Source organism: Ailuropoda melanoleuca, chromosome 18, assembly GCF_002007445.2.
Source record: "Ailuropoda melanoleuca isolate Jingjing chromosome 18, ASM200744v2, whole genome shotgun sequence".
NCBI lineage: Eukaryota > Metazoa > Chordata > Mammalia > Carnivora > Ursidae > Ailuropoda > Ailuropoda melanoleuca.
The window spans coordinates 16,864,558-17,008,736 of record NC_048235.1 but is presented as its reverse complement, the minus strand read 5'-3'; positions in this window follow the sequence as shown (position 1 = coordinate 17,008,736).

Genomic DNA, 144,179 nt, shown 5'->3' with positions numbered 1-144,179 from the left:
AATCCTTATACATTTTTATATTACCTGCTCCTGACCATGTGTCCAACACCACCTTGTGCCACTCACCTTGTTAAATTATTCAGTCCAAGCATACTCTACCATTTGCAATTCATAGAAGGTTCATGGTCTCTTGTATTATGCCTTTTCATCTGAAGCTTCCTGTGCCTGACATGGACAGTGCCATCTTCAACTGGTCACTCCTACTCATCCTGGAAGACTCAGATGATTCTAAAAATTGTCAAAAAATTGGTGGACAACAGTTTAGAAGGTTTTGAATAAACTTGCAAAGGAGTAAAGGGCAATATTAAGATATAATTCAGAGAGGGAGCTCCTGGGTGGCTCAGTCAGTTGAGCATCTGACTCTTGATTTCAGCTCAGATCATGATCTCAGGGTTATGAGATCAAGCCCACATGGGATGCAGCACTGGGCATGGAACCTGATTAAGATTCTCTCCTTCCTCTCCTTCTGCCCCCCCCCCCACTCATGTGCTCTCTCTTGCTCTCAAAAATAAATAAATTAAATAAATAAATAAATAAAATAAATAAATAATAAAGTTCTTGCTCACAAATAAACGGATCAGTGGAAAAGGATCCAAAATCTCAGAAACAGAAAGAAGCATCTGTATTTTATATAAACGTGGCATTTCAAAACAAGTGTAGAAGGAAGATATGCAAAAAATATTGATGGAAAAATTCGATAAGTAACAGAAAAAAATCACTGACCCCTAACACAGAGCCCCAGCAAAAATGTAGACAGAAAAAAAAAAATCAAATCTAAAATTCTAAAATAATAAATATTTACTCTAAATTGATATATATGTGTAGTGGGAAGGGAAGTATATCAGATTTTTTAAAATATAGAGCTAAAAGAAGAAATCATAATGGAAGAGATGAAAATAAATAACTATAGAAAACGTTCTAATGGTCAAAACAGCATTAATAAAATGAAAAGCCCAAGAAACCCATGAGAGAGACACTTAACATTTGTTAGTCCCAGAGAGCCTAAAACCAACTTACAATGTAAACATATTAGGAAGATTTTATTTTATCTTACGTATGTCATGTTTTATTTTAACAAGTAGTTATAGAGGAATGCTACAGGTCACACATTGTTCAAAACAGCTTATAAACCTGCTCCTCCTGTTTGAAGATTAAAATATTGAGAAACGGGCGCCTGGGTGGTTCAGTCGGTTAAGTGTCTGCCTTTGGCTCAGGTCATGATCTCCAGGTCCTGGGTTGGAGTCCTATGTTGGGCTCCCTGCTCAGCGGGAGTCTGCTTCTCTCTCTTCCTCCTTTTCTTCTTCCCACTGCTTGTTCTGTCTCTCTCTCTCAAATAAATAAAATCTCTAAAAAATCAGTTAATTAAATTAAATATTGAGAAACATAGCAACATGTCTAGTTTTGTTTATATAGGCATGATACTCTAAATTTATGAAAACGTACGGTATTAAGGTAGAGTAATTTAAGGGAAGGGGAAAAGAACTAAAAACAGCTCGATTTTCTTTATGCCTCAAGAATAACACTTATTCATTATGGCCAGAGTAAACTTTTTTTTAAGTAATCTCTACCCCCATCATGGGACTTGAACTCATAACCCCGAGATCAAGAGTTGCATGTTCTACTGACTGAGCCTGCCAGGTCACCTGAAAACTAGTTTTTAAGCTTATTTGAACAAAATATACAAAAAGTATGTCTATAGACTAGGCATTGCTTAAGGAAAATAGTATTGGTAGATATTTGAAATTCAGTTTATTATAAAATAAGCTATACTAGACATACTTAATTTTAATATATTCTGCTTTTCAACAACAGACACTATAGTAACTTACACATTTACATCATTATAATAACTTTTACATACAAAGTTTTATGTATCAGCTAAGACATGGATATTTTGTATTCTCCTATGTTGGTGAAGCCTGTCAATGACCAATAAAATTTGCCAGTGGCATTATCTCCAGCTGGGTTTGTAGAAATTTTGAAATATTATACTGCACTTTTATAATTATGAAGACATTGGTAAAAATATTGTTGTGGGGAAAAAAGAAAGGTGTCACAAACTTCATAAGATTGAGCGGAGTTGTAAATTAGCAGGTATGCCGAGAAAGAGAATCTTTAGCCTTAATGAGTCGCTTGTTGGACTGAAGCCAGTCGAGTCTACATTCATTCAGGAGAGAAAAGAACAAAATTAAAACTTTGATGAAAGCTAAGCAACAAACCATCTAAGTTATGTTTAAAGAAAGTGGGTAATTAGGGATTAGGTAATAGGTAGCTCTCCAGAAATTAAACCCTGACTCACATATTTTAGTTTAGTTCATGATTCAGAAATGCATATTTTAAGTTAAACTTTTACTGAAAGATAGCATCAGGGTAAGTTTGCAAATCCAAAGTGTATAAATGGAGGGATGAACTCATACTGAATGCATTTGTGTAATCCCCAGCCAAGACGAAAAAATAGAACATGACCAGCACCCCCCAAATCTCCTTTATTTCTCTCACCTCCTTTCTTCCTAAAAGTATTTACTAGCATAGACCAGTTTTGCCTGTTTTGAGTTTTACATATGTGAAATCATGCAGTATATATTTTCCTCATTCCTTCCCCGTCCCTACTCCCTCCCTCCCTTCTTCTTTTTTTTAAAATATTTTATTTATTTATTCGACAGAGAGAGACAGCCAGCGAGAGAAGGAACACAAGCAGGGGGAGTGGGAGAGGAAGAAGCAGGCTCCCAGTGGAGGAGCCTGATGTGGGGCTCAATCCCAGGACTCTGGGATCACGCCCTGAGCCGAAGGCAGATGCTTAATGACTGAGCCACCCAGGCGTCCCACTCCCTCCCTTCTTTCCTATTTTCCTCTTTTTCTTTATTTGTAGGCGACTTCTTTCTTCCAGTAGCACGTTTGTGAGAGTTAACCATGTGACTGCATGTTGCAGAGGCTTATTCACTTTCATCGCTGTGTAGTTTCACGTTACATGAATGTGCTATAATGTATCTATTCTTGTTATGAAACAGCATCAATTTGAGCAATTTCATATAATGCTGCCAATTAAAAACAATGCTAGATGTATCCTTTGGGCTCATATGTACACTTTTACGCTGGATCCATATGTGGATATGGAATTCCAGGGCCGTAGGGCATGCATACTTTGAACATTAGTTGATAGTAACCAAGTAATCTTCTGAAGTGGATTTATAAATATATATTTCCATCCTTTCTTCGTATTTTTACCAACACTTAGCTTGAGCACTTTGTGATTTTGATCATTCTGGTGGGTGTGTTGAAGTACTCATCTTGGTTTTAATTTGCATTTCTGTGATTACTAATGGACTTGAACATTTTTCATATGTATAGTGTCCTTTTGGACATTCTCATTGGAAACCACATATTCAGATCTATTCACATACTTCTATTGCTGTTCCTTCTCTCACTGAATTGTAGGAGTCATTTGTATTTCTGAGTCCAAGACTTCTTTACATGTTGAAAGAGCCTCAGTAAGTCTGTGGCTGCCCTTTCTGTTCTTAGTTCTCCATGCTCTCAGGCTTGTAAATAACAATGCTTTTTTAAAATGATCATGTCAGTGGTTGCTTTTCTTTGGGGCATTTCCAACAGACTGGGTGCTTTTGATATTTAGAGGTTCTTAAGTATAATGAAGTTCAAATTATAATCTTTCTTTATGGGTAATACTTATGTATTTTGAATAAGAAAATTTTTTCTATTCAAAGTCATGGAGATTTTTTCTATATTATTTTTTAAATTATCTGTTTCTATTTTTGTGAAAAATGATTGGAATTTTGATAGAAATTACATTGACTCTATAGATTGCGTTGGGTAGAAAGGACATTTGAACACTATTAATTCTTCCAATATGAGTTAAATCTATAATCAATCTGAATTTGATCTTTCTACGTGTTATACATTAGTTGTTGTTTCCTCTTTGTTTTTTCATTAAGGCTATTCAAATGACGTAGAACCATTTATCAAAATTATCTTTATTTCCACTGCTTTGAAATTTCACTTTTATCATGTATTAGATGTCTATTTATATATTGGTTTATTTCTAAATTTTTTATGCTAATCTGCTAGTCTACTTGTCTCTCCAAACTATTTTTATGTGGTAGTTTAATAACAAATCTCATGCTTTATAACAAATCTCACTGGTAGGGTAAGTCCTTTCTCTTTTTTTTTCTTCAAAGTTGCCTTGGCTGGTCTTGATTTCCTAAAAAGTTTAGAATTACCTTGTTTTATTTCCATAGGAAATCTTTTTTTTTAAATATTTTATTTATTTATTTGACAGAGAGAGACAGCCAGTGAGAGAGGGAACACAAGCAGGGGGAGTGGGAGAGGAAGAAGCAGGCTCCCAGCAGGGGAGCCCAATGTGGGGCTTGATCCCAGAACTCTGGGATTACGCCTGAGCCGAAGGCAGACGCTTAATGACTGAGCCACCCAGGCGCCCTGGAAATCTTTTGAATTTTAATTGAGTTTACTGAATCTATAAAATGTGTCTGGGATAATTGACCTTTAGTTTCCAGGATTCTTGATGGCAGTGATATTATTTCTGAGCAACTCGTTAATTGCTGTGCTACACCATTATTACATATAAGATTAGCACACCCCTCAGAAAAATATACCACTAATTTATGGCTCTAATGTTGGGTTTTTACAGATCTATGAAACCTTCCATGTTTTTGATTTCATTAAGGCCATACTTGATCTCATTAAGGCCATACTATCAGTGGCAGCGGTGAGAGGGGAGGCCAAGGTGTCTATTTATGTTATCCAGTGTCTCAAATCCAATTAATCATGTATATATATGTATATATATATACACATACAGAGAGAGAGAGAGAGGGAGAGAGAGAGACTAGAATTTGGCATATGTAAGAGAGTTAAGACCTGATTGAAATAAATATTGGAACTATGATAAACTATATAAATTGGAGAAGTTTTTCAAATAGTATAAAAATGTTATCTTTGAAAATTAACTGGAGTGAGGGTTGGAGGAAGGTAAAGACATATATGTGATCTTAAAATTTAAAATGGAAAAGGAAGTAATATTCCCTTCTAAAAGTTAACGTTCATTGTCAAAAAATTCTAAAATTCATACTAAAATATGCAAAATAATCTTAAGAATAGAGAATGGTTCCTAGACCAGGAAAACTTTACTTTTCTCTGTATCCTGAAGATTGTATGAAAAGCTACAATTACGTCCTTTAAGAAGGGAAATGTTCCCCTAAACACAAGCTGGTACTGCTTTTAATATGTGGTTATACCTGGTAATCAACTAGGTGATGTTGCTACTTTATGTGGGTAATGACTCCATTTGTAGCAAACACCATTCGGAACAACTGGGACCTACAAATAAGTTGGATACGCCACTCATGGACAAGGGATGTGGTGACAAACTTTGGGAAAACTACTTACAACCTGTTAAACCCCTCAGACCTTATGTCATTGTGGTCTTTTGTCATAACAAATATATAATCTCTTTCAGTCATTCTTACCCTATTTCTTGTATTTATCCTTCTCAGACTCAAAGGTCAGTTACTGCCTTCTCTTCCAAAACTTTCTACCAGTCACTCTGGAATCCTCAATCTCCTTTCTAAGTGTTTCCTCCACCACTCTTCACTGAGGGCAAAATGTGAGACTAATTCCACCTTTCTTCACATATCTCAGTATTAGGATGCTCGCCAAGGTGCCCCCAGACAACTTTTCCGTTGCTTGCTCTCATTCATTAAAGAATTTCTCCCTTGTATCATATTCTTCCTCTGTGTTTCATGTTTTGCCATCACACCGGTGGACATCAGCTATACGGATAACTCATTGAAGATTAGCCTCCCAGTTCTCCTGCCTCCCAAGCTATCATAACCCTAAAACACCTTGTATTTCTGCCATTGAATTAAGTGCTATATTTTCTTCCAAATCATCAGCTCTTTCCTGTCTTCAGTTCTTTCTTTAACAAGTTTATACATTGTTAAATTATTTCAACTAATATCCTCCAATTTTTTGACTTTATTATCCTATAAATTGGAGTAAAACAACTTCATAACTAGGTCAATCCACTGTTCATATTGATCTCATTCTCCCCAATTAGGCTCTACAGCAGAGTGGTGCTGGAGAAAATTTCACAATGATACAGATCAGTGCCAATGGCAAATTATAATACTCAGCATCATACACATCTTCACTCTAATTTGCCAAATTTTCATATTTCTTTAATTTGTTTTTTCTTCATCTGCAATAGCTATATCCAACTTTTTTTATCCCCTTAAATTTTTCCATACCACCATGAGACCATTCACTCTTAGCAGATATCCTTATCTTATATTTATATAGATTTTTTAAAAGCCATCAAACATAAATTTCTTGTTCTGCTTATACTTAAGATGTAAAAAGTGGCAAGAGACATCTCTCTCACCCTAACAATGAGAGAAAACGGAATAATCTATAAAATTAGAACTTACTGTTGAGCACATCACATAGCAGATTTCACAAGATAACCAACTAAATTGACTTCTAAAGAATGACAAGCTTATTCCGGAGGAGTTATAAACCATAAACGGTGTCGGTGTCGCATTTGGCAGACCATAGAAGGAAGAGGCAGCCATCATTAAAGCAGATAAGAAAGACGCTTAAATTCCCATAAACTCTTTAAGAATGGGGCAGAATACATATTTGAAGAGAACAAAGACTTCTTGTCAGAAACTCTGCATGCTAGGAGAGTGCGGTGACATCTGTAAAGTACTGAGATAAACATAAATATAAATCAGAATTCTTTATGCAGTGAAAATGTTTTCCAAACTGAAAGTGAAATAAAAGTTTTTCGGACAAACAAAAGCTAAGAGAATTCATTTCCAGCGGACCTGAACTACAAGGACTATTAAAGGAAATTCTTCAGGCAGAAAGGAGTATGCTATTTGATGAAAATTTGGATCAACACACACACACACACACACAAACACAAAGAATCACAAAAAACAGAAAAGTTCAGGGTAAATATATAAAGATAGTTGACTTCTTATAGTAGAAATAAGAAGATTTTGGAACATATGTAGAAATAAAATATATGACAAAAAGAGCACAAAGAATGGGTTTATAGAAATTGAAATATACTGCTATAGATTCTTATAACACCTGTGAAGTGGTGTAATATTATGCGAAGATAGACTGTAATAAGTGAAAGATGCATATTGTAAATACCAGAGGAACAACTAAAAAATATTTTTAATAAATGAGTAAAACAACAAGCAAATGATGAGAGAACAAAATTAATAATAAGAAATGTTCAATCCCTAAGGCAGAGAAGTGGAAAGTAGGAACAAAGAACGCATTCGGTAGGTAGAAACCAGTGAGATAGTCGTCTTACAAATGCAACAATGTCAGCAACTCCATTAAACATAAATAGCCTAGGGCTGTTTGGTGGCTCCGTAGGTTAAGCCTCTGACTCTTGGTTTTGCCTCACATTGTGATCTCACCGGTTGTGAAGTCAAGCCTGTTTCAGGCTCTGCACTCAGCGGAGAGTCTGGTTGAAGATTCTGTACTTCTACCCTTCCCCCAACTCACGCACCTGCATGCTCTCTCTCTCTCTTTCACATAAATAAATAAATATTTAAATAGTCTAACACAACACTTGAGTATTAGTAGTTGTCAGATTGGATAAAAAGATAAGACCAAAGTATATTTTATTGATAAGAAATTGATTTTAATGTGAAAGCATAGATAGAGGAAACTAAAGGATGGAAAAAATAAACAATGCCAACTTTAACCATATGACAGTTGCAATGGCTATATGTATATTTAAAAACTAGGATTTAGAACAAATATACTTTTCCAGAAGAAAAGTGGGCATGATGTAAGTAGAAAGAATTTATCAAGAAGATTTTATAATCTTAAGTATTTACACACAAAATAACAGATCTTCAAAAATGCAGTTTTTGAAGAACCTGAAATAATTGAAAGGAGAAATAGTATAGTTGGAGACTTCAACAGTTCTTTCTTGGTTACTGATGGAACAAGCAGAGAAAAGAAATCAACAAAGAGAAGAAAACAACACCGTCAGCCAACTCAACCAAGAATAGAAATCATATGCGTTTTAAGCACACATGGAATATTTCCTCAAATAGACCACATACTGGTCCATAGACTAGATTTTAATAAAATTAAAATAATTAAATGCCATACAAAGTATGACCTCAGACCAAATGTATTGAACTAGAAATGAGTAACAGAAAAATTTCTGAAGTATAACCAATATTTGGAATTAGTCCTTTTTTAAATGACCTGTGGATCAAAAGGAAATCAGAAAGGAAATTAGAAAATATATGAAATAAGTCTTAACTATAATATCCAAATTTGTGGGCCTCAGAGCATTTAGTGAGAAATTTAAAGCATGAAACATGTATGTTAGAAAAGAGGAAAGGGCTCAAATCAATGAATTAGTCTTTCATGTTAAGAAATTGAAAAGGGAAGAACAAATTAAACCTCAAGCAGCAGTAAGGAAAATGATAATACTAAATACAGAAATCAATAAAATTTTAAACAAACAAACAAAAAGGTACCGTAGGGAATATCAACAAAATCAAACCTGGTTCTTTGGAAAAATCAATAAAAGTATAGACCTCCAGTAAGAATAATCATGAATAAAAGGAAGAAGACACATACTATTTATCTTAGGAATAGAGAGGACACACTACTACAGATCAAATAGACATTAAAAGACAATAAGACAAAATTAGGAAAACAACCTCCTGCTTCTAAATTTGGTAACTTAGATGAAAATAACTTTGATTCTTTGTAAGATAAATGCAAACTACCAAAGCTTACTTAAGAAGTAATAGATAACCTGAATTATTCTAAATCTATTGAAACAATTTCCTAGTTCAAAACCTTTCCATACAGAAAAATCTAGGCTCAGAATTTTCCAAAAAGTTTTCAAAGGAATACTGAGTTTGCATGATGTCTTTAACAAAATAGAAGCTATAGGGACACTTTGCAGGCCACTCTAAAAAGGCCAATATTACTTTCCTAGAAAATCAGAAAAATAGTTTCCAAACAAAGTTAGATCAATATCCTTTATGAACATAGGCAGAAAAGTCCTTGATCTTAGCAAATTGAATCCAGAAATATAAAAGAAGGGTGATCCAATAGGGTTTATCCCAAGAATGGAAGTTGGTTTAGCATTCAAAAATCAGTCAGTGTGATTCACCATATCAACGCACCTATCAACATAAAATCACGGAATTATTTTACCAAAGATAAAGCAATGAATAAAAATTAACTATAAAACCCATAGGAATAAAAGAGAATGGCTAAAAGATACATAGTTAGTGGTTCAAAAAGAATGCTTTATTCCCAAAAGAAGGAACAAAAAAAAGGATGTCTCCTCTTACCACTTCTATGTAACATGGTAATGAAGGTCCTAGAAAGTACAAGGTGACCCATGGAATGTTTCAACTTCTTAGTAAAGATTACAAACTAGCATCCAATTCTCATCCCTCCCTTTTCCCCAGCTATCTAATGGAAGGATAGGCAAAGTATGTCTTTCTTATTTTTGCATCAGGCACAACGCCTAACACAGGTGGGCACAATTAAACAGTAAATAGTAAATAGCCAGCTACTTTTGCAATTTATTTTTGCTTAAACTTTTATTTTTATTTATTAAAAAGCTGTTTAACTGAAAACATGCTGCTGATGTACTTAGCTGATTTTACTGGTTTACTGGGTGTTCCTATCTTCTTTTTCTTTGATTTATTTTCTTTTGAATTGTCATTTGACTTACTAAGTAATAAGAAAATAATTTGTATTTCATTTTTGAGCCATTGAAAAACCAATTTTCTGGATACAATTTTCATGTTCAATTTTCTGCTAATATGGGAAGCATATGCTTCACAATTGTGTCCATATGTATTAGCTTTAGAAAATCTAAATGATTTATATCAATTTTTATGTCTGCTCACCATAAATTACAGACTCTCCAATCATGAAAACTCTTGTAATTAAATCATGAGATATCCTTCATATATTCATATCATACACAAAATGACCTATGATTGTTTAGAAACTGTTACTAAAACCTGAAAATATTACTTGAACACAATAATAATTCACAGCTCTTGGGTATGTATCTGTTAACTGCTTTATCTTTTGTGTTCTTTTAAAAGTCTCATTTTTTAAGGCAGTTGTCTGTGTCAAACAAATATATAATTTAATTAGGTGGTTTTAAGAACTTTTTAAAAAAAAGTCATGCTTCCTTCACTGCATATCATATATCCAGTCTCATTTAATTATTTTATCAATTTTTAAATTATCATGAAGTATTGTTTAATAAGAAAACACTGGACGGGAGTCTGAATACCTGGTTTCTAGTCCAATTTAATGACTTCCTAAAGGTCAGATATTTTGATTTCTATATTTTATAGAATATATTCTATATTTTCCATATCATCTGTTATGAATGATAACAGTTCCTAACCTTGAATATTGTTTTACATTTTAAATAATGCATCTTATATCATAAAATTACATAAGGGAGTCTCATGCTTCCTGAGTATTAGGAAGACAGAAACAATATCACCCTTCCATAGATGGGGCCCAATATCAAGATATCAGGTAAATGACAAAGTATGATTTAGAACATCAATGAACACTTCTCACTCCAATTGCTTTACTGAATGCAGGAAGCAGTAAATGTGTATTGAGTAAACTGAGCAATTCACTAAGTGAATTCTAATATGTGAGTGAGAGAAACATACATTTTCTGAGCAGTGTTGTATGCTCTAAGGTAATTGTTCAGTAATGGGGCACCTGGGTGGCTCAGTCGTGCAAGCGTCTGCCTCTTGATTTTGTTTCAGGTCATGATCTCTGTGTTGTGGGATCGTGCCCCGTGTCAGGCTCCGTGCTCAGTGTGGAGTCTGCTTGTCCCTCTCCCTCTACTCCTCCCTCACTTGTGTGTGCTCTCTCTCTTTCTCTCTCTCTCAAATAAATAAACAAATAAAATCTTTTGTTTTTTTAAAGGCAATTGTTTAGTATCAATCCAAAATCCCACTTGGGGTTTCCAAGTCCATGAGTTATCCCCTGCCATCTTGATAAATTTCCTTCCACATTTAGATTTAAACATCCAGAGGTCAAGTAGGTGTGAATGAACCCATGGTCCTTATTTCTATGATCAAGCTGAACCAATCAGAATTTTCTCCTAAAAATTTGGAAGGGTTGCAGAGATGCCATTCATCATTAGAATCAGTTAACAAACATGGAAACAAGCTGAGTTGCCTGCAAAATAGAGTACTTAGAAATAAGATCCCTTAACTCTTAATGTAGATGTCCCAGGACACACCTGGTTTCTGACCACCCTGAGAAATTTTATTTTTTGTTGTTATTTTAATTTTTTAAATAATTGATGGATGATTGACAAAATTGTAAGATATTTAAATTGTACAATGTAATGATTTGATATATGTATACATTGTGACAAGATTGCCCTCACTGAATTAATTAGCATATCCATCCCCTACAGATTGATTGGTGAAAATATTTAAGTTCTCTCCTGAAAAATTTTAATTGTACAGTACAGTGTTGTCAACTATAGTCACCATGTTGTGAGACCCTCAAACCTTATCTTATAACTGAAAGTTTATATCCTTTTATCAGCCTCTTCTTATTTACCCAGTCCCTGATACACTTTCCTATTCTGTTTCTATGAGTTTGATTTTTCTTTTTTCTTTTTTTTTTTTAAAGATTTTATTTATTTATTCGACAGAGATAGAGACAGCCAGCGAGAGAGGGAACACAAGCAGGGGAGTGGGAGAGGAAGAAGCAGGCTCACAGCAGAGGAGCCTGATGTGGGGCTCGATCCCAGAACGCCGGGATCATGCCCTGAGCTGAAGGAGACGCTTAACCGCTGTGCCACCCAGGCGCCCCCTGATTTTTTTCTTTTTAAGACCCCACATATAAGTGGTATCATATGGTGTTTGTCTTTCTCTGGTCTGGCTTATTTCACTTAGCATAATCCCCTCAAATTCCATCCATATTGTTACAAATGACAAGATTTCCTAATGTTTTAAGGCTGAATAATATTCCTTTGTGTATATATCTAACTCTTGCACAACATGAGTTTGAACTGTGCAGGTCCACTTACACTCAGGTGTTTTTTTTTTAATTTTATTATTTATTTATTAGAGAGAGAGCACAAGTAGGGAAGCAGGAGAGGGAGAGGGAGAAGCAGGCTCCCCGCTGAGCAGGGAGCCCAACGTGGGGGCTCAATCCCAGGACTTAAGAGTTCTGGTCTATAGTAGGCTATTAAGTTTTTGAGGAGTCAAAAGTTATATGGAGATTTTTCATTTGTGTGTGGAGGGGTTGGTGCCTCTAACCCTCACATTTTTCAAGGGTCAACTGCATATACCACATTTTCTTTATCCAGTCATCTAAGGACACTTCGGTTGTCTGAGTACTTTTAAATACTCATCAAATCACATGAGATGTATATCTTTATAATAACATCTCCCTTCTCAATCCTTTCAATCTGTCCACAAGTTTTATTTGAGAGAGATGGAATGATTTCCAGTTCTTTGCCACCATAAAATTCTTGTAAAAGACAGGTTAACTAAATTGCTAAAATCCCACAACAAAAAGACACGAGATTAAAAAAAATGGCAATAATGGGAATCATTACGTCTCAAAAGAAAGAAGCATCGGTAAGAATGATATTTATTGATAATAGTGAATTTTTTTTTTAAGATTTTATTTATTTATGTGACAGAGAGACAGCCAGCGAGAGAGGGAACACAGCAGGGGAGTGGGAGAGGAAGAAGCAGGCTCCTAGCCTAGGAGCCCGAGGTGGGACTTGATCCCGGAACGCTGGGATCACGCCCTGAGCCGAAGGCAGACGCTTAACGACTGCGCTACCCAGGCGCCCCCAGATAATAGTGGATTCTTAAATATTGAATTTTCAGAAGAGTGGAGATGGGGACAATGATTCAGTTTTACCTCAGAACATGTGTATCAGGTGAAGTTTAAGAGCCAAGATGAGTGAGTAGTTTCCTTCCTCAAGAGATGGCAGTTACAGTTCCTGCCAGTTGCTTCCTGTGTGTCTTTCCCAAATCCCCCATCTCCAAGGGGCAGGTATTGGCTGGAGGAGCAGTTCCTCACCTTCAGGTGAAGCAAATTGCTGTCTTCAATGGCAGAGGTAAGAAACCTCTGCCAGGAATATGTTGGAGTAGGAGAACATCCCTGTAAGTAAGACTTCTTTTCATCAGTCTTTGGAAGCCACTTGTAGCACTGAGTTCTATATCTATGGTTTGTTATTAATGTAATTAAGCTTCTGGAGTGGATTATGTTTTAATTTTAGAATTCCTTGGCCTTGGTTACAGTTTTATGACTACCTTAAGCCTTACTCAAGGGCATAATTTTTATAAAGCAGTCAAGTGCAAACATTAGGTAAAGCCAAGGGTCATTCATCCTCTCCTCTTCTTTCTGCAAGCAGTACTTTTATAGAGCTTTCAGAATCTGTAGGGAAGTGCACGGAACAATTTCCTTTTACTGCTGGAGCTGCCCTCCTATCAGACTGTTCATTAATTATGCCAGTTATATTTTGAATGGTACTAAAAGGTGCAAAGGGTAAAATACGAATCAGTGTATGATTTTAGTACTTGACTTTGTCCAGAATTTTATTTCCCTTTAGGGTTATTTCTGCTCAAAACAAGGTATAAAAATTATCTGTATTATTATTTTTATTTCTAAGCTATATATATTGAATTTCTCGAAAGTAGCACCCATGCAGATCTTAATATGATCTTTTATATTCAAAACATGCATATAATTTATAGTAAGATGAACATCTGAAAAGTAAGAGAATCTTCAAAGTAAATGTTGAGCAAAGGAATAAAATGGACATTCATGCTCCCATCACTCAGCTTAACAAATAGAACATTACAGTGATTACCTTTGTCAGATTACATTTCTCTGTATTGACCTAGACATAATCACTACCCTCTTCCTGAACTGTGTATCCATTATTCCTTTGCTTCTCTTTATAATTTATCCATTTTATGTGTATTTTAACAAAATATTGGTTAGTATTACTTGTATTTGAATTGTGTAACTACAGAGTCACTGTATATATTTTTAAACCTTTTTTTTTTCCTCAAAATGATTTAAGATTATCATGTTGGTTTATGTAACATGCTACATAGGTCCATTCTCTATATCATTCATTATCACTGTTGTAAAGTATCAGATTATATGAGATTATTTTTTTAATCTGTTGATAGACATTCAGGTTATTTGAAATTCGTGAACATTCGTCTCTCAATCTCCTCTTGCCACATGTGAAAAGTTCCTCTAGGGAAGAAATTCCTCAAATTCTCTACGGAGTACAAGACACGTATCAGTCATACTGGAGTAAACGTTTGGATCTCCTCCCAGGAGGAGGCGAGTAGCCCGTGGGTTCTAGCTGCCTTCTGCGAGCCCTGCCCTTTCCCCTCGAGGGCGGAAGTGGAGAAGTCCTCAGGCACCCACATAACCTATTCATGGTCTCGGTATTCTGGAATGAGACCCAGGAGCGAATTCTACCATCTGGGGGATAATCATCCTATTCTTTGAAACATGCCGGATAGTCTTTGAAACCAGTTGTGTCGAAGTAGCAGCCGGAAATCGACGTTACAGCTAAATAAGGGTGATTGAAAGTGACGTAATGAATAGCAACTTAACATTCTCAACTTAATAGCAGATAATTCTAAAGTCCTATGCAGAGGAAAGAGGAGGGCAACACACCAGGGACTCAGAACCTTCAGGGAGTTATTTGTCAGCATAGGCCTAAGGGGAAAGGACAAGTGGAGTGAACTGTTAAGAAACCTAAGGGACAGTCGCTACAGGAGAGAGCTACCTGACAGTGTCCAGGGCCTTAAGAAGAGGGACAGGACTGGATGCTGAGGCATGGCCCTCCTCGTCACACCTCACATCACTCCCACCTCTTGCACTGGCCATGTCACGTGGAAAATTATATGTTTATTTTTTTTTTCTGAAATTGAACTACCTTTGCATTTCTTGATAAAATAAACTTTGTATTTAGCTGGATTTGACTTTTTGTTGCGGGGAGGGAGGAAGGGGCAGAATGAGAGAGAGAATCTCAAGCTGGTTCCACGCCCAGTGCGGTGTCTGACATGGGTCTCGATATCTGGACCCCGAGATCATGACCTGAGCCGAAATCCAGAGTCAGACGCTTAACTCACGGAGCCCCCCCAGGCGTCCCATAGCTGGATTTGATATTTTAATGTTTGTATTGGATTTTTGCCTTTATGTTGAGAGATTACAAACCTATAATTTTCTGTCTCATAATTTCCTGGGTTTGTTATCATGGTATATGAGGCATAAAATACTTTTCCCCGTATTGCCTGGAAAAGTTTGTAGAAGATTGCAATCACCTGGTTCATAAATGTCGGGTCGAATATCTGCCTTGGCCTGATGCTTTCCTTTGTGGGAAAATATCTAACAAGTGACTACATATTTTAATTGATGGAGGACTGTTCAAATTATCCTTTTCTTAAGTTACTTTTGAGATTTTTAGCTGCTTTGAAATTTTTTCTCTAAGTTACCCCTTTCACAGAATTATCAACATTTATTGCCATGATATTGTCCAAATATGGAGTTACTTTTTAATCCATCCCCACTGTATGTGTTGTTCTATCTCCCTCTTCATTTTTGATATTATTTGTTTCATTTCTCTCTCACTCTCAGCTGGGATCAAATAATTTTATCGGTTTTATTATGCTCTTGGACAAGCTAATTTTGGGTTTCAGTCATTGTCTAGATATGTTTTAATAACATTAATTTTTATTTTATTTTTATTTTTCTAGTATTTATTTATTTATTTGTAATTAACATATAATGTATTATTTTTTTCAGGGGTTCATGTCTGTGATTCATCAGTCTTACACAACACCCAGCGCTGGCCACAACACATACCCTCCCTGATATCCATCACCTAGCCACCCCCCCACCCCACTCCCCTCCTCTCCAGCAGCCCTCAGTTTGTTTCCTCAGATTAAGAGTCTCTTCAGGGTTGTCTCCTTCTCTGGTTTCCTCTTGCTTCATTATTTCCTCTACTTATATGTGAGGTTTTTTTTTTCCTTGTTCTTGGTTACTTTTTTAAATTTAGACATTTAGCTTATTGATGTTATAGTAGCATTATAATAGTAATCAGTGCAAAGAATAATTAATTTGGTATTTTTTAATTTCTAGAACTTTTTTTCTTTCACCAATGAGATTCAATTTGCATTTTGGATAAAATTCTTGTTGTGGTTTGTGTTGTTATATTTTTGGTACTTAATTATATTTTTACTTAATTTCATTTTTGTCAGAATATATTTCCTGTATGAAATGAATTATTTGATATTACCAATATGTGAATTATATGACCTCCTTCTTGTTTTTGCTTTTTAATATGTACATGAAGGCCTGTGTGTTCTCCAATTTTGGGATGCAGTGCTTCATATGTTCCCACAGATATTCCTGAAAAAGTCCATTTCTATACTGAGAATTTTTTTTTTCTGTAGTTGGCCTGCAGTTACTATAAACTATGTATTAAAATATCCCCTTTTGGTTGTGATTTTTTTTTTTCATTTTGAAGTTATGCCATTAAGTGCATGCAATTTCAGAATTACTATATATTCCTGGTGATCTGAATTTTTACTAATAATTAATGACCCTCCTATTTCTAATAATTCTAGAGTCTACATTGTATGGTATAAATCCAGCTATCCCTTTATCATCATTATTTGGTTAGATTTATTCACATGTTGATTGCTTTCTTGACTAGCTTTTTATTTTTTTTGCCATATTTCATACTAGCTCATTTTTTCTTCTTCCTGAAATCTGTCATTTATAAGATCCTCTTCTAAATGTTTTGGGCTTATATTAATATGTTTTTAATTTGAAAAATAGTTCAGATAAGGCGTATGATATTCACCTGTTATTTCTTTTTTAAGCAACTGAAGATATGATGCTGCTATTTTAACAGTTCCACTTTTATTGTTGAGAAACAAGCTGTGCTTATATGTCATCCTGTGTTAGTAAACTGCTTTCCTTTGATTTATTATAGGGAATTTCCCTAGTGTTTTGTGTTTGACAACCTCACTATAATGCATCTGAGCACTGATTTCTTTCTATTTATCTCATTTGGTGTTTAGTCTTCCTGGATCCAACAGTTAGCGGATTTTCCCCCCAGCTTTGTAACATTCCAAGCCAATACCTCTTCAAAATGCATCCTCTGATTTATATTAGATTTTTTTCTTTTTTTGTTATGACTTTTTGTGCTTCATCCGTATTTTTACATAATTTTTCTATGCTCCATCCTGTTGTTTCTTTCAGAAGTTTATCTTCTCCCTCACTCATTCGTTTTTAGCTATGCTTAAACTACTGCCTGATTAGTCGATAGAATTTCTTTTGTCAATAATTATATTATCCTACTTTAGAAGTTTTTAAGTTATTTCCTGTTAGTTTCTAATATACACAGGCAGTTTCATAGTTTCTTATCTGATTATTGTACTTTGATTACCCACTTATGTTTCCTTAAGCATTCTAAAAATATTTTATATCTTGACTCATTTCATTCCAATGTCCAGTCTTGCAGTGTGTTTTTTTCCTTCCTTTTCTCACTTATGTTGATTTGTTTGTACATACGCCACACAATTTTTTTCAAAGTCATGTTTATGAAGCATAGTTTGAAATGTATTACCGTAGTCTAGAGTATTTGCTTTTTTGTGTTACAGGCACTATGCTTTGCGTTACTCACCCAGAACAGATTTAAATTTAATTCTCAACTTACTTGGTTTTTTTTGGTAGAGGTGAATTATGAATCCTAGCCCAAACCCACTTGAGAGCCAGAATTTCTTATAAAGTATAAGGGAGGCTTTATTTTCCCCTGTGTCCAAGGGAATGCCTTTATTTCTGTACCACCTTTCTTTGAGAGGTCAGTCTCTCTAACTGCACCTAAGTCATTCCAATGAGAGTGGCTTTGGGGTGACCCCTAACTTGCTATGGGAGTTCTGCATTTGGTGCGTTTTGTAAGCCTCAGCCTTTGTCTCCTGCTGGACTTGAGACTTTAAAGAATCAATTATATGGATAATACTGATAGAGATAAAAATCTGTATCTTTTTTTTTTTTCCTGTATCACAAGTGGTGCTGGAATGATTTACAGTGAAGAAAGATGACTCCTCTCTCTTATATGTTATTTAGAGTGTAACGCCTCAGAAGCCCTCACAACTTCTGCAGGGATAATATTTCAGAATCAGGAGAAATTATTTACATGATTGATTGCTGGCACTTCTAGGGTGTAGAATTTTGTATATTATAAAAAAGATGACAAGTTACAGGAAATTAAAAGATATAAAGCTCGCCATCTTAGATTGCTAAAAAATCATCAACTAATATGAGACAGAAGACATTTTTAATTTATTAGGCTTAATATTTAGCATTTGAAAATATGTGTTCACTTTATTATAATTCATTTTTCATGAACATACATTACCTTTCTTCTAAAGCTGAACTTCTTATGAATTGAGAAGAATAAGAGAGGAAAACTTCATTAAGTTTGGGCCATCAATAAATTTGACACTTAACAAGGCATTCTATCTTGGTGTTGTTACAGTAGAATTATGTCCTTTTAATTTGAATCCTGCTCATTTCTTCTTCTGAAAACCTGGTCAGCCTTTAGCAATTGCTTGCCTGATGGGTGTGCAGAGTACTTGAGCAGCGTGAGAGGCCCCACCATGTCACCATCAGACATTATTTTGGCATTAAACTTTGCCCTTATCTTATTCTATTTTGAGATACTTACTCCTAAGAGGAAGACACTAGCAACATCTACATATGAATTTACAAATTCTCTGTCTCTTTTTTTCTTTAAAGATTTTATTTGTTTATTATTTGAGAGAAAGAGAGAAAGCGGGGTGGGGGGAGGAGCAGAGGGAGAGGGGCAAGCAGACTCTGTGCTGAGCACAGAGCCCAATGTGGGGCTCGGTCCTACAACCCTGAGATCATGACCTGAGCCCGGATCTAGAGTGGGATGCTTAACTGACTGAGTCACCCAGGCGCCTCTCTGTCTCTTTATAGGGGAAAACACAACAGGAGGCAAGAAAAGTCCATCAAAAGAGAATGGTGACTAACAATACCGAAAAATTATGGGAAGCTGAAAGTCGTAAGTAATCAAGGATTGCTGATGTGAATTCCTACTTTCTTCATTTAGAGTGGGGGTTTTTTTGAGAAAAATTTGTTAGTGTCAATCAGTTTTGTTGAGTTTTCTCAAATCTAAGATCCATATTAACTATTTAGAAAATGAATGAAACCAGCTATACCAGTTTTTAAATGATTACTGAGAAGTTTGGGATTCTTATTTTAAAAAATCCACATTGTGCAGGGGTTTCTGAGGAATATATATAAGTTGAAGAGAGGGGGAGAAATCCTCCATCTTTAAGGACAATCTCCATGTGGCAAAGTCGACCTTATAAAATGGTATACAATGGGTGTTTTAAAAAATGATTTTTATTTAGAAAGCAATGAGCAAGATGAACAAAACAAATAGAAAACCTAGTGAGTTTCTAGAAGCTAAACCTAGTAAGCTTCAAAATTTTAAAGTGCGTCCACCTTTAGTGCTGAAATTACTGGGAAGAGTCTCGGATGCTTAGTTCTTTGAAGTGACCTTTCCCTCCATGTACAAGATTTTGTTTTGTTTTGTTCTGTTTGTATTGTTTTTCCTCTTATTTGTACTCTCAGCCTCCAGCCTGGAGTCAACTTCCCATGAACAAGTGTTCCCTTTGTTCTTACAGCAAAGACACAATAAGTATGATCTATTTAACTTTTAAAATTTTTGTTTCTTATATGGCAGTTAACATTTTATATTACCATGGATTGTTGGTTTTTAAGAACAATATAATTGATACTTTATATAGCAGTTATCTTGTATAGAACAGGATTACTGTGCTTTTACTGCTATATTTAATTGTTTATTTTAGGGAAAAAACAGTTTACATGTTTATCAATAACTTAACTTTGCATAGCATTTATTGTTTATAAATCACTTTACATTCATTACTCATCTAATCTTTAAACCAAACCTGTAAGTTAAGAAGGATAAATACTGGATTTCTAAAATATTGTACTGAAAGACTACTCATTCAATTTTTTTATTTTACAGGTAAGGAAATTTTTGATGATAGGCTCATAAGCAGAGTTAGTTTGTGGACATATTAGCATAATTTTAGGTTTTAATGGGGGTGCCTTGAAGACGTAAAAGATTTATCAAGAACAAAGTTAGTATAGCACAGAGCAGACAAGTGCATAAAGCCAAGACTTCCATGTTTAATATCCTATATTCTTTTCCACATGGGATCTTCTGTCTTTTTTTGTGTGTATGTGGTTTTGGGTAGTTTTTTGCTTGTTTGTTTTAAATTTCTGACAACTTTTTGATATATTTGATTAATCTGGCCTCTCCGTAATAAGCTATGATTTATTTCCTCAACTTGATGTGCTTTTAAATTTCATTTGCCAAGTAAAAACTACTTGTTGACCTCAATCTTGGTTTGAGCATTTTTATAGGAGGTGGGGTTAGAAACATTTGTACTGAAAACCCCAAATCCTGACCTTTAGCTTGAACTGACTTTCTTAAGTGCACAGGAAATTTCTTAGAAAATTTATTTCCAAATGAGCCAAATTATTTTCACAGAGAGGGTACAATCAAAACTGTGCATGGTGAATTTAAAATAAAGTAACCCTTATTTTATATTTCTAATTTTTTAAATAATAAGTTTGCCATTAAATATCTTCAGAACCATTTATTTATTCTATAAAAATAATCTGATAATAAACCAAAGTGAACAGGCCTAACTTTTATAGTTTCAGATATCAACGCCTCAATTTTAATCAAGTAAAAACCCGGTTCATATTATGATTTGTGTTCATATTCTTACCCTATGAGTGGCTTTGTGGAAAAAAAAAAAGTCATTTAATTTTTTAAAAATATGTTACTTTACATATATGGAGAAGTATCACATGTAATTCAGACTACAAATATAAATAAAAATAATAAAGAAAGAACAGGACCAAAAAAAAAAGGTAAATCACAAAAGAACTGGAGTAAATAATTTGAGTTGGCTGAGCAAACTCAAGTAAATTTGTTAAAAAGTAACTTCATGAATGAGGCCCCAAGGGAGTGCACAGCTGGATTCCGTGGTGCCAAGATGTTTCTACTCTTCGACCTTTGGAAAAGGCGTGGTTAGCATAGAAAAGTGTTCACAGGACTTCTGTGTTTGTTTGGTTGTATTCAGTAGCAAAACAAAACAAAGAGGGGAAATAATTTTTATTAAGGGCTGGGCTGTTCCTTTATAACCATAAATGCATCTGAACTTCATAACTAAATATAGACATGATAATCCACATAGATCAGTACATTGAGTGTCACTGGTTGGCAGAAAGCCAGCTCTGCAACATGGGTTAGCGCACAGGAATTGTATTAAGGAATGCTCTTAGCGTTGTAATTATATCGAAGAGACAAGAGCGCATGGGCAGGCGGAGGAGTTAAGCAGTAGCATAGCCTCAGTTGACATCAGGACACTCCCATAGCTGGAAGGGCCATTCAGAGGTGTCCTGAGTTAACATAAAGGGTTTGGGTCCTTTCGTCATTGCACTGACCGGTCATTGGATGTTGGCCACCCTTGCGAGAAGCGATACTACTTTGAGCAGGTAAAAAGTCTGTTTACAGCTAAAGGTTGTTCTTGTTGAGAGCTGACAGCTGAAATCTCTCAATTGGCAACCTTCTCAGGAGTTAAGGAATTTAATCCTCTAGCTTTAAAAGGAATCGAGTTCTTACAAAACATTATCCCGTGCATTGCTAGGATTCACTTGCTTCATATAGAGTTTATAATGTATACCTTCAGGATTCTTCTGGATTTCTTTTCCTGGGAGAAACAGATGAGAGGAAGGTTAATGGAACAAAAAACATCCTGTGTTGCTATTGCTGTTTACAGGGCTGTGACTGATACTCATTATCTCCCTTCTCCACTGTTCATTCTAAATTCTTCACCTCTGTTGGTCTGGGCATCTTATCTGGTGAGGTCACCCAGATCTTCATCCCCGAGAAGTCTAAATTTTTGGTTCTTACGGCTTTCTCAGGCTGTAGCACCTACATTTGTCCATTTACCATCAAAATTGGACAAATGAGTCTTAAGGATGCCCAAGTGGATCACATGGATGCTAAAGGTACCCACAGTGTGCAATAGTAACCGTACCCCTTCATGATGATGAGGACCAATTACCCCCCTGACCTCACCCCAGGAAGATGATTCTTCTTGTTCTTTCAGCAAGCAGAGTCTCAACTTCCTAATTTCCAGCTGCAGCTTGATATCATTGCTGTGACCTTCTCTGTGACAGCGTTTCCTCTTTGGGAATCAGGACTTCTAAAATCCAGAGCTCGGAGTTGCAGAGGAAAAAAGCACAAGATCACTAAATGGGTTACTGGGGGTATTGGCATATGAGGCTACTTCTGTGTCTAGATTCCAAGACTTAAGTGTTTTACTTGGTGGAGGACACAGCACCATACCATGGTCACTAATTTGAGGAGTATCTTTAGCCTGGAGGAGGACGCCTCTCATGCATTAGCTGCACCTCCGTTGTGCTGTTCTATCGCTCTGTTAGGCCAGCTGCTTCTGAATAGTGCACTATGTGTTAGGAGCCATACGTCCATCCCTTGACTTTCCTGTTACCAAGTGGGTCCTTTGGTCTGATGTCATATGGGTTCGTGATTGTTAGAATCAAGAATTCTTCAAGCCCTTGCATAATGATGCTGGCTGAAGTCCTGCTGGCAGGGAAAGTGAAGCCATGTTCAGAGTATGACAATCCCCGTGAGTCTAAATTGCTGTCTCAGAGTAAAGAGACGCGCTGTAGTCAGTGCCAAGTATCTGGTTCTTCTGCTTGAGGGATGGCTGTCGGAAGCCTAGTACTTAACCTCTTGCTGGCACCCTGGACATTCATCAGCAGCGGTAGGTAAGTTGGGCTTGACGAGCAGAAGCCCCTTCTGTCAGGTCCATATGTACCCTCCATTACTGTCACCTGGGCTTCCTAATCATGTGCTTCTGTGTCAGCACTAGGGTGGCTAAGGCAGGCTGGCACGTATCATTTGTCCCGGTGATTCTGTCTATGTATTTTAGTAATGCTCCCTTACTGGATGTTCTCTGATGGGTGTTAACACACAATAACAATAATATTCAAACTTGTGTCCACGTAGGTCCGTGAACCCACTTTTCCCAAGTATTCCATCTTGTTCCTGGTCAGATGTCTTAGCTTCTCAGCACTGCACATGTTTTACTATATATTCTAAATAAAGGACCCTTCTTCTGCACAAGACTAATAATTGATACACCACGCAAAACTCTCCTAAGAGGATTTCTCCTCCACACTGTCTTTCAAGACTGTTCACAACCAGGGCTATCCTGAGCTAACACATCTGCAAACCAAGTTTTCGCTTCTTCCTTTGCTAGCAGGTGTATAATATTCTCCTTAAGATGCCATGGCGTTCCTCCAAAATCTTGGGAGTATATTGTGATTTTCCCATTGACTCTTGCCAGAAATGCCACACAGCATCCTTTCCCACTACTGTTCGATCTAATAACTCAGTCATCTGACCCAGGAGATACTTGTACCTTAGCCTGGACTGTCCATGGTCTGGACTCTACCCAATCTTGACAGCATTTAATCACCCCATATGTAGGTCATATTATTACTCCCTGGTATGAAATATCTGAGTTTCAGATCCAAAGGGACCTACCAGACATTTCGGTTCTTTCTTCTGTGGTGGTTTGTCTCTGGAGAAGGGTGTGGACTTGGACAAGCCAGCTCTCTTCAGGTGAAAAGAAATCCAGGAAAAGGCTTGCAGTGGAGATCAGTTGGTGGACAACCTTTGTGCTGCTGGTTAAAAATACTGCAGTCCTAAAATAGAGATCTGGGTAGCAGAGCATAGAATTCCTGACACCGAGGACAAGGGAAAAGTAAGCTGCTCTGCCCACAGTGCCAGACACGGGTTGGGATTATGGTTTTGCTTTGCTGCACAGCCACTAGATGAGTCAGCTCTCATTTCAAACAGACCTTGTTGAACTTGCCATCAGTGCACGTATGTTTCTGTTGTTTGTATATTTATTTAGTGCTTTTCATAAATAAGCATAACATTTTAGCCATTAGAAATCATATGCATAAATAAAATTAATTTTGCATATGAATCTCTAGGTAAGACCTACTTATTTTATTTTTCTGAATGGGCACGTTCATGTCCTTTGCACATATTCAGTGGATTCATTTTAACCAGTAAAATGAACAAGGTTAAATCTGGTAAACATTACTCTGCCTGATTTGGGCATTTCAGAAGTGAATTATAGCGAAGGATAATAGTGCTTGTGGAAGCACAGACAAGCAAATACAGTGATCTCCCAGGGCAGACATTTTAAATCATTTAACTTTTTGAAATATAGGTAATGAAATGGTGATTTACCTCATTTTTTTTTTCTGAGAGAGATAATGATTTCCCTGTAGGAGCTCATAACGTGGCAAATGTCTGAAGAAAATGGCGTAATGGAAAGTGAATGCATTATAGTGCTTCTTTGTCTCATTTCTGAAAAAAAATAACATTGTGACAAATTACACTCATTTCACAGTTTCACAGTTTATCCAGACATTCTGGCAAGGAATAGAATAATTATTTCCATCAATGCCAAATGTCTTCTGAAGACAGATAGAAGTCAATTCACCTTAATTTTATATTTTATTACAAAACCCTTACAAAAAGGGAAAGATTAAATTCATATAAGACATATCCTCATAATTTGGTCCTCGTGAGTAATTAAAAATGAAAAATGGGATTTGGAGTAAGACTTTTGATGCTTCTGTCAGCCAGTGTGTTTCTGTCAAGCAACGAGGGACCAGATTTGACATGCACATAATTTTATTGTCAATTTGGTTTGCCATTTACAATGCAGTATAGAATGGATTTTTAAAAACATATTCTACTAAGAAGAATTGGCTTGCATAATGAAATAATTCTTTATGTATGTCAGTCAAATGACCACTTAATCCATGAATCATTTTATATAGCAAACCATATGAAGAAAATAAAATAATTTGAACACCTGAAGCAGAAAGAAAAAAAGTTCAAATCCTTTCACATTCATAAACAAGATATCATTCTTCTTCCCTTCTGATGAAGTTGACCTTTTTTTTTCACCAACAGGAACAATACTTAGCCTATTGTCTTTATTATTATTGTTGTTGTTTGCATGTTGTGCTGGCGGTTCATCACTCTGCTTTCTAGATTTCAGGGAGTAGTTGTAGTGGTCCCTGAAGGTGCTTTCTTCAGGTGAAAGGAGGAGGACAGTATTTGACAACAATAATTACACAGACAGATAGCCTCACGAAAGTATAAATAGGATCTTCAGAGCTGCCACAGATAAGAGTTGGAAAAATACTTCTTAGAATCAAAAATGAGCAAAAATTAATACATAGAGTCGGTAGTTATTTTAAGATGAAATTAAGAAACATGTATTACATATATTTCAACTTAATTCTACTATTTCAAAATTGCCAATTATTTGTAGTCTTTTTACTGTCTTCATGACAAGAAAGAAAAAAAAAATCCAACCAGTCATTTAGCTGTCCAAACTTAATAATTCATGAAGCACTATTTTAATGACATTTTAAGCTATCTGAAAAGAACCTTTATTTAATTTAACTAGGTCATTATATTAAAATAAAACAATCACCCAGAGTTCTACAATTTAGTAGGAAGAATGTAGGTGTCAATGCAAGACCTACCTTGTTGGAATACAATTTCTCTGCACATTCCCCATTAATTGATTCCTTGGATATCACAAAATAATCTTGAATTCTAGTTTGTGTAACTTGATGGACCTCGACCATGTTATTAGTGAGTATTACACATTAATCGCTATTGACCATCCATTAAATACAAGTATGAAAAAAGCTTTTATTTATTTTTTTAAAGATTTTTTTTTTTAATTTGACAGAGATAGAGACAGCCAGCAAGAGAGGGAACACAAGCAGGGGGAGTGGGAGAGGAAGAAGCAGGCTCCCAGCAGAGGAGCCTGATGTGGGGCTCGATCCCATAACGCTGGGATCACGCCCTGAGCCGAAGGCAGACGCTTAACGGCTGCGCCACTCAGGCGCCCCGAAAAAAGCTTTTATTTTTAACAAATAATTCAATTGAACATTTTTTTCTCAGTTTATTCAGAGATATTACTATAAGTGAAGCTTTCTTACATTGTGATCAAAAAGTTATTTGCATTATTTCATTTTTCTCATTTACAATCATGTCACATTAAAAGGACTTCCAGTAGAGTGGGTAGGCTATTCACATATTTCCAATGAACTCCAAATTTTTGTGCTAGTAAAAGATTTTGCATATTTAACCTTCCCACTGATAAATGGCTACCAAATGTCCTTTGGAAAGTCTACAGAGGAAAAAGTTAATTTATTTGTCTCCTAGTTTCAGGACAGGGAGAGAGAAGCCAAACTAACCTCTGAGAAGTGTTCTCTAGATTGTCCACTGCATACCTCTCCCCAAGTGCCTCATGGGAGTTTTGCTTTTCCTAATCTAAGCTAGGAGTACAACAAAATAAAGCATCACTGTCACATTGCTGGGAAGACCAGCAGGATCACTGCAGCAGTAGAAAGTAGACAATTAAGGAAGGATACAGTGCTTCAAGAGATGGTTCCTTGCATTTGAAACTCAGAAATGAAGTCATTAATTTCAGTGATATTGACAGAGGAAATGAAATAAAAGATAATGAGGTAGGGGGCACGCCTGGATGGCTCAGTCAGTTAAGTGTCTGCCTTTGGCTCAGGTCATGATCCCAGAGTCCTGAGATTGAGGCCCGTATTGGGCTCTCTGCTCAGTGTGGGGTCTGCTTCTCCCTCTGTCCCTCACCCCACTTGTGCTCAATCTCTCTCGCTCTCTCAAATAAATAAATCTTTAAAAAATAATGATAAACCAGAAATCATATGAAAATGTTTACTACAATTTTTTATTGACAATGCCATGTTTGAGTGGAGGAAGGTAGCATCTGAAAGAGTGAGTCAATTATGGATTCTGCTTGGACTACTTTTCAGATTATTCTGAGCATCTATTTTAGCTATCCCAAAATTTATTAAACCAATTTATTATTATCTCTCATAGTTTTCTGGGTTGATTGGGTAGTTCTGCGTAGCTCCCGTTTGAGGTCTTTTATAGGTATGCAGACAGATGGTGGTCAGGGCTAGTCATATCAAGCCTGGACAATATCCAAGAAGACTCAGTCACATTACTAGTAGTGGAGCTGGCTATCATCTCAGAACTCACATGGGGTTGTCAGTGAGAGTGCCTACAGATGGCCTCTCCATATGGCTCAGGCTTCTTCTCACAGCACGGAGAATGTGTTCCAAGAGGGAATTTCCCAACAGTGAGCATTCCAAGAGGCCTAGGGAGAAGATACAAGGATTTGGCTTCTTATGATCTATCTTCAGAAATCACACAACATCATCCTGTTGGTCAACGTAGTTGTAGGGTCCAAAAAGATTTAAGGCAGTAAAGAAATAGACTTCATCTTTTGGTGAGTTAGTGGCAAGGTCAAAGAACATGTTGGATGGCAGATATTCTTGTACCAGTCATTTGAAAATATAATCTGACACAGTTCTAAATTATGCATCATGCTAATTACAAATCAGTTGTAATATATTGAGACCGAAGTTGAATACAACTTGGTAAGAAGTGGTAGCTTGGCAAAATAGGAGCACTCTTGTTGAAAAGTTATCAATTGTAATTATCGTAATTACCGGTAATGGAGATTTCTGTGAACCGTTCAACCCTCATGCATGCATTACATAACGGTTTCCACTGTATTCTGACAACCTGAAAGACCAAAACTTCTTGGAATTCATTCAAAATTATGTTACCATTACATGCTAAAATTCCTCTTGCTAATAATGTTGAGAAAATTCTACTCCTTGCATTGAAATTATAACTTCCTCTTAAGGAACACTCTTTTTATCACCTTTAAAAACTCACGTTTTCCTATCCGGGCCTTACTTATCTCTAATATTGTTAAAGTCAGTTCAGTTTATCCTGCAGTGTTGGTGAATCCAAATACAGACTTACTCTTCTATGTTTAGGGAAGTTGGGCAAAGGAGGAGTAGACACATACATAATGGTTATTTAGCTCCCAGCTTAATGTTACCCTCCCTGAGCTACTTTTTTCCTCTCAAGATGACCCCTACCCATGCCAGCAATATCTTTATTGCTATGTTTTAAAATATTAACTACTCCCATAGGGAAGAAGAGTCACAATAAAATGGTCAAGACTTAATGAAGTATAATTATGCTGAAAAATGGTGGTTCTCTACCTCAGACTTTGTGCATATCATCCTACCCTATTCCATAGAGGTGAGTAACCAAAGTATCAAAAGTTTACTGTTATATTAAAGTTTCCACTATCTATTGCTTTCTCTGATTCTGGCAATCCCATTCTTAATTTACATTGGCAATCCTGTGCTTAATTTAAATCCAAAAATATATTCAAAATTAGATTCATGTCAGAGACAGTAAAGTGATTATTTTATAAAATAATTCAACTATGTCTTCCCAAGTAAGCAAAAATGTATATCAATTTCAGTTACAAGAACACAATCTATTCTGTGTCAGTTAAAATATTTACAGTTCCAAATACTGAAAAACCATCTTAGACTGTTTGAAAATAGTAATAAGAATTCATAGCTCATGTGACCCAATAGTCCAGGTGAAGCTGAAATGATATGTCTGCGACTTGGGTTCTCTTATCTCTAATGACTTCTACTGTATTTGCTCCATTATCAGCAGTCTTCCTCCTTGTGATTTGAGACTTATTAGAATGCATAGGAAGCACAGAAAAAATTTAACAACAGCTAAAGTTAGGGTTGTTAGATAAAATACAGGATATCCACCTAAACATCAATTTGAAATAAATAACAAATAATTTTTGGTGTTAAATATGACTCAAATATTATACAGGACATGCTTATTTCAAAAATATTTATTTTATATAAAATTCAAATTTAACAGCACATCCTATATTCTTATTTGCCAAATCTGGCAACCTTAGCTGAAGCAGACATTTCAAATCAGTCTTTTTTTTTTTTTTTTTAATAATGGTGCTGAAACAGTTGATAAACTATGTAAGAAGAACTGTAACTTTTAATCTTATTCCATGTACCAAAATAAATTCCACATGGATTAGCAAATTAAATGTAACAAATAAAACTATAGTTAGAAGAATATATATGGGGAAATATATCTGATCTTGTGCCAGGAAGAGCTTTATAGGAACAAATCTATAAGAAATAAAATACTTTATAAAAATGTAAAAACTTCAACTATTGGAAAACAAAAATCAAACCACACAGTATAAGAAAAATAATTGTATCATGAGACATGTAAAAGGTTTAACATTTTATTAATAAATAAATTTGCAAAGAAAGAAATGGGTGAATATACTGATAGAAAAATAGGAAAGGGTTCCTGTATTACTTCAGAGAAACAGAACCAATAGGATAGTATATACTTCCTGTGGATGTCATACATATATATATATATGTACGTACACGCACGCACACAAATACGTGTATGTACGCACGCGCGCACACAAATACATGCATGTACGCACGCACTCGCACACAAACACATGTGTGTACGCGCGCACACACACAAATACATGTATGTACGCACGGGCGTGCACACAAATACATGTACGTACACACGTGTGCGCACACAAATACATGTATGTACACACGCGAGCACACACCAATACATGTACGTGCACACATGCGCACGCACACAAATACATGTACGTACACGCATGCACACACAAATACATGCACGTACACATGCGCACACACAAATACATGCATGTACACACGCGCACGCACACAAATACATGTACGTGCACACACGCGCACGCACACAAATACATGTATGTACATGCACGCACGCACAAATACATGCACGTACACATGCGCATGCACACAAATACATGTACGTACATGCACGCACACACACAAATACATGTACATACACGCACGCACACACACATGCATGTACATGCACACACAAATACATGTATGTACACACGCACGCACACAAATACATGTATGTACACACATGCACGCACACAAATACATGTATGTACACACGCGCACACAAATGCATGCATGTACACACACACGCGCACAAATACATGCATGTATGCACACAAATACATGTACGTACACACACGCACACACACAAATACATGTATACGTAATAGGAGTTCTATAGATGTGTACATATATGTGATAGTTGTATGTATAGACACAGATCATAGAAAAAATATACATATACTTTTTAAGATTTTATATATTTATTTGTCAGAGAGCGAGAGAGCACAGGCAGGGAGAGTGGGAGGCAGAGGCAGAAGCAGGCTGCCCGCTGAGTAAGGAGCCGGATGTGGGACTCGATCCCACCACCCTGGGATCATGTCCTGAACTGAAGGTAGACGTTTAACCGACTGAGCCACCTAGGCGTCCCTAAAGTGTATATATTCTTATGTATATATCATTCTTTTATATATCATAATATATGAGAAAGAGTGAGATTTAAAGGAATTGGCCTATGCAATTGTGGGAGCTAGCAAGTCTAAAATTTGTAGAGTGTGCAGGCTGGAAATTCAGGGAAGAGTTGGTATTGGTTATTTAGTCCAGGATCTACGGACTAGAAACTCAGTGTTTCTATGTTGCAGTCTTGAGGCAGAATTGATCCTTCTTTAGGAAATATCAGTCTTTTCTCTTAAGGGTTTCAACTGATTGTATGAGGCCCACCCACAATATGTAGGGTAATTGGCTTTACTAAGTCTACTCATTTAAATGTTAATTACATCTGAAAAATAACTTCACAACAACACCTAGATTAGTGTTTCACCAAGCAACTGGGCACCACAGCCTGGCCTAGTTAATACATAAAATGAAGCACCATAAATTTTAAAAAAAGAAATATAATCTGTAAAAATTATATGATTCAAAATATATAATTAAGTTACATTTAATTTAAAATATTTTAAATAAATAGACTCCATAACAAAATAAAATATATATAATTTATAGAAATTAATATATGATTAAAATATATAATTACACTATAATATATAACTTAAAATATGCAACTTTTAAAAAGAAATATAAACTCAATAAGCAAGAAATTATTCAACCACACTAGTGATAAAATAGAGAAATTAAAACAAAGACTCAGCATAACAAGCTATCCTCTTACATTAGTGTAGGTCTGTAGTGTCATATCTGTTTTCTTCAGACTCAGAGGCAGGTTTGAAAGGTGTCTCTCATTCTTTAATTAGAAATATATCAATATTAAGTTTTTTATATTGGACTTGTTAAATTTCTACAATGTATGATTAAGTTTTAATTTTTATACATAATTTATAAGTGTATATTATTTATATATATTTTAAAGATTTCATTTATTATTTGTTTGACAGAGAGAGAAAGCACAAGCAGGGGGATCAGCGGAGGGAGAGGGAGAAGCAGGCTCCCCTCTGAGCAGACGCTCAACCGACTGAACTACCCAGGCGCCCCTGTCTTTATATTATTATAAATAGTTTCTGCCTGAGGATTTAAGACACTTAGTTTATTGGAATTTAATTTCAGGAATTACTGAATCATAATATACATTTGCCTTACTTAAACAGATCTCATTTATCAATATGTAGATTATGATAAAGATAGGTAAATAGATAAATTGAGTAAGACAGGAATGAGCTATCTGATAAGTAATGCTTACTTTTAAATAGCACACTTCCCTGGTTGTTAAAAAATAATTTATTTGGAATTTGTTTTGGAATTAGTAAGCTATATTTTAGTAAATATTGCATTAAAAAGAATAATCAGTAGGAGTTTCCTTAGGGAGAACTTTGGTGGGAAATGGAAAGGGGGACAAAAAACTTTTGGGGGGAATATATATGGGAGTGGAGAATAAGAAAGTTTCACAGTCTCACAAAGTTGTTTTGTCTAAAAAAACTTAAAATAAGTTATATTTATTCTGTAGTCACCAGGCTGTATTTTCTATAAATGCTATAAATTTAATGAGTGCCCCTAAGGACTTCTCAGAGTCACTTTTGACAACAGCTTGTGTTATATAGCATAAAGGCAGGCAGCAGCAGGGACAATATTATACCAAAAATTAAATGTCAGTGAACACTAGCATTACAACATCAAAGCTATAAGCCAAATAAGATTGATGTTTTGCACACTAAGAATGTATATTTGCTTCTTACTTGTGTTGTTAATACTTATCTTCAGTGCATCCAAGGATAAAGTATTCTCCAGGGAGAGTTCAGTATGTTTGGTTTTAATGTTCAATAAACCTTATTTATTTAAAATTCTGGGCTCTACATGCCTTGGTTCCCCCAAGGCTTTATTATTTAGCCTTTATGTTGTTTCATTATAATCCAAGGACAGGTGTTTCTAAAGTAAGGAAGTTCCGTCAAGATTATAGATACCTGAGTATAAATTATACACACAGATACATCAAGGCAAGTTAGCTGCAAAAACCTCATGGCCAAATATCTTCAGTTGGTCCAAAGAGTCTAAAGAATAATTTAAAAGAAGGAAGGGAGGAAGGTGGGAGAGAGAGAGAGGAAGGAAGGATGGAAGGAAGGAGGGAGGAATGAAGGAGGGAGAGAAGAAGGGGGGAAGGAAAGAGGAAGGAAGGGAATACTTTGTGTGCTTGTTGCTGTGTAATAATTGCTGTCTAGACATTTGTACTTTTCATACTTTTTCTCTGTGTTCTGCACTATCTTGCGAATTACATAGCAATAATGTACCTTACTAATAAAGGAAAAAGTTTTGAATAGACAAGTGATTTTCTCAAGGTCAACTAGGATGTGTGAAAGAACTGAAATTTCATCGAGATAAAGAAGAAAAATAATGAAAAAGATGGAAGGAATTTTAAGGGTAATAAAAATAACAATAGGCTCCTAGTTCCCTTGCCTCTATATCCATGTAGTGAATATATAAATGGATGTATCAACCATAACATGAGAGAAGAGGGATCCAGTCAGTGGTCTTTAATCATGGCTCCATATCATGACACTGTGGAGATTTTTTAAGAAACACAGATGCTTGTGGCTTCATCACATTCACCGAACCCAAGTCTCTGAGAGTCAGGAATGGACACGCACATTTTAAGACAGATAAATATTACACTAATATATTATGATTGATATGTATGCCCCACATTGAAAAACACTGAATTCATGATTCCTGAGGCCCTAGGTTTTCTCTAAAATGTATCTGAAATCTTGATATTCCCAGACCTCGCCACCTAATTTAGGCAGATTTCCTAGAAGAGCCTGAGGTGGTGTTTAAGTATATTAACCTGTGTGAGGCATACGAGGCTAGGTGCAGGTCACGAGGAAAAAACTGAAAAGAGTTTGACATTTCTGTTTTACTCACAGTTCCCTTGTGGGGAGGGGGGCACAGCTGCTGGCTGGCTCCTGGGTGGGGGGGCACCAGGGTTGGTCCTGAGACAGAGGGAGAGAAGGGGATCTAGGCAAGAGTGTTTATCGTAGTTTCTGTAGGAAGAGAAGGGCAACACAGGGCAAAAGGGCTTCCAAGTGGCTGGTTTGTATAACTGTGTAATTTCACCTGGGTCTGGGACCTAGGGGCAGCAATCCCCAGTTGTCTGGTACCTGGCCCTGGGGATGTTAGGGTGGTAGCATCCTGTGGCTGGGAATAGGAGATCCTGATGGAGGAGGTGGTTGGGGTGTGGGTTTAATCAGCCACTCAAGAAGGGGAACTGGCTGGCCTCTAGCTAGGACCTCAAAACTGTGTGAAGACAGCATTAAAAAACAGACAACCCCCCACCCACACACAAAACCTTATTCTTATACACGTGAGTGGAAATCTCTGAGAAAGGGTATGAGAGACATAGGGTAAGTCAAAGAATAAGAGCTAAGCAAGGATGCAGTCTCAGCTTACACCTGACTCTATCTTGAAACCCCTAAGAAACTGAAGCAAGAGGGCTGGCCTTTCATCCCCCAGGGCAATCAGTTACTGGTCAAGGCTGTCTCAGGACGTGGGTGTGTGGGTGAGATGGATCTCTTTGGGATAGTGACAGTTGTCTGCAGAAGATCAGCCAGCACTCACCGCAGATGTGAGTAAAGAGTTTAGACCCGATAGCATCCACCGTCTGACCTGACTCTTATAAAATTGCATTATGACGACTCCCTAATCCCAAGTTGCGATATTCATAGGAAGGAGAGTATTTGAGATTCTATCTCCCTGCCTTCTCCTCTATGTTAAAAAGGCCCAGAAGCACTTATCCATTCCAAAGAAATGAATGGCAGGAACTTGAGACGTAATTGTTCTCAATTACAAAGTTCTCATCAGTCTTCTGAATAACACCTTTTAAGGAGTAGCTTAGCCAACTCATTGAAGTCACTTCCAAATCCCCTCCCCCCACCTTCAGTACTTGTATCTTAGAGTCATTGTGACTCTTTCCAACCACAGAGCCTTTCTGAGTATTTCCTACATACTTTTAAAATATTTTGACTGCACATTCCTATGAACATTTGATAATGCATGTAGATACCTACCTCCTTCACAGATAACACCTCTCACTAATAAGGCTTTTGGGCTCTCTCTCTCTCTTTCCCTCTTTCTCTCCCCCTTTGTTTCACTCTTTGCACATATACTCTTACTCTCTCCCTCAGGAAAATTGGGTGGGTGTTCAAACTATATTTTTGAAATTTATTTTGGTTTTTTAGCATTTTTTATTAGCCATCATTAGTTTTTGATGTAGTGTTCAAAATTTAAATGAACAATTGGAGGCAGTCAGATTTTTTCCCAAAAACCCAGGGGCACTGTAAAATGTTAATTGCCAGCCCACATCCAGAGATAAAAATTAATGGTTTCCTTTTAAATGATAGTCCTTCAGTCTCTAAAGTAGATGATAGACAGATGATAAGCAGATCAATCCCCTCTAATGGGCATTGCATTATATCCGAGTATCCACAGGCTACATAGTGGTAAAATAGTGAGGCTGTTTCCCTTCACAATTACATTGTAAAAAAGCATTTGTAACAGTAATGCCACCATTATCCAAAACATTCCTATAATTCATCTTTTAGAAATGCTTTTAGACTTAATTTATAAGGACATGCAAAAAATCAATCTCACTAATATGTAAACATAAATATTATTTCTTTTAATTATTAAGGAGGGCATAAAATGTAAATAAAAAGACATCTTATTATCTCCTCCACTATTAAATTTCCTTGGTGCACAGTGTATATCATCACTGGATGATGTTAATTACAAATGAGTTTCTACACTTAATAAAATCTTAAATTATATAAAGCAAAAACAATCAAAACTTGCCATTAAAATAACAAATGTGTCAAACTCTCCTTGTGAGATATATCTCACATGAAGAAATAAATCAAACAGAGAAATATTAGTGTAGCACAGAAAAATTGAAATTGGAATTTACAAACATGATCTACTTGGTAGCTATCAGTTCTAATACCAAAAGATGAGAATGTGTTTTTTCTTTCTGAAAACATGAAACATTTACAAAAAATGACAATCCAAGTCACTACAAAAGCGTCAACACATTTAATAGAATTGCTGTAACACAGATCCCATTCTCTGATCTAAGTGAATTACAGCATTAGAAATCAGAAATGATATTAAGAATCCACAATTAACAAAATAACTATAATTATATATTTTTAGAAACTAAAAAAGTACTCAAATTGATGGCATAAGGAAAATGTCAAACTTGAAATTGTAAGAAATAGTAACTGAAGTATAATGTAAAATCCTATATAACAAAGTGTGTAGGTGTAGTCAAAGCTTAACTTAGGAGGTAAATTTAATTTTTTTTAATTAAGGAGGTTAAATATTCAATTAGGATATTAGGAAAAGCTTTGTAGAGTAAATCCAAGAATACCAAAAGAAAGATATTGTAGAAATAAGACAAAGTTTAAAAAGGAAAAAGACGTAAACTTTGGATCTTTAGAATTGCTGATAAAATAGACAAACTTGTAGAAAGACTGAGCAAGAAAACAGGGAAGAAAACAACAATTTATATAAGAATATAATTCTATAAACAATAGATATTTTTCAACTATAAGAAAATATGAATGCAAGTGCCAATAAACTTGAAAGCTTCTGTTAGCAAGAAATTTTCTAGAAAACATTAATTTCTCTAATTGAGTAAGAATAGAAAGCCTAAAAAAGGGGGTAAAAATACTTTTAAAATTAGTTAATGATTAAAATCTTATCTGATCAAAAACTGTATCATTGAACTTTACCTCAATTTAAAGAAACCATAATCCCTATATCTGAAGTATAAGGGGTAGAAAAACATTGAAGATACAAACTTAAATTATAAGGCTAAAAGAACCTCTCTATTAAAACCAGGAAAAGACAATTTAAGATAAACTTAAATTTTAGGTAAGTCTCATTTTAGAGCTAAATTAATAAAATCACACTTAAAGTACTAGAAAATATAATTCAAGAATGCATTAAAAATACAATGTGATCAAGTAGATTATATCTCAAGAACATAAGAATGATTCGACATTAGAAAAAAAAATATCAAAGAAATACTCCACATTAAAAAAAATGTAAATGAGGGGAAAAAGCTTCCAATATTTCAAAAGATGAAAAATACACTTAGCTAACTCAGAAACAAAGGAAATTTCTTTAGAAGTTTTCTTATTTAATTCAAAAAAGACTATCTCTTCAACATTGGTCAAGAGGTACTCGCCTATGTAATAAAGTGAGGGCAAAAAAAATCATAATTGGAAGGGAGAGAACACTTTTTTTGCAGGTAATACGATTATCTGTACACACAATCGAATGAAATGTTCTATATGGAAAAATCAAATAATCAAATAATTCTATACAAAATAATAAAGTAAGAATAATCAAATCAAATAGGCAAACTATTAGAAATTACAGAATATACTGGTAGGTAGACAATCAATATATCTAGGAACTAGTAACATTTCTATAAACCACTAGAATCTAATTAGAAAATATATTGGAAGAGCACCCTATTCATCATAAAAGCCGATATAATATGCCAAGGAATAAATCTAACACAAACTGGCAATGTCTTTATGGAAATATTCCAAAACACATTTGAAGGCAATGAATAAGACCTGAATAAGGGTGCAGATAATACTACATTAAAGAACATAAGGACTAAGATGGTAAATATATCAGTCTCCCCAATGTAATATAAAATTACATCAAGTTGATCTTAAAATGATATTGATGGTAGGTGATATTGAGGTTGGCTCAGTCGGTTAAGCATCCAACTTTTGGTTTTGGCTCAGGTCAGTCATGGTCTCAGGGTCATGGGATCCAGCCCCAAGTCAGGCTCTGCACTGAGCATGGAGTCTGCTTAAGATTCTCTCTCTCTCTCCCTCTGCCCCTCCCCCCACTGCCCTCTCTTAAAAAAAAAAAAAAAAAGACATTAAAATGCAATGGCGTTCCGGGATCAAGTCCCACGTCAGGCTCCTCGGCTGGGAGCCTGCTTCTTCCTCTCCCTCTCCCCTGCTGTGTTCCCTCTCTCGCTGGCTGTCTCTCTGTCACATAAATAAATAAATAAATAAATAAATAAATAAATAAATAAACTCTTTTAAAAAAAATGCAATGGTAATTATTTCAGGGTGGTATTGGCATAAGGATAAGCAAATGACCACTGGAACAGAAAGAACATTTATGGAAACATGACAAAATAGAGATGGCATTGAAAGTTGAGGAAGAAATTACCTTTCATATTTAATTACAAAGAGAAAAAGAAAATCAAACCAGATTATCATACCCTAAAAGTCCAAGCAATTCCAGGTAGATGGAAGATCCAAATGTGATATGTGACATGACAAAAATTTTAGAAGAAAATATGAGACAATATCTTTGTGATCCTGGATTAAAAATGGATGCTTTTAAAAAGATACAGAAGCTAAAAATCATGAGTAAAATTTTAAAGTGAATATTTTTATTATAAAAAAGGAAAGAAGATACCATGCTAAAGTTAGAACAAGGCCATTCCTCAGAAAAAAGTAGGTATTTGCAACTTTTACAAATAGCAAGCAATAATATCCAGATTAAAAATCTATAAAGGCATAAATCTGTAATAACATTTTACTTCACACCCAATGGGTTGACAAATATTTGTAATAACAAGCAATATCAACAATATTGAGAAATAGAAACAGTCAAACTGTTCATGACAACATAAATTGATATCAAACTTTCTGAGACTAATTTAGTAATTTCTAGTAAAGTGAAGTTGTTTATAACCTATAACCCAGTAGTTATCCAACAATTATATTTCCAGATTTATTCCTTAGAGGAGATCTAAATCTTTCGAGAAGAATACTTATGGTAACATTGTACATATTGCTGAAAATTAACAGTATCTTAATATATGTAAGAGGAGAATGGTAAATTATGGATGGAATGTGGATAAATTTTAAAAACAAATTTGAACAACAAAAAAACAAAGTTAAACAAAAAACACATACAGATAGTATTTACATGGACATTAACCAAGTGGAAAATTTTCTATTTTGTTTATGGATAGAAACAAAAAAATTAAAATATAAGAATATTCATGGGGAAGATGAATAAATAACCTCAAGTTAGTGATTACTTATGAGGAAGAAGAAACAGTCATACCACTCCCTTTTGTTATATGGCAATCATATAAAATCATATAGAATTAAAATATATGTACTCTTATTCATTTATAGAAAGAATAAAATCATATCTACTTCAGTATAAAATGACTTAAGTTTTCTGCTACCAGTGAAGCTGGTTTCAACATCTGATGGACGGTGAAGATTTTGGTGGAGAGAAAAATACATCATTCTACAGAGAAAAAAAGAAGTGTCTTCTTCAAGAAGACAGAATGACGATTTCATTCTCTTCATGATTCCATAAGCATTTCACAATTTATCTGGGTTCCACTTATTGGAGAATTCAAAGACATGTATTTAGAACATAATAGCAAAATAAAAATCATTGTAAAAGTTACATAGAGCTTTTTTGAAGAAATTTATACATTATATTCAGACACAGATATTGATCTAGATACACATACATTCTGTATAGTCACTTTTCTGGTAAGTCCACAGGATTTTTGTCTAGTATCATTTTCCACCTCCAAAATTAACGCTAATATGCTTTCCCATACTTTCTTTTTTTAAAATTTTTATTTATTTATGTGAGAGAGTGAGCACGCGAGCACAAGCAGGGGTTGGTGCAAAGGGAGAGGGAGAAGCAGGCTCCCTGACAAGCCTGGAGTGTGTCATCACAGGGCTCCATCCGGGGACATTGAGATCATGACGTGAGTCAGTCAGACTTAATAGACTGAGCCACCCAGGTGCCCCTGCCTTCACATATTTTCTTTTTCTTTTTTTTAAAGATTTTATTCATTTATTTGAGAGAGAGAAAGTGAGCAAGTGAGAGAGAGAGAGCGAGCATGAGCATGGGCAGAAGGGGAAGCAGACTCCTGCTGAGCAGGGAGCCTGATGCGGGACTTGATCCCAGGACCCTGGCATCATGACCTGAGCTGAAGACCGATGCTTAACTGACTGAGCCACCCAGGTGCCCACCATATTGTCTTAATTCCGTTTTTAAACCAATCGTTTACCTACTTGTTCAAACTTCTAGGAGATGGACACAATGAATAAATTTGCCATGAATCATCACCAACTCAATTTTTACCTTGTCAGGAACAAGCACTAATAATTACTAATATTTTGCAAAGTTCAAGGAAGTATATATAGACTTTTATAAAGATCAAAAGAATTCTATTGTGAGCCACCAAAATGTAAAAGCACCCTTCAGTTGGGAAGGAAAATATTAAATTGTCCTTACTAGAGATTTTTAAAGGCCCCTATAGTAAAGCAAATGTCCACAGAATTTACAGTACAAGATTTATCAGCCAGGTTGAATTTTATTTTTAGAGAGAAAAGCATTGAATACCATTTGACATAGATATTTTGTTCTTCATGTAATCCAAATACGTTGAGGAAATATACATTTCAGGAACATTTTATATTTTATACTTTAGCAAACTACATCAAATTCTCAAACTGCAGGGAATAACCCACTGAAATCCAATACAGAACTTTAAAAAAAAAAATACAAAGTGGTTTGTAATATCCTGTTTTACAGAGTGGGAGAATCAAGGTAATTTGTTATATCAAATTTCACTTCAAATATCAATTTGTCAGAGATTTCGCCTCAAATATCAATTCCTCAGGGAAGCCTTTCCTACAGTGATCACTAGGAGTAGACTGTCTTCTCACTGTAGCATTTTTCCCACCGGCTGCTGTGCTCCATGTTGGTAGTGACAGTGAGTACATTCCCTTGCCGTTCAAGTTTCAAGCATTATTTTCCACAGAGCTTGGAATGTGCCAGACATTTTCTAAGCAATTTTCAAACATTAACTCGCTTAATCATCACAGCAATCCTGTAAAGTAAGTATGATTATCTTTTCCCTTTTACAGATGAAAAAATAGAGGCAAGAAGTTAAATAATTTGTCCCAGGTCACACATCTGCTAAGCAGCAAAGTCAGGATTTAAACCAGGCAGTGAGGTTGCCCATGCAGATGTAAGAACTGACTCTGCTGTTAGGGAAACAAACAAAAAACCAAACCCCAAAAACCAAAACAAACACTAAAACAAAACAAAATAAGAGGGAACTTGACAAAACTTATACAATGCCAGTTTTTAGACATAGGACAATGAGCACTGCAAGCCTATTATCCCTAATAAAAAGAAACCAAGGAAAGTTTTTCCAGCCGTATACCAGGCTTTTTTTTTTTTTTTTTTTTTTTTTCCAAGCTATTTCCAGACAGCAGTGCATAGAGGGTCAGTCCAAAGAGAGTCCAACAGTTCTGCTAAAATTAAAGAGGCAGTGATCAAACGTTTAGGAGTCCAAGATGGCTTAAAAGTATAGGTCCTCATATCAGGAGAAAAAAAGGAAGAGAGAGAGAGAAGCAAACGGAGAAAGAGCTCTAGTTTTCTGTATGAAAGTTTCTCAAGTTTTTTGTTGATGAGATACTGAATCCCAGTCCATATAAGCACAGGATAAAAGTCTATGAAGTTTGAAAGAGTTGCTGTGAGAGAAAGTACAATTGTCTAAAAGCTAAAACTGAACCATTGCAAAAAGTCACATAAGGCTGAGAATTATTTGATTTTTTTTATCTGCTAGATTAAATACACCTTGATATACCTGATAAACGTGAAGCATTAAATGAGGGCCCCAGAGGCATTATTTCTCAGTAGTGGGACTAAACTGGTCCTAGAGTAGAGTTCACGCTAGAGTCACACTCAAATTAAGCAAATAAGAACCAACATGTGCATGCGCGTGCGCACGCACACACACACACACCCCTATGAAATATCTGCAAGTAGCTTTTGTTCATAACTTATCCAAAACTTTTTTACAGAAACAAAAGTTAACCACTCAACAATGAAATTTTACAATGTCCAGCATCCAGGCAATAATTTTTAGTTATCCAAAGAAACAAGAAGATATGACTCTTTTTTTTTCAAAATAGTCAATAGAAAGAAATCCTGAGATACTGCAGTGAGGAATTACCAGACAAGAGTTATAAAACAGCCATGTTTCAGGATATAAGAGAAAACATAATCACAAGGATAAAGAAATAAAAGATAAGGATAAAAGATAAAGAGATGTGAAAAAAATCAGGAGACCCACATGTATAAAAAATAAAATACAGGAAATCAAATGTTTACTTTATTAAATTAATATGAAATCAGATATTACAGAAGGAAAAAGAAGTGAACATGAACTTATGGAGACTGTGCAGTATGAGGCATAGAGAGAAAAAAACTGAACAAAAATAACCAGAACCAAGTGATCTGTGGGTTAATATTACTAATACATGATAACTGAAGTTCTAAAAGAAAAAAGAGCAATGGAGTTAGAAAAATAAACTATTTGAGAAATACTATAGAAAAAATGTACAAACTAGAAAAAAATTAAGAATATTTTAAGAATATACAAACATTTACAGATTTGATAAAAGATAGAAACCCACAGATCCAAGAAGCTACAAGGAAACCTAACAAAATAAACACAAGCGAAACAACATCAAAGACTATCACAGAAGTTGCTGAAGATTCAGGTCTACAGGCAAAATCTCAAGATCAACCAGAGATAAGATGAGACATTTGGTACAGAGGAAGGAAGATAAAGACAGCAGTAACTGCCTCGTCAAACATCATGCAAGCCAGACGATGATGGAACAACATGTTTAAAGAAAGAGATCATCCTAGAATTTTTTCACAATGACGTCTAAAACAAAATGCGAAACTTAGAAATTAAGCAACATAATCCTAAATAACTACACAGTATTTGGAAATGTGTGGGATGTAGCAAATCCAAGTATGTGGTTCCAGAGACCCTGCTCTGAACCGCTGTCCATACTTCATCAGACCTATTTCTGTTGGGAGACCAGCAGGAGCCTATTTTCCTCATTCATACCTAAGGAACCTGAAGCCAGAAAGAATCTAAAAATCTGATGAAGGATCTGGTGCCAGAACTAACACAACTGAGTACTTTGATTCCATGTCTACTCACTACACTGTTTCCTCTTATTTCTGAAATCTACAGGTTCAAAGACTTAACCAAGGAGTACGTATTATACACATACATTTTAAGATACATCAGTAGCTGGTGAGGAGGGAAAGTGTTTCCTTCCAATGCAAAGGGAAACTAAGTGCCTGGAAGACTATGGGCCAGGGAGTCTTCTTTCTACTATAAATCAATTTGTATCTTTTAAATTATGCATCCTTTCATATGTACCTGTTTTTTAAAAAAAAAACCAAATGATAAGGATGCAATCAAAATAAATTGCCTCTAAGTTGCCTGTGTTTATGTCTTGAATTTTATTCTAATTTTATTATTAAAAAAAAAAGAATCTTGTACCTGGCAAATACATAAAAATGAAGATATATCATCTTGCTCTTTGACCATTCTTTATATTTACTCAGTTATTTTGTCCAGTTTATATATATTTTAAATGATAAATATAACATATTTGAAATTTTCCCCTTTTTTAGTTAGTATTATAACATGTAGGTTATCCTGATTTTACTGCTTTTTCATATATATTATTTTTAGTGGTTATATCTTATTCTTCTGTATATTTATGATAAAATTTAGTTTGCAGTTATTACAAATGTTGAATGTTTTACTTGTTCGTAATTTTGCACTTCGTTAATTGTGCAATGAAAGTCCTCAGTGCATAAAACATTAGGTGTTGTTTTCAGGTTTATATTGAGATAAATTCCTAAAATTTAATTTGAATGTAAAAAATATATGAACATTTTTAAAGACTGGAATTTATCCCTCTATCATGCACTGTATTTCCTCTATTTTGTCGATTACCTCATTATCTTCCCAGTAGAAGTTTCCATGACGTCGTCAGGGACAGTGTTTGTGTTCTTACTGCTCTATCTTTAGTGTCCAGCAGGTGGAAGTGACTGATTTTATCAATAGATTCCTCCCAAACTGTACAATTCCCCATTCTCATTTGCAGGCAGGAAATGTCTATTTGTGCTTTGACTTCTTAGGTTTACCATTTGTTTCTTTCATTCCATATTTTTTTCATTTTTAAAAGGATTTTGTTCATTTATTTGAGAGAGAGAAAAAGAAAGAGAACATAAGCAGGGGGAGGGGCAGAAGAGGAGGGAGAAGCAGGCTCCTGTGAGCAAGGAACCCCCCGTGAGGCTAGAGTCCCAGGACCCCGGGATGAACCTGGGCCAAAGGCAGCCACTTAACCGACTAAGCCACCCAGGTATCCCATAGTTTTTCATTTTTATTACAAGTTTAGTACCTTGCTAGCTTAATAGGTGGATATCATACCTTTCTTCAGTTATTTATACATTTGAACCTACCCAACATGACTCTCCATTATTTGTAGACTTTTGCTTTTCTTTCTTTCCCAAATATCTGCCCAGATATTTCCGTACTTACCTTATCCATTAGAATGGACTCATCAGATATGGAAAAGGCTAACCCTTTGACTTTCATATTTGTTGCCAACATACCCTCAATTGCTGTTATTTAACTGTTTAATTAAAAAGAAACACTATTCATTTTTATGCCAATGTAAAAACAGTACTACTCAGGAACTTATATGTCATGGTCTGAAGAAGCTGCTGAAAGAGCACATATTTTAAAGCATAACATGGTGGGGAAGCCTCTCTGTCTCCTGTAGCACAGCCTCAGTGTCCCCCTCTCATCAGACCAATTAGTTGTGGATGCTAAACTATTTTTGCATGTTGTTAATCCTCTTTTGTGCTATTTTTTTTTTTAAATAAAGGTAACAGAGATGTACTGGTTACAAATCTAAAGTAAAGTCAAATCCTTCCCTAAAATGTAATTAAATTGTGCCAAATTAGGTTTTTTTAATAAGAAAAAGTCAACAATCAAGAAAACAAAGGGTTTGACCCCATGGAAAATGTTTAAATGTGTGATGAAAGAAAAAAAAAAAAGACAAAAGGTTCCAAAAATGAAATTGCCCAGAATAGAAGGTGTGTTTCCTGACTTCCAGGGACTATTCACCATGCCGTCTATGCCGGTCATACAATGAACAGAAACAGAAGTGGTCAGGAAGGAGGGAGGGAGGGAGGGAAGGAAGGAAAGGGAAGGGGAGAGGAGAGGAGAGGAAAGAAAACACAAAATATACATGTATCTTAGCATAAGGAAAACATGCAATTCTCAAATGAAATAGAGAAGATGGAAATGAAGAAGAGAAATCCTGTAGTATGTTCGTACAAAACAAAAGAGCTCTCCCCACTAAACATGGGAAAGAGAATCAAATAAAATGCAGGCAGCCAAAAATAATACAATGAATGAAAAATGATAAGGGAAGAGTATGGGCAAAGAAAGATGCAAAATTCACTCTAGAAAAAAAATAGAACCAAGAGAGGAGGAGAAAAAAAAATTTCCCTCAAGTTTTTAAATTTGTCTTGATGAGATACAGGGGGATAGAAGTTGAGAAGAAAAAGATGTAACAACATGCTAACAAAATAACAGGGGGGGATATAGGACATCATAGTGATAGGAATTGAGGAAGAAAACTAACATCACTGCATAAATAGTGAGTAAATAAGAAAGAAGAAAACCCATGTTTAGAAAGGAAAATAGAGGAATGGTTTGAGATGATCCCACTGTAGAGGACTAGGACCAAGATCAGTGATAGAGAACAGAGAATGGTGACCAAATTAAGTTTATTATAAAACAATTAGAAAGTTGATATTAGAAAATAAATATACAGATAATTAAAATAGCATTCAGAAAAATGAATATTAAATGTGTCATTTTAGATTGATTAGGGATCATAGATTATTCAGTGAATAAGACTGGAACAGTTGACTATCCATTTGGGAGAAAAAAATAAAACTGGAATTCTACCTCATTTTTTACATTAAGTAAATTATAGATAATTCCCTTAACTGAAACAACTGAAAATATGTGATAAACATATGGTTAATTTCCTTTATTTAAAGCAATATATATCAAAATTGTAAAAATTCTAATAGAGAAATTGAAATAAGCAGTTCTGACATAAAGTAAATATTATTGTTTTAAAGATTTATTTATTTATTTATTTTAGAGACACAGAGAAAGTGGCAGTGGGGGAGGGACAGAGGGAGATGGAGAGAGAGAATCTCAAGCAGACTCCCTGCTGAGTGCAGAGTCCCATGCAGGGCTTGATGTCAGGACTCTGAGATCATGACCTGAGCTGAAACCAAGAGTTAGACACTTAACCGAATGAGCCAGCCAGGCACCCCAGTAAATAGTATTTTTGTATACCATGCTAGCACCAATGTTTGCAAGTATGAAATAACATCCGTGATCATAAATTTTGTCTGTAGGTTAATTGGTGTAACTGGAAAGCATTTAGTAGCATCTCTCAGAATTTAATATATACATTCCCACTGATCTACCAATCACACTGCTGGGAATTCACAATAAACATATCTAAATGCTAAAATGTATGTTCAGCAATGTTTATTTCAAGAGTTTTCAGTACTAAAAAGAAAACTCAAAGGAGGTCCAATTAAATTATGATACATTCATTTGACAGATCCAATCATTAGAAAGAATGAGCTGGGTTTCTGTGTCCTAATTAGAAAAAGCAGAATAATGACCCATGCCCTGCATAGAGCTTCCACTTTGCTTTTATAAGTGACCTCAGAACTACCTGGTTCTGGGAGGTCAGGGAAGTAAGGAACAGTGGTTACCAGATGAAGTCCCTGACACAGAGATGGTGTTGGTGCTGTCCTAGTGCCTGTTGTGGGGAAGCATTGCTGTCCTTGGTGTCCTGTGATGTTTGCACGATGGTTTCTACGGAAGGATAGTTCTGCAGAGTAGTTTTGAATACTCTTACTGGAAGCAGTGCCTTCAGTCTAAAGTTGCGGGTTTTTTTCCCTGTTTTTTTAGAGAGAGAGAAAGTGCCTGGGTGGAGGGTGGGGAGGGGCAGAAGGAGAGGGAGAGAGAGAATCTTAAGCAGACTCCATGCCCGCCATGGAGCTGACCGGGGGCTTGATCTCACAACCCTGAGATCAAGAATAGGTTGCTTAACTGACTGAGCCACCCAGGCGCCCCACAGTGCCTTCAATCTATTTCTCAAGTCCACCCATGGACTCTGGGAGCTATCTAAAAATCTTTAATAAATTACTCTTTGGTTTAAAACAATAAAAGTGAATTTTGTTGTTCACAACTAAGAACCTTGTCCAATACAGAAAATTACCTTGGTGATGGGAATATGGTTCATTTGGTTTTTTACTTTAAATTTTTATATATTCAAAAAATCTATAATATGTTACTTGAACATTTAGTGGGCACAAAGAAAGTAGAGCGTGAGATTGCAAAAAGTGTAGAGAAAGAAAGTTCCAGAAAGAGAATCCTGGTGAGTAGTCTGTCTTGAGAATAAAAAGATCCAAGATGCAGTCCAAATCCTTGAGATTCATATTGTTCAGACATATGGAGAAAGATATACCAGAAATAGCATATAACCTATTGTCCTTCACATAAGAATAGTTTATATGGTAGATACTTGGATTCTGAATCTTATTAGAGAGAGTTCACTTCCTGTTCTAGGAAGGTATCCGTGAACCAATTTTGCTTTTTATTAGAAAATAGACAAATCTGGGGTGCCTGGGTGGCACAGCGGTTAAGCGCCTGCCTTCGGCTCAGGGCGTGATCCTGGCGTTATGGGATCGAGCCCCACATCAGGCTCCTCCGCTATGAGCCTGCTTCTTCCTCTCCCACTCCCCCTGCTTGTGTTCCCTCTCTCGCTGGCTGTCTCTATCTCTGTCGAATAAAATAAATAAAATCTTAAAAAAAAAAAAGAAAAGAAAATAGACAAATCTAATTAAGACAAGATGAACCAAATTAACATTCCAGACATCTCCTGATTCATAATTTTATTGTTATGTGATACGGAATATTTCATGTAATCTGTTGCAAACATTAATCATCCATGTTTTTGTTCTATTAAGCATTTTATAATGTAGGTTATTTTGTTATGTAAAAGTTTCCCCAAAGCTCCATGAGATATGTGAGAATTTTATTAGTTAAACTTAATGTTTTAGGATGCAAATGAGTAGTTCTCTATTTCTATAGAAAAAAATATCTTTAGATGGGTTTTATAACATTATAATTTATATATTCTTAAAGATAGATAAATTACAAGTATTTTTAGGAGCTGGACAACACGTATTTCAGTTACCATCTGCTGCCATAGTAAGGAGTTAGCAACAATGATCCATAAATAGTTTAATCTGTAACCACAGCGTGTATTTACTGTGGTACAGCCGTTTTCATCAACTTGTATTTCAGGGGCCTTAGGCCAAAAATCATATAAATAAAAGGTTGAAAATGTTATCTAAAATCTATTATTTAGCTTCTGTATTATAGGCTTAACTAAATCAAAATGTTGATGTTGAACTTCAGGATAATGTTCCTATTAATAAAAAAAATTATAAACAGACAGCTGTCCAAAGAGACGTCAGCAAATATTGAGAGCTCAATTTATTATTTAGAGAAAAAAATGACAAGATTTAATACAGTGTAAATTTTTAGCCAAATATAAAGGATTACTCTGGGCTGGGAATATTTAGAACCTGATTTTGAGAGACACTCAGGAATTATTATATATTATTTCTTTAATTTATAGCCATTTGTTTTGACATGGGTAAAAGACATGTAAGAATATAATAGTATTTTTAAAATACATTTTTGAAGTTAAAACTCCTAAAAGAACATCAAGACATCTATTTACTTAGTAGGAGACTACACCAAATTTCAATTTATGATAACCTTAATTTTGTTTAGTTAAAAGTAAATTTGTTTCTTTGCCCGTATTTATATGACTTTGATGTATTATTTTCTTACCCCCAGTCAGTAAGGCAAATCACTGGTCCTTTCGCCAATGTCGTATTCAAGGTACTTTACATATCAGTGATTGGGTTTCCTTCTAAGTTTTTAATATTAAATAAGATAGAGCACTTGCTTCAAAATAGTTTATTTCTAGTTATTAAAAGGTTGAAGAGAATAATTTATTATTATTATTATTATTATTACTAAAAAGAGAATACACTTGGTTAAGCATCTGACTCTTGATCTCAGCTCAGGTCTTGATCTCGGAGTTATGAGTTCAAGCCCCAGTGTGGAGTCCACTTTAAAATAAATAACTAAATAACTGACTAACTAAATAAATAATAAAAAGAGCATACACTCTTGCACATACTTGTGCAATACACATATGACTAGGGTATAGGTTATACTCTATTCCTTGGGGATTCAAGGAAATGAGTGCTTAATTCTATCCGAGATTAAGGGACCGAGGATCAGAGATGATGACCTTAAAGAAATAATAATAGAGTGATATAAATTGAGGAGGAATAGAGATAAGTTGAGTGATCAAATTTAAAAGTCAGAAAAATAACTTCTAAAAAAACAGAAGGAAGGTAAATATGATTGTGACTCTGGTGATCACTTGTTGTATGCCAGATACATTCCATTTGCTTTGCACGTCTCATCTCTTGTGATTATTATCCTATGTTGCATCCGAGGGATTTGTGGTATAGAAAGTTAGGCAACTTCTTAAGGTCACAAAGTTAACAAGTGATGGGCTACATTTCAAACAGCCTCACTCCAGTGCTCCTTACCGCCTTACTATATACCGTATCCAACAACACATGCATGCATATGTACATACCTAAGGAAAAAATAGAGGCATTGATAAATTAAAGAGGTGATTGCTATGGAAAAAGTCGTAATGAAATAAAACCCACCTAATCCAGGAAATAAAGAAAAGCACAACCGTCCAACATTTAAAAAAAAAAAAAAAAAGATGAACCTAAAGCACTATTACTTGAAAGAAAACCACGCACAAAAAAGCATTTGAAAAATTTAATAGAACGGATATAAATTCATGGGCAAAATAAATCATTAAAAATAATTGAAGGGGGCGCCTGGGTGGCTCAGTCATTAAGCGTCTGCCTTCGGCTCAGGGCGTGATCCCGGCGTTATGGGATCGAGCCCCACATCCGGCTCCTCCGCTATGAGCCTGCTTCTTCCTCTCCCACTCCCCCTGCTTGTGTCCCCTCTCTTGCTGGCTGTCTCTATCTCTGTCAAATAAATAAATAAAATCTTTTAGAAAAAATAAATAAATAAATAAATAAATAAATAGTTATGTAGTAATAACTGATTTGAAACACTGTTATTTAAGCTATAGGTGTGAAGGACAAAGTTCTGACTCTCAAGTAATATATACTTTAAGGTGTATTTGAAGGAGATCATTAATACATGTATAGATAAGCAATCTAATTTTAGGTAATTAGTATTATTCAGAAGAAAAGCAAAGCAGAATAATAGACTAAGAATTTATAGCAGTGAGTCATGTAGGCTTGGAAAAGTATTTATCTAGGCTGGTCAAAGACGACTTCCCAACGAGTTTACATTACCTGTACAGAAAATAAAACCAGGTTTTTGTCTTGGTTTAAATTTAAATGGATATTTGATCTTTGGGTAACAACATCTGATAAACTAATGAATATGAATCAACAATTGAGCAGAAAAGTTGAGTGTTGAGATATAAATTCAAGTATTTTAAATATATAATTTTCATTTAAATATAAATATTTAAAACCACAGATTCAATGAACTTATATTTAACCATCATGCTAATAAGGAATATGAAAGAATTACAATACATGAAAAAAATTCCATGGGATTAAAAAATAAGATTTGAATAATGAGAAATTAATTTGCATTCCTAGATTTAAAAATTCAAAACACATAGCTGTTAATTCCTCCAAAATAGTGAATATATTTAATACCATTGAAATTCCAGTGAGTTATTTTTAATATTATAAAATGATTCTAAATTCACATGGAACAACAGTGAAATAAGAAAACATAAAATGTTGAGTAAATTTAAGGATGGAAACAAATATCCTGTATGATACCTTACAATTATGCTAGTTATGAAAGTATGTTCATGGTGTAAGAATTAGCATAAGATGCTTGGAACGGAGCAGAAAGTTTAGAGACAGACTCAAGCATGTATAGTCTCTTTAGTGTACATGTGGCATTTTACATGAATCAACAAATAAATAGTTCTGGACAAATATCTTTCTTTTTCCCAGTTAGCCAATATAATTCCAGCTGGTTTTGAAAGTTAAAAGTAAAAAGTAAAACAATAAAAGTGCTGGGAAAAAAATAGCTAAGTGAACATGTATTTGATCTTGGAATTAGAAAAGGTTTTCAAAAGGAAAAAACATAAAAATAAATACTGATGAATTTGTGAACATAGATAAGAAAATCGTAACTGAAATAATCTTAAACATACACAGTTAATTGGAAAAAAATACAGGATTTTGATAAGCACGTGAAGAAAATACTGCAAGGAAAAATCCCAAAGGATGTGAATAAACAATCACAAAGGACAATCATAAGGGGCCAATAAATGCTTTAAAAATGTTCATCTCAAAGACCATCAAAGATGTACAAATTTAAACAGTTTACCATTATTTACTTATCAAATTGGTGAAGATTTAACATGATGAACACATTCAGAGTTGCCAACATGACAGGCATTTTCATACATTGGTAATGGGAGTGTAATTTTTTTCAATCTTTATAAAGGTAATCTGGCAATTAAAATCAAGACTCTTGATATCACATGTACACACCTTATAACCCCCAATTTCTACTTTCTAGACTGTATTAGAAAGAGTCATGGTTAATGCACAGAGTCCTTTACAAAGATATTGCTACAGCCAGTTACTTAGAAATAGTTCACTTGAATGAAGTAAAGATATGCTGTATCCACTAAACATCAGGTTTTCAAAAACAAGTTTGAATTTCAGAAACTGCTCGAAGTACATTATTAAGTGAATAAAACCTACAACTGCAAGTTTATCATTAAATGTGTAACTACGTACAAGCATGAAGAGGTCTGTGTGTAGCTCTTGTTGGGCTAGTTAAGGAGAATTTTATTCCTTGCTTTTTCCCACTATTTTTCTAGTACTTTATAATGACTGCAATAATTTTATAATTAGAATAATATTCTTAAGAGAATAAACCAAAACTCAGTTGGTAAGACTATGACTGGGAAAAGGGCTTCAGCATCCATGTCTATGAAATAATCTACGTCCTGAGTCTTATGGGATTATTGTGAGCAACAAGAGAGGTGTAAAATATTTGGAGAGTGAGCTAAGAGATTGAGAGAGACAGAGATTTATACATCCTTTTAGGATACTATGTTGCCACTTAAGCATTTTGTCAGTTGCTTTAAATCTCTCACTTGGTCACCATTAATGCAACACTAATTTTCGGTGATGACCTGGAAGACTTAAGAACACTTTCTGAAGCAAGCAGTTTACTCCCAGAAGTCGGCTCTCAGTAGAACTGCGGCACAACATGTTTCTCGGAGCCAGGAGAGCAAGACCACCTTTGCTTAAGGGTCAATAAGCAGGGCTTGGCAAGTCCACAGTTTGTAAGCATTAGTGGGTGTTGAAGAAGGGTCTGGTCCCTTACTGGACTCCGGAGATGCGGAAACACCAGTGTGTACGGTCAGGTCCAAGAGGCAGGGAAGTGCTTCACAGCCCCCCCTCCACAGACATCCCCCCCCACCCGCCCCAGCCCCAGGCCGCCCAGCGCAGAGCTCTGGGGCAGGGCAGAAAGCCCAAAGGAGGAGGAGTGCAGCGGTGAACAATGCGACTGATTTACCGAGGTTAGACCCAAAAGCTCCAAAGGGACCTGCAATAGCGGGCAAACTGTAGAACAGAAATTTAGGGCACTTTGGGTTATTAAGACAGTCGCAAGATGTTGCTTCTAGCATCTGGCTCCTTTCCAGCAGGCCCACGGTGTTTCTCATCACCCTGAGATGCTCGCCCTGTTGAATGTCGCCCCCCTGGAACTCCGCTGTATCCATCCGACAGGTGCGGCGATTGGTGTGTGTGCTTCACAGACCTACTAACTATAGAGCTCTCGTGAATGTTTCATGACGCTAAGTTGACAAATTAACTGGAGTAACTACGCTGCCCTGAAGGCTTCAGCAGAAAACAAGGCTGGGAATCATGGTATGTCCCTTATGTTGCAGTGAGCAATGTATTTGTTTCTGTGCTTTTCTGCTCAGGCCTAGTTTCGTTTCGTTTCCTTTTTCTTTTTTTTTTTTTTCTTTTCTTTTCTTTTCCTTTCTTTTCTTTTCTTTTCTTTTCTTTTCTTCCTTCCTCCCCCCCTCCTTTCTTTCCTTCTTTCTTCTTTCCTCCTTTCTTTTTTCCTTCCTCCCCCCCTCCTTCCTTCCTTCCTTTCCTCCTTTCTTCCTTCCTCCCTCCTTCCTCTTTCTTTCTTTCTTTCTTTCTTTCTTTCTTTCTTTCTTTCTTTTCTTTCTTTCTTTCTTTCTTTCTTTCTTTCTTTCTTTCTTTTTTCCTTCCTTCCGTCTGTCTGTCTTTCTTTCTCCCTTTCTTTCTTCCTTCCTTCCTTCCTCCCCCCTTTCTTTCCTTCTTTCTTCTTTCCTCCTTTCTTTTTTCCTTCCTCCCTCCCTCCTTCCTTCCTTCTTTCCTTCCTTCCTTTCCTCCTTTCTTTCTTCCTTCCTCCCTCCCTCCTCTCTCTCTCTCTCTTTCTTTCTTTCTTTCTTTTCTTTTCTTCTTCCTTCCTTCCTTCCTCCTTCCTTCCTTCCTCCCTTCCTTTAGAGGGAGAGAGAGAATCCGAAGCAGGCTCCATGCTGGATCCCACAAAGCCCAGGTCGAAAATCAAGAGTCTGATGCCCAACTGACTGAGCCCCAGGTGCCCTGAGGTCTAGTTTCTTTTTAAGTAAAATGTTCATAACAAAAGATCACCGCATGATAACTGGGAGTGAAGTATAAGACCTAACTGTAAGAAAAACCCAGTAAGAAAAAAAAATTAAGAAATTATTATATTCATCAAATTCTCTGTGTTTTTTTTTTTTTAAATTAATGGGCGACATAATTAAACACTCAATTTTTCTTAGAGCTTCTGCTCATTCCTTTTTTTTTTATTTTTGGTTTATTCAACTAGTACATATGTTTCCTTATTGAGTCTCTAACTTCTAGACATCATTCAATGAAAGCAATATAAGAATGAATGATATGTAATCTCTAGCCACAAAGAAATTGAGGGAACAAATGTACTAACAAGTGATGTCATCATGAAATAAATGCTCATAAAAATATGTTGAAAATGCTACACTCATTTTAAGATATAATGAAATGTACAAAGGTAATAATATGCTATTTGTTTTATAAAAATTGCTACAGTGTATTAGATAATGTGCCATTCCAGGTAGTTACCTGCTGCTTTACAAAGTACAGAAGGGACAGTGTGGCATGAGATAATGAACATGAGCTTAAATCTGAAGGATTTAATTCATACAGTACCTCAATGAACTTTAATTCCTCTGAGTTGTGGGTTTTGTGTTTTTTAAATGGGCATAACTTTACTTATTACACAGGTTTTTTCTGAGATTTTTAAAAGAAAATAAAAGAGCTGTATATACCTTAAGAATGCATACGTTTTTACACTTAATTTAATGGTAACTGTCTCCAGAGAGTCCAAAAGGATTAATATGAATTTTAAATTATTGGATGCAATACATTTTAATAATCTGAAAGCATATATCAAATCAGTAATTTTCATTTCTTTTTGAAAAATGGTTTGATTTGTTATAGTCTTGTAATCCTGATTTGATAGGGGAGCATGCCAAGTACTTGCTGTGGCCACAATGATTCCTACTTCTGCAGCTGCTTCTGCTATGGCTGCTGTTGCTACTATTACCATCATGTGAACCAACAGAAGTTCACATATGGGGCATCTGGGTGGCTTAGTCGGTGAAGCGTCCAACTCTTGGTTTTGGCTCAGGTCATGATCTCAGGGTCATGAGATCAGGCCCAGGTTGGGCTCTGTGCTCAGCATTGAGTCTCTTTGGGATTCTCTCCCTCTTCTACCCCTCCCCCCTCCACCCGCACTTGTGCTCTCTATTTCTCAAAAAAAAAAAAAGTTCACAAATTTTCAGATGCTCTATTTTCAACTGCTGGCAATCAGCTCTACAGAGGAGTACCAGAAAATTTTGTTACAAAAAAGTCAAACTCATTCAGTTACTGCAGTAACATAGAACATCACTTTGATATAGTCTTTGCAATCTCAGAAAAGGAAAGTCAGCAGAAGATATTTAAATTGTTTTAAGGTCTGGGATATGTGATTTTTAAGGTGATTCTTCAAACACTTGAAACTCATTGGAATTGGGCAAAATTATGATATAAGAGCTTTAGACTACTGGGCACAGTAAAGGGAAGATCTTGAAGGGAGTCTTGAACAGCCATTCGTCTTGATAAGCAAGCTATTTTGGTCAGTGCAATTTATCTCTCAAGTGCAAGTAGTTCTTGGAACAAGTAATTAAGTTAATTTTGTTTGTTTTCAGTAAATTTTAACACAGGGCAAGGAAGTATGTTGGTTTCATATTCACAGCATGTGCTTGAGGGAACATTCCAGAATTTGGCTACCAATTTTGGATTTTGATAACCAGAAGATAAGAAAAAGTGTAGAGACAGTAAATGCAATAGGAATCAAAATGTTGCTAGCAACATCCCCCTAATCAAGTTTATGTATGCATATGTATGTAATATGATCTTTTCAAATTATACATATTTGCAAGGTATGAATGTTACATATTAATAGAAGTTAATGGTTTGAAAAGGCTTTATAATGATACATATTAGATATTTTCCCATATCAGAAAAAAAAACATATTTTTGAGAGAGAACACCTGCATGTGGAGGGGTGGCAGGGGCAGAGGGCGAGGGAGAGAGAGAACCTTAAGCTGGCTCCTCGCTCATTGCGGAATCTGACTTGGGGCTGGATCTCATTACCCTCATCACCTTAAGCCAGAATCAAGAGCCAGCCACCTAACCGAATGAGCCCCCCAGAAGCCCCTCCATATCAGAAATTTAATTTCAAAGGGATATGTTACCTAGTCCAGATTTCAAACATGAAGTCACATGAAGAGATGAGGCTTCATAAAATAGAGTTGTAAGCCTGTATCTTTGTTTCCTAAGTGTCTTTTGAGTTATGACTTAGGAAAACAAAGTTTGGGTATTATTATCTATTTACTGTTTATCCCTATGCAGCACAGAAGCCATCAGAAAAACAAAACAAAGGGGCACCTGGGTGGCACAGCAGTTAAGCGTCTGTCTTCGGCTCAGGGCGTGAGCCCGGCATTATGGGATCGAGCCCCACATCAGGCTCCTCCGCTATGAGCCTGCTTCTTCCTCTCCCACCCCCTGCTTGTGTTCCCCTCTCTCGCTGGCTGTCTCTATCTCTGTCAAATAAATAAATAAAATCTTTAAAAAAAAAAAAAAGAAAAACAAAACTAAAACAAAACTCTGAGGAATAAGTAACAATATTTCTTTCTAAATAACTACATGCCATTTCTTTACCCCTGTCATTTCTCTGTCTTTTTCTCGTTGCTCATTTTTTGTTTCCTGTTGCCCTACTTGTTTCTAAGGAGGTATGATTGACATACAGAAAAGCTGTACGTGTTCGATGTATACATCTTGCTGAGTTCAAACATAGTATGCACCTGTGAAACTGTCACCATAAACAGTACCATAAACCACCATTTTAAATATAACTTTTTGAGAACAAACATTGTCACATCATTAATGAAACTTGTTTGAAAGAACTATTTTGTTTGGAAGCTTCAAAATGTCATTTTAAAGACATGGAGCTTGGAATTCGTTAAGTCTGGTTTTAACTCCTGGATCTGACATTTACCACTTGAGTGATTCTGGATAATTTACTTAAGCTACTGAAGCCTCTTTTTATCCTAAAGTGGAAATAATGGCACTTCTATGGGGCTGGTGTGGGGATTAAATGAAGTAATGAAAGCAAGTGCTTAAACTCTAGGAAATGTTATAGGTTGAATTGAATCCCCACAAAAATGTACAAGCGGAAGTTCTAATCCCCTCAAAATGTGACTTTATTTTGCAATAGGGTCATTGCAGATGTAATAGTTAAGATGCGGTCATCAGGGTGGGCCTTAGTCCAATAGGACTGCTCTCCTAATAAATGCGGAAATGTGTGCATAGAGACATTGACACACAGAGAATGCAAAGATGAAGGCATGTGAAGATCTGAGCGATGCTTTGGCAAGTCAAGGAATGCCAGATTGCCAGGAAACCACTAGAAGCTAGAAAAGGGACATGAAACAAATTCTCTCTCACAGCCCTGAGAAGGGAACAATGTATATACCTTGAACTCAAACTTCCAGCCTCCAGCCCTGTGAGACAAGTTTCTGTTTAAGGCACCTAGTTTGTGGTACTTTGTTACCACAGCCCTAGCAAGCTACACAGTGAACTCTAGCAAACCTTCACCTCTGTACTAGTTTTACTATGATCACCGGACTAACCAAACCTTTCAGTTTCATAAAATATTTTAGAAAATTATTAAATATTCATAAAATCAAGGTGAATAATTTATTATTAATAAACATGGTTGCTCCATGTTTCAACATTCTTATTATGTCACGTATGTTTTATTACTAGATAGGAAGAGAGGTCCCCAGCATCCGATTTATGTAAAACACCAAAGCCTTATTATTATGTTCTGTTAGAAACTGAAATGATATCCTGTATTTTAAAAACAACTCATTAATTGAAATGAATACTTATAATCAAAGTTGATTGAATTTCTTTCATAAATGTCTTCTGAAACATAGATTTAAATATAAGTATTTTTAAGCAATTACTGAGTAATTTCAACACTCTTTTTGGAAAAGGGTAATCAAAAAAAAAAAAAGTTCATTCTATTTCTTTTGCTAACCTTGAGGCTATGAAAGGAAACTCACATTTAAATTGCAACTTTGCGAAAACTGGAGACCTCAGGGCTAGAGAAAGATCCCGAAAATACATTTAGAAAAATGCAAGTACTTATTGGCTATGCCAGCTGGGAAGGTTTCTTAATTGAATGGCATTAGGCTGTTTGGAAAGCAGCGGGAACATACTGTCAGATGTATAAAAGTCAACATCTCTCCAAGAGGGAAGATAAGAAAGGAACTGTTTATTTATTATATATTTTCCTATAAGATGCTTTAAAGTAGCTGTAATATACCATTTATATGACCCGAATGCAACTAAATTGATCATTTTCGAGAGGACTTCTCATTGAAAATGACTTCTAAGAGTGAAATCAAGACGGCACCTGTGAAAGGAGTAAAGAAAACCTCGTTTAAAATGGAGTCGGGGGGCACCTGGGTGGCGCAGTCGTTGGGCGTCTGCCTTCGGCTCAGGGCGTGATCCTGGCGTTCTGGGATCGAGTCCCATATCGGGCTCCTCCTCTGGGAGCCTGCTTCTTCCTCTCCCACTCCCCCTGCTTGTGTTCCCTCTCTCGCTGGCTGTCTCTGTGTCACATAAATAATATATAAAAAATCTTTAAAACAAAAACAAAAAAAAACAAACAAACAAACAAAAAATGGAGTCGGGAAGCCCTGAAGGGGGAGCTCTTGTGCTCGCACCGCTCCTTGGCGTTTGCATAATCAGCAGAAGAAAATTATTTTGATAGGGGAAGATATTTTCCACAAAGGAATTTTGTCTCCTTTTAAGAAAAAGAACAGCAACAACATACTAACCACCTCTTGCAGCCAGTGAGAATCTCCCACAACCTTGAATTCTCACTCTTCAATGAAATTTTGTTCAGAGCAACTCTTTCCTCCTAAAACCTAATAAAAGCCGACCTTCCCCATGTTTCTGCAGACTTGCCTATGGTTCACCCATGTTTTTTCCCTAAATTGCAATTCCTCAGTTAACTCATTTTACTAGTAAAATAATTGGCCATATTATTTTTGAGGTTGACAGTACAGGAGCATCTTCTGTCATTACTACCGAGCAGCATGGAGAGAAACGCATGGCCCAGTTCCCTCCGGTTTCAGCCCCTAGCCTTCATTTGAGTCAGTGATACAATCAGAACAGGCATTCATCAGGACTTTTCATTGCTTTGGGGAATATCAGAAATGGCAGTAAGATAAACCCTCTGTGATATTTTTATGTATAATAAGAAATACGTACTTAGTCTTTGTCCCCATTTCTGGCACAGAACTCTTGGGATTTCCTAAGTGATGACAGTGATGATGGTGTTCTGTTATGTTATGTGAATGAGGTGACTTGGAATACCCCAACATCACCTAAGGTTGGGGGCTGTCAGGAGAACCAACCATGTGATTAGAGGGTTGAAACTTTCAACTTCTGGGGAAAGTAGAGGGGGCTGGACGTTGAATTAATTGCCAATGGCCAGAGCTTTAATCAAACATGCTTATCTAACGAAGCCTCCATAAAAATCCAAAAGAACAGGGTTCAGAGAGCTTCCAGGTTGGTGAATACAAGGAGTGGCTATGGGTGTGGCAGGCCCGGAGAAAGCATGGTCGTTCGGCACCATTTCCCCATACCATGCCCCGTGCATTTCTTCCATCTGGCTGTTCTGGACTTATATCCTTTTATAATAATCTGGCACTTAAGTAAAATAGTTTCCTGATTCTGTAAGCCACTCTAGCAAATTAATTGAACCAAAGGAAAGACTGTGGGAAATCTCTGATTTATAGCCAGGTTGGTCCGAAAGCACAGGTGATGGCCTGGGATTGTGACTAGAGTCTGGGGGCATGGGCAGACTTGCAGGGTCGAACCCTTAACCTGTGGAACTTGATGCTGTTTCTGGTAGATAGTTCCAGAATTGAGTTGAATTCCCAGACACCCTACTGGTGTCCAAGAAGTGCTTGGTGGTGTGTGAGGACGCCCCCCACCCCCAACATAAACATTAGAATTGGGTCCAGGAGCTCAAAAAGACCTTCTTTCCTTTGAAACATAAATACAAGAGCAAAAGAGACCCAAAAGTCATTCATTCATTTACAAATAAGTACTAGCACCTGGTCAATGAAAGGCACGTAGCTGGAGTACAGAGTCATGAAGACAGCAGATAAAGTGTCTGCCTTTATAAGATGCATTATCTACTGTGTGAGACAAATAGTAACAAGTTATATAAACTGCAAATTCTGACTTCTATGAAGGAAACAAAGCAGGTACTTTAATAGAGGATATGAGGGGCCTGAAGGAAGGGGAAGGGTAGTTCTCATTCTTGGTCAACACCCTCCCGAGTGTGACTGAGGTTGGGACCTGATAGATGAAGAGAGGCAAGATTTGCAAACGGCAGGTGAAGAGCATTCTGAATTCTAATATCACGTGAAGAAGCCTAAGGTGGAAACAACTCGCTATATATTCTGGGAACTGGGCAAGAGGTTGAGGCTAGAGGTATAACAGGGAGGTGATCACACAGGGCATGGCAGGTCATAAAGAGAAGTCCTGATTTTAAGTTTAAAGAAGTGGAATAGTATTGGAAGTTTTATCGCAGGAAGATTTTCAAGACTAGTTGGTGTTTTCTTGTTGGTTTTTTTGTTTTATTTCTTGCTTTTTAATTTTGGTTCCTGTTTGGAGATTAAAAGAAGGCTTGATCCAGTGAACCGGTGAGTGGACCTCCTCAAATAAGTTTTCACCTTACAAGCATCTGTTCTTTACTTTTTAATGTGTTTTAGCGTGATTTTAGTGTGTTTCAAACACAAGGTGTTTCCAGTAAATCTGTTCTGGCCATCTTTCTGATACTTAAAGAATTTAAGCTATTCCATTTGCTAAGGGGTCACAGTGCTTAGAGCAAACACACAGTTTTCTTTTCTTCTCATTTGAACTCCCGTTTCTCACCAGAGTTAAAAAACTGAACTCAGGCACGTCTGGGTGGCTCAGTTAGTTAAATGGCTGACTCTTGATTTTGGCTCGGGCCATGAGCTCAAGGTTCTGGGATGGAGCACTGCTTTGGGCTCCGTGCTCAGCTAGGAGTCTGCTTTAAGATTCTGTCTCCTCCTCTGCCCCTCCCCCTGCTTGAGTGCATGCTGTCTCTCAAATGAATAAATAAACCTTTAAAAAAAACTGAACTCCTATAAAAGTGAAATTGTGATAATTACCAACTTCGGTCCTGATCATTTATAACAGCCTGTTAAAATTGTTAATTGTGTTTTTACATATCTATTTTTATTTTATTTACATGCATTGGAAGTGTGTAAAAACAAGCCTTTTAGGCAAATTTCATTAGAAAACAAATTTAACAAAATATACTTTGTAGAACTTCTGTTCTTTAAATTGTGAATAAATGCCCAGTAGTCAAGTACCTATTGTTTCTGATCACATATAGAAAATTCATATGTTTCTCGCATTATAATCTAAAATGCAGATTAAAACTTTGGAAAATTAACCCAAATAAATGGACTTAATGAAATCAAAACTACTGACAAAGTCCTATTTTCCTTTGTTTAACTCAGATTAGTGCCAATCTGGCTGCTTATGGCCACCTGAAAATCATTGCTCTTAATACAATTCCAATGTCCTTTGAAAAAGTGTATTTTCACCCATTATATACAGGTTAGTACTATCATCAACAATGCGGTATTTTTTAAATCACGTTATCAATATATGATGTCTGCTTCATGCAACAAAAAACTTAATGCTTCCAGCCTTCTCCATTTTTGGCACTCATGGAAAATAACACAATTTGTTCAGCTTTCTGTGATATGTAACTGAAACTGGTCATACCTGTCTCTAGCCTCACAATGCCTTACTTGGGCCCCCCAAGGGCTGAGGTATTCCGAATCCCCTCACTCCTAAATCACAGCATAATAGTACAAATGTATGAGAAGTTCTGTACTGATAATTTCCTAGACTTACTTCAACACGGAATCCTTTTTTAATCCTTTAAATACTCATACATATAACAGGAACTGATGTCCCCAGGAAGACTGTTGGCAAATACGCGTGTAAGGATCATGGGAAGGAGCTCATGAGCCTGACCCAGCAGCTTCTCTCAAAGCACATGTGATCATGGGTGACCTCTTTGTTTTTGCTTGGATTCAAACAGACTCTGGCCATTATGTATAAGGGATTTATGCAAAATGATGTGGTAAATTTAAAATTCAAGATGACTATTATGATGGCCTACTTCGTTGAGAATGTAGGGAAAAATGACGATGATGTTTTATGGTTTGTGTTCTCACATTGATTTTTGCGATGCCCTACCTGGCTTCTCAAATTATTACCTTCGCCTAGTGTTTACGATATCTTTTTTTTTCTTTCCATTTTTTTAAACTACTTAATCATCTACAGAATCACTCCTGTGATTCTTTATAGGTATTTTAGATGAAAAGTCAGCTTCTGTGTTGACTGTTACTTGGCAAATGTCTTCCCTTCTCTTCAGTTCACGAATTAGGAGTTGTTAGGGCACCGGTGAGCTTATAGTAATGACATTTGATCTTCATCAAATCTTTACTACAAATCCACTTGATTTCAAAGCAGCACAGGATTTCTTTCGGATTCTGGGTCTGGCATTGACTACATGTGTGGTGAATAAGGATATCTTAGAATTACTGTGACAATTACATGGAATAATATATATTAGGGGATTTATTTAGCACAATGCCTGGCTATTTGTAATCATTCAACAAAGTATAACAGAAAAATTAGAAGGTCCTATGTGTCTACTCTGGTTGTCATAGTATTTCAAAGATTAAAAACCACAGTCCTTTTGATGGCAAGGTAGAAAATGGATTAAAGGAGAGGAAAAGAGTCTGAAAGAGTCTTGGACAGGAGATGATTAAGTTATAACTGGAGATACGTTTCAGTTATGGAGGTATGTTTGTGTTAAGTTGTGGAGATATGTCTGTGGAACTGGAAGGTAGAATTTACAAGACAGTGTGAATGACTGAATGGTAGGAGGTAAAGAAATGGACCACAAAAGATCCCAGAGTCTGTCTAGTGTGACTTAATGGCTGGTGCGGCCCCTTCTGTGGGCAGCTGAAAATACCAGCTTTAATAAAGTTATATTAAATTGGTGACACAATAGGTAAGTTTTCATGGCAGGATCTATGATGCTTTCATTATTCACAACCTTTCTTCAGAAGACCCAAAGTTACTAAAAAGCAGACATCTATGTATATCTGTCATTTTTTGGCCTTCATTCAAGTCCATTGTCCTACAAACTATAACATCTTTTAGGTACCTGTCTTTTTTGTTTTGTTCATATTTACATATTAATTTACTCATAATAATTGGTAATGTAAAGTGATCATATGAAGCTTGTGATGATGGTCTCTGTTTGGAAGGTTAGAAAAATAACCTGTGGTTTAATGGAGAGTAGGAGGAAGAACAAGGGAAGAGAAGAGAGGCATTTATTGACTCTTCTATAAATCCCTGAAACAGTTGTCTACTTTTTAAGTAAAAAAAAAAAAATTCTACAATCTTTCAGTTTAAAAACCAAATACTGAAGAAAAGAGGAATTTTAACTAGAGCACTTTTTAATGAAAGCTTATGTATATAGCTATGCTGTATGAGTTGAAGACATATAGGTCAAGAGCAATTGGATTTCCATAAATATGTTTGCTTCTTATTGCTTCCAGATGATTTAAATAGATTTTCTTCTTTGAAGTTATTTTTTATATGACCAAGTAACCGATAAGATTCACATTTTGGGTTCTGTTACAGAAATTCACAAAGAAATATTTTGAAATAACTTCTGTTCCTTCTATGAGTGCTAAGTCCATATTTTGCCTCTGTCATTCTCCATCTGTTCCCTGTTTCTGTCTCTCCCTCTCTTTGGAAATGTTTGGCCGAAGTTAACATACAACAAATACAAAGAAAATGCAGCTCCTTTGATAAAGGGATGTCCAGATCATGCACATAATTCCATTTCTCTTTAATACCTACCCTTGTAACAATTTTCCACTTACAGGGGCAACTTCATTCCTTTGGGATGCATCCTAGTAAGACAGACTATATTGCTGCTTGGAAGTCCACCAGCTAATCTTAAGAGATAATATAAAGTGAGTGCTTTGTGTCCTCCATTCCATGCAATATTGTGAGAACATGTTTTTTGCTTTTCTTTTTTTTTTTTTTTCATTCAGAGGTGTTTTTTCTGAGAATCCACCCCACCATGGAAAGTTTAAGAAAGAGATTTATTAGATGTATTAAGTGGATTGCAGAATCCTTAGGAGGACTGAAAATACAGGCATCAGACTTTGTTTTGGGAACTTCCCCAACTTGCCACAGATTGGTGTCTCCACAAGACCTGCTCCTCCTTCCACTCTGAGAAGCCACCCGCTGACTTGAGAAGCTGCTGTTTTTGTTGCCAGCTCTACCGTTACACTGTCTCTGACAAAATTTGTCCCCCCAAAATGTGTGATCTTCAGTCTACCTCTTTTCCCATATGGCTCAGTTCTAAGTTCAAGTCCCCCAAGATGTTGTCTTGCAGTACAAGAAGGCCCACTGGAATGTGGTTAGGACTGATGACAAATGAACAACTTCTCCATATTTGCTACACCTTTATTAACCCTGTATTCCTTACAGCCATCATAAGATATCAATAATAGTGGCATCCCCGTTTTATACAAGGACAGTGGGGCAAGACAAGTTCACGGCCTTGTTCAGGGTTACCCAGCTAAAAAGAAGCAGAACCAGATTTTGAACCCTAGACATATTGGCTCCTGAGTCTTCTCTCTGGCCATCTTACTTTGCGGCCTCTCCAGGAGCTGACTTCATCTTGTGCCTTGTGGGAAATGACTGCAGTATTTAACGAGGGGGTCTTATGTTTTGAAAGCTATTTCTAGGTTATTTTTCAATGCCTTTTGGCTATAACAACAGAAAGCATATAATGAAGTAGAAATAGACAAGGAGACTGGAAATCTGGATTTTCTTGGTAGTTCTCTTCTGACCATGATTTGGGTTAGGTTAAATCAAATTTTTTGGCCTTAGCATTCTTCTTTAGGTAGTTGAGACACATCAGCATATTCCAAAGTGTTTTCTGTGGAATACTGCTTCTGAAGGTGCTCCTCAGAAAAGGGTCCTAAGATCACATATGGGTACAAAATGCCATACATGTAATATGTTCTTACAGAGTCACAACGTATGTAGCTTTCTTAAAGGCTCATAGGACAGCCAAAAGGAAAAAGAAAAAGTTTAACTTTGATTCAATACATCAAATAGTTTTTCAAAACTATCTTTTTTTTAATCAAATATCTCAAAAATACTGAGATAGAGGTTCACTGAAAATACCTTGAAGAGGTAAATGTGATCATTTTCCCCAGGTACTCAACAGAATTACAGTAGGCAATAGTAAAGACTCTTGACTGTAAGAAACATGATTCTAGTGTAACTAGCTTAAATAGACAAGAAAATTCAGTAGATTCCATGAGTTTTGGATGAAAATAAAAGGAAGGGATACAACAGAGCCTCAGGAATGAAATAAACCCAGGCAGTAGAGTAAAAACTAGGTCCTGTCTTCATCTCCTATCTGATTCTTCTATGTGCCGAGGCATCGCAGTATCTTCTTTCTTAGACCAGATAGCTGAAAAGCATGGTTGTAACTAACTTCAAGTTTACATGTTCTTGTTCAGTCTTCAGGCAGACCCTCCATAAAATTTTTCTTGGCCCCAGTGTAACATTTTTGTGGAGTGATCTAATATGCCCAGCTTAAGTCAAGGTCCCCATCCCTGAGCATAATGCCTTCAACCAGATAAACAAGATCATCTTATAAAAACGTAACAGCTCCATGTAAATGGAGAAGGGAAAAGCAAGGTGATTCCCAGAAATGGGGAAGTGAATGGGGCACCAAACAGGAGAGCTATAAATATTTGGTCAATACATGGTTTTATTGACTGAATAGTCATACTTTAATCATTGGAAGGGTCTGTTAAGCAAATTCTGATCCAAATTCAAATCTGGGTCTGAGGATTTTTGTATTTACAATGAATTCTAAATATGCAGTCTTGGAAGAGACTGTTAACAAGAGAAATAATGACTGGTTTGTCCCAAAGTCTGATTGTATAGCTTCTCTGATCTAAAACCACAGTGAATGGAATAGAATATTTGGGAAGTACTTAACTCTAAAGATAAGCAATTCATTCCCCACATCCTTATTTAAGTCCTTGGAACTATTGCTCTAAAATTTTAAGTTGATTTTCTAGGCAATAGACAAAAACAAATGGGTGTTTCGGAGGCCAGTCAACCGCTGTAGCTCTAGTCTATTTCTGTCTTACCAGCATCTTAGCCGTCACTGAGGAGAACAAGGTTCAACTCCTTCTTAAGCACAGGAATTCAATTGTTAAGCCAGTACATGTACTGAAGTGAATTTTGTATCAAGAATGCATTGTTTCGGGGCGCCTGGGTGGCACAGCGGTTAAGCGTCTGCCTTCAGCTCAGGGTGTGATCCCGGCGTTACGGGATCGAGCCCCACATCAGGCTCTTCCGCTATGGGCCTGCTTCTTCCTCTCCCACTCCCCCTGCTTGTGTTCCCTCTCTCGCTGGCTGTCTCTATCTCTGTCGAATAAATAAAAATCTTTAAAAAAAAAAAAGAATGCATTGTTTCCACATTCATATTATGTGTACTTTCTCTAGGAAGGGAAACAAGTTTGTCTAAGGCTCAACTTGATAATATTCCATTAAGTGAATTTAACTTCAGATAATAGCTAAATTTGTCATACTATACATGCATCATGCTTCTAGGAAAGAAAATAGCCATTCTAGAATATTTAAGACCACGGATCTTGATCTGTCAGCTTTCTTGCAAATCTGATGATTTAGTGTAACACCAGTGTCCTGTGAATATATGAGATTTCCTAGAGGACAAATACTGTCGAGCACATGTGTTATGGATATTATCAAGGATTGTTTATTTTTTAGCTTCTATAACTCTTCTTAACCCACACCTGAAGCATGGATCCCTCCTCCACTCAGCTTTACCCCACCTTACATGGCTCAAATTAGCATGGCAATTAAAAAGCCTCGAGAACAGGTGATTTAGGGCCACGTAAAACTGATTGACAATCCAGCTTCTGATCTGAAGCTAAGTGGAAGGAGCTGTACTTTCACTTTGCTCCTGAGATGAAACCTTCATTTTAAATGATCGTTTTCATAATCATCATAACACTAATGCATTTTTCCTATTTGCTGGATTCTGTGTGTGTGTTTATGTATTTTCTATATATATTTGATAATCATCATAATCAACTAGGGAGGTATTTTTATTATTCCTATTTCAACAACCAGGAAACTGAGTTATGATACAACCAAGTAATTTGGCCAAGGTGAGATAGACAAAAGTAACAGGGATAGGACTTGAACTTAAGAATGACACCAAATTCCAGATCAGGGAATTAAAGAAGATGATAACACTTAAACAGCTTTCATTAAATATTAATTTTTAAAAACATTTTTACTATGCATTCTATCTTCTTTCCTGGGCGTTCTGTGCTTTGTTTCTGGCCCAATAGATTTCCTAGAAATCTAACCCATTGTAAGGCATGTTGCTGTCTTGTTTTTGCTAGCTTGACCTTGTTCTAAGGCATAAACTACATCTCTCAGAGCCACATCACAGTTCCTAGAATCAAATACCTAAGTAAGTTCTTATGTGCTGTTGTGGAAGGTCCAGACCCCTGACCTGATGACTGGTTTTCCCCCTATGCTTAGTTTACTCATGAAGACATCACTGTTTATTCCTACTTGGAGTTCCAGAAGGGCAAATGCCTACAGGTGTTCCCTCATGTATGATAGGGTTACGCCCTAATAAACCCACTGTAAGTTGAAAATACTATAAACTGAAAATGCCCTTAATACACCTACTGAACATCTTAGCTTAGTGCAGCCAACTTAAATGTGCTCAGAATGCTTACAGTATCCTCCAGCTGAGAAGAGTCCTGTAATTCAAACCCTATTTTATCATAATGTGTTGAATGTCTCCTGTAACTTTTTGAATGCTGAACGTGAGAAACAGGATGGTTGTTAGTGTATCGGTTGTTTCCCCTCAGGGTCGTGTGGCCGACATTGAGCTGCCCTGTTCAGCATCCTGAGAGCGTATCACCAGCCCAGGAAAAGGTCCAAATTCAAAACTCAAACTATGGTTTCTGCTTAATGTGTGCCACTTTCACACCATCAAGTCAAAACACCCTAGGTTGGGGCACGTCTGTATTTTCTTTATTGCCAGATTCCCTGGATACTTCCTTTGGTGACCTTCTCTGTGATTCTGACTCCTAATAGAGCAAACTTGCACTTTATCACCTAGACTTTGATACTTGAGAGTGAAAGGTGTGTTAATAACTGACAGTTATGCTGCACTACAGACCTATACTGGCTCTGTTCTAGGAAGACGGGGTGCATGGTGACTCTCCATTTGCACACCCTACAGAGTCTAGGTCCTACCTGCTGAGTATTTGACTGGGATTTCTGTGGTTAATAATTACTTAAAATTGTATAACCCTACAATACCTGCATTTAGTGACTTATGTAAGACCTATAAAACATTATGCTAAGTCCTTTATATGTAAATGACTTACCCTCACATAAAGTATCAGAGTGCTGTAATTGTGCCTACTTTTTTATATATGAGATAGTATTGCTTAGAGCTTAATTCTTTGGCATCAAGTGGCATGCCTAAAGTTTGTGATGTCAAAGTTTTACAGATTTTGACAAATTTGAGAATATTTCAGGTGTTTATTTTTTGGAGACCTGTTTATCCCCATCTAGTGACATGAATAAGCAAGCAATTGTACAACTTCCTTGGGTAGACAAAAGAGTACGGAGCCCCCAAAGTGTGCAGTAAACGTCATGTGGCAGATACTATCTCAAGGAAAGAGGATTCAGTAAACAACTTACCAAAGACCACAAGGAACAGGACAAACCACATGATCAGAGCCAGAAAAAATTATGCTGGTTGCACCACAGGTGAGGGTCCACCGGGAATACCTGGAGCTTAGGGAAGAAGGAACAGCTGTTGACAAAGGAAACACAGCCCACTAACCACAGAGAAAACAATAAGAAAGGCAGCAGGGACCGGGGAGGAAACAAACAAACAACCAAAATAATTGTCTTGGTTGAGAATAGAAATATTACCCAGAGCAAGGGCATGTTCCTTGGTAATGGCTAAATCACACTGTTTCTGCTCGTCCTTCTAAGCCAGGGCCCAGAGCTCATCCCACGAAACCTGCCACATCGCTTCCTTGTCTGGTTTCAAAAGCCTTCCTTTTCCACTACTCAGGGGTTTCCACAGACCAGCATATGAAGTATAGATATTTACATGTAATTTCTTTTTTCTCCTAACACACACGTTCATTTCTAAACAGATTTATAAAGAGAAATGTTTTTAAAATACCCTGATTATATTGCCAATCGATATTAGTGTGATTCATCTCCAGGCCATTTTATTACTCATATTTGAGAAGTATCCTGACCATTTTATGGGCATGAGACTTATTTTTGCCATCACAAAATGTATGCAGAGGGATTTTCTACAGATACTTAACTAAACTTGACTCTTAGGACACGTCATAGTAAAGTACACGCTTAAATCAGAGCATTAATATCCCATGCCATCATTTCCAAATCAGTATGTAGTGATAAATTTAATGTGAAGATACAGTGTTAGGAATAACATATATTGTCATATGGGACAATTTTCAAATGGCAAGAAATACATAGTCTCTTTCTTTGAAAGACATTAGATTTAATCCAGTACTTTCAAGGTACTTTTCAGCATTTTGTTTTATATCCACATATGTCATTCAGCAATTTCTTATCCATATATGCCATATTTCACTTACAGGGTCCCTATAAACATAGTTTAAGAATGAAGTCCAAATAATTCCTATTTCTGGAAGGAAATTGTATGAACATGTAGCCTTATATAATTTATGAAGGATGTTTTACTAGATAAATGTACATAACCCATAAGAAATAGATATTATTTCAATTATTACCCAAAACAAACATGCTCACTAGAGAGCAGAGACCATATCTTTAATTAGCTTTCTACTTTATATATACAGCATTGGGAGTAAATAGTACCAATGAAACCATTTGCATTCTGCAGAAAATGTTGAATATTTTATTATTGCCACTTATGACTCAGACAATAGATACCAGAGTATCTAACAATATCTTCCCTCAAATCCCAAATGGGTTACTGTCCTCGGTTACATTGGCTGACTCTGAAGATGAGAAATGTAAAAGAAAAAAGAATCTGCCCATAATTATATAATAACTAAACATAGTTTTGTTTCAATGCATGTACAATGTTTCCATGACCATCTTTTAAGTCCATAAATATTGTATGTTATCTATAAACAACCTATGTTGGTTTGCCATCTTAAAACTATGTCAAAATATTTTATTTCCCAAAAAGATCGTAATTCCTGAAGGGAAAGCCCTGCCTTCTACTCATTTCAGTATACCCCCTTTAATACCTAGCACAGTCTTAAAAAAAAAAAAATAGAAGAAAATAGATATGGATAATTGTAACATTTTATTCATTTACTTAACAAATACTCATTGAGCACTGACCATATGCCCAAGTCCTGGTTCAGGTGCTAGGGATGCAGTGCGCTAGGGGTGATGGTCTCGTGGCTTTTATGACTGATCAGTTCATTCACTCATTCAAAGATATTATCGAACACTGATTAGCTACCAGGAACTATGCTATCCCTGGGGAATATGAGTGAAAATTTAGTCCATTTCCTACATCAAGGAGCTTTTACTGTAGTTGGAGAAATAACTAGACCATTATACTTTGGTGCTATAATAGGAGTAAATACAGGGATTTAGGAAATACATGTGATAGGCCCCCAATCCATATTTGGGCAGAAAGAGCAATAAAAAAAAATGCTTCTTGGAAAGCGTGAAACTTAAGGAGACATAGAAAGTTCTGGGTTGCTTTGCAGGTGGGGACATTGGAGAGGGTGGATGTGGGAGCTGGCAGGAGAGGGTCAGTCCAAGGAGAACACTGAGACATGGCATGACCCATCACTACAAATTAAAGTAGTTCAAGATGGCTGGAGAACCATGTAAATACAAAGCAAACCAGCTGGACATGAGATCATGAAGACTTTTATACACCTGTGAAACAGTACAGTCTTTATCTAGAGGGCAATTGGGAACCATTATGATCAATGCAGACTGAATTTTAATAAACTGCAGTCTGAGGCTTAAATAAAAATGTAACTTTTCTTTAATTCTGTAAATATTTTTTGAATAAGACACTGTTTAAGGCAGTACTCTAGACCTGAAGAGAACAGAATAATTATCCTAATATTGTTCTTGGGAACTTTGCAGTTTATTAGAGGGCATGTGCTACGTATAAGTACATAAAGGATGGAATACAATCAAAGCCCCAAAAACGAGACAACTTCTAAAGGACAGGAAGAAGTCCTATTATTTTTGATGAAAAGAGGAAACTTCAGGGTTGTAATTGAATAGGAACTTGAAGGATGGGTTTTATTTCAACAAAGAGGATTAGAGTAGAGGAACTGTCATCAACAATGGCAGTAATGTGGAAAATTGCACAGTAAAGGTCATGAATCAGCCAGAAGTCAAGCGTTGGCTTGAGTGGATTAAAGTGTGTGGAGGTTGGTTAGCCTTGGGGTTTTGTTTTTGTCTGTATTCTGTCAAGATGGTTCTGCCCTCAGACCTTCTCATAGTTGACTGCCTGTTGTTATTCAAATCTTAGTTCGAATATCTGCTCCAGAGACAGGTTCTCGCTGGTTACGGGTCTACAGTGGAAACTTTTCTTTCATTTATGTTCTATTATGCCATCCTGTTTTATGTATTTCTGTTAGCTTTTTTTTTAAATCATTGATCTCTCTTGTTAAAATATAAGTGGGATGAAAGTAGGAGCCTTATACATATTTTACTAGTATAAACTGAACATGTGTGATAGGCCCACCATACTTATTTTTGAATGAATTAAGCAAATGGCTAAGTTGGTAAAAGCAGAAAATATTTTGAGACCATGGCAGAGAAAACTTGCATGCCAGGCAGATAGGATTGCTAAAGCAATGCCCATGGAGGTGACCGGCTGGGGGAATGGCCTGATTGGAGTTCTGTTTCTGGATACTTGGAAACCATAAAGACGTTAGATTCAGACTGGAAAAACTGGAAGCAAAGGAAACATCCAGAAGCTACTGTACTAGCTATGGCAAAAGAGAGCAAGCATCAGAGTGAGGATTGTGGCTGCACAATGAGAGAGGAGACCAGAGTCAGATACAAGGGCGAGATTTGGTAGCTGATTCAACATGCAGAGCAAGGAAGAGTTAAAGAGGACTTTCAACTTTCTGGGGGTGAATAAATGTGAGCACAGTGATTTCAGGGCTATTTTGAATTTACAGCACTGACAGGAGATCCAGAAGGTGATACCCTTTTGGAGAATCAGCTGTTGAGTTCAAGAGAGAAATAGAGCTGCACACCCACATCTGACAACTGATAATGGAAGTGAGTCCAGGCTTTCAGCCCATGGCCATCCTGCCAGGACCAGAGCCTCTCAAGAGTGGCCAAAGATTCAGCAAAATGCATGAGTTTATTGCACTCATTACTCTCTTCACTATGTCTTTTTTTTTTTTTCAACTGATGGAAGGATTTAAGCTTCTTAAACTAAGATGCACAGGGTGATCTCCCATTCTATGCCTCCTTGCCCCAGCAGGTCACTATTTCCTAATGCACAGTCATTCTCAACCAGGTATATCCCTGTAGCTTCTCTTCCGTCTCTCCTTGATGCTGAGGTCGTCTGGTTCAGTTACATTTTCATGAGACTTTAGTATGACTTCTTGGTGGGGGCATTCATTCTGTTCTCCCTATTCTTTCCGTCTGTGCTTTCCTCTCTACTCAGCTTTCTTTACCCAGAAATGTGTTATTTTTTTGCTCTGTTCAAACCAGATATTGGATCTACCTACAAAAAAAAAAAGTGGTCTTGCACAATTTTGAAGAAGAAGGTTGGTGTGAGACACTGATATACCCTTAATGATATTGGTGGTCTGCAGTGTCAAGGACTGAAGAGTCATGGGGCAGAGCTGTCTTAATATAGCAGGTGGGGCATAGTCTCATTGTCGTTCAATAACGTTAAAATAATTCCTGCCGCCTTTTACTGACTTTGAGTAGGATGATATTTCTGTGAGACTGAAGCGAAAACCTAGTAAGGCCATAATCAGAAGTCAGAAATAGGTGAGTTTATAAATTAGAGTATGGAAAGAGAACAGGAGCCAGCACAGCGTTAGTAAAACAAAATAGAATAGTGTTGGTGAATAATGATAATGCTGATAGCTAGTATTTATTATCCTTCACCACGGACCTGGTATAGATCTAACTAGTTTATTAAGATTTAATAGTGTCCGATTATTTTAATGTCCATTGGATAGTGGAGGATTCAAGATTAGAAAGGTTAAGTAACTTGTTTAAAGTCACACAGCTAGTATATAGATATGAGTGTTGGCTGTTGGACTTCACATTCCCAAGCCTTTAGTCAGTACGCTAAAGCAGAGGCACACACATGCACATGCACACATACACACGCACACACACACGCACACACACACCCGCGCGCACACACACCCACACACACACCCCCCCACACACACCCGCGCACACGCACACACCCGCGCGCGCACACACCCACACAGACATACCCGCGCACATGCACACACACACCCGCACACACGCACACCCGCACATGCACACATACACACGCGCACACACACGCACACACACCCGCACACGCATGCACACGCACACACACACACGCACGCACACACACACGCAAGTTTCGCGAAGAAAATGACAGGAAAGTGTTTCAAATCCTGCACATAGTCCATGAAAATAACAGGGAAAAGGGCCACTAGGTCTGGTAATTAAAATGTCATTATTAATCTTTGAGAGAGCAATAGATTTTTTTAATAATATTTTTTATTATGTTAGTCACCATACAGTACATCCCTAGTTTTTTATGTAAAGCTCCATGGTTTTTGATGTAAAGTTCCATGAGAGAGCAATATTTTTTAAAGAGGGGATGGTAGAGATCAGATTGCGTCCTATAAAAAAACTTTTTTTTTTCTATTAATGGGAGCTTTTAGGAAAGCTAAAGCAAATCGTGAATCACATATTCAATTCAAATTCTCAATTGAGTTTTCAATCTTTGTTCATATATGCAATATACAAATAAATACACATTAATAAAGTTGTAGTTGATGAAAATCAGAGTACTTTAATCTTAATGAAAAAGGAGAGAGGTGATTATCATGGGCTGGCTAATTTAAGCTGCATGCAAAAGGGACAGTGTTCTGTATAGAACACAGTTTAAAAAGAATAACAAGCATTTCTTTAAAAAACAAAAGCTAACACTGTGTGGAGGGCCCGCCATCTATCTTAATTTCTGAGGTCAGAAGCTAAATTCAATTGTAATTCAAGATTTGGCAATAGAATGACCTTATAGGTGAGCTGCTCCAGTCTCTCACATAACCTTGTATGTTTCTTAGTTTAGATGTTAACACGTTAAGTAATAAAACCTTGTCTTTTTTGTTAGACTTTTGTTACAATAATTATTTCTCAAAAAATAAATTCACATTTGTTTTGGATGGGAACTTTTAAAAAGCAATATCTGTTTTTTATTCCAGTTTTAGTTTATGGCACATAGAATAAGTTTAAATGTCATTGGACATATATTTACATAAGGTTCAACCGTATTTCTTTGGGGAAATGTGAAAGATTGGTTGGGTCTTAAATTTGCACAAGATGCTGGTTCCCCAAGACAACAGTAATGGCAGATAAATTGGGTTTTCTACTCTGGAACTCCCCATAGGCTCCTGGTATAATGCAGAGTGGAATGGCTGACTTGGAGAATTTTCTTGCTAAAGCGCTTCTATCTACACTTAGTTACTTGTAGAAAACTCTGCCATGAATTATGGAATATAGAAACTTAAAGAATATCCTAACATGTAACCACATTTTGAAAATGTAGCAATATATAAATATAGAAAGAGCATGTTTTATACAGAAACTAGTCATTGAGGGGCACCTGGGTGGCACAGCGGTTAAGCATCTGCCTTCGGCTCAGGGCGTGATCCCAGAGTCCTGGGATCGAGCCCCACATCAGGCTCCTCCGCTAGGAGCCTGCTTCTTCCTCTCCCACTCCCCCTGCTTGTGTTCCCTCTCTCGCTGGCTATCTCTCTGTGTCAAATAAATAAATAAAATCTTAAAAAAAAAAAAAAGTAGTCATTGAAAACAAAAATGTGCAGTGGTTTAAATATGGACATAGAATATTTCCAACAAAAATTACCTTTTGGTGGCAATAAGTTATTATTTAACTTGATGGAACCTGTAAGAGCCAATATACGTACCTTTAAAACTATCGAGGACTCAGGGGCACCTGTGTGGCTTAGTGAAGTGTCTGCCTTTGACTCAGGTCTTGATCCCAGGGTCTGGTTGGGGCTCTCTGTTTTGCGGGGAGCCTGCTTCTTCCTCCCCCTCTGCCTGCAGATCCCCCTGCTTGTGCCCTCTCTCCGTCTCTGTCAAATAAATCTTTAAAAGAAAGAAAAACAAAAGAGCGCCTTCTAGGACTCAGTGGAACCAGACGTAGAACAATAAGTAATGACCATTCACTGCTTTGTTAGTGGTCGGCAGGTGGAAAGAGACAAGTACAAGTGACTTCAAACAAGTGCTGGCTTACTACATTCTGAGACATTGTAATCTAATAAATAGGTAATGGAACTTTACATTTTATTTAGTTGTGGCTCAATGCCACATTCTTGAAGCTTATCAGTTCTCTGACTAGGCAGCGAGCATGGACAATTGAAAGTATCATTTTAATGATTATTGTAAAATAATCAGTTTTTTATTTCTACCTTTCATTTCGGCAGAAAATCTCAGTGGACTTCAAGAACATGTTCGTGTTCAGTTCCTATTTGTTGACTCGTGAGTAGGTCACTGAGCTCAGTGCTACACGATCAGCCTCAAATGAGAGCCGCCGCTTTCCTTTAGTTGCATTTACAAAAAAGGAAAACACATTCATGATAATGGCAGCATTATTGGATTCTCCCCTGAGTGTAGCTTTTGAAAGTTATCATTCTATTTATTTTTTCAAGCATTTAACTCCTTTTGCTGTTCCTTCCTCCCCCTTTCCTCTACAATATATATATGCTCGCATAAATGTAGTCTGTAGTTTATCTACTAAAAGCAGATGGCTTCCTCTTTATACCAATTAACCACAGATTCACAAACAGAATATTTATTGTTCAGTGGGGTCATGCTGGAAAGTCATTTTATCGTTGACATGCATCAAATTCTGTACTTCAGTTTTTCTCTTTAAGATGTTTTTATTTCAAAATTTTGAATAATGTCCGAGGTTTTATCATAAGACTCCAGTTGTCTCAATTGAGCCTGAATCTCGCCATGATCTCCCGTAAGTACCGAAAGCTTACCTTTAACAGTCAGTCCAGCCACAGTATCTCAGTTTGTACCAGAAGAGTCAACAGAACTCAGTCCGTCTTTTCTGTCTTCCATAGTCTAGGCCTAATGTTGGTGTATAGAACAACTGCATTTTTTTTAACATCCATGCACGCTAAACAACGAAATTCTTGTTAAACCTATGAGGTACTTGCCAATTGTTCTATCTCTCTGCTTTTGATACCCTGGTTCTGCTTAAACTACTATCCTCCCAAAAATTCTGTGTGATTCTTTTCCAGAACGCTATTGCAATTTGTGTTTGTTGTAGCTTAGGTGAAATTAACTTTGAAAGACTCATCCCATAAATGTCCTTTTCTAAATACTCTGGTCTATATCACAGACATTGGAAGAGACATGTAGTCAGGCCAAAGGGAACTGTCACTTGGATAAACACATCTAAAACATTTCTTTATTTAGACACATTTGTGGTTTTGTTCAGCATATAAATGTGACTTATGACTATGGGCTCAGAATATATATCACATTTGAAATTTGAAAGTACTTACGAACCCATAGTCGTCTTCATCCAATATCCATGTCACAGCCAAGGAAGCTTAGCACAGTCGTTCTGAAGTTTGCTGTCACCATTTGCAGATCAAGTGACTGCATGAAGGTAGGTTTTAATTCTGAATATCAGATCTGTAGGTCCGAATGAAATTCTGTAGTACCTGAACAATACTGACCGTTTACATAGCCTCATGACGTTGCTAAATATGCCGATTAAAGAAAGGAGGGCACAGAGTTATCCTCTGGTATTTCCAGGGTCTGGAAGCCCCTCTTGGTCACTTTTTTGTGTTAAGCGCCTGAGATTATTATTAAAATATGTTCTTATGTGAGAAGGAGAAAGAAGACATAAAAGAATAAGGGCACAGATTTTTTTAATGGAGAAAGTAGTGGTAGTAAACCTCAAATAAAAGCTATTACACAGGGAAAAAGCATAATGGAGTAATAAAGGGAGAGAGAGAAGAGGAAAAGGGAGCCAGGACATCGGGTCTGACTAAAGATGGGGTGGAGCTGGAAAGAAATGGACAAAGATCTTTCCAAATGATGAGGGACATTCAACCTCTCATGGAATTATCCAAATCCATGATCCAAATTTTATAATTCTTCCCAACCCTGAAGACACAATTTAATCCTTTTAAATGGTGTTATTTTAAATAGAGGAAAACCAATTTAGAAGGTTCTTTTTTGAAATCAATGTGTTTCCTTTACATCAGTGTGTTTTTTTGATAATGCATGGACCATTGTCTCATCATCTTTTATTACTGTTTGTCCTTTCTAAGATCCAATAGTGTAAATATCTCAATGTAATCATTAAAATAAGCATCAGTGCAAAGATTGAAATAATCTATACAGAAATAAGAGACTAAAGAATTAGTCTCAGCAATATATTTTTTAAAACAGGCCAATTCAGGACTCCACAGGCAAAGTTACTGTGCCATCTTTGCTTAAGTAAAAGTAGGTGGAGACTATGACAGATAAAAATACACTAAATAAAAAGATATCCTGTGAAGGTAAATTGAACAAATCAGTCAAAAGTATATTTCTAAAGGTATACTCTAATATCAAATGTCTGAAAGGGGTTGAGATCTAATTATCATTTTTAGGGAATCCGGAGGACAGAGGAACATGTTAAAAACATGCAGACTGAAATTACAGAAGATTCAATGTCTTCAGTAAATAAATTGCAGGAGGGTCTTGAGAGGAGAGAGAGAAGTAAGGGGGTGGAGGAGAGGAGACAGAAAGAGAGACCTATAAAGAGACTTAAGAATAATTACACTGTGTGGATTTTAGTTTGATTCTAATTCCAAAGGACAAACTGAACATTGTATGTGGAAGGATGTATATAAAGTAAAATATCTATGAAATAATTATTAGAAATCTGAACACTGAGTACATGCTTATTTACAAAGGAATCATTTTTAATGCCTTTTCAGTGTGAAAGTGGTTTTGTGTGTGTGTGTGTGTGTTTTTAAGTTTTCATCTTTTTTAGAGGTAGGCAATAAATAAGCCAGATTTTCCATGAGTTGTAACTATTAAAAGATGGGTAAAAGGTAGATGGGATTTCATTATACTATTCTGCTTACTTTTGTATTTGTTTGAAATTTTCCAGAATCCCAAAGTCAAAATATATATGCCAGTTTTAGAGTATATGAAACACTTACTATGAAAATGCAGCCTATTTTATTTTTTGGAGGGAAGGGAGAATCACGTCTTTATTCTCTAATTCCTTCTTTAAAGCTTTTATGTTCAGTTAGCAAACAGTGTTATATTAGTTTCAGTGTAGGGTATAGTGACTCAACAATTCCATATATCAGCTGGTGCCAATCACACAAGTGCCCTCCTTAATCCTCTTCACCTACCACAACCATCACCCACCCACCATCCCTCTAGTAACCATCAGTTTGTTCTCTATAGTTGAGAGTCTATTTCTTGGTTTGCCTTTCTCTTTCTCTCTCTCTCTTTTTTTTCCCTTTACTCATTTTTTTTTTCTTAAATTCAACATATGAGTGTGGTATTTGTCTTTCTCTAATTTCGCTTAACATTGAATTCTCTAACTCCATCATATACTTGCAAATGGGAAGATTTCATTATTTTTTATGGCCAAATAACATCCTATTGCATATGCATATACAACATTTTCTATATCAGTTGATGGACACTTGGGCTGCTTCCATATCCTGTATTATAAATAATACTGCTACGAACATTGGGTTGCATGTATCCCTTTGAATTAGGGTTCTTGTATTCTTTCAGTAAATACCTAGTAGTGTGATTGCTGGATCATAGGGTAGTTCTATTTTTAACTTTTAGAGGAACCTCCACGCTGTTTTCCACAGTGGTTGCTCCACTCTGAATTCCTACCAACTGTGTACGAGGCTTCCTTTTTCTCCACATCCTCACCAACACCTGTTGTTTCTTGTATTTTTGATTTTAGCCCTTCTGACAGGTGTGAGGTGATGCCTCATTGTAGTTTTGATTTGCATTTCCCTGACAATAAGTGATAATGATAATGTTTTCATGTGTCTGTTGGCCATCTGTATGTTGTCTTTGGAGAAATGTCTGTTCGTGTCTTCTGCCCATGAAAATGCAGCCTACTTTAGAATTACCATTTTCCTAAGGACAATCCCTTTATTAAAGAAAAAACAATGATTTGAGAATTCACAAATGCTCTCCTCTCAGTTCTTCTTCATCTTTGACAAATAATCTTTATAACAAGGTATTTTTTGAACAAAGATATACACATTACATGGAGATACATACATTACAGAACAGTCTCTAACCATGAAAAATTACCTTGGAAAAGAAAAAAAAGATAGAAAACTTTAATGATGTTGAACTCCCCCCAGGGAGATAAGAGTCTTTCATGGTTATGTCAAGAGAATAATCACATTGTACAATGTCTTTAATATCAAATATGATAATTATAAAATACCTCAAATTTTTAAGCAAACACATTAAATGCATTTAATGTATTCTAACTTAATTTCTTGGTCCTCAATTTTATATTTTCCATTCTTTGTTTGAATTTCTTTGTGTCCAAATCTGGGAAAACTTGCAGTGTAATGCTCATGAACTTCAGAAGACCTGATTCTTGATGAAGCAGGTTATAATACAATAAAAATCATGTCCCATTTATATCTTTCTGTACTTAGCCGTGTTGTTCATTTTCATAACCTTCCTAAGGCTTAGATAGTTATTTTTGTATTGTATGTATTGGAAAAGCAAAACAAGGACAAAAATGTGCCCAGGAAAATGAATGTGCACATTCATGTCCTCACCTGGCAACATTTTGAGGATAATATAGAGCTTTTAAAGAAGATCTGAGAAATGTGCTTCAAGTATAAAATGATAATAACAATCTTGGTACAGAAACTTCATTTGCTTTGTCTTTTAGTCATGAAAAATCCCTTTATCTATAAATATGTATTTAGTTACCAAGTTGATCATAGACAGAGATTAGTAAAGAATGCAGATTCTGACAAAGCTTTAATAGAATTATTTTTGCATTATCTTTTCAGAACAATTCCTGGATAATATTGATAGAATGCTACTTAATCTTATCAGAGTTTGGCATTTGTAATTTGCAATGCAATGGCATACTCTCTAATCTATAAGTTAAATATAATACTTAATGTACCACCCCAATTTGAGGGCACCAAAGGGAATAATTAGGTTGGAACTGCGTAGAATGCTTGTCCCCGGAGGCTTGGATAAGAGGACCAGATTGGCTCTGGATGAGAGAGAAATGATAATACTTTCAAGTAACAACATTGTTGTTTGATGCGTTGTTAACTGATGAAGAGAGGTACAGTAGAATTCCAGAACATTCTTAGTTATATACTTAGAAAATAGTTTCTTCTCCTTGAGTATTTATTGTCTGACAGTTTCTGTGCTATCTTCTATAAGCAAGAAAGACCTATTTGCATGTCACTAATTCTCTTAACCTGTGCCTTTATGGGTTTTTGCATTTTACATATTGCTTAAGAACGTTTTGCCTATTTCATAGTATCATAAGTATTTTCCCATGTTTTCTTTTATACATTTTGCTTCTAAAATACTTAGCTCTTTAAACTTTAGGTGGGAGGGGCTCATTTTCAAAGTAGCAAAATAAGATTACTTGGAGAGATACGATAAAATGAAGGAGATGACATTTTATGAAATTCTATCTGGAGCCCAGTATTTTCAGATTTGTCTCTCTATGAAAGCACTCTTATTGATGATTGGAGCTTACTAGGACAGCACCATGCTCTGGAGAAGGAAACTAAAAATTGCTTGGGAGCTGAATTTTGGGTAAGGGGGCACAATATGCTGCAGTAGTAGCAGATGTCCCCACAAGATGGCGTTCATGGTTTAGTAGTTTGTTTTAATTAGTATATTCAAAATCTACACTGTTGACACTACTAAACATAAAACAGATAATGAAAGTTGCATATGTGAGTATGATTTAATTTTCTATAGTGTTACAAAATCTAGTGTGTGTTACATACCTTTTTTTCACCTCTGTGACATTGAAACATTAAATTACGATATTTAGGGAGTAAATTATGCAGACGGTATGTACTCCTGCAGTCTCTTCTTGGTTGCATACTGTTCAGCAGGTATTACCAGCCCAGTCAGAGAAATGGAATGAATGGGAAGTGGGTCAATGATTCTCATCTTCAATGTGGAAAGGGAGAGAAGATGGGCAAGATCACCTAGCAATCAGAATACGAATCAAAGCAAACCTAGACAAGATCCAAGCCCTTCGAGTAATAGGTGGTAGAGCTCACTCCCAAGCTTTGTTTTTTAGCTCTGATTATTAATGAATAAGACTTGGAGGACAAAACTAGGACAAAACTCTTCTTAGATCCTTTGGAATCATCACTGGTTTATTCCAAGTTGCCCTATATTCTACTTCTGACTGATGAGATTGACTCAGATATAAAAGTAACCTGTGCCTGCCAGCTGACGTGAATCATCGGATGGGGTTGGTGGCAAAGGAAATTAATCAGGAGCTGTATTATATCTGACTACAGTTGATTGGAATCCCCAATAAAAGATAAATATGGATCTACATCATGTTCTATTGAGATAAATTAAGGTGAAAACCATGAAATTTGTCTCTGAATTTGACAAAATTTGGATATTCTTATTATTTTTTAAACTGTTTTAATTTTTCTTTCCCGTAAAAAAAAAATGGGACTATATTAAATGGCAGCTATTCATAAAGTTTGAAATTCTCTAGTCTGTATGTAAAATAACATTTTAAGAAATTTTATATTAGAGCATAGCTCCCAATGAGTACTGTTTCAGAAGTTATTGACAGTTGATGTTAATAATTTCCATCAAATTTACTCATACTTCTAATATCTAAAAAAAAGATTGATTTTTCAATAAATATATCTAATGTATATGCATATGAAAATGCAATCTATACAGCACATTAAAACTGTGAAAATGCATTTGCTAGGTTTGAAGTTCCTGAAGAGATCAAGAAATGCATTGATTTTTCCCTCTTTTACTCTTATTATCTGGCAAAGCCTGGATTTAATACATTTACAAGATACTTCACGATATTTTCTCTAACCAAATCTCAAGTTTAGAAATTGCTAAATTTTAATTAACAAATCTCTTATCCTATGCTCATAAATTCTACACAGAGAATCTTACATACTGAACAAAGCATACATCTCTTACACTAAAATTTAAGGTCACTTCTAAATCTTTCATTCTAAAACAGCATTCTACTGGTTGTTCTCTTTTCAGTTTGTTTTTTTGATGGAGCTCTGGCTTATTGACGGGATTTTAGCCTTACCAGAGCTGAATACTACTAACCTTTGTATCCTATTTATTTTGTATGTTTGCCTATTTTCTGTTTGTTTAAGGCTTCTCTGGAGTCTCCTTATATTAGTTTTTTTAATATATAGACATGCACATGCTAATAAGGTTCTGACCAAAGCCAAGGGCAATATAATAAATAGATCACTGGCTTTTAATTAAAACTAGGTATAGATATGTATAAAATTAAATTGCTTTTGTATAAATGCCCTAAATAAAATTCTTCTCCCATAAATAGTCCTCTGTCCCACCAAGTCCAGAAACATGCAAAGCATATCATCATTCCCCTAGAATATGCATTAAACTTCCCTTTTACTAACCCTCAGATCTTTGGCTGTAGTACTTTTTCATGTTCTCTATATTCCCTTAATGTCTTTAAAATTAGTCTCCTGTTTTCCTGGTCTCACTATTCCTGCCTTAATCAAGTCTTTCAACATCCCTTTTTAAATTTTTACAGGCATTGTTCATTGTTGACTACCAGGTTTTTATTCATAATCTAGGCCAGATGAACTCCATTTTCCATACATATTTAAGAGTATGTTTTCCAAAATAGAAATATCATATTGCATCAAAATTATTTAGTAGAACCCCACTTGTTTTTGCTGTAACCTCCAAATGTTTTAGCATGGAGTAAAGTTAATTCAATCATTTTAGATCTTAATCCATCAACATTCATGTGTCCTATGAGAGAGAAATGTCTTCAGTGCTTTGACTATCCTATATCCCCAAAATTTTACACATACTATTGCCCTATTTTTCACTGCCTTATCCTCTGTCAGACGGATAAACTAAATTAGGGTTTGCTATACATCACTTATGCTTATATTAAGTTAGCAATTACTTTATATGAGTAACACCAACATTCTTCTTTATTTACTTAACACTTTTCTTGGAATATGTTCACTCTTTTAAATTTAGTCTTATTATAAACAAAACACACTGAAACTAATGATTTAAAATAAAATAGAAACTTCTTCTGGTCATGTCAGAGAAACTGGTAGGTACTAGAATTTAAATAAAAACTTGAAATTTAAAAAAATAGCTCCTATAAATATACCCAAAGACTTACAAAGATGTAAGTATGGATTAAAGAAATGAAAGATAATGTAATGGATTAATGAAGTGGAATTTTTAGAGTTTAAAAATATAATACTTGAAATAAAAAATTAATTGAATGGGTCTAACAGCAGATTAGACTCTATAGGAAGAAAAGGTCAGGTAACTGAAGGATATAAGAATAGAAACTATTCAAATTGTAGCACAGGGAGAAAAAAGGTAATAACAACCATGTACAAAATCTCAGTGAACTGTGGGAAGATATCAAGAGTTTCCATATTTCATGTGACTGAAGTCCTAGAAGGAGAAGAAAGAGCAGGAGTAGGGCAGAAAGAAATACTTCAAGAAATAATGCCAGGGTTTGTTTGTTTGGTTTTTTTCCCAAATGTGACAAAAACTCTAAATGCAAGATCCAAAAATATTAAATCAAAGGAAATGAGTATGAAGCAAACCACACCTAAGCACACCATAATCAAAACTGATGAAAAGAGGTGTTTAAAAAAATGATAAAATGAATAAGGAAAGAAAAGATACCCTTTCTATAGGGAAAAAAAAAATAAGCAAATTGCAGACGCTTGATCAGAAATAATGAAATTCTGAAGTCAATAGAATGAGATCTTCAAGGTACTGAGAGAAAAATCAAAATTGTTAACTTAGATTTCTCTATCCAGTAAACTATACTTCAAAAATGAAGAGAAGTAAAAATTTTCTGAGGGCACATGATAACAGGGAATTTGTCTCTAATGGATTTATACAATATGAAGTGTTAATGATATCTCTTCAAGCTGAAAAGAAATGAAAAAGAAAAGAGTTGGAACAGAAAGAGCATAGAAAATGTATTTATAAATATAATTTCAGAAGTCCATTTCCTTATTTTTGAAGATTATTTAAAAGCTAAGTGACTGTTGAAAGCAAATATAATAACAATATATTTAGTTTCTGGGGCACCTGGGTGGCACAGCGGTTAAGCGTCTGCCTTTGGCTCAGGGCGTGATCCCGGCGTTATGGGATCGAGCCCCACGTCAGGCTCTTCTGCTGTGAGCCTGCTTCTTCCTCTCCCACTCCCCCTGCTTGTGTTCCCTTTCTCCCTGGCTGTCTCTATCTCTGTCGAATGAATAAATAAATAAAATCTTTAAAAAAAAAACAACAATATATTTAGTTTCTGACATAGATAAGTTAGAAGTATAACAAAGCTAAACACAGAAGATGAAATGGAATTATAGTATTCGTACATCTCTTACATTTATATGCAAAATAGTGTAGATAATATGCAAAAATTAGGGGCACCTGAGTGGCTCAGTCAGTTAAGCATCTGCCTTTGGCTCAGGTCATGATCCCAGGATCCTGGGATCGAGTCCCACATCCGGCTCCCTGCTCAGCAAGAATCTTGCTTCTCCCTCTGCCTTGCACTCACCCTGCTTGTGCACACGCTGTTGCTCTCTCTCTCTTAAATAAATAAAATCTTTTTTAAAAGTATGCAAAAATTATTTGGAAGTATACTGTGTAACTTAAAAATGCATACAATAAACTCTAGAACAACCACTAGAAAATGAAAATAGGATAAACCGGTTATGGAGATAAAATGGAATCCTAAAATATTTTCAATTGCCAAAAAAGTAGAAAAAAACAGTAGATGGGAAAAAATAGAAAACAAAATAGCAAAATAAGGCAAAATGTAACCTAAGTGGAAATTATCTAAATAATCCAATTTAAAATTAGATACTGTCAGACTAGATATAAAATAAGACCAGTTAAAGGTATCTAAAAGAAATAGTATTTCAATATAAAGATAGTGATAATTAAAAAGTAAAAGGATTAAAGTTATATCATGAAATATTGATCAAATATAGCCATACTAGCTATGTTAATATCAAAGTAGACTTCATCAAAAGCAATGTTACCAGCAATAGCCATATAAAATGGTATTTATACTGCTCAGACTTGCTTAGATTTTTGAAACATAAACACATATCTTTTAAAAATTTGAAAGAATTTTTGACCATATTTATACATGTTTTGTCTCATTCTCTTTCCATTTGGGAATCCAGTTATACATATGTTAGACTTTTTGTCCCATAGGATTCTGAGTTTGTCTTTTTCATTCTCAAGTTTTTCTATTTTCTACAGATCTAGTAATATCTCTTTTTTTTTTTTTTAAAGATTTTTTTTTTTTATTCGACAGAGATAGAGACAGCCAGCGAGAGAGGGAACACAAACAGGGGGAGTGGGAGAGAAAGAAGCAGGCTCATAGCAGAGGAGCCTGACGTGGGGCTCGATCCCATAACGCCGGGATCACGCCCTGAGCCGAAGGCAGACACTTTAACCGCTGAGCCACCCAGGTGCCCCCTAGTAATATCTCTTAAACCATGTTCATATTTACTGATACACTCCTTTGTTATCTCCATTTTGATCTTGACTTCATCCAGAAAAAATTTAATTTCAAGTGTCCTATTTTTCAGTGCTAAAATTTTCCATATGCTTCTCTTTAAATTTTTTGTTTCGCTCCTGAGATTTTCTATAATTTTCATTGTGAGCATATTTTCTTTTATGTCTTTTATGTGTTTTTTTTTTTTAATCATGGACATTGTGAATAATATATTGCAGAGAATCTGGATTCTGCTATATCCACAAAAGAATCTTGAAGTTTTGCTTTAGGAAGCAACCAACTTGTGTAGAATCAAATGGCAAACTTTATTGCTTAGAAAGGAGTTTAAATCTCTGTTCATTAATTTTTCACTGCTGTCAGTTTGTCTTTCAATTCTATGATGTAAGAGTCAGCCAAAGATTGAAAAGATTTCTAAGTAGAGTATGTAGCCCCTTGTCAGGGTCTTTTCCTGCTGGGACTTGCTCCTTCCTTTCCAGAGCTGGTCCAGGTCCTTACAATCACATTATGACGTAGTCATTATCTTCCCGTTTTACAGAGCAACAAACTGAAGCATGGAGTAATTAAGTCATTTGCCTGTATCAACACAAGTAAAACAACAGGTTTTTAATTTAGGTTTTTGTGATTTCACAAGGCCCCCAGGCTTCTAACCACCATATTGTATGGTTTAATGTATCTGAACACTAGATAAATATTTTTAATTCTAGGATTAGAAATTTCCCATAAATTTTTTGAGAAAATATATTTTATCAGTATGAGAAATTCCAAAATTCAGGAAAAATATCAACAATTTCAAAATTAACTTCTACTTGAGGGCAGATTGACTTTCTCCATTTTATAAGATAATAATTATCTGAAATAGTGAAATGAACATGACAGAGGCCTAAGAAAGCATTATATTAATTATAAAAATCATAAAACTATATAATCTTCTGTAAAAAGACCAATGCTTAATGAAAAGATCTTGAGTTTTAAGATCATTTACTAAGCATGCAGGGCATTGAATAACACATAAAATCCTTAATTTTTTGAGGTAAATATAAAGATTTAATAAAATAACATAAGGACCAAATGTCAAGGAAATTGGTCTCAAAAAATATTTTCCAAGTCATAGATGAAATTTTCCACCAAACTGCTTCCTTCCTGCAATTTATATAAGGGAGAGAAATCTTGAATTAATCACCGATTCCTTCCTCAATACCACTTCTGGAGCAATTTTGATCCATTCCTCTTGTATCTGTCTCTGGAGACTAAGTGATAGACAGTAGTTTCCTGAACAATTGCCAAGTGATGGAACAAATCTGGGGTGAAAAGAAGGTCAGAGAAGAGAAGAATGAAAGTTGAAATGCAGTCAATGCTTTGTGGAAAACACTGCCATGATTAGAACTCATTGAGTACAAAAACAGCTTTGAGAATAAAAATACAAAGACTAAAAGCACAAAGAATTGTTTTTAAATAGAAAAAGGAAGAAAACAATACAGTGTTAACAGGGAAAGAGTGTATTTTGGGGGAGGAGGTAGATTAATTTATATAACTAATTAAAAAATAAGGTTTTTGCCTTCCATGTGTGGTTTTCCTGTTTTGGTTCTTAGATATCTATTGACCTGTAATATATTTGAAAATCACAATAAATCATTACTGTTCTCTTTACCTTCGTGTTAATATAACTTTCCTCCTCTTAAAAGCTCCTACTATATCTTTTCAAAAACACAAGTTGAAAAATGTGTCATTATGTACAATAGCCTTAGGGAGATTAATGTAAAATATCATCTTTTTAATTTTTTACTCATTTAAAACCATGTATTGAGTGTCTCTATGGCCTAACACTGGTATAGTTGTGTGGAATAGATTGACACACTATATCTTATTGGCAAAAAAGTTTGCTCCTGTTGTTCTCTACAAGTATTTTAACATTCTTGAACAATTTTACATTATCTGGTATAATCACTCTATTACACTCTAGACATACATATATTTTCCCCCAAAATTTGAAAAGATAATATATTTGTATAAAATCCTTGTATGGTTATCCCTCAAAGTCATGAGTTAGGCAAATAGTCATATTTCCTCCCATGATTTTCCTAATATCAAAACAATTTTTTTACATGCAGGGATGCCTGGGTGGCTCAGTTGGTTAAACGTTTGTCTTTGGCTCAGGTCATCATCCCAGGGTCCAGGTATCTTTCCTAAGTATAATGGAATAAACCTAGAAATCAACAATAAAATGAGTGTGAGAAATATCATGAATAGATGAAAATGAAACACACTCTTGAACAAACACTGGGCCAAAGAAGACCTCAAATGGAAATTAAAGCATATCTTGTGACAAACTGAAATGAAAACATAGCTTATCAAAACTTATGGGTTACAACAAAAGGACTAACTTTTATAGGACTAACTCCCTACATTAAAAAGGAAGACAGATTTCAAATTACAACCTAACTTTACACTTCAAGGAACTAGAAAATAAACCAAAGAGTAAGCGTAAAGTTAGCAAAAGGAAGGAAATACTGAAGATTAAAGTAGAAATAAACAAAATAGGTAAAACTAATGGGAAAAGTTGTCAAAAAGAAAGTTGGGTTTTTGGAAAGATAAACAAAATCAACAAACACTTGACTAACCAAATATTTTTTTAAATGAGAGAGCTCAAATATGTAAAAATCAGAAATGAAAGAGGAGACATTGAAAATCATGCTACAGAAATTTTTAAAAATATTCGAGACTATTGTGAATAATTATACATCAGTAAATTGGAAAGTCTAGAAGAAATGGATAAACTCCTAGAAAACACAAACCCCCAAAAATGAATCACAAAGAAATAGCCTGAAGAGACCAATAACAAATAAGGAGATTGAATCAGTAATTAATTTCCAACAGGGGCACCTAGGTGGCTCAGCTGGTTAAGTGTCTGCCTTGGGCTCACGTCATCATCCCAGGGTCCTGGGATCTAGCCCCATGTCAGTCTCTCTGCTCAGCGGGGAGCCTGCTTCTCCGGTCCCTCTGCTTTGCTCTCTGTGTCAAATAAATAAAATCTTAAAAACAAAACCAAAAAAATCCCCACTTTGCAACAAAGAAAATCCTAGTACCAGATAGCTTCACAGATTAATTATATTAAGTATTTAAAGAATTAATGCCAATCCTTGTTAAACTTTTCCCAAAAATATAAGACACTGAGGCCAGTATCATGTTGATATCAAAGATAGACAAAGATATCACAAGAAAATTATCAGCCAATATGCTTAATGACCATGGATGCAAAAATTCTCAACTCTGTATTAACAAACCTAATTCTACAGCATATTAAAAGAATTATACTTCATGATAAAGTGAGATTTGTTCCTGGGATAAGAAGATGGTTTAACATATGCAAGTCAAGCAATGTGCTACACCACGGTAACAGAATGTAGGATAAAAATCACATGATCATCTTGATAGATGCAGAAAAAACATGAAAAAAATTAAACACCATTTCAGGATAAAAACTCTGGGAAAAAAATTCAGCCTGAAAGACACTTAACTAAACATAATAAGTGTCATATATGAAAAACCTACAGCCAACATCATACTGAATTATGAAAAACGGAACACTTTTCCTCTGAGAAGCAGGGATGCCTACTCCAACCACATCTGTTCAAAAAGTGCTGGAAATCCTAAACAGCAATTAAATACGGAAAATGAATAAAAGACATCCAAATCAGACAGGAAGAAGTAAAATAATCTGTTTAAAAAATGCATGATTTGACATGTACACAACCCTAAAAATTCCACAGAAATGCTATTATTTTTCTAAAATTTTTTTATTAGTACTAATAAATCTGTTAGGTCATATAATACAAAATCAATATAGAAACATCAGTTGTGTTACTATATGCTAACAATGAACTATGTGAAAAGAAAATTTTTAGCATATAGCTTGAAAATTTTTTATAATAGCATCAAAAACAAATACTTATAAATAAACTTAACCAAAAAAGTGAATTACCTGTACACTGACAACTGTAAAACAGTGACGAAAGAAATAAAAGCAGGCACAAATAAATGAATTGACATGCCATGTCATGGATTAGAAAAATTAATATTGTTAAAATGAACCAATTACTCAAATCAGTCTTCAGATTTTGTGCAACCTCTATCCAAAACCAGTGGAATATTTTACAAAAATTAAAAAAAGTTGAAAATTCATATGGAAGCACAAAATACCCAGATTATTCAAAACAATTTTGAGAAAGAAGAACAAAGAGTCATCTTGCTTCCTAATTTCAATATATATTACAAAGCTAAGTAATCCAAGCAGTTGGATACTGGAATTAAAAAAACAAACAAACAAAACCCAACATCTAGACTAATGGAACAAAATAGAGCCCAGAAATAAACGCACACACATATGGCCTATTGATCTTTGATTAGAGTGCTGAGAATACACAATGAGAAAACGATGGTCTTCAGTAAATGGTGTTGAGAAAGCTGGGTGTTCACATGCAAGAGAATGTAACTGAACCGCCTCTTACACCACATGCAAACGTTGAAATGGATTTAAAGACTCAGGTGTAAGATCACAAACTGTAAAACTTCTAGAAGAAAACAAAAGGGAAAATCGTTGGCAATTATTTCTCGCATGTAACACCAAAGGCATAGGTAACAAAAGAAAAAATATGCAAGTGTGACTGCATCAAACTAAAAAGTATCTGTAAAGCAAAAAAAAAAAAAAAAAAAAAAAAAAAAAAAAAAAAAGAAAGAAAGAAAAGAAAAAAAAATTGAAAAGGTGATATATGGAATGGGAAAAAATATCCACAAAGCATATATCTGTTAGAAGATTAATATCCAAAATATATAGGAAACTCTTAACAAGTAAACTATTAAAGGGAACTATAAAAAGAAAACTATTAAAAGGGTTAATAACCCAATTTAAAAAGGGGCAAAGGCACTGAATAGATTTTTTTCTGAAAAGGCATACAATGGCCACAGATATATGAAAAAGTTCTCAGCATCACTAATAATTAGGAAAATGAAAATCCAAACCACAATGAGATATCACTTGTTAAGACAGCTATTAAAAAAGAAAAGAACGGTAACAAATGCTATGGACTAAATATTTGTATCCCCCTAAATTTGTATGTTGCAATCTAATCCCCAGTAGATGGTGTTTGATGGTGGAGCCTTTGGAAGATGATTGGGTCATGAATGTAGAGCTCTCCTGAATGGAAATTGTGGGGTGGGGGGAAGATCCCAGAAAACTCCCCTGGTCTTTCCACCTATAAGTATACAGCAAGAAAACAGCAGTCTCTGAGCCAGGAAGCAGGCACTTACCAAGTCTGCGTCAGCCAGCACCTTGATCACCTTTCAGGACCATGAGGAATCAATGTTTATTGTTTACAGCCCTCAGTCTATGGTGTTTTTGTTACAGCTGCCCAACCTATTAGACAATGAGTGATGGCAAGGTTTTGGAGACAAGGGACCATTTATATACTTCATAAGAATCTATATTGGTGCAGCCACTGTGGAAATTCAGGAAATTAAAGTTGAAGTGCCACATGATGCAGAAATTCCACTTCTGGGTCTACACCCAAAGGAATTGAGAAAAGGATCTCAAAGTGATAATCTGCATTTTCGTTTTTATTGCAGCATTAGTCACAATAGGCAATAAACGTTGAAACAAGCTCAATGGATGCAAGAGTAAAGAAAATGTGGTATTCACATAAAACGGAATATTATTCATTCTTTAAAAAGAAGGAAATTCTGACATTTGTGACAACATGAATTAACTTAGAGTAAATTATGTTAAGTGAAATACGCCAGTAACGGAAGGACAGATAGTACATGATACCACTTATATGACAAATCTAAAATAGTCAGACTCATGAAGGGGAGTAGAAGGATGGTTGCCAGGGGCTGGGGGAGCAGAAAACAGGGAGATGTTACTCAAGGGGTATTAAGTTTTAGCTATGCATTATGAGTAAGTTGGAGAGATCTATTGTCCAGCATTGTGCCTGTAGTTAACACTATCACATACTTAAAAGTTGCCTAAGAGAGTAGGTGGTACTTATGTTAAGTGCTCTTAAACACCAAAAAAAAAAAAAAAAAAAAAAAAAAAAAAAAAAAAAAAAAAAAAAAAAAAAAAAAAAGAAAAAAAAAGAAAAAAAAAGAAAGAAAAGAAAAAAGAAAGAGGATAGGAGAAAACTTTTGGTGATGATGGATACGTTTATGGCATACATGAATATATATAGCTTTTTGTACTGTCAATCATACTTTAATAAAGTGGTTTAAAATTTTCCTTGTCCCTAGGGACACCTGGGTGGCTCAGCCGGTTAAGCATCTGCCTTCAGCTCAGGTCCTGGGATTGAGTCCTGTGGCAGGCTCCCTGTTCTGTGCGGAGTCTGCTTCTCCCTCTCCCTCTGCCCCCTCCTTGGTTGTGTGCGTGCACACACTCTCTCTCTCTCTCTCTCTCAAATCTTTTTAAAAAACAATTCCCTTGTCCAGAACGTGAACCATGAAATTGTGATAACTTCCATGTGTCTCAAATACAAACCTCAAAAACCTTACGGTGCTTTCAAAAAGTATTACAGAATGGTTCCAAAGTTGATCCACAGGAGCAAACAGGCAAGAATAACTAGAAATTTATTTGTAAAAAATAAAGCTATGGAGGAGACATGAGTCCAGATGATAAAAGATACCATAAAGACCCCGTATGAAGAGACTACTCAGAATGAAACAAACAATGAGCAAAACAGAACACTGAACCCTGCAATAGAGCAACTATGTAACAGTGATGCATCCTGAAATTAAGAAGCCGTACAAATCAATGGGGTACTGATGCATTATTCATCCATTATGTTTGGGAAATGGCTAATTGAAAATTTTCTAAGGGATTCTTTACTCCACAAAATAGCATTATTGACCTACTTTTTTATGTAGAAAATACCATTATTGAACATGAATAAAACTTACATGAATTAACTCCTATAAAACATAATGAAAATTTAATACTTATCTAGTGATAGATAGAACAGCTGCATTCCTAAATAACTATCAGAAATAAAGACAGAAATACAATAAATAGATATTTACTAGAATAGGTAACGGGGTGATTTTGTTATGAAAACAATTAAAAAGTAATTTCCATTTATGATTATGAAAAATAGTCATTAATACTTACAGAACATAATTGTCCTGATAGCTAACCTATGCACTCCTAGTTATATTTGTTAGAACATCATAATTTATCTCAGTAATCACACATTAGTGTCAAATCCAGTCTTACAAATGGGCCTCATAAAGCAAGGTGCTTTCTATTGGAGCATTTTAATTAGAAATATGATGGACTACCTCTCCTTATCCCTTGGTAGATATAATAGAACTGCAGTATGTTAGGCTCCTTTTTTTACATCTCTAGAGAATTTTAATATGCATTTTTGAAAAAGTTTCTCAGTTATTGAAGTTTAAAGCATGACAGTTGAAAGCGATGTATTTGTCAAGTGTCTTATCTCCATGAGGAGTGAAATTTTAGTTAATTGGAGCATATTTTGCTCCCCCCCCCCAATATGAGAAACAGTGGGTAACTCACTTAAAATAGCAGCTTTTGTTGTTACTTGAAATTATTAGTCTAGATAAGCAGCAGATATCATCATACGGCTAAGGTAATTACAGGTTGTATTCAATTTTAACTTGTCTCTAATAACAGCCTTGTGTTACATGGGTCAATGTTGAAATGTATAAAAGATTTTTCTCTCTGCTTTCAAAACTGCCAAATGCACACACACAAATACAAAAAAATGATAGAAATTTATATTCCTTTCTTTGTTTTCTTCCTCTTTTTTTCTGGTAAATATTGAGAGCACAGAGTATGTTGTATCTGTAGAGAACATCTCAGGAAACTGGTAATAATAGAATTCCTTAGAATTAACTTTCTATTTACAGGGAAAGAGTGTGGATTCATTTGTTTCAGGAAGATTTTTTCAATTGAAATTTTAGATTATAATCTTGATGGTTTCCTGCTTGAAAAGTTAATGAGTTTGATGGATTGGGAATAATAGTGATTTTGTCCTAAAAGTGAAATAATAGATTTTCCATGTTTAGATGGAACTTGGTTTTGGCAGAGGGGTTAAGTGAGTATAGCACTGATTTAAAGAAAAGCAAAGAAAGAAGCTAACACATTAGCCTTCTGTATTTGCCCCAAGCCTTTTTCCCCATTACTAAAATGAAATGGAATAAGAACTCAAAACACACGGTCTGTGAGTTTGGATGGACTTGCTCTATTACCCAAATTAGTTCTCTTTATTTCCTTTGGTTTCATATTTTAGATTAGCTTTAAGGGACACTGGAAAGTCCTGCCGGCTTGTTTTAATGTATCCTATCGCAATTGAATAACTTGGCTCATATTCTCGAACAGCAGGGGATCTCCTATTAGAGACCTGGTGAGCTAGCGAAAGATTTCCCTGGCGTAAGAGAATAAGAGAACATTCTTAAAACTGACTGAGAGTTTTGGCTTGCTGTGACTTAGACCCACCCGACGGTAGTTTGTAGGGTCTAGAGACCATCAAGGTTTAGTAATCCAAACCACTGTATCCCCTCCAATGAGGAGAATTTAGATTCTGGGCTTAGAATATGTCAGGAATGTTATTGCACTAAGCAGGCTACAAAGATGGTAGTTAATATCCTTCTGCTTCTTGCCCACCCATACCAAACTGTTAAACTCAGCTTTTACGTTTTATTCAATAAAAAGCTAGTAGTACTTTCTGATTAAATGAAATTCATGGTCATAACAGATGGGGATACTTAATGTGTGTATAATTGTAATTTGCTTGATGAATTAGTAAGAGAAACTAAGTTTACTGTTACCTGAATCTCAGCACTTCCAAATCTAGCTTTTTAATCTCAATTTGTCCCAAGATAACTCTCTTCTAATATTGGAAATGTCAGCCCTCGACATCTCTCTTTCTCATCCTAACACTAAGTCCTATATATTCTTTCCTGCTAATATATTCTAGGTAAAATATTTTAAAATACAGCAATATCCCATTAAAATGGAAAAATCTATGTAAATGAAAAAGGAAAGGTGGAGTTTTAGGATAACCGAGTATAGTATGAAACAAAATTTTGTTAATTTGTTAAGGTTTATATTTTTTTCAAAATGGGAAACTCTTGTAAGCCAAAGTGATAGCCAGAATTTCACCAGCCACATGGTACAACAGGGCACAAAGAAATCTGACTGGATTGATAAGGTCCTGTATCACTGGTGTGGTCAGACCTGTGTATTAGCTGAGTATCATCCTAACTTATGAATGATATAGTATACCATACTTTCAGATGAGGTGTTTGTCTCGATTTTGTTATTTTAAGCAGGCTACTAAGGGTCAACATCTCCCCTACTACGGTTAATTACAGTTATTTTAATTGAATCATTTCTTCTCCCACAGTCCTGTATTAGGGATATGCTGTGTGATAAAAGCAAATGGATGGGACTTTCCTGAAGTCTTACAGTAAAGCGGGTATACGAATGCACGTTAATCTGTTAGAGACTGTGTATAAGAGAGATGTGCTAAGGGTGTCGTGCTCCATAAGGAAGCATTCCAAGGGAGGGTTGGTCTTCCAGTGAATACTTGCAATACTTGCTACTACCTATTTCTCTAGAGCATAAATAGAGGTAAAGCATCTGAGGTTTAGTGATTCCAAGAGTAAAAGAATAAGAATAATAACTGTGAACATTTAAAAATTCCATTATTGGCTGCATGAGAAGAAATGCAAAGTATAATGCAGGACAGCCCTATGAAATCCTTTTGAACAAGTGGAGTATTAATAAATAATAACAGTAAAGAAAATAGCTAAGAACTTGTTTATAAATACTTTCTATTGCTAGACTTTTTTCTGTTTCTCTTGATTCATAAAATTTATATTTGTCCTTTATAACATTTGTTGGATTGAGAGTGAGCAATGTTCAAAAAAGAAAAGAGGCCTATCTGTGTAACTTTAAGCTGAAATGATCAAGTGATTTTTTTTTTCCAAAGAAATGTGAGTCACTGTTCAAGTGGCTAAGAATGCTGAAATAATAAACATCTTGCATTATTTCATTTAGAGGAAATTTGGTGCACTCCGAGAAATATGTCATCATCAAACAAATGCCTTTCTTATTGCTAGCAGGAAGAACACAGATGGCTTGTCTGCTCATTTTGGTATTTATTAAAATAAATTTACTAAAGAGCAGGTAGGTGACTCATTATTTTCAAGATACATTCAGTGTTGCAGAAATATACTGAAATGTCTTTCGGAAAGGCTGTCCAGGACCCATATGCCATTGTCATCTATTATGAAGATGTTGGAAAGAGAAATTATTTTCCAAGTAATTCTAATCAGTATGGTTTAAATATTTTGACACTTTCAAATGGCACCAAGGTGAGAAGTACTAGGAAAAGTTTAAGGAATGAGTCACCTTACCATTCACTTTTTTTATTGGAAAAAAACAAAACAAAACACGGGAGTATTTACCTTACAATTTTCATAGCCACAATTCTTTTAAAATGGAGTCACAGGCTGAAAGAGGATTGCCTTCAGTTTTTATGAAGACACCAACTCTGTGGAGAAAAAAAAAATACTTACCATGACTTTCTGGCTTGTCAGTGTTTCAGTCTGGCTGTGACTAATTACCTTGGTTAAAAAAAAATGCTTCTTTATTTCTCTCATATTTTACTTGTATCTTTCTCTCAATATTATATGATCATATCTTTTTTTTTTAAGATTTTATTTATTTATTTGACAGAGATAGAGACAGCCAGCGAGAGAGGGAACACAAGCAGGGGGAGTGGGAGAGGAAGAAGCAGGCTCATAGCGGAGGAGCCTGATGTGGGGCTTGATCCCATAACGCCGGGATCACGCCCTGAGCCGAAGGCAGACGCTTAACCGCCACCCAGGTGCCCTGATCATATCTTTGATTTAAAAATAAATGCTAGTTTTGAAAATTAATGTCCAGGGAAAAGTACAAGCTGATTTCTTCAGAGTTTTAACCCATAAAGTTATCCATTTCTATCCTGGGAAAGATGCAGCAATAGTTGATAAAGATGCACTGTTGAAAATAAGAATAGTTGAATAATGAATCACAAATATACTCGGTTTGAATTTTTTAGATAATTGTGTTTATTCCCCATTCCCCTGAAATGAATGTACATAGTCAAAAACAGATTTTACATTTATGCTCATGAGATTTGAAATGCAGTAGTCACTAAGAAAAAAAATAGTTCAGTTGCATATGAGAGAGGATTTGTAATGCAAATAACTGTGTATAATTATCTGCCTGGAATGGCCAGCAATCACTGTACCGACAGATGAAAGATGACTCCAAACTCTGCTGTAAAAGAGAGGGGAAGGCAAGAGGCTCAGCGCTCACAGGCGAAGACCCTTTGCTCTTCTTTGCTCCCACTTTATTGGTCCTTCAAGATAAGCACAATTCTTATCACTGTTCCTGGAGCGCATGATGTGTGACGAGGGGTCTTACTGAACCTGGGAGGATCTGGAACTGGTGTTCTGCCCGTTCTGCTACACGTAGCCTAAGGGACAACGCTAAGTTTCTTAGATCACAGGACAACTGTTCCTGCTGGGAAAGTTTCGGGAAGACAACTCCCCATAGCATTCCAACGGCAGAGTGGTCACGTAGGCCTTGGCATTCCAAAGGCCTGTGCCCTTCTCCTAAACCTTCCCTGCCCTCAGCGGCCTCCCTGTTCCATTTTAGCAACCCAGGTATTGCGGCTGATTTCATGCTCTGCATTAACCCCAACAATTATCATTGGTTTAGTAATTTTTTTTTGAGCCAAGGATTATATTTAGTCATTTGCATATTAATAATTAAATCTGATTCTGTGTAAATTCAATTTCTTCTTGTCTGCGAAATAGAACAATCATTCTTAACAGTCTGAATATATGCATTTATTCTCTTTAATACATTTATTGAGCAATAGCACAATTTTGAAAGAATTATGGCGATTCTGATTATTTTTTAAAAATCTTACAGAACTTGCTCACCTCCCTCAAGGTTTTCACTTCTGAGATTGGTGCTTTTCCCTTTTAGTAATAGTACCAAATGTATATTTGATGAATGGCTCATAGTATCTTTCCCATGGTGGTAACATGGCTTTTGATGATTGAATGTATATTTAAGAACATCTGTTCTGAGGTGGAAGTTACACATTCCTGAGCAGTTTTAATCCATTGTTAATTCAGAAACTCCCTACATAGGCTCTAAGTTTAGCAATGCATGGTCATGAAAGAAGATTTAATGTAACTTTGGTACCTGTCTGCTCTGGCAGCTCCGAATGTATGCTCTGTAATATAGCAGTATTAAAACCATTGTATTATAAAATGTGAAATATCCATTAGAGGTGAAAATATAGGCTTATTTAATATACCTTTTCTAAATTTAAATTAAAAATGTAAGGCCTTTCTCTGGAAGACGAATGAAATGTAAGGGTGGTTTTCTCTTTTTTTCTCCCCCACTCATTTTTTAATTTTTATTTAAAAGTTATTTTTTCTTTTTATTTATTTACATTCCAATATAACTAATGTAAATTATATTACTTTCAGATGTACAATATAGTTATTCAATAATTCTGTGTTACTCAGTGCTTATCATAATAAGTGTACTCCTAATACCCTTTACCTGTTTCACCCATCCCCCCACCCACCTACTCTTTGCTAACAACCAATTCTCTAGTTAAGAGTCTGGGTTTTTTTTTTCTTTGCTTGTCCGTTTTGTTTCTTAAATTCCTTATATGAGTGAAATCATGTGGTATTTGTCTTTCTCTGACTTATTTTACTTAGCATTATGCTCTCTATTTTTACCCCATTGTTACAAATGGCAAGATTTCATTCTTTTGTATGGCTGAGTAGTATTCCATTATATCTATACCACCTCTTTTTTATCCATTTATCTGTCTGTGGACACGGGCTGCTTCTGTATTTTGGCTCTTGTAAATAATACTGCAATAAACATTGGGGTGCATATATGTTTTTGAATTAGTTTTCATATTCTTTGGGTAAATACCCAGTAGTGGAATTACTGCACCTTATGGTAATTCTATTTTTAATTTTTTGGGAAATCTCCATAGTGTTTCCCACAATGGCTACACTAGTTTGCATTCCCATCAGCAGGTAAGGGTTCCTTTTTCTCCATATCCTCACCAACACTTGTTACTTGTGTTTTTGGTGATCCCATTCTTACAGGTACAAGGTGATGTATCATTGTGGTTTTGATTTGCATTTCCCTGGTGATAAGTGATGTTGAGCATCTTTTCATGTGTCTGTTGGCCATCTGGATGTCTTCTTTGGAGAGATATCTGTTCATGTCTTCCCACTTTTAATAGGATTATTTGGGAATTTTGTTGTTAAGTTGTATAAATTCTTTACGATTTTGGATATTAACCCATTTTCAGATATATCATTTGCAAATACCTTCTCCCAGTCAGTAGGTTCTCTTTTTGTTTTGTTGATTGTTTCCTTTGCTGGCATAAACTTTTTATTTTGGTGTAGTTCCAATAATTTATCTTTGCTTTTATTTCTTTTGCCTTAGGAGACATACTAGAAAAAATTTTGCTACAGCTGGTAACAGAGAAATTACTGATTCTGCTCTCTTCTAGGATTTTTATGGTTTCAGATCTCATGTTTAATCCAATTTGAGTTTACTTCTGTGTATGGTATGAGAAAGTGATCTAATTTCATTTTTTTTTTTTAATGAAGTTGTCCTGTTTTCCCAACACCATTTGTTCAAGAGATTGTTTTTTTCCCATTGTGCATTCTTGGCCTCCTTTGTTGAAGATTGATTAGACCGTATAATCTTAGGATTATTTTTGAGTTCTGTATTCTGTTTCATTGATCTGTGTGTCTATTTTGTGCCAGTACTTTATTGTTTTGATCATGACAACTTTGTAGTATATCCTGAAATCTGGGATTGTGATACTTCCGGTTTTGTTCTTTTTCAAGATTGCTTTGGTTATTCAGGGTCTTTCATGGTTCCATACAAATTTTAGGATCATTTGTTGTTGTCCTGTGAAAAATGCTATTGGTATATTGATAGGGATTACATTAAATGTATGTATTGCTTTTGGTAGTATGGACATTTTAACACTATTTGTTCTTCCAATGTATAATCACATGGAATAACTTTCCACTTCTTTGTGTCCTCTTCAGTTGCTTTCATCAGCATTTATAGTTTTCAGAGTACATGTTTTTCACCTCCTTGGTTAAGTTTATTCCTGGGTATTTTATTATTTTGGATACAATTTTAAATGGGATTGAGTTCCTATTTTCTGCTACCTCATAGAAATGTAACTGATTTCTGCATATTGATATTGATATATATGACTTTGTATACTGTGACTTTACTGACTTCATTTATCAGTTCTAGTAGTTTTTTGGTGGCATCTTTAAATTTTTCTATATGTAGTATCATGTTATCGCAAAAAGTGAAAATTTTACTTTTACCAATTTAGATGCCTTTATTTCTTTTCTTTATTTCTTTTTCTTGTCTGATTGCTGTGGCTAGGACTTCCCACACTATGTTGAATAAAAGTGGTTAGAGTGGAGGATATCCTTGTCTTGTTCCTCATCTTAGGGGAAACTTTCAGTTTTTCACCATTGATGATTTTTCATATGTGGCCTGTTTTATACTGAGATAGTTCCCTCTAAACCTACTCTGTTGAAGATTTTTATCTGGATTTGTACGTTATCAAATGCTTTTTCTGCCTCTATTGAAATGACCATATATGATGTATCACACTGATTGATTTGTGAATATTGAACCACCTTTGCATTCCAGGAATAAATCCCACTTGATCATGGTGAATAATTTTTTTAAATGTATTGTTGGATTTGGTTTGTGACTATATTGTTGAGTTTTATATCTATGTTTATCAGAGATATTGGCTTGTAATTCTCTTTTTTTGTAGTTTCTTTATCTGGTTTTGGTATCAGGGTATTGCTGGCCTCATAGGATGAATTGGAAGATTTTCTTCCTCTTTTATTTTTTAGAATAGGTATTAACTGTTTGGTTGAATTCACTTGTGAATCCATCTGGTCCAGGACTTGTGTTTTTTGGGGAGTTTTAAAATTACTGATTCAATTTCATTGGTGGTTATCAGTAAGTTTTCTATTTCTTTCTGCTTCAGTTTTGGGAGGTTATATGTTTCTAGGAATTTATGCGTTTCTTCCAGGTTGTCCAATTTGTTGGCATATAAATTTTCATGATGTTCTCATATAATTTTTGGTATTTCTGTGGTGTTGCTTGCTTCTCCTCTTTTATTTTTTATTTTGTTTCAGTCCTCTATCCTTTTTTTTTTTAACTGAGTCTGTCTTAATGCTTCTCACTTTTGTTGATCTTATCAAAGAACCAGCTCCTTGTTTCACTGATCTGTTGTAATGTGTGTGTTTTGTTTTGTTTTGTTTTAATTTTCTACTTCTTCTCATTCTAATATGTATTATTTTCTTCTACTGGTTTTGAGTTTTGTTCTTCTTTTTCTAGCTCCTTTTAGGTGTAAGTTTTTGTGGGTTTTTTGAGATTTTTCTGCTTGAGGTAGGTCTGTATTGCTAAAGACTTCTCTCTTAGAACAGCTTTTGCTGTATCACAAGGATTTTGGATTGTTGTATTTTCATTTTCATTTCTGTTCATGTATTCTCTGATTTGCTCTTGATTTCTTGGTTGACACATCCATTGCTTAGTAGCTTGTTATTTAACCTCCATGTATTTTTCTTCTTTCCTGATTTTTTTTCTCATGGTCAAGTTCTAATTTCATAGCATTGTGGTTGGAAAAGATGCATGATATTTGTTGGCATTTGTTTTGTGACCTAATGTGATCTATTCTGGAGAATATTCCATATGCATTTAAAAATATGTAGTCTGCTGTTTTAGGATGGAATATTCTCAATATATCTGTTAGATCAATGTGGTCTAGCATGTCATTCAAAACCACTGTTTCCTGGGGTGCCTGGGTGGGTCAGTCATTAAGCATCTGCCTTTGGCTCAGAGTGTGATCCCAGAGTCCTGGGATCAAGCTCTGCATCGGGCTCCTCCGCTGGAAGCCTGCTTCCTGCTTCTTCTTATCCCCCCCCACCTGTGTTCCCTCTCTTGCTGGCTGGCTATCTCTCCACCAAATAAATAAATAAAATCTTTAAAAAAAACAAAAAACAAAAAAAAAAACCCCACCACTGTTTCCTTGCTGATCTTCTGTATGGAAGATCTATCCATTGATGTAAATGGGGTGTTAAAATCTCCTACTATTATTGTATTACTATCAATCATTTCCTTTGTTTGTTAATAGTTTATGTATTTGACTGCTCCTATGTTGAGCACATATTTACAATTGTTATAACCTTTCCTTGGATTGCTTCCTTTATGATTATGAAGTGTCCTTCTCTGTCTCTTGTTACAATCTTTGTTTAAAGTCTATGTTTTTTCAATATAAGTTTTGGTACCCCAGCTTTCTTTTTATTCCAGTTGTATGATAAATGCTTTTCTATCCCTTCACTTTCAATGTGCATGTATCTTTAGGTCTTTAATGAGTCTCTTGTAGGCAGCATATAGATGGGTCTTGGTCTTTTATCCATTCAATTACCCTGTGTTTCGATTGGAGCATTTAGTCTGTTTACATTCAAAGTAATTATTGACAGGTATGTGCTCATTGCCATTTTGTTATTTGTTTTATGGTTGTTTTTGTAGTTCCCTGTTCCCTTCTTTTCTTGGTCTCTTCTTTCATGGTTTAATTGCATTTTTTAGTAATATAGTCAGATTGCTTTCTATTTTTGCATGTCTATTACTGCTTTTTAATTTTTGATTACCATTATGGTTTATATATAACATATATACAGCAGTCTATATTACGTTGATAGCCACTTAAGTTTGCATGTATTCTAATAGCACTATATCATTACTCCCACCCCCTAAATTTTAGAAATATCATGTCATACTCTACATCCTTTTTATTTTGTGAGTTCCTTGACTAATTTTTATAGATATACTTGATTTTACTGCTTTTGTGCTTCCTACTTTTCTTACTCCTACTTACAGTCTTCCTTTTCACTCAGAGAATCCCCTTTAACATTCTTTTAAGCCTAGTTTAGTGGTGATAAATTCCTTTTACTTTGTCTGGGAAAGTCATTTTCTCTCCTTCTACTCTGAATGATAGCTTTGCTGAATAGAGTATTCTTGGTTGTAGGGTTTTTGTTTGTTTTTGTTTTTGTTTTCTTTCTGAACTTTGACTATATCTTGCCACTTTCTTCTAGCCTGTAAGGTTTCTGCTGAAAAATCTGCTCATACCCTTATGTGGTTTCCATGCATGTAACCATTTTCTTTTCTCTTGCTGCTTTTAAGGTTCTCTTTATCAGTACATTTTGCCATTTTCGTTACTATGTGTCTTGGTATGGACCACCTTGGCCTGATTTTTGGGTGGCCTTATTGTGCCTCCTGGAACTGGATTTCTGTTTCTTTCCCAAATTTGTGATGTTTTAGCTTTTATTTCTTCAAATAAATTTTCTGCCCTCTCTCTCTTTTCCTTCTGAGACCCCAATAATGCAAATGTTTTTATGTTTGATGGTATCACTGAGTTTGCTTAATCTAAACTCATTTTTTATTCCCTTATTTTCTCTTTTATTTACCTTGGTTGCTTTCCATTACTTTATCCTCTGGGTTTCTGATCCATTCTTCTGCTTCTTCTAGTCTATTTATTCCAGCTAATGTATTTGTAATTGAATTGAATTGAATTTTAATTTAAGATCCGTGTCCCTCCAGCACATATTCCGAGATTCATAAATAAATCTTCTGTTATATTCTGGGCATTTTTCAAACTGATTCTTCTGTGCTATGTCTAAATGGGGTTGTTTGTTATTCTGTCTCTTTAAGAGTGGGGACTCATTTTCCTATTGCCTTCAGCTCTCCCAGAGCAGAGCAGAATTTTAAATTTCCTCGTGTCAAGTGTCACCTGTAAAAACTCAGAGTTTTTTTTTACATCTTTCATGAAAAAACACTCAGAAACCTAAAATACAGAGGAACTTCTTCAACTTAATAAAGGATATTTATGAATTACTCACAGATAAGTTCATCCTCAGTGGCAAAAGAATGAATGCTTTCCTCCTAAGATTAGGAATAAGACAGGATGCTCTTTTTCATCACTTTTATTCAACATTGTACTGGACAATTTAGCCAGAGAAATTAGATAAGAAAAGTAAAGCCATCTAAGTTGGAAATAAGAAAGTAAAACTTATTTTATTCTCACATGATATGATCTTATAGGAAATTCTAAAGAATCTATGTAAACTATTAGCATTCATAAAGAAATTCAGAAAAATTGCAGGTTACAAGACAAACACTTAAAAATTCTATTTCTACACACTAGCAATTAAAATCCAAAAATGAAATTAAGAAAAGAATTCCATCAATAATAACATTAAAAATAATAAAACCCTGAGGGGGTGGGGACATGGGGAAAATGGGTGGGAGGGAGGGGGAGCTACAGCCTTCCAATTATGAAATGAATAAATCATGGGAATAAAGGTGCAACATAGGGAATATAGTCAATGGTATTATAATAGCATTGTATGGTGACAGATGATATGCACACTTGTAAGCCTAGCATAACATATAAACTTGTCAAATCACTATGTTGTACACCTGAAAGTAACGTAGCATTGTGTCAGCTATATTTTAATAAAAACGTAATAAAAAATAAAAACCTATAAAACTTTTAGAAAAAAAAATCTTCATGATGTATTTGGTAATAGTTTTTTTAGATATGACACTGAAAGCACAGAAACAGAAGAAAAATAGATAACTTAGATGTAAAATTAAATATGCTTGTGCCCCAAAGGATAATATCAGGAAAGTGAAAAGAGTGCACAGAATGGAAAAGAAATATTTATAGATCATATATATGATAAGTGTCTAGTGTCCAGAATTTGTAAATAACTCTTAAAACCAATTAAAAAAAAAAAAAGACAAAGAATCCAATGTTTAAATGAGCAAAGGATTTGAATAGACATCTCTCCAAAAAAACATGCAAATAGTCAATAAGCACATGAAAGATCTTCAAAGGTAGTCATTGGGGAAATACAATTCAAAAGCACAAGGAAATACCGCTGATTAAGATGGCTAAAATCAAAAATACAAATGGAAAATAACAATTGCTGCTGAGGATGTAGAGAAATAGGCATCCTCATATATTGCTGGTTGGAATATAAAGTGGCACATAAAGTGTGGAAAACAGTTTGATGTTTCTCATTAAGTTTAACATAAAATACTATATGACACAATAATTCCACTTCTAGGTATATACTCTGGAGAAGTAAAAACAGGTGTTCAAAAATTTGTACATTAATGTTTATTGTAGCATTATTCACAACAGCCAAAAACGTAAAACCTTACTAAATGCCTATCAATAAATGAATGAGTAAATAAAATGTGATTTAATTCATACAGTGGAATATTCTTCAGCATTAAAAGGAATGAATTCTAATACAACATGGATGAATCTTTAAAATAAATGGTAAGTGAAAGAAACCAGACACAAAAGGTCAAATGTAAAATTCATTTCAAGAAATATCTAGAATAAGTAAATCCAAGCAGAAAGAAGCAGATTAGTGTTGCCAGGAGCTAGGGTAAGGAAAAATGGGGAGTGACTGCCTAATGAGGACGAATTTTCCTGTTGGGGTGATGAAAATGTTCTAGAGGTGGATAGTGGTGACGGTTGTATAGAACTGTGTATGTCCTAAATACAACAGAATTGTACATTTTTAAATTATTAAAATGGTGAATTTTGTGTATTTTAATAATGTTTATTGATTATATTTATATGTCTAGGTTGTATTTTCTGTTCTGATCCATTGATCAATTGCCTATTCCTAGCCTAGATTACTGTAGCCATATAAAAATCTTGATATAGAATATACTGGTTTCTCCTACTTTATAATTCTTCTTCAAAAATTGCTTCAGATATTCTGGTTTCTTTCTCTCCCCATTTACATGGTAGAGTAATCTTGTCTATAGATAAAAAAAAAAAAAATCTTACTGGACCATTGAATATCTTAACAGATGCAGAAAAGCATATGACAAAATTCACTGTCTTTCCATGATAAAATTTCTTACCAAACTGGGTAAAGAAGAAATGTACTTCAGCATAATAAAGGCCATATATGGCAAGCCTACAGCTAACATCATACTCAACAGTGAAAGGTTGAAGACTTTTCTTTAAGATCAGGAATAAGACAAAGGTATTCCTTGGCATCATTCCTATTCTACATAGTACTGAAAATCCTACCTGGAGCAATCAGGCATGAAAAAGAAATAAAAGGCTCCATATTGGAAAGGAAGAAGTAAAATTGTCTATGTTTGAAGATGACATAACCTTATATATAGAAAGCCCTTAAAAATTCCATTAGAAAAGTTAGAACTAATCAACAAATTTTATAAAGTTGCAGGACACAAAATCAAAATACAAAAATTAATTGCATTTCTATACACTAACAATGATTATCTGAAAAAGAAATGAAACAATCTCCTTTATAATTGCATCAAAAACAATAAAATACTTAGGAATAAATGTAACCAAGGAAGTGAAAGAACTGGAAAAAACTGAAGAAGATACAGACAAATGGAAAGATACCCTGTACTCATGGATCAGAAAAATTAATATTAAAATGTCCATAATTCTCCAAACCATCTATAGAGTCAATGCAATCCCTATCAAAGTTCCAATGACATTATTCACAAAATAGAAAAAAAAATCTTAAAATTTGTAGTGAACTACAAAAGATTCTAAATAGACAAGTCTTGAGAAAGAAGAACAAAGCTAGAGGCATCATACTTCCTGATTTTAAACTGTTACCAACATGTCAAAACAGTATGGTACTATGGTCATAAAATCAGGCACACAGACCGATGGAATAGAATTGAGAGACCAGAAATAAACCCATGCATTTATGATCAACTAGTATTTGGCAAGGGAGTCAAGGTCACTCAATAAGGAAAAGATAGTCTTTTCAGTAAGTGACCTTAGGGAAACTGGATATTCATATGCAAAAGAATGAAACTAGACCCCTGTCTTACACTACTCACAGTGATTAAAGTGGATTAAAGACTTAAGTATAAGACCTGAAGCCATAAAACTCCTAGAGGAAACCATAGGACAAAACTTCTTGACATTGGTTTTGGCAATGATTTTTTTTTTTTTTTTTTTTTTTGGATAGGACACCAAAAGCATAAGCAACAAAAGAAGGAAAAAAAAAACTGGTGGAAAGTAAAGTCTCTGAGTCATATATATTTAACTTTTAAAGACCCTGCTTTTCTTTTATCCTTAATTCTGTGTGTTTATTAGCTGACAGTTTAAGCTTTATAGCTATATATTGCTGAAAATGACAAATTTGTCTCATTTTCAAAACTCCTATCTTTTAGTTCTTTATCTCATTTTATTAAAATGTCAATATCATCATGACAGTTGTGAAGGTTTATATTCTTTTTGTATTCCTCATTTGTTAAGGAAAAGTATCTAAAAATTATTTGTGAACATAATGATGGCTATTTTTTTCAGGTCATCATTGTGTTGAGAAAAAAATTTTCTAGTCCCATTTTATAAGATTTATTTATGGAAAGAGTAACATAGATATACAGACATAGTTCAGCTGAGACTTGAACCATAAGCCCTTTGACATTAAAGTCCATGCTGTAAACAACTTTACAATATGGTCACTTCTAATTATGTTTCAGTATATTAAAATATATCCTTGTTTTAAAACATAATTATGTCATATAAAGTTTGTGATGGCTATTTTTAATATTTACCAATAGATCGAACTATGGTACTACAGAATGTCTTATCTATAGTTGGGGTGAAAGAGCAGCAAACAAGCCATTAAAAATAATTTGGACAACATGTGCATGTTTTTAATGGGGAAAACATCTTAGATTTAGAATTAGTTGTATATTTTCCTCATAAAATGAGAGATTTCAATATGTTTCTAGGCTTTGGAAAATATTCATAATAGTTTATTATACTAGGGACTAACAAAAACACATATTGGCCTTCTCATTAGAATCACCCACATCTAGTCCTATGGAAACCATATGTAATCTATGTGGAAGAATTGTGCCCCCAGAGTGGTTTTCCTATTGCTGGTGAGCCATATACCCCAAGTAGATCAGTGAGCTAGAGTTATGTTTTGTGTTATTTTCTTAGTGTTAAGAGTTTCTGTACATGGAGGTAGTGTAGATTTATTTTTCATAGCCACGGTATCATATTCTCATCCTAAGCACAGGCTGGGGCTTTGAGTTATCGTAGAACTATGAATGTTTCCCCTACTAAGAGCCTAAAGGAAAGATAAGCGTTTTGTCACCTTTCAGGCAGTTAAGCCAATATTTTCTGTTACCCTTTCATAGAAGAAAGAATACCTCAAGTGCTCTCTTTTTAAGCAAGAAATGGCTTACAACTCTCTGCTCTACATGGTCCCAAGAGCTTGCTTCCTGTGTATCTGTGTGCATAAAAAACAAAGCCCATCAAAAACTAATGATGTACTGTATGGTGACAAACCTAACATTAAAAAAAAAAAACAAAAAACCCGTAGCTATTAGGGTATAGTTCCAGGTCCAGTTTTCACTAAACTGCCTCCAACAGTGTTTGATCAAATTCTTTGCAATTCATGCCCCCTTTGTATTCATTCAGTAGAAATTTCACTTTTTTTTTTAAAGCAAGAACTATGACTTAAAAAGCTTTGTTGTTGTTGTTATTCAGTTTTATCCAGAAGATTATAGGACCAGAATGTATTTTTTTAGCATCCGATGTTATTTAGCTAGAAAAAAATATTCCACCTAATTGATTGTTTTCTTTATTGTAGTGAGTGACAGTTTTGGAAGTGTACAGACATAAAAAAAAATACTATATTGCATGATACTGGTATAGTTTGAAAGTTACTATGATATTAGTATAGAAATTTAAATACATAACTAAAAGAGAATAGAGAACTCAAAGATCACACTATATACCTAAAAAGGGAGTAGCTCAATAAATTAGGGAAAAAATAGTAAGAAGTGATGGACAACCTGAGATATTTAGAAGGAAATGAAAATGGATACTCATGTTATACTATAGAGAAAAACTAAAATTCCAATAGGTGAAATTTTTAAATGTAAAAAAAAAGTAAAAATTATTACAGGACAATCTAAGAAATCACATCAGGGGCACCTAGGTGGTTCAGTTGGTTAAGTGTCCAATCCTTGGTTTCTGCTCAGGTCATGAACTCAGAGTCATGGGACTGGGCCCCTCCTTAGGCTCCCCACTCAGCAGAGAGTCTGCTGGAGATTCTCTCTACCCCTCCTCCCCACACTCTCTCTTTCTAAAATAAATAAATATTTTTTAAAAAATCACATCAACATTTTAGGTGTGGTCCACTTGAATAATTCTAAAAATCAAAGTATAAAAGAAATGGTAGGGAGTTCATAAAATAGTTCTTAAAATTGAATTGTTAAAATGCATCATATGCACAGTAAATAGACAAACATTGGGGAATATATAACAAAAACAAAGACAAGCGATGTACGTATGTAGGTATGTATATGGACATATAAAGATCTCATACTATTGTTGAAATATGTCATCCAATAGATAAAGAGTTAATATATGTGAATTTTAACTTTATAAAAGCACAAATGGAAATGGTCAACAATCACACACAAATATATTTAAATTCATTTGTAAACCAGAAAATGCAATATAGAGTAACAATGAAATTCTACTTTATGCCCATCAGAGTGGTTAAATTAAGAGAATTAAAATACTTTTTGTCAGTGAGGATGTGTGGAAAGGGACAATATTCATTTATTTTTTTTTTTTTTAATTCAAACTGGCAAAATCAAGTACAACGAAAATAGCTTTGTTCATATTTTTGACTAATCCCCAACTTGACATATTTAAGCATATATGAATATTTATCGAAGCATATTTATAGTGGTGAAAAATAAAACTGCAATAATATGACCATTGGCTAAAATATAATCTCATTTGTTTGTAAGAAGTTTAGGCAATAGGTCATAGTCATTACATACTTAGGATAATGGTGAGATGGAAATGGGGGGAAAATTAGGCCTATGCTCACCATGTATGATGTCATCAGGTTTAAGTTTAGTGTGTGTGTGTGTATACATATGTATAGATGCATATGGCTACATGTAAATTCTAAGAAAAAAAACAATGAAAATGTCCAGGCTTCAGGTCATTTTAAAAGTCAGATTCCTTTTCAGGTGCCTGGGTGTTTCAGTCAGTTAAACGTCGGAATCTTGATTTCAGCTCAAGTCATGATCTCAAGGTCATGAGATTGAGCCCCACATTGGGCTCTGTGCTCAGCATGGAGTCTGCTTGAGATTCTCTGTGTTCTCTTCTAGGATTTCTGTGGTTTCAGATCTCATATTTAGGTCTTTAATCCATTTCGAGTTTACTTTTGTGTATGGTATGAGAAAGTGGTCCAGTTTCATTCTTTGTGTGTAGTTGTCTAATTTTCCCAGCGCCATTTGTTGAAGAGACTTTCTCTTCCCTATTGCATGTTCTTGCTTCCTTTGTCACAGATTAAATGACCATATAATCATGACTATATTTCCAGGCGCTCTATTCTCTACCCTTCATCCCTGTGTCTGTTTTTGTGCCTGCCCTGCACTGTTGTGATCACTACTACAGCTTTATAGTGTATCTTAAAATCTGGGATTGTGATATCTTCAGCTTTGTTCTTCTTTTTCAAAATTGCTGTGGCTATTTGGGGTCTTTTGTGATTACATATAAATTTTAGAATGATTTGTTGTAGTTCTGTGAAAAGTGCTGTTTATATTTTGATAGAGATTGTATTAAATCTGTACATTTCTTTATACATTCTGGACATTTAAAAAATATTCTTCCAGTTCATGAGATGGAATATCATTCCATTTGTTCAATTTCTTTCATCATTGTTTTATAGTTTTCAGAGTACAGGTCTTTTACTTCCTTGGTTTGTTGTTCAGTATTTTATTCTTTTTGGTGCAATTGTAAATGGGAATTGTGTTCTTAATTTCTCTTTCTGTTACTTAGTTTTTAGTGTATAGAAATGGAACAGATTTCTGTATATCGATTTGTACCCTGCAACCTTGCTGAATTCATTTATCAGTTTTGTGTGTTTTTTGGTGAGTCTTTAGTTTTCTATATAAAGTATCATGTCATCTGCAAATGGTGAAAGTTTCACTTCTTCACTATCAATATAGATGCCTTTTATTTCTTTTTCCTGTCTGATTGCTGTGGCTAGGACTTCCAGTACTGTGTTGAATAAAAGTGGAGAGAGTAGACATCCTTGTCTTCTTCCTGATCTTAGGGGAAAAGCTCTGAGTTTTTCACCATTGAGTATGACATTACATGTGGGTTGTTCATTTATGATGAACATTTATTATGTTGAGGTATGTTTCCTTTAAAACTACTTTATTGAGGCTTTTTATCATGAATGAATGTTGTACCTTATCAAATGCTTTTTTTTACATCTATTGAAAGGACAATATGGCTTTTACCCCTTCTCTTGTGATATATTATGTTGATTGATTTGTGATTATTGAACCACCCTGTCAACTCAGGAATAAATCCCACTCGATGTGGTGAATGATTTCTTTAATGTATGTTTGGATTTGATTTGCTAATAGTTTATTGAGAATTTTTGCACATATGTTCAACAGAGATACTGATTTCTATGTCCTCTTTTTTTAATTGTCTTTATCTAGTTTGGGTATCTGCGTAACACTTGCTTCATAGAATGAATTTGGAATCTTTCCTTCCTCTTATATATTTTGGAATAGTTAGGTATTAACTGTTCTTTAAATATTTTGTTGAATTCACCTGTAAAGCCATCTGGTCCTGGACTTTGTTGGGATTTTTGTTACTGATTCAGTTTCATTGCTGATAATAAATCTGTTCAAATTTTCTGCTTTTTACTGACTCAGTTTTAGGAGCTTACAAGTTTTTAAGAATTTATCCACTTTTTTCTAGACTGTCCAGTTTTTTGGCATATTTTTCATAATTTTCTTTCATAATCCTTTGAATTTCTATGGTATTGGTTGTGTTTCTCCTCTTTCATTTCTGATTTTTTTGAGTCCCCTCTCCCTCCACCTTTTTTTGTTTGTTTGTTTGTTTTTGTTTTTGAGTCTGTCAAATGGTTTCTCAATTATATTGTTTTTTTTTCAAAGAACCCCCTCCTGGTTTCATTGATCTCTTTTATTGTTGTTGTAGTTGTTGTTAATTTTTTATTTCATTTTTTTTTTCCTGCTCTAATCTTTATTCCTTCATTCTACTGGCTTTGGGTTCTGCTTATTTTTTTTTTTCTAGATCTTTTAGGTATAATTGTTGGTTCCTTATTTGAGATTTTTCTTGCTACTTGAAGTAGGCTTATATTGCTATTAACTTCTCGCTTGGAACATCTTTTGCTGCATCCCAAATATTTTTGGACCATTGTGTTTCATTTTCATTTGTCTCCATGTCATTTTTATTTCCTTTTTTGTTTCTTGTTTGTTCCAGTCATTGTTTAGTAGCATGTTATTTAGCCTTCATGTATTTGTGTTATTTCCAGATTTTTCTTGTGGTTGATTTCTAGTTTCATAGCATTGTTGTTGAAACAGATAGATGATAGGACTTAAAACTCTCTGAATTTGCTGAGACTTATTTTGTGGCCTAATACATGGCTTATTCTGGAGAACATTCCATGTTCTTTTCTAAATACTCTATTCTGCTATTTTAGGATGGAATGTTCAAATATATCTGTTAGATCCGTCTGGTCTAATGTGTCATTCAAAGCCACTGTTTTGCTGTTGATTTTCGCTTTGGGTTATTAATTATTTATCCATTGTTGTAGATGGGATGTTAAAGCCCTACTATTATTGTATTACTGTCAATTACTTCCTGTATATTTGTTAATAGCTGCTTCATGTATTTGGGTCCTCCCATTTTGGGTGCATCAATATTTAGGCATGGAGTCCAGTGCTGAGCTTGAACTCATGACTGTGAGATCAAGACCTGAACCAAGACCAAGAGTTGGACACTTAACTGACTGAGCCACCGTGGTGCCCCCAATTGCTCTAACTTCTGTTGGATTTTCCATTTATGATTATATAGTGCCCTTATTTGTCTCGTTATAGTCTTTGTTTTAAAGTCTATTTTGTCTGATATAAGTATTACTATCCTGGCTTTCTTTTCACTTCCCTTATCGTAATAAAATCTTTTCCATCCTTTTCAATCTACATGTGTTTTTAGATCTGAAATGAGCCTCTTGTAGACAGCATATAGATGGGTCTTGTCTTTGTATCCATTCTGTCACCCTATGTCTCTTGTTTGGAATGTTTAATCCGTTTATATTCAAAGTAATTATTGATAGGTATATACTTATTGCCATTTTGTTACTTGTTTATTTATTTGTTTATTTATTTATTTATTTTTGTAGTTCTCTCTTCCTTTCTTCTCTTGCTTACCACTCTCACCATTTTTTACTTCCTTTTTATATATTTGCATTTTTTATCTTTATTTTTTTGCATATCTATTACCAGATTTTGATTTTTGTTTACCATTAGGTGTTTATATAACATGCATATAGCAGTTATTAAGTTGATAATTCCTTGAGTTTGCATTCCTTCTAAAAGCACTAAATTTTTACTCCCCTCCCCTCCATGTTTTAGGCATATGGTATCATAATTTATATTATTATTTTGTGAATCCCTTGACTGATTTTTATAAATATACTTGATTTTACTGCTTTTGTACTTCCTGCTTTTCTGACTCCTACTTATGGTGTTTCCTTTTCACTTAAAGAATCCTCCTTAACATTTTTGTAAGGTTGGTTTAGTGGTGATGAATTTGTTTAAGTTTTGTTTGTTAAGAAACTCTTTTTCTCTTTTTATATTTTGAATGATAGCCCTGCTTGATAGAATATTCTTGGCCACAGTCTTCCTTTTAGCACCTTGAATATATCATGTCACTGTCTTCTGGACTGCACAGTTTCTGCTGAAAAATCAATTGATAGCCTAGTGGTGTTTCCCTTGTTCATTAACTGTTTTTTTTTTTTTTTTTTCTCTTGCTGCTTTTAAAGCTCTCTCTTTAGGGCACATATTGCATGGTGCACTGGGTGTTATACGCAAACAACGAATCATGGAACACTACATCAAAAACTAAGGATATACTGAATGGTGACTAACATAACATAATAAAAAATTATTTAAATAAAAAAAAACAGTCACAAGAGAAAAAAAAATAAAGTTCTCTATCACTACATTTTGCCATTTTCATTACTATGTGTCTTGGTGTGGACCTCCTTGGGTTGATATTTTTGGGTGTTCTCTGTGTCTCCTGGACCTAGGTTTCTGTTCTGTTCCCTGGAGTGGGACATTTTCAGCCATCATTTCTTTGAATAAATTCTATGCCCGTTTTGGTCTCTCCTTCTGGGATCTCTATCATGTGAATATTCTTATGCTTGGTGGTGTCACTGAGCTCCTTTAATCTATTCTCATTGTTTATTATTTTCTTTTCTCTCTCCTGTTCAGTTTGACTGCTCTCCATTACTCGGTCCTCTAGGTCACTGATTAATTCTACTGCTTCTTCTAGTCTTCTATTTATGCTCTCTAGTGTGTTTTTAATTTCATTTATGTAGTTCCTCATCTCTGGTTCTTTTTTATGTTTTATAACTCTTTGTTGAGGGTCTCTCTTTGTTGAGGGCCTCCACTCTCTTCTGAAGTCCAATGATTATCTTTATGACCATTTCATTAACTTCTCTATGAGGCATATCACTGACTTCTGTGTCATTTAACTCTCTTGCTGTAATTGTGTCCTGTCTTTTCATTTGGGACATATTCCTTTGACTCCTTCATTTATCTAACTCTCAATATATGTTTGTAGGTGTTAGGAAAGTTAGCCATGTCTTCTGCTCTTGAAAGAAGTGGCCTTATGAAGAAGAGGTCCATTAGTGCCCTGCAATGCAATGTCCTCTTTTCACCATAACCTGGCACTTCAGACATGCATCCCATGTGTATTGTGTGTACCCTACTATTGTGGCTGAGCCAAATTTGCCTTCAGTCCAGTCATCTGCAATGATTTTTTCACTGTTGTGGGCAGCTTGGTGCCTGTATTATTAGTGGACCAGCCTGGGACCACCTTAGTCTTGAGTTGGGTCACACAAGCATTTGCCAGAGTTGGGGTCCCATTAAACTACAGGGAACTCTCCTTGTATTTTCCCCTGAGAGGCTTTTGTTGGTGGGTGTGCCTTGCAGTCAGACCAGATATCTGCCTCCAGCCAAGTGCTGGGTCCACATTCAAACTGATGTGTGTGATTATCTTCTTTCTCCAGTAGTCACTTTAGAGTAATTCTGGCTCCTGTCAAGCCTGCTTGCATAATTCTGTGTTTGGATGGACTCATGTTGAGGGTAGGTTGGATGGGTGGTTTGTGAGGTGTTAGCAACGTTTGCATGGGTCTGCTGTGGGGTGGGGACCTAGAGCTGCTTTGGAGAACTACAGAGGTTAAGGCTGGAGGGATCATCCACAAGAGACCATGAAGGTGACATATGCTATTAACAAACTAGGTAGAGAGTGTGCTCTGCTGGTTCCCACAGTTGTCATTGTGTGTCACCTGGAGGGCAAGGGAAATGGTGCCCAACAGCTCTTTTGTTCTTGGAGAAGCTTCCTAAAGATCCCTTCCCCTGCAGCACATGTTCTGAGATTAGTAAATAAATTTCCTTCCCATAAACTCCAGGTGTTTTTCAAACTGCTGAATGTATGCTGTATCTCAGTGGAATTGTCTGTTATGTTGTCTTTTTATGGGTGGGGACTCAGCTTTTATTGCCCCAGCTCTCCCACAGCAGAGTGCAGATTTTTAAAGTTCCAGGTGCTAAAGCCCACTGACTGTAAGAACTCACAAAGTTAAGCCCCTTGGTTTTCAAAGCCAAGTGTTACGGGGATTTGTCTTCCCAGTGTAGGTCCCTCATGCTTGGGTTGCCTGCTGTGGGGTCTGTTCCTTTTCCTTCTCAATACTTGTGGTGTTCTTCCATCCTATGGACAGTTTCATGGGTCACTTTGGTTCCCAACTGTATCTCCTCCCTTCCTTTTTTGTTTTTTGTTTTTTTGATATGGTCTCTTCTCTATGACTAGCTGTGGAGAGTCTGTTCTTGTAGTCTTTGGGTCTTGTAGTCTTGTAGTCTTTTGGGTCATTTTGTGGGTTATTTACACTGATATGTGTGTCATCTAAGTGTATCTGTGGGACAAGGTGAGCTTAGGATCCTCCTGTTATCTTCCCCAGAAATCAGAAAAATTGATTTTTTAAAAAAGGAAACTGCCGAATCTTAACATCATATGTAAGCAAAATAGTGAATTTTAGTCATAAAGTTTAGATTGTGACCAAGAACAATCTCCATTAATAAAATTATTTAATGACGTGGTCTTCACTGAAAAAAAAAATGGAACTGTTCACTTTTTTGCATATATCTAGCATGAAACCACATTAATTGATTTCTCTCTATCAGACATTTTGGAATTGTGGTTTACTAAACAGTTCGAAATATTTTTAACTAGCAATTGTAGATTTTTGTTAAATATGAACATATAAATATAAAAATGAAGACATGATTCTAAAAACTTTTTATTGTAAATTTATGATTTAGAGAGAAAGTTTAATAAGAAAACTGAACTATAAACTAACATTTATTCAAGTATTTTAATGAACAATCACTTCAGAAATCAATGGGGTTTGTTACAATATTAATAGAAATTTAGTGAACTGAAAAAATTAAAATGTTTTTGCCAATTTTCTTTAAATTATATTTTAAGTAAGTCACAAAATCGTGAGAACTAGAAAGGATTTCAAACAATATTGCTCCTGATGTACCAAATATTTAGCCTGCTGTTTGCATTCTAATTCCTCTCACTGAAAAATAGCTGCAAGGTAAGTTAATTTCCATGCTAACTGAAAGTTGGCAGGCCCCCTTACTGTAAAATCAGAGTTGACAAGGAAGCGAAATCAGAGCTTCAATTACAACACATTTTGCTATATTTAAAGTCTAACACACATGCATTGAAATATACCTCATATGTTTGGTGCCAAAGTATTCTAAACCATTTCTAATAGTCACAAATATTTTTTACTTTTGTTAACAAAAGTAGAAATTAACATATTAAAAACCCAAATGGAGAGTTATCTATTTATCTTTATGGAAAGAATCTACATATTTGTTTCTTGGGTTTGTTATCTGAAACAGTCAGAATAACTTCCTAAATTCTCCGCCTCTGCAGTCTCAGTTCTGTCTGATGTATGGTTCATCTGTGCAACTGGAGCACAGAACTACAGATGGAAGACCTCTACTGAAGACAAGTCTTCCTATTGCTGCGGATCAGGGAGTAGGAAAACTCCCTTCAACCAATTACAGCAAAATGGTTTTTTTTGTTTTTTTGTTTGTTTGTTTTTTTAGATTTTATTTATTTATTTGACAGAGAGAGACAGCCAGCGAGAGAGAGAACACAAGCAGGGGGAGTGGGAGAGGAAGAAGCAGGCTTCCAGCAGAGGAGCCCGATGTGGGGCTCAATCCCAGAACGCCAGGATCACGCCCTGAGCCAAAGGCAGACGCTTAACGACTGCGCCACCCAGGCCCCCCTACAGCAAAATGTTTTAGCTGAACTTTATATTAGTGTTTAGAGTCTGGCTGTTTGTGGCATTGCATAGGCTAGTCACCTAGACAATGTGTACTTCCTTGTGTTGCTATACATGGGGGTGGGATGGGATTGGAGAACATAATTCTGTTTAGAGACTTTTCAGAGCATGAATAAAGTACGTATAAAGATGATGGTAGGCCTGTTACTAATGCTACTGGACCTGTTCTAATATACTGATTTTGAGTGCCAGCGAAGATGAAGACTGCATCTTACAGAATGTTTTTTGTTTGTTTGTTTGTTTTAAGTAAGTGGGCATGGAGCCCAATGCAGGGCTTGAACCCATGACCCTGAGATTAAGTCCTAAGCTAAAACCAAGAGTCGACGCTTAACCAACTGAGCCCCCTACACACCCTCAAAATAGCTTTTTTTTTTTTTTTTTTTAATAAGAGCCATTGTGGGATTCTGACACTTACAGTGCTGCATTGTTATTTCACTGTTTCACAGATCACAACACTCTGGGCGTGGAGTCCCATCTTCAGCCTTGAGCAGCAGGGTAGCATTTTTATTTGATGGAGTACAATACCATCTGTACAGAGAAGCATGAGCAGCCAGACATAACTGGGGAGGACTTTGGGGGATGTGGAGTTTCTCTGTCATAAAGGTAGGAGCCAAGAAAAATTATGTGTTAATATGGTCTCATTTTACCCAACTTGGTAAAGATTAAGGACATTCAAGTTGCCTTTCCCTAATTGGCAACTTGTAAAAGAACTGGAGGTGAGCATAAAATACAGTCTTACCTTTTCAGATATTCCATTCATAATATTTTGGCCTTCACACATCCAGAGCTTAATTTATGATCTTTCTCTCCAAACCTGCTCCTTCTATTATTCCCATCTTGATTTAATGATGTCAACTTCTTCCTCCAAGTTGCTCAGACACACACAAAAAATCTGTAGTGTTTCTTGACGTCATAATTTCAAACTCCATATGCAATCCATCTGTTGCCTGTACATTCTAGGTATATCCAGAGTTTTATAACTTCTCAAAAGACCAGAATTTGCCGCTGGAAATATACAAGCCATATATGTAATTTAAAATTTTCTAGTAGCTACATTAAAAAAAAAGAGATGACATAAATTTTCATTATGTATTTTATCTCATAGTGTCCAAAATGTCATCTTGACATATAATCAATTAAAAAAAATATTAATGAAGTATTTACTTTCATTTTTGTTCCATATTAAGTCTTTGCAATCTGGTATATATTTTATACCTACAGCCCATCTCAATTCAGACTTGTTACATTTCATCTTTTTAGTAACAACATGTAGCTAAGAGCTCTCAAATTGGACACCACAGCTCCAAACAATAGTTTTCTGAAGTCTCCTTCTACCCTTGCCTCTTACAATTCATCCTCAATACTAGCCAGAATCCTAATGAAACCTATGAAACAGCTAAACAGACCCTTTTACATTCTATGCATATGATGCTTATTTCTTTAAATATGCAATTTCACACTTGCTATAAGTGTTGGGCTTCAGGACACAGTACCCCAATATATCTCCTTGGCATATTCAAAATCTTAAGCTGAAGGAATTTGAGAAAACAGGAGAAGCAAGGTCACTCTGACCTTCCAACACCTCGTCCTTCTCCCCTGAAAGCAAGACATAACTCTTCCATGTGACAAGTACCCTCCCTGTGCCAGGAGGAAAGAAAACATTTTTATCACCAGAGACCAGAGATGGGGAATTGGGGGCTAAGAAATATGTACAACCAAACCTTGTTAAACCAACTGTTACCCCTTCCTCATTACTTCTTCACCATTTCATACCCTTAGGCCAAATCTTTCTGTCTCATCAAGTCTTCTCAAATACACTGTTTCTTTGTCTGAAAGGTCTAAAAGCTTCCTCTTCTGGTCACTTCTTATGGTCATCATTTTCTTGTGAAGGCTGCCTTGTAGATATTAAAATTCAGTAAAATTGATATGCTTTTCTTCTGTTCATCTGTCTTCATCAGTTTCATTTTCAGACCCAGCCAGGAACTTTAAGAGGATCTAGGAAAACTTTTTCCTCCCCTACATAAGTCACTGGTGGTCATTAATAAATAAAGCTATATTACTATTTCTGAAATAGGTCTGACTCTAACAATTTGTTTTCTTTGACAGTATAGGCCGTCACTTTCAAGGGGAAAAACCCTAATGCATAAAACAAGGTAAAAGCATTTCACTGTTATAAAACAATGTAAATGAAGAACAAATTAACTGACAATTTTTTTGTCTTTCTTGATCTACTCATCCCTAGCCCTCCCCAAGCAATGCACCCATCCATTTCAATCCAGCCATGAAGCCGTGTGGCCTTAACTTCTATAAAGTAGAGAGATTATTACCATATGTAGGAAAATATTCCCAAAAGAGATTTTCATGCTCTTTATAATGAAGAAATACATCATAATTGCTTAAATGAAAATAAAACGAAAGTGAGCTATAAATCCAAATTTTTCTTTAAAACTTGGCTACAAAAAAAGAAGAGGCAGTTAAAGGAGCACCTTACTTTTTTGAATGCATCATTTTTAAATGAAATTACAGTGAATACTATAGGAATAGATTACAAATTCCATAGACTCTCCTTAGCACTATTTATTAACAGAAACTGAAAAATTTTATCAGCATAAAAAAAATTCTCAAGGCACTATTATTTTTAAATCCCACATCTTCAAATTCTGATCTTTCAAATTAGAGAAAAAAAATATTGGTGAAATATGCCAAATGATAATTTTAGGAGAATTTGCTTTCTGGTTAGTTATATTTAAATGGTTATTTTATTCTTATCAAAATACATTTTCAAATATTGCTAAATTAATGCTTAATGCTTTACTTAGCTTTCTTACATGTCATATCTGAATTATCATAATTAAATAAAGTTATATGACAGTTACCTTCATTAGCCGAACATGTAGGAGAAAAATACATTTCTTAGTTCTCCCAGTGGGTATCTTTTGTCTTCCTGTTGTCATCCTAAAGGTGTTTTCAGGTGTTTTCTGTGACTGAGAGTAGAATGCAATTGTTAGAGTAGAGATGAGTCAGTAGAATGCAAGTGTAAAAAGATAGGAGTTCATTTCTATGTCCTTGATAACTAGGGCCTACGTGATGGAGGGAAGTATTTTGGTAAAGCATAAACTAGTGCATCTGGCTTGGGACCATAAGTTCTATCATTATTAGCAAAGAATTGACCAGGTTAAAAATTTTATGAAATGATATTCTGTGAGAGTCAGCTGTATCATTGCGTGGTGATTCAAGAGGAAAAAGAAAATATGTTGGCTCTCATGTAATTGGAAAAATGAGTCAGAATAGATTCCTTTTTGCAAAACCATTTACCATTCTAAGGTGTTGCATGGTAAGACATAAATTCTAAAAAAGTAATTTAAATAGTTTTGAATATTGAAGGCGTGGTAACTCCATACTTCTTAGATGTATGTATATAACACTATTAATTTAAACATCACCTTTTAATTTCTTTTTGAGAACTTACCTCTTTTTATGCTTCTTCCCATGACTCAATATTGTTAAATCATTTTTTTTGTTAAATCAAGAGTCATTGTTTATATTAATATGACCTGCAAATATTGAGGTTTTTTTACAGACCACCATTTTATTTTTTCCTTAGAAGTTATTAAATTTTTAATATTTTTCCATTGGCTTCATTTTCAGTGTACTTGTCACTATTCATTTTAGAACTACTCTTACATAAAACTACTCTGAACATATTTCTTTTTCACACCACAAACTTATCCATTTACTTCCTGGAGACCCACCTCCTGTACCCCCTGCCTTAATTTAGACTAATCCACTACTCTAATCTTCGGACAGGTTTCTCTGTTGGATTTTCTCTTTCTTGTAGTCTATTTGTTTTATTTGTTCTGAGCATAGCCTATAATATTATGGAAGTTATATGTATTTTAGCCCTAGGGTATTTGAAAATAGTTCTATTCTGTTATCAAATTTAAATGGTAGTATGGATAGTTATGGAATTCTAGATTAAAAATAACTTCCCCTAAGGAATTACAACTAGACTCCACCATTTCCTAGCATCTAACTGGTGGCTAGACTTCTGATGCTATTTGGCTTTCTATTTGTTTGCATGAGCTCCCCTCCCACACCCTTTATAAGCTCTTAAGATCTTAATTTTATGTTAAGTATTTGGAAATTTCATGATTTGCTCATGTGACAATCTTTTTCTTTTATTATCCACTTTTTTTTTGACCCTTTCAGTCTGAAAATTCAGTTGAGAAATTTATTTTACAATTTATACATGCCATTTCTTTTTCTTTTTCTATAACATATATCAGAGAGATATTGCACCTGTAGGATATTGATTTAAGATAAAAATTGTTCATATTTTTATTTTAAGAAATTTTCTTGTTTTCTGTCCCTTTTTATTTTTTAAATTTTTCCGTTTTCTTCATCTTCTCCCTCCTTCCCTTTGTCTGTGTTTACTGATTGGCGCTGTTCCTAGTGCCTGAAATCCTGAGCATCCAGGGGTTCTGCAAAGTATGAAGAATCAGGCATTGTCAGTACCTTTCTCCTAAGAAAAAGCAGTAACTTTCCCTCCTCTGCAAAAGAAGGAACTGTTTTCTGTTCTGTTATCGATCCTCTCAAGTTTTGCTGAGATAACTTCTTTGCTATTGTCTGTTCTCATATTCACATAGTATGATCGAATGACTTTTTTCCTTTTTCCTTCTTTTATTAGAGATAGAGACTATAAAATCATATTTATTTGGAAGCTCTTTTTTCAACTTTTAATTTATAATAGAGTAATAAAAATATCTAATTTGATAATAAGTGAAGAGTTAAGCAATTTGAAAATTGCTTAAGCAATTTGAAAATAAGCCAAGAGTTAAAATTTTCCTAAAAAGACAAATATGCTAAGGGTGCAACAAGAAATGAGCAATTTTAATTTATTTCTCAGGACATTTTTCACTTTGTGTTCTCAGTTCTTCATACTATATTTTATCAAACAGCTATCCTCATAATTTTGACATAATTTTGTGTATGTACTAATTCAGCCCAGAAGTTTAGGGACCACTTTTATCATGAGAATTGGCAGTATCTACCTCGTTTTAAATACAGTTGACCCTTGAACATCATGGGTTTGAACCGTGCAGGTCCACTTATATGCGGATTTTTTTCAGTAAACACGGTGTGGTACTGTAAGTGTATTTTCTCCATGATTTTTCTTTTTTTTTTTAATGATTTTTTATTATATTATGTTAGTCACCATAGAGTACATCCCCGGATTCCGATGCAAAGTTCGATGCTCCATGATTTTTCTTAATAACGTTTTATTTTCTCTAGCTTACTTAATTGTAAGAATATAATATATAATACATGTATGTTATAATACATGTGTTAATTAATTAACTGTTTTTGTTATTGGGAAGGCTTCCAGTCAACAGTAGGCTATTAATAGTTAAGTTTTGGGGAGTCAACATTTATATGTGGATTTTACCTCCACCAGGACTCAATGCCCCAACCCTATAGTTGTTCAAGGGTCAACTGTACTTCCTTTCCTTATAGTTACTAAGGCCACTTTATCTAAGCCCTATCAACCCATAGTAATAGATGACTTGAAAAACAAATATCCATTATGAGTTAGGTAATGTACAAAGAGCTAGTAATGTTTTAGGAACTGACAGTTTCCTCAGAAGGCATTATAATATGAAATAGCAGAAATCGGTGTGTGAAAATGCTTGTTGGAGCCAGACAAACCTAGATTCAAAACTCAGCTCTTAGGCTTACTGAGAAAGTACACAAAACTGAAATCTGTTTTCAAATTCATATAATAAACATAATGGTTTCCCTTATGAGATTGTACGTAGGTTAAATAAAATGACATATGTAAAGTGTAGAGCATAATATATCCATTAGGTTTGACTGTGTTTACAGAAAACCAAAAATATCAGTGGCATAATTGTGATAAAAGCTTATTTTTCTCTTACACAAAGTACAGGCGTAAGCATTCAGGCCATGGTGGTTTTAAAAGGTTTCTGGGGACATAGACCCCTTCTAACTAACCACTCTGCTATCCCCACACATAATTCTCATGGTCATGTGTCAAGTTAGTAGCTCCCACAGTTAAATCCACATTACTCGGATATGTAAAGAGCACACACCAGCTGTTTCTTAAGAGATTTTCTGCAAGCACCACCCAATACTTGCACAATTCAGTGGCCTGAGCTTAGGTATGTGGTCACGACACACGGCAAGTGAAGGCGGAAAATATAGTCTCTACACTTGTCAGTTATGTGCTTCAAACAAAGGGGGGGCAGGGGAAAGAAGGATGGACACGTTCTACCTTATAAAATAGAGTAACAGTAGGCTTCATCGCACTTGGTGAATGGGATATAATAGCCAGTCAATAAATTGCATTGTTATTGCTAAAGTGTTACAGGCTACTTTTATGACCTCCTGGGAACCACTTTTTGTGTTTTTAGGGATACAAAAAATATAGACAGCTCTGGGAGAGCATATTTGATATACACTATTATAGGAATTTAATATTAGCTTTGAAGGTTTGAAATTGCCCTCTTGTGTTAGCTGTATCTATGAGATGCATATGTAGTATTGTCATTACTATTTAATTCCAAATAGCATCGAATTATACTGTATTTATCATTGATTTCAAAATATGATCTAATTTCTGTGATAATTTCTCTGAAATCTGGGTTACTTAAAAGTGTGTATATATTTCCAAACATATAATTTTTGTTGTTGTTGTTATCCTTTTGTTATTGAGTTCTATCTTAATATAAGCTGTAGGATTTCAAATACTGAAATCATTGAGTCTTCCTTTATGGTCCACTGGATGGTCAAATTTTGTAATCATCTTCTACAAGCTTGCAAACAATGTGTGTTCTTTAGTAATTCTATGCAATATTTTATATATATTAAGTCAAGATTTTTGGTAATGTTTATCAAATTTTCTGTAGTCTCAGTGACCTTCAAAATTCCTGGTGATTTATTTTATTTTTTTATTTATTAAAACACTTACTGAGAGTCATGATAAAATCTTTATGTTAGATTCTTTTTTATCTCAATCTTTAGTTTTTCGTTTGTAGCTTTGTTGTTAGGTGCTTAAAATTAAGTTGGTAAATCTTAATGGCAAATTCAATCTTGTAGCATTGTGAAGTTTTTGTTTATTTTTGTAATGCCTTTTCCTTAAAATCCTTAATTACCTAATGATATATTTCTACTACCTTTGTTTAGTAAGAATTTTAAAAATGTATATTTTCCATTTTAAAAAATTATTTCGGTGTCTTCCAATTTTAAATTTGTCTCATATGCAATGTTAGATTATGGCTTGTTTTTCTGTTTTCTGTTTGGTACAGTCTGAAAATATCGTTCTTGGAGTTGAAGAACTTGGTGCATTTAGATTTTTTCTAACTGTAGATATACTTGAATTTCTGTTTACCATTTTTTAATTTCTATTTTCCATGCTTATTCTTTGCTTATTCTTTCTTTCTTACCTTTATTTTTAGTATTTCTTGGATTTTGTTTTTATTTTGTTTTGTTTTTGTTTTTGGGGGATTTGGGGGGTAGGGCCTCAAATTAAAGTATTCAAAGTACTTAGAACAGTGCCTGCTATAAAAATAGTGTTTTCTTATCATTAATGATTATCATTGGGTATTTCCATTTATCAATCCAGTTTTTTCCTCTGTAAGTTTAGAATTGCCCCATTATTCAGGCTCTTAGTGTCATACAAATAATAATAATCTGTCCACTTAACAAAATCTAAAATTAATCAACATTTGTACTGTTGTCCTAAACTATGGGACAACTTTCTCCCTTTCTCTTTTCCATCAGGAACACCAATTACATGTATATAAAATATTCTCACTCATTCTACCATGTTTCTTAAGACCTCTTTGACATGTTTCATCTTTTCAGCTGTCTGGGCTGTCTTCTATATAATTCCTTTATATCCATATTCCAGTTCCCTAAGTTTCTTTTGAATTCTGCCATAATCTATTTAGCTCCTTCCATTTTTAAAGTATAGTTATAAGTTTAATTTCTAATAATTATGTTGGTTATTTTATAAACCCCTTTAATCATCCTTTGTAGTTTCTTATTCACTCACATATTGTCAAACTTGTCTTTACTTTCTCTATATATTAAATGTATTATTACATAATATATGTTTAATAATTTCATTATAAAAAGTCCTTGCAAATATTTTTCTGTTCTTAGTGCTTATTCTCCTTCATTGTCTTCATTTACTCAGGCTGTTAGAAGTACATTTTTCGGGGGGGGTGGTTATTTGTGAATATTTTAAATGTTGTTTTAAAATTTGGTGGTTTTGCCTCTTTCTTTCTGCTAGGCACCTGGGGATGCCTAGGAAAAACATTAATTAAATTTCACCATTAGTGTTTTTAGAATATCCAGGTTTTGTGATTTGGAGCTGTAAGCTGAGCTGTGGAGTCTAAGATCTCCAGAATCTCCCACCTCTGCATACTTGCAAAGCTTTTACAGAGTTCAGTGACAAGGCTAAGATAATAGAATTTTCATTCTTTTTTTCTGGACTGGTTAGAATTGAGATAAACTTTCAGAAAACAAAAATATAAGAAATGTCATAGTTTTAAGTAATTTTTCAAAAGTGCTCAGCTCCTATTTGTATTTTATAATTTTGATGGTTATATCAGAGTTATTTATACCTAGAGAAATTCCTAATAAACACAATAGTATTAGTAGGAAATTACTTAATCATATCTTTTTAAGTGATAATGTATCAGTGCTAGAATTCTCCAGATAACTGATACCCCCTTAAAATTCCTAGTACAATCCCTCAGGTACATACAGAGGAAAAACTATCCATACAAAATATGTACTTGAACTATCCTAGGTGTGAATGATATAACCAAGAACAGTTAATGTGTATAGTTTTACTCAGTGGATGAATGCCATATAAATACAAAACACACAGTTTTATATTCACCAGAAAATGCATTATCTTTGGATTTCTTACAATTTTCCAATTTTAAGAAAGTTCACAGTGAAAACATCTACTTAGGTACATAAGTAAATTATTTTTACCTGTGTGATTGAATGGGATTCCTTTCATATTCTTAAAAAATTATTTTAGTGCCTACAATTTGTCAATTATGTGAACAAAATAACCAATGGCTTTGCCTTTTTAAAACCTACAGTCTAATGAAAGCAATACATTTTAAATAAGTAAAAATGTATATTATGAAATATGCTATAAAGGAAATGAAAGTAAAGAATTAGTTGAAAAAGATGCTCCAATAAAGCTTGTCTGAGAAAATTTCACTGTGCTGGAAACCCAAGGATGAACAAGAGTTGCAAGAGAATATTTCAAAATGGTTCAGGGCAGAAAAAATAGCGGGTGAACTATGGCCAAGGCAGGAAACAGTTTGGCATGTTTCTAGGAACTAAAAACTGATGTGGTTGCCTGGAAAGTACTGAGGGAAAAGGATAATGAGTCCTAGGAGATAACGTTGGAAAATTAGTCTGAAGCAAGATTCCAAAAGGACTTGTAAGCCATGTTGAGAATTTTGAAAATGTGAGAAAATATAGACATTCTAAGTTCAAAATTGTATATTCTATTTTCCTAAGGTTTTATTTTTTAAATAAAAATACAGCTCATAGCCACATGGCTTATCCAAAATTGCTGACCATATAGGTAAACTTCATGTTATGTTAAAAATATATAAATGCACATGTATACACACACACACTTACCAATTGAAAAAATGTATTAGAAATTCAATGTGTTATGTTGTTTTCAAGGCAGGAAGAAAAGGCTGTTTGCACGAATTTTATAGCACTGTATGTGCAGTGTTAAAAATTGTTAGTCTTTCTGCAGTTTCAAATCAACAAATATATATTTTGTTTTTCTATAGTTTTTTTTTAAGATTTATTTATTTATTTAGAGAGAATGGGAGCAGGAGGCGGGGCAGAGGGAGAAAGTCCCCCAGCAGACTGCCAGCTGAGCAGGGAGCCCAAGGCCGGGCTTGATCCCAGGACCCTGAGATCATGACCTGAGCTAAAATCAAGAGTCAGATGCTTAACTGACTGAGTGACCTAGGCGCCCCTTTCATTAGTTCCTGAAATTGATAAACTTTTGGTTTCATTTCCCTCAAACCTACTAAACTATTTCTGCAATTAAGTGATAAATTAAGACTTTAAAAGGAATAATCTATAAAGCAACATCTTCCCGTGGATATTTACCCTTGATCCTGATAGGCTTTTTTCCTGTTAATTCAGTCACAATAATAGCTGAATAGAGGCTGTACAACAAATTTAATTAGTTACTCTTGTTATGTGCTAGAAACAAATGAAAGCATTAGATTATGGCGAGAGCTGTATTTGTATAATGACATTTGTATGTGATCATAGAGACAGAAAGAAAAGAGAAGTAGATTATGGTTCGCCTGTAGCAATTCTAGTGGTCTTTCTCTATCATGGGACCACCAGCAGTACTGAGAGCTGCTACCCTGTGTATGTTCTTAGCTTCATTCTGTCTCTGGGGTTGATTAAAATAAATATGGTTTATCGCTGAACACAGTGGTACTCTCAAATTGGAATTTCTCTATAAAACCACCAATCTATAAAAAGCACCTCTGTCTACCTGGACATCTCCAGCTGCATATCAAAATCATTGATTAGTTTCCATACATTTGGTATCTCACTGTAATACATTTTAAGAGTTTTTTTTAATCCAAACTTTAAAAATATAACTCAACGACTAGCTGAAAATAAATACCTTCATACTTAAAGAATACGCGTATAGTCATAGCATGTCATGAGCAAGGTTATATACACATTACTAATTGCATATATGAACAATTCAACTAGCATATTCTAGAAGCCTGTTTCTCTAGGAGGATGGTGAAATGCTACTTAGTAGTAGCTAGGGAAGAGCTCCCTGGTCATGATGGGGTTAGTCTTGTTACATCATTCTGTTTTTTATGTCTAACCTTTAAACTCTACTCTGATTTACGAATATTTAGGTTAAACTTATTTCCTTGAATCAGAATGATTACTAATTGCTAACAGTTCTGTCCTCTATCTAGAGTTCTTCAAAACTCATCATGTAAATTATCAAGATGATCTGTCTCAGATAATATTAATCAACCTTACCTTATGTAATTACCCTATCTGTAAGTATCCCTGCCGTTACACAACCCTGTGTAGTACACGGAATGTGAGGGTGAGCACGAAAAGATAATAGGAAAATGTGCTCTCACTTGCAGATGTCTGTGAATAATGTCTTAAGTTTAGAAAGAAAGTGTATAAAATTCCATAATTCGAGGGGGAATAAAACATATCTTCCAGAGATCAGTAAGAGCATTGGGCAGGATCAGACCTCAGAGAGAATGGTAACTTGTGTTATGGGTGTGGATAGGCTGATTTCCATCATTATGTACTGTGGTACTCATTGAGCAGATCCTAAAGGGTTTGTGGCCTGAGTCATGGCACTATTAGCCAAGAAAAACCCCATTTTATTCCAAATTACTCAGTCTGAAGAGGTGGGTGTTATTGGGTTGGCTGGATCTGATAGGAAAGCATGACCTGGTATAAGCAGTCGAAGAAAGATAGTGAGATTTACAACAGCATGGGAACTGTGCGCATTGGACTGTGTGAGAGGGAGAGAAGTCTGCAGAGGACATCAGACCCAGAACAATTAACTGAATTCTGCCACTTTTTTTTTTTTTAAATATATAACCTGCAACTTCAGGTGGAGATAAACCCTGGATATTTGAAAACAGACAATCCTCCAGATTAAAACACTTATACTTTCCACAGTAATCTCTGATTCTTTTGCCTGGATGATTCCTTATGCCCTGCTCTAACAGACCTTAGCATAAATACAGTATGATAGGGTGCAATGCACTTGTAGAAAAAAAAATTAGAATTGAAACACTGGTTCAAGTGTTAGCTCCACTATATGTCTGGATGACCTTAGGAACATTATTTAAACCATCCAAGCTTAAGTTTTTCCATCCTAAAAATATTGGTAATGATAACATCTATGACATAGGGTTGTTAAAAGGAAAAAAATAGTTATTCCAAAGAATTGCTTAGTGAAAAGCTTCGTGAATTACAGACGTGCAAAACATTTTAGCTACACTTTTTCATCATAGAAAGAAAATTTCAGTCCTATTTTGGAGTCATAACATCTTCACCATTTTTATTTTAAAAGGGAGAACTGAATTCTGTGATACTGCCTTGTTTTTAAAATAATAAAACTACTATTTAAATTGATCAAGATATGAGTGCAGTATTTTATAGTCTAAGATTTATAATGCAAATACCATGGCAGAGTTATACTTTGTAACTGTGCCAATTAGAAATCTCACATACATCAAATTATATGCTGATTCTACATTTTGGATCTTTGATAAATATTGGTTTTGATGTAAAATCAAAATATAGAGAAATAATTTTATACTATTTTTATCATCAACAGAATCTGCTACAGGAAAAATTTTGAAAATGCTCACTATTGTTTATATTATCTTTCTATTCTGTTATACTTTTATTGCACAATATTTATCATACTAAAAGTGATAACTCTAAAACTGGTATTTTTCTTTACATTTTACTTGCTTGAATTGTTTTGCAAATGGCTGCGTATATATTAATATAATATTACGAATTAAAACATTTTTATAATCTATAACCTGGTTTGACAATGCCTTCCCAAATGCTTCTATTACAAATACTTAATGTCTTGTTCACTTTTGTTATATTTCTTGAGAAGTTGTCCATTCCTACAGGTCTTAGGATTAAAAGAGGAATGAATAACAACACGAAATAGTAAATGTTGAAAGCTGGAGAAGTAATGATATGCAGTATGCTCTATGAAACAATTTGGAAAGCAAGTCAAATGTGTTATCAGTTTTCGTTGCTATTTTACACGAGATAATTTGTGGATTTGTGAACAAACCTTGAAGAAACCAAGACTACGTAAAATATGAGATAATATGAAATTATTTTTGTTGAAGTTCATAAACTCCACAGACTGAGACAAATATCCTTAAACCATTTATTTTAACAAGCATTGAGTGTAGCGGTTCTGTACCATAACATGATACTCCAAATTAAACTTTTGCATCTCAAGTGACCTTTATAGCAGTTTTACAGTTCATAAATTCTGTACAATGTTGCTCTGTGGAGTAGTTTAATAAATCTTGATTCTGCTGTAAACGTTAGTGCACCTACTTGAAATGGCATTTTCAGTCCTAACAAACACGAATTCAGGAATGGGTCTCCTCTGCCATATGGAGTATTTGCCACAGAGTTTATGAAATATTAGACATAATTTCAGTAATGAAAGAAAGCACCACAAGTTATTTGCCGTTGCTATAGAGAAAACAGATCAGGTGCTTATTATTTACATATATTTAAAACAGTTTGAAGAATAATAAAGGCTAGTCTACCATGGGGGCAGGGCTAATTTGTTATTGTTATAAAGATTTGAGATATATGATGAGGGAGAAAACAATCTGTTAGGATACTAAAGTCTTTATTGTAAACTTTCTGTATTCGGCACATGAGTGTTTAGTACATTGGTTGTTTGGTTGGTAGAATTTCAGTCATTCCATTCCTTCCATCATGATTTGATTTACCTGGAATTTTAAGTTTGTAATTATATTTGGAGAAAAATTATGCAAATATCTATGTTGGCCAAGTAGAGTATACTCTTTTGTATTTGAGCTCCATGGGACCAGGAGAACAGTGTAAACTGAAGGGCAATGAAAATGCTGAAATTTCATTCAATATTAGCTTTACCATTGTGTTCATTATTGTATTTTATAAGACTATTAAAAATCAGGAAAATAATTATTATTTGATTTCTTCAGACTACACGAAAGATGTTAACATGGAGATAAAGAGAGAACCAGTGGACTTGGATTATTGTTTCTTTCTCTTGTTTTTGTTTTCAGGGAGTCCTTCCCTCATCCTTCTTATTTTCTCTTCCCAAATTTTAATTAGAGAGATTTTTGGATTTCTGGATATAGCTTCCATGTCCCTTAACTTATCACCTATATACATCCCTTTTCCTTCACCTTTTGCCTGATATCCTGAGAAAATTCCTAAGTTTAATCATTTTACTTGGCCAATTTTCTCTTCAAGATTGTCCATTCTGCTATTTACTCTATCTGTTGAACTTTAAAGGTGAAAATTCCAATTTCCAAAACTTGTATTTGTGAATTCTTCATTGTGGGGGGACATATCATGTTTTATATCTATGAAGATATGTAACACTTATGTATATATTTTTAAGTCTGTATTGGTTCTGTTAATTTCATTGAGTATTAGTTCTGTTGAAATTGGTTTCTTCTTATGGTGTTGATTTTCTACCAATATTGGGAATTTGGGGCTGTCTGTTCTTATTTGTATTTGAGAATCCCTATTCACCTTCTTACGGTTACTTAAGTCTGAATTGGTAATTGAAAGTTGGGACTTGACTCCTATGTGTAAGAGATCACTGTCCTTTCCAGGATCAGCAATTACCTGGGGAATTATCCTGAATCTCTGATCCAGTTCCTGCATTTGTATTATAACCTGGAGATAAAAGTCACTATTTGTTGCTTGGCACAAAGGCTCCTGTAGGTGTCCACTTGTATAATTTGTCATGCTTTTGTCAGATGTTCTAACTTCTCTTAATTTATCCTCCATTTAACCATGACAGGTTTTCCAGGGCATGTCTCATTTCTTTCATCCATCAATTCTCGACCTAAGCTTCCACACATCATTCCTATGTTTAAAAATAATCTCCTCCAGCACTTGTTTTAGACATTTATTTTTCCATAGATTAGAGCCCTGTGTATTTTTTAAACTTTAAAGGACCTTATAAAATCCCTTTGCTTTAATAACTGTTTCTTGTTTACCCACTTGGCTTCATTGGATTCATATTCAATTCAATTTTTTATGTCACATCCTGGAATTTGGGGCTGGGAGATGTATGCCCTATTTATTCCAGTGTATTAATTAGTTTATAAAATAACTGCTGAAAATGGCAATGTTTATATCACAGATTAGTACAGCAACCTACTCGCATGAGGTTTTAAGATCAGGCAATGTGTCTTGTCTTTTATTCAGTACTATGGAAACAAAAAACAAAACTCTGAGTATTGTGAGGATTATTTAATATGGGGCATTTGAGGACCAGATCACAAAATAGACCCACAGAAAAGGATTTGGCTATTAAATGTCATTCAGATGAGATTGGTGATTGATTCAGACCAATCTCACCCACAAATACAGATATAAAAATCCTGAATATAGATGTTAAAGTTCTAAATAAAATAATAACAAATAGAATCCACGTGAAATTCTAGAGGCATTTTCATTAATGTCAGGAACAAGATTAGGATGCTTGCCATCATTGTTATCACTCAGTATTCTGGAAGCTCTACCTTAGAGAATAAAGTAAGAAAAATTAGAGGTATAAATATTTAAAAGATAGTGACAAAATTAAACTGTTTTAATTAGGTGCTTTCAGATTAGGAATACATACTCAAGTCCTCTTAAATTGTAAGGATTTATTGTAAGGATACAAATTGGAATAAGGAACTAGGAATAGCAGCAAAATGTTTAATTACGATAAAGGCTACCTATAAAATAAATCCCACAGCAGCATCATACTTAAAAACTCACCTCCTGGAATGAGCCCAGTATCCCCTCTATTACCATTGTATTGGAAATCCTAGCTAAGGCAATAAGAAAATGAAATAAAAAGTTTAAAAATTTGGAAAGGAAAAAATAACAGTCATTATATGTAGAAAACATGATTTGTACACATAAAGTATCAAAAAAAAACTGAAAGAAATCTTTGAATTAATAAGTGAATGAGATACTGTTGGATGTGTGATCAGTATTGAAAATTAATTGCATTTCTGTATATAAGCACCAAGAAGTTGGAAACTAAAAAAATATATATAAATATTAAGTCATTTTAATAGCATAAAAAATTACCTAGGGATAAATCTAGGAAAACGTGTGCAAGGACTTTACATAAAAAAACTATAAAAGATTATTAAGAAATATTAAAATCCAGTGGTACACTGTATTCATGGATTGGAAGACTCAATAAATAGCTTCAAGGTGTCAATTCTCAGGGTACCCGGGTGGCTGTCAGTTAAGCATCCAACGTTTGGTTTCAGCTCAGGTCACGATCTCAGGGTCTTGAAATCAAGCCCTGAATCCAGCTCCCCATGCTCAGTGTGGCATAGGCTTGAGATTCTTTCTCCCTCTCTGCTTCTCTCGCTCTCTCTCTCTCGAAAGAAAGAAAGAAAGAAAGAAAGAGAAAAAGAAAGAAAGAAAGAAAGAAAGAAAGAAAGAAAGAAAGAAAGAAAGAAAGAAAGAAAGAAAATATTTTTAAAAAAATGTCGGTTCTGTACAAACTGATCCACAGATTCAGTGAGACCCCATTTAAGATCCCAACAGGTGTGTGTGTGTGTGTGTGTGTGTGTGTGTGTGTGTGCACGCGCGTGTAGTAGTGGGGAACTTGACAAGCTGATTTAAATTATATGGAAATGATAATGTCTAATAGCCAAGACACTCTTGAAAAACTGGGTGGGAAGACTTGTTCTAAGAGATGTATTATTTAGTGAAAGTAATAAAGACAACATCCTGGCCCAGTGATAGACAAATAGATCAATGGGGCAGAAGAGAGTACAGACAAAAACAGACCCACACAGATATAACAGGTATATAATAGAGGTGTCATTAGTTTTCAGTGGGGAAAGGACTTTTGTTTTCAATAAACTTTGCTAGAACAATTGTCGATTTATGTGGTAAAAAGAAAAGTTCACTACCTCATATCATCCACAAAAATAAATTTCAGGCAAATCAGAGATATAAATGTGCAAGATTATATATATATGAATATGTACACATATATAATATATGTTAAATATATTTAAAGTATTTAAATTATATATATCATCTAAATATATACTTTAGCACCTTAAATATATAAATATATGATAGAAATCATTTGAGATATATATATATATCATTTAGAAAAGCTTGATCTTAAGTTTATTTTAATTATTATTCATGCAAATTATTTGCCTATATACTAGTCTTTAAGAAGTGGGCTTTTCTAAAGGAAGACATCACAAGCAGTTTCATTAGGTAATAAAATTTTTTATTAATGCCATTTAAGAATTTCTCCTCCTGAAAAGGGTATTTGAGTCATGAAAATGTTATGTTGATTAAAGTTCAGAAGATTTAGTGTCAAAATTAAGGGGATCCTTAGTCTGCATTGTTATTTAAAGTGCTTTTCAATAACTTTACTGTTAATTCGAGTAGTAAATTAATTCAGTACTAGTTATATCTGAAGATTGACTTCTCTCATCTAGAAATAAAAAGTTCAGTGAGGTGTGTGATGGTCTTAAGGATGATTTTTCTTGCACTATAAGAGAACGGTAAGCCTGCTGACATATTATAGCCAAATGATACTAAATGGCAAAGTGGGATCAATTAATAATGGGATTGCTTCTAGTGAAATAATTCCTTTGTTTTTATTGGTACAATGTCTGGCCTTTCCTATCAGGCCACTGCGAATCCAGAAGCTTCTTGAAGATGGAGTCATACATTACATAGATTCATAATTTCTGTGTTTGCTAGTAAAGACCCTGAGGAACAGGACACAGTAACTGTACTGAAGCTTCTTACCTTCTCATTCTGGACCTACGTTCTCCAAGGGAGCCAAAGACTAGAGCACAGATTTTCTTAGCCATTCTTTCTTGTTCAAGATTAAGGGAGCATGGTATATCCGCATTTTGGAGAGACAGCTGGAAAATTTCTAGTGTTGTGAATGTCTGTGCAGTGGTGAAAATAACAGATCCTTCTTGAACATGATGTCTGGATTTTGTGGTTCACAACCACTCTTTATGATCCAAGAATGAGAGGGAGATGCATGGGCTGAAGTGTCTTGGAGAACTGCTGATAAGCAATCAAGGGGCTGGTCCTGGGAACTACAACATTATCCTCCAGGTTATGTGGGAGCAGCTGATGGTACCTTGGCCTCCTGAGCTCCCCCAGACTGTCCGCATATGAAGCTTGTAGATAATGTGAGATTTATTACATTGATTCATGACTTTTCTCTTTCCATCTTAAAGTGCAGAGGGTGTTCAAAGTTCCATCGTGGATTTAAAATTCAGGTTAAAAAGACAGACGTTTTCTCTCATTGTTGTAACAAGAATAAACTGATAGACCATAGCAAGGTGAACTAAAAATAGACTCAAGGTTATTAGAGGTGAGTGCCTTAGATGGAGAACTTACCGTTTCAGCTGTAGCGTGATGTGGGGTGTGATATAAGGAGCTGTTTCTACTCGTGAGTGGAATGAAAAGTCAAAAGGCAGGGCGGCGTGGATCCCCTTCACTGAGGGGCTGATGTCCCGAGGCCGAGAGCCAGCGGTGTGAGTGCCCTCGTATGCGGTAGCAGGGCAGCGCTAGGACCATAACAGTAGCTCACTGTGCTGTAAGAAGCCCCCGAGCCATGCAGCACAGCAGGCTGGGATCACCCGGGCTCTTTACAGCTTGGCGGTGCCCGGAGCCCACTCCCCGTCATTCTGACTTGTTATCCGTATTGAACGTGACCTGGGTCTTGAGGATTTTAGAGTTCCCTGATTCTAATGCGCAGCAAAGACTGGGGACACCGGCGTCAGCCCCTATGAACGCGCGCGTTCGCGGAAAATCCACGTTCTCACTGGCAGAAAGACAACCAGCAAAATTCCTGCTTTGTAGGGTGGCCGGGACAATTAAAGAAACTATGCGAAAGCGTTTGGAAAGGGCTAAAGCGATACTTCCAGGTGAAGAAACAACTAGCAGCTCATGGGAGTCTGAAAGGATTATTAACATTTTCTAGATAAGATTGCAATTCTGGTGATGGTCAAATATTGAAAGGTTTAGGGTCTTTAAAAATTTAGAGTTCTAACTGTGCTTTGATATGTGTTTCTTTTCATGCCGTGCTCATATTCCCATATTGAGTTATTACCTTATAGCCTATGCAGCACGATACAGCACGACCCAGGCAGGCCGGCAGTCAGAGGTTGGCCCAGTTCTCTTGGACTCACGCTGCCATCTTGGGAAAGTCATTTAACATTTCTGTGCTTCATTCTTTTGTAAAATGCAGAGAACAGTATGTACCCTAACTATTCCTCAAGTGTATAGGGAGAATCATATGTGCTAATAGATGAAAGTTCTTTGCCAAGTAAACTTACTATTAACCTTTCACAAAAATAAAAATCAGCAGTAATTCCAAGCTGAGAGACAGGCAGCAGAGTTTTGTGAATAGAATATTGACCTGGAAAATCAGTATTCTTTCTTTTTCTCTTCTCTTCTTAAAGACAGAGCTCTGAAACCAGTATGACAAAAATCTTATCTGTTCAACACCCCAGCAATTGGTATAGAGCTGGGTTTTATATTATTTCTTACACTAATATCTGTTTAAAGTATTTTATAGTTAAATTTTTGAAAATTAAAGTTAGAATATGACTTACGATGTCAGAAGTGTTTGGTATTTGACAGCCACATAACCTTTCTGGTTGTTTGCTTGTCATCTTATGAATAGGTAGGCGGTCTCTGCTCTCCCTTCCAAAATGTAACATTCAGATTCAAGTGACTAGGTGATAATCTGATTAGAAAAAAATTGATTAAATATTTATGTTGATTGTAATAAATATATTTCCATGTTTTGGGGGGGAAGTTTTATTATGCAAACAATTTGAAAACTGAATTCAGAAATGTGGGCACCCAATAAGAAATGGCCACTCACAGTGCTGACTCCTTCACAATAAAGACATAAGATTTTGAAAGTAAACAAGACAGATTGAATTTAGGCAAATGATGTATATAGGATACAGCTAATGTCTCTGGACAATCAAAGGCTTAGTCGATAACCTCCATCCAAAAAGGATCTTAGGGACACCCTGGAAGTCATCAGTCACAAACAGGATGAGTGGACTTCTGGTTCTCTCAGTATGCGGGTATGTATAATTAAAAGTAAAGCATGCCTATTAAAATAAACATAAACATGTTTATCAGTGTATAAAATAGATATAAAAATCATGGATATATTCAGTTCAATTCTATGCATCAACCTTGTACATGTATGCCTTAGTCTAAAACCAAGTCCTTCAGTGTCTATCAACATTATACACGTTAGCTTGATTTTTTTTCTAAGTTTAATGCACAGATGCTATCTTTTAGTAAGTGTTTCACTCTTATTGTTTCTGTTTTAATTTCAATATAGTGAATGTCAAATTCTTCAAGGATTTCTGAGTTCATGTGCTGTATTCATTATTTTCTGGAAATAACAAACACACATCACATACTCTAATGTGGTCATAGTCATAAAACTTTTTTAAATAGTTATTAATGTAAGGACTGCACTGCTATCTCATGCTAAAACAAATGTCCACTATTTTTGCATATTTTGGTGGCTTTAGATAATAAGCATTCAATGTGCATAATTTTTGTGGGCAGGAATTTGGGCAGGACTTGACAAAGCCTTAGATTCAATTTTTCCAGGTCACTTCAATTATAATTCTTCTTGATTTTCTGCCCTTTTTACCTTCAAATATATGCCAAAGAGAAATATTTTTCTTTAAATAAATGTGGATTGTTCCTAAAACTTCCATTTGCATGCATGTTTCTTGCAATATGTTTAAGGAGATACGTCCTTTTATAATTGCTCTATTGGCATTTAGTGCCAAAGGTAGGCTTTCATTCAACAAGCATTTTTAAGCTTCACCATATGCACAACTGATTGTGCACTTAGAGGAATTCAAAGGTGATGGAAGAAATACTTTTGCAGTTTATAATCTATTGCAAGAAGTCAGACAAATATGAAAATAATAATAGAGGACATTTCCAGTAATAAAGAAAAATGGACTGTCCATGCATGAGTGCTATAAAATACAAAACCGAATGATTAGTTTGTACATGGAGAGAACAGGCAGGAGTTTGTCTTGGGCAGAGGACCCTGAGGCAGTTACTGAAGCGGAGCTGGCTGTGAGCCATCGCAGGTGCACATGTGGACGGTCAGGCCTGGAAGGGGAAGGGCAGTGTCATGGGTATGGCCAGAGACAGCATGAATAATTGTGATGACAGTGTGTCTAGAGGAGATTTGGAGAATGAGTAACAGGGGCTAATAAGGGGTTTATATGGCAAAAAGTAAATATTAGGTTTGCCTCATTTTCATGTAAACTAGTTATTTATTACCCATACTTTCATCCTTATTTCCAGGAATGAAGCCATCTATCTTCTCTGTGTCTTCTATCTTTCTATTTTTCCGTCTATCAATCATTTGTCTATCATCTGTCTATCAATGGCTTAAAAGTTTACCTTTGCCTATACCTGATTTAATATTATTGCACCTGTGTTAATGTCCTGATTTTGACAATGTTGTTTGGTATTGGAGATATTGGAACTGGCAACAGTTGGGTAAAATGTAAACAGGAATTGTGTGCTATTTCCATGACTTATTGTGAGTTTTAATCTACCTTAAAATAAAGTTACATTTAAAAAATTTTTAAAACCTTTTTCTTGAATACGGATATAGGTAACCAAAATACATTGGAAAGAAAATAAAATTATTCACTTAGATAATAGGTCATAATTGAGGGTAATTTAGTAAAAAGTTATCCTTCTTAGAGGAAAATGCTATAGGTTGTAATATATCTTCCTTCAGCTTGGTAACTAAGTTCCTAAAGAATTCTCTGAAAATCCAATAGTCTGAAGAAAATAATCCAACTCTGTGCCAAAGAGAAATTTACGTCAATTCATTTTTGTTTACTAACATGATGAAAACAGAAGATAATACTTTTTTTTTAAACATACATTTAAAAAAAATTTATTTGACAGAGACAGAGGCAGCAAGAGAGGGAACACAAGCAGGGGGAGTGGGAGAGGAAGATGCAGGCTCCCAGGGGAGGAGCCCGATGTGGGGCTCGATCCCAGGACCCTGGGATCACACCCTGAGCCAAAGGCAGACGCTTAACGACTGAGCCACCCAGGCGCCCCAAAAGATAATACTTTTTACTCACCTTTATAATTATTATGTTCTTTTTTCCAATATTTAATATAGAAATGGTATCTCCTATGTGATTTTATACCTAAAATCTATATTGACATATCTGGGAAATGGAATGTGTTTCATGATCTTATTTTTATGATTCTTTCTAACGACACTTTGTGTTGTTATGAAATGTGCTTATTTTTGTTTTCTTTGAAACTTTTTTGTTGACTTCCATACAGAGTAACCAGTCTTACTACATTTTAAATTTAGGAAACGGAATCTGATTTTTAGCAAAGTTGACATGTTTATGACTTGCTTATTTGTTTTCTACCCAAGTTGGCATTTTTTAAAGTCCTAAAATAATCACTTGGACTTTAAGAGCTAAATCGAAGCACTTCTTTAAGCACTTCTTAGAATTAAACCTCTCTTGTGAATGACTATTAAATGGACCGTTTCCCTGAAATTCTTATCATCTTTGCATCTCACAGCAACTTTTTTCTGCAAATTTGCCAGTGTTTTAGAAATCATTATTTCATTATCAACTATCCCCCAAACTCTTCTGAAGTGTTAGGCAAATATATCCTTCTTAAATCTTTCTTCATTTCCCAAGTGAGAAAGTTAAGACACAAAAAATAAGAAGTGACTTTCCTGGAACAATAATCATTTTCTGCAAGAGCAGGGTATTATAAGCACACAATGGCCCTGTTCATTTTTTTCAAAGGAGATAAAAGGGGATATAATGGTTTCTGTGTGTCTTCCTTTTATTTATTTATTTAGTTAGTTATTTAGTTATGTTATGGTATGTTATGTTGTTAGTCACCATACAGTACATCATTAGTGTTTGTTTGTTTAAAGATTTTATTTATTTATTTGACAGAGAGAGACAGCCAACGAGAGAGGGAACACAAGCAGGGGGAGTGGGAGAGGAAGAAGCAGGCTCCCAGCAGAGCAGGGAGCCCGATGTGGGACTCGATCCTAGGACCCTGGGATCACGCCCTGAGCCGAAGGCAGACGCTTAACCACTGAGCCACCCAGGCGCCCCTACATCATTAGGTTTTGAGGTAAAGTTCCATGATTCATTGTTTGCGTATAACACCCAGTGCTCCATGCAATACGTGCCCTCCTTCATACCCATCACTGGGCCAACTCATCCCACCACTCCCCTCCCCTCTGAAACCCTCAGTTTGCTTCCCGGAGTCCATAGTCTTTTGTGGTTCGTCTCTTGCTTTGATTTCTCCCCCTTCAGATTTCCCTCCCTTCTCCTGTGATCCTCCCTGCTATTGCTTATGTTCCACATATGAGTGAAACCATATGATAATTGTCTTTCTTTGCTTGACTTACTTCACTTGGCATAATCCCCTCCAGTTCCATCCATGTCGATGCAAATGGTGGGTATTCATTCTTTCTGATGGCTGAATAATATTCCGTCATATATATGGACCACATCTTCTTTATCCATTCATCTGTTGAAGGGCATCTCGGCTCCTTCCACAGTTTGGCTTTTGTGGGCGTTGCTGCTTTTGTGTGTCTTCTATCCAGAGACAGCAGCCACGAAAGAGAATTTATCAGGGAAGATTAGTGTTCTCTAGGTGACCTGAGCAACCTTAATGTCTGAGAATAGTGAGTGCTTTTTATATAAGCAACAAGGCAAAGGCAGGATATAGCAGTCCCTTAATTAATTTAATTAACGAATATTTATATAAGCTCTATTCTGTATTCAGTTCCTGACCTCTACCCACTATGGTTCTTGCATGATATCTTTATTACAATGTCTGTTTAAGAGAAACCACACTAGTGGGAGTTCATTCACTCCTTAACCAATGTTTATAGAGACGGTACTGTGCACCACACACTGTGTCCTAGGAACGAACATCAAATAATTTAGTGGTTACGAGTATGAGTTTGGGAGTCTCATTTCTTGTGTTTCAATTCTCCCTGTGCCACTTACTGTGTGGCCTTTGTTTGTTTTATGTTTTTAATTTTATTTCCCTCAATGTATTAATCTGTAAAAAGGTGTGTAATAATAACTTCTTTATAAGCTTGCTGTGAGGATTAAATGAAGTTATACCTGTTAATTAGTATTATAAGACATAACCTGAGGGCGCCGTGCTGACTCAGTCACTTGAGCATCTGTCTTCAGCTCAGGTCGTGATCCTGGGGTCCTGGGATTGAGCCCTACATCGGGCTCCTGTCTGGGCAGGGAGTCTGCTTCTCCCTGTCCCTCTGGCCCTACCCCCTGGCTCGTGTTCTCTCTAGTGCTCTCTCTCTCATGAACTCTCTCTCTCTCAAATAAATAAATAAAATCTTAAAAAAAAAAACCCAAAAACTAACCTCACACTGAAAGATAACAGTGTCAGTATAGAGATAGAGAAAAATCAGCGCTATGATGATGTGCACAGGATACAATGCAAGATGAGGAAAATGCATCGACACTAGAGCTGATTTGAAGAAAGATAAAAATGAACTGGATGAAATGATTGGAGAATAAGTACAAATGAATGCCAGGATCAGTATCTGTGAATACAGAAGTGTAAAATCCTACCAAATTGGAGAATTACAGGAAACTCCATTCTGGAGAAAGTGGACGGATATGATGCTAGAAAGGTATGAACAAATGGAGCTGCCTATAGAAAGCAGGAGGCTTATAGAACAAGGAATTGACAGATAGAGATTGTGTTTTAGAAAAGGCAGTCTGTCAGCAATGGCCAGGATGTGGGTGGGGCAGGGGGGTGCCACACTGGATGCAGGAAAATTGCTTACTGCAATCTAGCAGGTGTTTAGATGAATGGTTGAGGTCATGGTAGCATGGAGAGAGAACTTTCTGAATGTTGGTAATATGGATAGAATGTGTGGATTGAATATGAGGTGATGGAGTTGCAAAAGGACTTGAAATACTGAATCTAAGAAACTTGGAAGTGTGCAAATGAAGATGGCCTGGGGATAATTGAGTATAGGGGGGTCTGGAGTTCAGAGAAACATACTGGGCTAGGGGTATGTGGGAATCTTAACTAAGTGGTTGTTGAGGCCAACCGAAAGCATCAGAAGGCTAAAGATCTCTGGTGAACGCTGGTATTTGAGTTGAGAAAGCCAGTGATACAAGATAGGTCCAGAAACATCAGTGTCCAAAAGCTTAAAAGACATGGCACTCCTTACCAGTATTAAGCGATGCCAGGAAGGTGCATATTCATTGGATGGGCCACTTTGGATGTGACTGCATACCTTATTAAGAGCAGCTCCCCTAATATAAGAAAATATTTAGCAAAAACGTATATTTTTTCTGTGTATCAGTTATAAAGGTAAATGCTTGTTTCTGGGTTTTAAACATGTTTACCTTCTTCACTGTTGTATTTTCTTTAAAAAAAAAAATCAACTAATCTTTAATCCTTGATGTAAAACTAAAACATTTGTGTAGCCTGGATTTTATTTATCACTGACCACCAATGTTTTCAGTTTGCAAACAAACCGAACCTGTTGGAGGAAAAAAAAAGAAAAAGTATGACTGAAATTTCAAAATATAGGTAAAATTTGTCTGGACAAATATGGTAATAAGGTAGCATTTGGTCTTGGTTAATTTAGGTAAACTACCTGCTTTTATTTTTTAAAATCCAGATCACAATTTCAGGCTTCTTTATACTACACCCAAAGTTATAATTGTGAGGTTAATTTCTTCCTCATGGAGTTGAAGACCATGCCAGACTCTCAGTTCTGCACATCAGATCCACTAAAACTTGAATCATTACTATGTTCATTAGAGATTCAAATATTTTCACCAAAATACTCTTTAAATGGAGACTCCCCCACCAGAGTGTTTTTATTCAACTCAAATGTATAAGCTATTCTCTACATATAGTGGATATGATATTCAAAGATTATGATGAAAATAATTCCACAAAATAAACACTATCATCTAAATCTAAGGGTTTTTCCCCTGAATAGTGAAATTCAAATTTAATTATAGAACTGAATATGTTCAAAGGAAGCCATTTGAATGCAGTTTTAGATATACAAACATAGAGCAAGCAGTCTTTTAAAATGAAATATTGGAGAATTATTGCTTTTAACAGCTTTAAAAAGAAAAGGAAGGAAGGATGGAAGAAAAGAAAAAAGAAGAAAAGAAAAGAAAAAAGTGTTTTGAGGGAGATGAACAGTGTCTTTGCTGTAGGGTAGACAAAAGGTGACCAGTCCCTTCATCTGAGCAGTTATGTTTCAGGAGTGAGAATAAGAAGTTAGTGGAACTCTTTTCGTGCGACAGGAAGTGCATTTTGAGGATGGGGTGAGGAGCAGACATGCGTGTGACTCTTCTCATGAGACCTGTGAGCCTTTAGGCTGAGCTACTTTGGGTCCTGCCACTCTGGCTGCGCCAACGTTGGAAGTTTCGAGGTGGTGTTTGGCATTCCACAAGAGGCATCCTAAGTGGGGTTCCTGCTGTAAACGTCATGTGCAATTGCAGCATCAAGGGAATGACTGAAACAAAGATTGTGAAGTTCATCCAAACAAGAAAACACCACACCAAACGGAAAAGAGAATCAAGGTTCTTGGTCTTCTGATCCACTGAAATTTTGCTAGGCACAATTCTGAGCCTGAGGGTTTAGCTACAGCGTGGACATGGCATGGACAAATGCTTTGATCTGAGACACTCACCCCCTCCTTGTTCCCCTCTCCACCCCTACCCCTGCAGGCAATGCCCGTTCACACCAGCACAGTGGTTCA